General features: G+C 46.2%; 4 protein-coding genes across 10 annotated transcripts in view; 2 read left to right on the forward strand and 2 right to left on the reverse strand.

Moving 5' to 3' along the window:
• Positions 1–59632: 59632 nt before the first annotated feature.
• On the reverse strand, positions 59633–64777 carry Crygs (crystallin gamma S). Its single transcript, XM_032899221.1, has 3 exons — positions 64712–64777; positions 60588–60830; positions 59633–60007 (listed from the first exon to the last, which is right to left on the reverse strand). Exons 1-3 carry the CDS (start codon positions 64730–64732, stop codon positions 59735–59737), a joined length of 537 nt encoding a protein of 178 aa, XP_032755112.1. The 5' UTR covers positions 64733–64777; the 3' UTR covers positions 59633–59734.
• A 1688-nt stretch (positions 64778–66465) lies between these two features.
• Positions 66466–102146, reverse strand: Tbccd1 (TBCC domain containing 1). 3 transcript variants are annotated; one of them, XM_032900016.1, is made up of 8 exons: positions 101984–102146; positions 86773–87151; positions 81254–81409; positions 77095–77461; positions 74439–74625; positions 73823–74320; positions 70002–70151; positions 66466–67392 (listed from the first exon to the last, which is right to left on the reverse strand). In XM_032900016.1, the coding sequence occupies exons 1-8, from the start codon at positions 102037–102039 to the stop codon at positions 67377–67379; spliced, it is 1809 nt and encodes a 602-aa protein (XP_032755907.1). In that variant the 5' UTR covers positions 102040–102146; the 3' UTR covers positions 66466–67376. The 3 variants fall into 3 exon arrangements, with proteins under 3 accessions (XP_032755907.1, XP_032755909.1, XP_032755908.1); XM_032900018.1 differs by having other exon boundaries at positions 74244–74320; positions 101984–102144; XM_032900017.1 differs by having other exon boundaries at positions 101845–102029.
• Positions 102147–102345: 199 nt separating this feature from the next.
• On the forward strand, positions 102346–118552 carry Dnajb11 (DnaJ heat shock protein family (Hsp40) member B11). Its single transcript, XM_032900020.1, has 10 exons — positions 102346–102603; positions 107948–108104; positions 111287–111384; positions 112752–112884; positions 114680–114822; positions 115098–115180; positions 115388–115445; positions 116810–116921; positions 117184–117343; positions 117882–118552. The coding sequence occupies exons 1-10, from the start codon at positions 102536–102538 to the stop codon at positions 117944–117946; spliced, it is 1077 nt and encodes a 358-aa protein (XP_032755911.1). The 5' UTR covers positions 102346–102535; the 3' UTR covers positions 117947–118552.
• A 23621-nt stretch (positions 118553–142173) lies between these two features.
• Ahsg (alpha 2-HS glycoprotein) overlaps positions 142174–143665 on the forward strand; it is a 6478-nt gene continuing 4986 nt past the window's right edge. For 2 of the 5 annotated variants that reach the window (XM_032900023.1, XM_032900025.1), the window contains exon 1: positions 142263–142544. In XM_032900023.1, coding sequence (XP_032755914.1) covers positions 142332–142544 — 213 coding nt within the window. In that variant the 5' untranslated portion in view covers positions 142263–142331. Of the gene's footprint in view, positions 142545–143665 lie in introns of all 5 variants that reach the window. The other 3 variants (XM_032900021.1, XM_032900022.1, XM_032900024.1) reach the window with 3 other exon arrangements.

Consider the following 143665-nt stretch of genomic DNA (forward strand, 5'->3'; position numbering starts at 1 on the left):
TTGATCTGGGCACATGTTAAGTTAGTATCTGCATCATCCCATCCTGTGGACCTGATGGCTTGAGAGGTCTAGATTGATGGGAACATGACTGGAGACAAAGAAGACGCTTGCCTCATGGAGGCCAGGAAGTAAAATCTTCTGCTAGGCCTCACTTCTTTTTTTATTAAAAACATGTTAGTTAGCACACACGGTGCTGGGTTATGACACCGATCCTCACATTCATTCCTGTACTTACACACACTACATACACACACACATACATTCACATACACATACACACACATTCACACACACACATACATTCACATACACACACATATACTCACACACACATACACTCATACACACATACCCACACTACATACACATATGCTCACTCACACATACTCTTATACACACATACACACACACACACAATATACACATGCCCATACCCTCACTCCCTCACTCACACACACTCTTACAGACACACACACACACACACACATACACACACACATACACAATATACCCATGCCCATACACTCACTCACACACACTCTTCCATACACACATACACACACTACATACACATACACTCACACACACACACACACACCACACACACACACACTCTTATACACACACACACACACTCACACTCACACACACACACACACACACACACACACACACATACACTCACACACACACACACACACACACACACACACACACACACACACACACACACACACACACACACACACACACACTCACTCACACACACACACACATACACAATATACACATGCCCATACACTCACTCACACACACTCTTACACACACACACACACATACACACACACACACACACACACATACACAAAGCTAGGGTTTGATATGAGACATAATGAGCAATCTGCAATCTCGGTCATTCTGGGTCTGTTATCTTGCTTAGCCTACTACTGCCACCTTGATCCATTTTTCTACCCCTTTCATCACTGCATCCTTGCGCAGCTGCAGGGGTGGCCTGACTGGGGCAGTGAGGGACTGAAGAAAGACAGACACGCAGACACACAGTCACAGAGAAGGTGGGATCGGGTGATCTGGGTTCTCGGGTAGAGAAGCTGCAGCACACCACAGCGCACTGTGTCTATCACACACAGCTGAACAAGGAGGTAGGGTCAAGTCATCTCAGCTGAAGAAGTCTCAGTAGGCGAGCGTGGTCTTCAGGCTGTAAACAGGTGGGAGGAGCTATAGCCGGCATTTCCGGTACACCGCACACCGTTCACATTCACACTCGACCGGAGAAGCCATTGCCATCCCTCCGAGCCCCACCCAAGGAAGGCTTTGCCCCCTGTGAGGCCGAGGAACGGGGGTCCTTTCGGTGGCTGTGCCAATGCCAACAGTACGCGTCCACTCGGACTTGACTGGCTCCCTGCATGTCATGACTTCGCTTTTCTTTGCCTCTGTCTAAGACTCTACTGTCTGTACCACGTCTTCATTATCCACTAACCCAACAGCTGGACATTGAGGCTGCTTCTATTTTGTTAGTGGTGGTGATAAAAGGCATTAGTCCTCTTATTAAGAAGATTCTTAACTTGATTCATCCACTAAAAACTCAAGTTAGTTACAAAAAATATAAAAGGGAAGTAAGAAGAGAACCAACTCTGGTGCTTTAAGTGAAGCGGCAACTGTCGCATGACTGTGCTCTCCCTGAGCGTTAGAATTTTAGAGTGGAAGCTATAGGCTCTCCACCTGCCACCTCCTCTCTGATCTGCACATGTTAAGCATATGGGGCAGTCTCTTACCCCAGATGGAACTACTAAATTAACTTGTAAAATCCCACGAAGGAGCTCTGTTATGATTGGCTCAGAGGTAAATGCTTCTGGCGATGAGGCACTTACAAAACACATTAGCATTAGGATTTCCCCAAGTGTTCTTTCAAGTTTGTGACTTCGGGAAATTTTGACAAGTAACACCAGTCCCGTAGGGGTAGGGAAGCAACTTGTCTTCTGAGTCACCTCTTGTGCTACATGGGAGTTAAGTCAAAGGTTTGTGGACAAGTTTTTCAACAGGAAATTGTGTTATTACCATATCTGTCTAAAATACTTTTTTAAATTTTCTAATAATTTGTGACCCTAACATTATCCCAAGAAGTAGATATTCATTAACATCTAGACTATTCCTAGGAAGGAAACATACTGAAAATTCATTACAAAGGGTAATTTTCAGTGTTTTTACTTTTTAGTTATTTTTACATGGTTTGGAACAGTTAGATACATTCGGGCCTATTAAGAAACATTATTTCTGCTAAATTGAAAAATTACAATATGAGGAAGCAAGTACCCATGAAAATTAGCTTGTTTCAGAGAGTGCTGGTATGTAACAATTCATATTGCCTAATTACTAGTTTCTTTTTTTTTTTTTTAAGAGCGGTGACATTGTGGTGAAAACTGTTCAATGTACATAAATAAGACACTAGATAGAATGAGGGGAAAGGAGAATGAGTGCGGACTCTGAAGCTTGTCTCTATTAGGGGCGGGAGAGAGTGATTCTGTCTTTTTGTAAAAAATTACTTTATTTATTTACAATCTAGCCATTGTCCCCCTCCCAGTCTTCACTCCCACAGTTCCTCATCGCATTACTCCTCCTCCTTGCCCTGGAGAGGGTGCTCCCCACCCTACTAGGCCTCCCCACTTCCCTGGGGTCTCAAGTCTCTCTCCCACTGAGGTCAGACCAGGCAGTCCTCCTCTGCATGTGTGCCAGGGCCTCAGACCAGCTCATGTCTACTGCCTGGTTGGTGGATTAGTCTCTGTGAGCTCCCAGAGATCAGGTTAGTTAAGACTTCTGGTCTTCCTATGGGATTGCCCTCCCCTTCAGCTTCTTCAATCCTCCCCCTAATTCAACCATCAAGGTCTCCTACTTCAGTCCAATGGCTGGGTGTAAGTATCTGCATCTGTCTCAGTCAGCTGCTGCTAGGGTCTCTCAGAGGACAGCCATGCTAGTTTCCTGTCTGCCAGCACAACATAGCATCAGTAGTAGTGCCAGGCCTTGGTGCCCCCTCCAAGAGATGGCTCAAATCTTCAAAGGCCTTAGCCATCAGAGAAATGCAAATCAAAATGACCCTGAAATTCCACCTTATGCCAATCAGAATGGCTAAGATAAAAAACTCAGGTGACAGCACATGCTGGTGAGGATGTGGAGAAAGAGGGACACTCCTCCATTACTGGTGGGATTGCAAACTGGTACAACCACTCTGGAAATCAATCTGGCATTCTTCAGAAAATTGGAAATAGTTCTTCCTGAAGAACCAGCTATATCACTCCTGGGCATATGCCCAAAAGATGCCCCACCATACTACAAGGACACATGCTCCACTGTGTTCAACCAAAAAATGGATACAGAAAATGTGGTACATCTACACAATGGAATACTATTCAGATATTAAGAATGAGGATATCATACATTTTGTAGGCAAATGAATAGAAAGATATCATCCTGAGTGAGGTAACTCAGACCCAAAAGGACATGCGTGGTGTGTACTCACTGATAAGTGGATATTAACCAAAAAGTACAGAATACCCAGGATGCAACCCACAGACTGTCAGAAGTTTAACAAGCAGGAAGGCCCAAGTGAGGATGCTTCAATTCCACTTAGAAGGGGGAAGAAAGTAATCATAGGAGGCAGCATAGAACATGGGGATTCGAAGGGGAGGGGAAAAGAGGAACAGGATCAGGTGGGGGCAGGAGACAGGAGAGAAGCCAGGAGGGCCAAGCCTGGGTGAGGGGTGCGGTGGGGGGACCCTCTAGAATCTACCAGAGACCTGGGAGATGAAAGACTCTCGGGACTCAGTGGGGGTGACCTTAGCCAAAATACCCAACAAAGGGAAGAGGGAACTCTGAGGAATCCACCTCCAGTAGAGGGACAGGGTAACCAGCTCACTATCAGAATTTCTGACCCAGAATTGTTCCTGTCTAAAAGAACTGCAGGGATAAAAATGGAGACAAGCCTTCGTGATTCTGTGGTAAAGTGAAATGGCAGATGTTCCAGGATGAGGAGGAGGAAGAAAAAAGAGGGGGAGGAAGAAGAGGAGGAAGAGGAGGAAGAGGAGGAAGAAAAGAAGGAAGAGGAAGAAGATAGAGATAAAAACCTGACATAAAAACCTACAAAACAATTTTGGAAAAGGAACCTTGTCTCCCATGGCCAAATATGGCTAAGCCTGGATAGATTAGTTGAAAAGGGTAGTTTAAAATGAGCTTGGGGCTGGAAAGACCTCTCAGTGGTAACGAGTGAGTACTGCTTATACAAAAGGGTCCAAGCCGTAACCCAGCATTCATGCTGGGTGGCTTACAAAGGCCTGTAAGTCCTGTTTCAAGGAATCTAATGTTCTCGCCTGGCCTTTGTAACTACACATGCATAACACACACACACACACACACACACACACACACACACATTCACACATACTCACACACACACCTATACACACAGAGAAACACTCACACACATGCACACATACACACTCACACATTTTCACACATGATCACACATATACACACATACACAAATACACACACATTCACACTCTCACACTCACATACACATATACACTCACACACATGCACACTCTCACATACACATATATACACACATGCATGCACATACATGCAAACACACACATGCACACTCACACAAACAGATACACACACAGATACACACTCAAACATACACATACAAACACACAAAAATGCAAACACACATAAAATAATGCACATTTACACACAAGCACATGCTCACAAATAATAACATACTTGCACATTCACACAAACACAGATATAACATACATGCACACATACAAACACATAACAAATACATATAACATACACACATATTCACACAAACACACACAAATACACACACATACAGGCAAACACACACAGGCAAACACACACACACACACACACACACACACACCATAACATTGTAAATATAGTAAATGAAAATGAACCTCAGTGACTGAGCCAGCCTTCCTGGTTCCAGCCCCTTCTGTATTTCCTCTGATGTTCTCACTGTCATCCTCACTAAATTGTCCGCTAAGTACTGCTTCACAGTGACCTAGAATCCTGCGAGTTCAAACATTCAAATGGACGCTTTTGAAAAATTGCTTTCCCAAAATCACATCCAGAAAAAAATCTTGACCATGAAGTGACCCTTGAAATTTCTCATAAAACACACACACACACACACACACACTTTAAGAATTTGTTCTTTTACCTTGTAAAAAGAGAAATGCTTTTTTTAAAAATCAGGTTTCTTGAATGTGTTGAGTCATACTAAGAACACTGTCACAAATGGGCTTTAGCTCGGTGTCATTTTAGTGTGGGTAAATCCTATTAACTAACGTATATATTCCACAGGCTGTGGACATCTCAGAGAAATTCCCCATCTACAAATATGTCCTGGTAAAATGTTATCAATCATAAAATCCATCCCTCCAATATTTACACAACTTTGATATTTAAAGTGGGGTTCGACACAGAAACAATCAAATTTTTTTAACAATTTTATGTTTTCATGAAGAATTATCAGATCTTTAACCATAGCCATTTAATTAATTAATTAATTAATTTACAATTCAGCATTGTTCTGTTTTTCTTGGCTTTGTCTCCAAAAGTATTTGTAGTCACCTACTGACTAGAAACAAAAAGGGACTCTCCTGGGTACTCAGGGAACATTTCTGATAGCATTGCTTACATAACTTAGAGGCCACAGCACTGGACTAGGGATTTCCAGAGCATCGATCAAATGGAAATTCATGAAATGGCCGCCCTAAGTGTCGTGGGCTGAATGCTTATATATATCAGCCCCAAATGTTAAACCTTACTTCTGATCATGGCTGCATCTGAGACGGGTGTTCTTTAAGTGGGACTAAAGTTAACTGCAATGGGAAGGGGGAGCTCGAAGAACCCACCTCCAGTGTATCGGTCTTCCTTAGGTTTAACACATTTCTGTCTTCCCTATAACAGGATACTGGTGGAAGAACTGGTCATGTGACCAAGGCAGTGATTGGAACATCACACTTGGCAAGGATAGAAGGTACCAGATGTGATCGCGCAGGTTTAAAAAACGGAGGCCGACTCTATGTAGCTTAGAAATTTCTACCTGGTACTAATGGGGTGGAGATGGGGCCGCATCTATGAGCAGAGAAAGAACCGATGAAACCACACACAATTCCAAGCTGGCTAGGAACGAACGATGAACACAAGCGCCACGGGTGGGTTTCCTCTCTCATTCTCACTGCAACATCAGGTGAGCTGGAGACAAGCAGTTTCCCTGACAGCCTTCCTCAGTCCTGGAGGGCTCTTCCCTGATTGGTCCTTATTTTACACCTTCGCATGCACCCAGCCTATCAGGGCCCACCTGGGGTCTATGTAAACCCTGGGCTACTGTCTCCTACCTTCAGGACAAACTCACCACTCCTTGCCTCCAAGATCTACAACTTTTACTAATTCCACTTCTCTGTTCGCAGACTCAGCCTTTGTCAGCGAGCACTCAGAGCTGTAATGGCAGGTCTTCTTGCTTGACATCCTCAAGTTCTCCAAGGGGCTTAGAGTTGCAACACTCGAGACTCCGGGGTAGCCTCCTGCTGCCATCTGAAGCTCAAAGCTTGCGCTTCTCTGTTTGAATTGTCACTGACTGCCATGTAGCAAATGGAACCTTCCTTGTTTGTTCACACTTCACCGTCTGCCCAGCCAATCTTGTGGGTGGGGAACAGAACAAGAAGAGAATGACAGGAGAGTCAGCTCTTAGTGCTGCCTGGCTTACAGGGTTTGCAGCCTTACAAATACGTTGGGAATGTTCACTTCCTGCCAGGAAACGGGATCATTAGAGAACTTCAGGAGAGGAACTAACCCAAATCTATAGGGTATGCAGATCAAGTCTGGTGGTAAGAACTTAGGTCGATTGCCTTTGAAAATTCTGATCTGAGAAGCTGGAGAGATAGCTCCTTGGTTAAGAGCACTGGCTGCCCTTCTAAAGAATTCAGGTTCAATGCCCAGCACCCACATGGCAGCTCACAGCAGTCTATAACCCTCATTCTAGAGAATCCAATGCCCTCTTCTGGTCTCCACAGGCACTAGACAAACATGTGCTGCACAGACATGCATGCAGGCAAAACCCATAGACGTGAAAAAAAATTAAAAGAAATTCTACTCTGGGATTCCTTAGGAAGCCACCACTGGGGGGATGGGGCGGACGGCGATGGTTAAGAGATCTATGTGATCAGTGTTCTTGCTTCCACTTAAGTAAATGATCAGAAGAAATTTAATAAGACCAGGAACTCCAGGCTGGTTTCCGAGACCCTTTCCACCCACCTGCCTGCCTATCAGCCACCCTAACCACTGTGCTACCCTGGTGCCCAATGGAATCTGACCCAGAACCAATCTACCACCACATCCACCAGAATGCATTGGAACTGTGGTACCCTGTACCTCTAACCCCAGATAAGAAACCCCAGTCTGGCCTCCCCCCGACCCAACTCCATCTTTGGACCACACAACATCCTTCCTCCCAGCCCCACAGAGCACTGCTCATTCCTACTGTGACGGTTTGTATATGCTTGGCCCAGGGAGTGGCAGTCTTAGATGGTGTGGCCTTGTTGGAATAAATGTGTCGCTGTGGGTGTGGGCTTTAAGACCCTCATCCTAGCTGCCTGGAAGTCAGTATTCTGCTAGCAGCCTTCAGATGAAAATGTAGAATTCTCAGCTCCTCCTGCACCATGCCTGCCTAGATGTCCATGTTCCTGCCTTGATGATAATGGACTGAACTTCTGAACCTGTAAGCCAGCTCCAATTAAATCTTATCCTTATAAGAGTTGCCTTGGTCATGGTGTCTATTCACAGCAGTAAAACCCTAACACACCCACTATGACCCTAGCCTCTGCTCTCCAAGGACCACCTGTGGTAAGATCTCCATAAACCTGTGAACATTAGCAACAAGGCTTGTTTAATTCAACAGAAGGTCTCCTCCTGGGATCAAGTGCTTCACCTGTCTCTAGCTGAGATAAGACCACTTCTGACACTTCATTCATACCTCAACACAAAGTGCTCCCAAGAGTAAACACCAAGCACCATTCACCTGGTCCACAGCCTGACAAGCTGGCAAGTTGGGGTAACAGCAAATAAAGATCCAAAAATCACTCAACAAAGATAAGACCACATAGCAACACCAGAAAAACTACAAATCACACACACACGCACACACGCACACACATATATACACACACAGATACAGACACACACATACATACACATACACACTCATACACACATACACATACACACATACACACACATACACATACACACAGTACACACACACATATACACACACAGACATACACACATACACACACAGACATACACACACAGACAGCACATGCAGACACATACACATATAAACACACAGACACAGGCACATACACACATACACACATACACACACACACACCAGAAAAACCCCACACAAACAGCATGAATACCTAAGGTGATATGTCTCCTCCAGACATTAGCACCTTTACTGTGACATTTCCTGAGGAAAGTAACTCAGCTAATGCACAAGACAGTGATTACAAAGCCGTAATTATAAATATTCTCAGAAACACAAAGTGGAGGGGAACAAATGCCTGGATAAGGAATGTGGAAACACAAACATTTGGATAAAATATTAAAGAATTCAAGATATTAAGAAGGAATTTAATAAATAGAATCCCTGAAGAAGCACCAAAACGAAGTAAACTCAAACCGAAAGCAAACAAAAACCTCACCAATGGATCGATCAAATCGAGTAGAAGAGAGAATACCAGTGCTCTCAAAGACAGGGTATAGGGAATGGACAAATGGTCAAAGAAAAGGTTAAATCCTAAAACTTCCAACAGTAGAATGTCCAGGAAATCTGGGACTATTAAAAAAAAAAAAAAAAAAAAAAAAAAAAGACCAACCTATAGGTTATAGGTATTGAACAAAAGGAGGAAATCTAGGTTGAAATGAAGAGGTAGAAAAAAACATTATCAGCTATAGATCTTACAGAAACTCAGTGGATCTTACAGAAATTCAGTGTGGTGTTTTGAATAAGAATGGCCCTCATAGGCTCATGTATTTGGATGCTTGGTCAGCAGGGGGTGACACTATTTGAAAGCATTAGGAGGTATATGGCCAAGTTGGAGTAAGTATGTCCCTGGAGATGGGCTTTGGGGTTTCAAATGTCTCAGCCAGGCCCAGTGGCTCTCTTCCTACTGCCTGCGGATCTGGATGTTGAATTCTCAGCTATTTCTTCAGTACTATGTCTGCCTGCATGTTGCCATGTTTCCCACTCTGATGATAATGGTCTCTGAAACTTTAAGCATGCCCAAATTAAATGCATTCCTTTATAAGACTTGTGTGGTCAGAGTCTCTTGACAGCAATAGGACATTGACTAGAACAGAAGTTGGTACTAGGGAGAGGGGTATTTCTGTGACAGGCTGGATGGTGCATTAGGGTGGAATGAAGACTTTGGGATTTAGGATTAAGAAAGCAGTTGAATGCTTTAAGTGGGGCTTAACGGGCCATAGCAGTAGGCTTGTGGAAGAGAGTGATGCTAAGAACAATGTAAATTCTAATGGTGCAGGTCAAGAGGTTTCAGAGGAGAAGAATATTAGTAGGTGGCCTAGAGACCATTCTTATGCTATTTTGTGAAAAAAATGTGGCTGCTTTTTGCCCTCGTCTAAAAATTGTTCCTGAGACTAAATTGAAGAGTTTTGGATTAATGGCATTGGCGGAGGAGATTTCAGAACAGTCTATATTGACTGTGTTGTGTGGTTGTTACTGGTCACTGTTATGCAAATCTGTAACGAAAAGAAGCAAGCTAAGCAAGGAAGAATACAAAGTGTACAGCGAAGAAGAAAAGCACAGGAAGTGTAACGGAGCTAAGTCCAGAGCTCAAGGAGATACAATGTTTAAACAAAAGCCCGATGCTAAATGGAATAAAGGGAGTGTAACCTCAGGGTAAGGCCCTGACCAGATGAGATTCTTACTGTGGAAAGGAATTAAAGAAAACCTTAAGCAGCGAAGGAAGCCATCTAAAACAGAAAGCTGATGCAGATGTAATTGAACAAGGGAACCATGTTCCAGCCTCATCAAGCAACAGGTTCTGACAGGTTCTGGGTTTAGAGTCAAGGATATAAAAGAGGGGGTTTCGAATTACTCATCGCAGCTAAGGAAAGCCACTTAGTCCAGGCATTTGTCAGGGGTGCCCCTTCATGGAGATCCAGAGAGGTCATTGTATTAGGCTATAAAAGCCAATTCTGGATTATATTGGAAACCCCGAGGTTTTGGAAATGCCGGGGCCATGGGTTACCTGTCAAGGAAAGCTGCTAACAGGGTGTGGACCCTGCCCCAAAGAAAGAAGTGTGATACAGTCAAAAGGTGAAAGGAATTGGAGATTTGAGATTCGCTTAGATATCAGACCTGGGGATACAAAATTTGGAGTTTGCCCTGCTGGATTTTGGTCTTGCATTGTTCCAGGATTCCCTCACTGTGCTTCTTTCCTCCATTTTGGACTGGTAATGGACATTCTGTGCCACTTTATGTTGTAAGTATGTGATATGCTTTTTATTTTACAGTTAAGAGATTCCTATAACTATCAGAAAAGGCTTTGAACTTTGGGCTTTTAAGCAGTGTTAAGACTGTGGTAGACTATGAGAACTTTTGAAGTACAGTGCATTTTGCATCATGATATGGCCACAAACCTATGGGGGCGTCAAAGAGTGGAATGTGGTGGTTTGAATAAGAATTGCCCCCCACCCCTACACCAGGCCTCCTGTATTTCAGGGCTTGGTCACCAGGGAGTGGCACTGGAGGTGTGACCTAGTTGGAGGAAGTATATTACTGGAAGTGGTATATTTTTCAAAAGGTTAAGCCATTCTCTCTCTCTCTCTCTCTCTCTCTCTCTCTCTCTCTCTCTCTCTCTCTGTGCGTGCACACACACACACACATACACACACACACACACACACACACACACACACACACACACACACACACAAGGGTCTTCCTACTGCCTTTGGATCCAGATATAGAACTCAGCACTGTGTCTGTCTGCATGCCAACATGCTCCCCATCATAACAACATTGGACGGAACCTCTGAAATGGTAAGCCAGCCCCGATTAACTTATAAGAGGTGCCATGGTCACAGTGTCTCCTTGCAGTGATAGAATACTAAGATAGCCAGGGTCTTAGTTAGGCTTCCTATTGCTGTAAAGAGACACTATGACCACTACAGATCTTATAAAGGAAAATATTTAACTGGGTCTGGCTTACAATTTCAGAGCTTTAGTCCCGTATCAATGCAGAAAACAGTTGGCACCCAGGCAGACATAGTGCTGGGGGAAGATCTTGTGAATCCCACATCTTGATCTAAACACAGCAAAAGTGAACTGTGGGCCATTAGGCATGGCTTGAGCTTGAACCCAACCTCTAGTAACACACTTCCTCCAACAAAGTCACACCTATTCTAACAAGGCCTCAAACTCCTAATAGTGCCACACCCTATGGACCTATGGGGCCATTTGTATTCAAACTACCACAGTCAGCTGTAACTTTTAATTTTTTCAAACTTTACTGTTAATGGTGGTATTTAGAGGCTTTGACCTTCCTTTTAGCCCACCACCCAGAGGTAATGGGTTAAAAGGATATGGGGAAGTGGACCTGTTCAAAAATGGTTCTTTGGAGCAACTCTCATCTATGTTTTCAGGAAACTGACAATTCAGTTCACAAGTCAACAATGACAGCTCAATCCACTTGCAAGATACTTTACAGATATATCAGCAGTCTAGTTCAATACAGTTGGGATAGCAAACACAAATCAGCAGTGGTGGCACTGTGGAATGTGGGAACCAAGCAGACAAAACCATCTCAGAAAACATCAGGTGACTGGGACTTCCTGATAAGCTTGAGGCCAGGGAGTTTCACAATAATTTGCTGAGTAAACACCCTATTCAGGAAGTGTCCCAACCACAGTAAGGGTGGGACCCTCACCACCACCCCCCTTCTGCGTACCAGAGACTTCTTCCCACCAAGGGCCTCTAATGAATTCAAAAGACAAAAGGCGGCCACCAATGAATTCAAAAGCCCCACCAATGAGAAATAACCAACTCATGCTGTAACCTAAAGCCTATACCCTGAAAAACTATAGTGTGTGCCTTTGTTCTTCGAATAGCCTCTGCCCTGGTTGCAGACCGACCCCAGTGCACTGGATCATTAAACCTCTTGCTTATTGCATTGATCTCCGTCTCTGTGTCTCTGTGAGTGGGACATCCAGAATGTAGGGATGAGGATGGGGGTAGGGGTAAGGGTAGGGGGAAGCTTCCTGAGTCTTACATTTGGTGCGTTAGCCATGAATCATCCTCCACGTGAGACCAGCGACTAAGAGATTGGAGGACGCTCGAGCAGGTACCGCCCTGGTTGTCTCTGTCGGCATCCATCTTGTCTGTTTAGTTTTTCTGAATCCGTGCGGCCACTAGGAGCGGCAGCGGGAGGCTGCTGTTACAGGAGGCTGGAAAGTGGGATCTGAGAGGATTCAACTTCATCTGGCAGCCACGGCAGTGGGGGGAGACCGCTGTTCCATTTGGGAGTTGGAACCGGGAGGGTCCGACTTCATTTGGGGGCAGCGGCCTGGAGGCTGCTGCCGAATTTTCTGGTTTGGTCTGGTCTGGAGGGAGTCGGGAGGACTCTGCTCCTTTTGAAACCTGTTGGCTGTGGGGTCGATTCCAGTGTAAGTTGGTGGGTCACCTGCCTTCTGTAACGCTGGTGGCAGGAGCACATCACATCAGTATTGTACTTTCTGTTTGTCTGTTTGCGTGTGGACTCATACTGATTTCTGTGTTGTCTGGCTTGCTTTTGGTTTGCTGGCGAGCGTCTGTAAGGCTGAGAGAGCCTCTGGTTTCTGTGCCCCCCGGGAGAGGAGCAAACTGTCTGTGTGATTGTCTTTCTCTTTGTTTTTGGACTTCAGTATTAGCCGGAGCCAATCGAGTGAGTCTTGCTCTGCACCCGTGGCAAGAGTGAAACTGCCTGTGTGTTGGTTGTCTTTCCCTGTGTTCCTGGACTTGGACTGTAACTGATGCTATTTTTGGACATAGGACAGACTGAATCTACCATGCTAAACATCTAAGTTAACCACTGGAGAGAAGTTAGGAAAAGAGGAGAAAACTCGTCAGTAGTAGTAAAGAAGGGCAGGTAGGCTCCTCAGAATGGCCCACCTTCAGAGTAGGGTGGCCACCCATAGAGACCTTCAACGTACAGATGATCAAAGCAGTAGAGGAAAAAGTCTTTAGGCCAGGATCCCTTGGGTACTCAGACCAAGTGCCCTATATAGTTACGTGGAAGGAAGTATCTAGTGGAGAAACGCACACACACTCACCCCCACCCCCTGCCTCTTGGATAAAAGCTTTTTTTTTTTTTTTTTTTTGTTTCCAAGACTCTCAGAGGTCCTGGCCATGAAGAAGAATCCTGTAGAGGCCAACGAGTCTGTAAAGAACATCCTTCAGGAGTCTTCTACTGCAGATCTGCTGCTGCTGGATCTTACACCTCCTTTTCAGATAACCCCAAGGGGCTGATTAATCTCTGTGAGAATGTTTTATTTACTCATCAGCCCACCTGAGATGATATCCAACCACTCATGAGAGTGCTCTTCAAGACCAAAGAGCGAGAAAGAATAGCTCAGGAGACCAGAAAGAATATCCCCTCAGACACGGAGGCACCATTGATTGACCAGGATGTCATCAACAGCGGATTTTTCCCTGACTAGACCTGACTGGGACCACTAATACAGTAGGAGGTAAGGAGCACCTGAAGTCTACCACCAGATTCCCTTGGCAGGTCTCAAGGGGGTTGCAGGATGATCCACCAATTTGTGAGGTTAAGCAGGGACCAGACAAGTCACCTTCAGCCTTTGTAGAGTGGCTCATGGAGGCATTCTGCCGATATACATACTATGACCCAAGCAGCGAGGAGTGCAAAGCTACTGTGACTATGGCTTTCATCGACCAGACTAGTAGAGCTATCAGGAAAAAGCTTCAGGGGCTAGAGGGACCACAGGATAAGTCGTTGAGGGATTTAGTGCAGGCTGCTGAGCAACTCTACCATAACAGGGAGACAGAGGAGGAGAAGGAACAGAGAAAGAGAAAGGAAGATAAAAAGGAGATACAAAAAGAAAGGTGACAGGAAAGGAATTTACTGTAGAATCTTGGCTACAGTAGTTAGAGAAAACAGAGAAGAGAGACAGAACCCATTAAAAAGGATCAGTGCGCCTATTGCAAAGAGAGGGGCCACTGGGCTCGAGAGTGCCCTAACAAACAGAAGCTGGGGGTGAGAAATCCCAGGTCTTGGGAAAAGCGCTCCCAAACCGCAAAGGTGTTAGTCCTAGGGGAAGACAGCGACTAGGGAGAACGGGGTTCGGGGTTCGGACCCCCTCCCGGGACCCAGGGTAACTCTGAAAGTGGAAGGAAAACCCACCACATTCTTGGTGAGTACTGGGGCCCAACACTCAGTCCTCCAAGCTGACAGGCCAGTCTCCAAGAAAGAAAAAAAAATGTGAGTCCAAGAGGCCACTGAGACTAAACAATATTCATGGACTACCCAAAGACCTGAGTGTGGGCCAGGTATCCCACTCGTTCATGGTCATTCCTGACTGCCCCTATCCCTTGCTCAGGAGAGATTTGCTCTCCAAAATGGCTTGCTTGGGCTGAAATGGCTGGGCGAGCCCATGTGTATGCATATCTACAGGCTGTGTATGTGGAGCTTAAGACCCAGGCTGACCCTGTCTCAGTGCACCAGTCCCTGATGTTGGGGAGGGCATGGGAAGGAATTAAGCCACACATCTCCTGGCTCCTCCAGTTTGGGTGTTCTTAATGCCATTCTCCCTGGAGCACACCGCTCCTGCCAGCCAGGCACTAATGATTGTCACCCAGTCCAGGACTTTGGAAAGATAAACCGTGGTAGAGTGGCTGACTTCCATACTACTGTGGCTAACCCCTACACTCTGAGTTCTTTGGTACACTTTAGACTTGAAAGGTGCTTTCTTCTGCCTGAGCTTGGCACCCCAAAGTCAAAAATACTTTGCCTTTGAATGGAAAGACCCAGAGGATGGGACCACCGGTCAGCTGACATGGACTAGATTCTCCACTGGTTGGGCTCAATCTGGCCACCTTGCTGCTGGATCTCAATCTGGAGCCACCACAGCACGAGTGTCAAATACTGGCAGAAGCCCATGGGTGGAGGGAAGACATCTCTGACTGACCGACCCCTGCTGGAAGCCGAGGCTATCTTGTCTACGGACAGGAGCAGTTCTCTTCATGAAGGTCAGAGATGAGTGGGTGCTGCCATGGTGGACAACACAAATATCATCTGGGATGGCTGAACCTCTACCCGCCAAGAACATCAGCACAGATGCCTTTGCCATCTCTTGGATGCCCTGATGAAGCCAGCAACTGTGAGTATTATTCATTGCCCAGGACATCAGGAGAGAAGAGATTCAGTGGCATGGGGCAATAACCAAGCAGATCAAGTGACTTGAAAAATGGCTATGCAGGAGCCTATCCTGGTTATGGGCCTGTGAGAGACAGATATTGGGAACTGGGATCGGACTAAGGGATGGCCTCACTCAGAATGTACAACAGAAGAAAAGGCTCAAATTGCTTAGAAGAGGAAGGACAAAGGCACACTCAAGGGGAAAGCTATACTTCCCAGAGAACAAAAGACTCATTTTGCCAAATGCACAGTGGACTCGTTTAGGGGATAAGAAGTTTATCCAAGCAGTTACGGTATATGTAATAGACTTTAGGTTTTTTAGCCAGAGAGACAGTAGAACAGTGTAAGGTACGTCAGCAATGAATGCTTAGCAAGCAAACAGGGCAAAGAGACCTAGGGAGTTTATTGTGAAGTTGAATTTACAGAAGTTAAGCCAGGAAAATATGGTTACAAATACCTTCTAGTGTTTGTAGATACTTTCTCTGGATGGGTTGAGGCTTTCCCCACCAAGCAGGAAACAGTTATTATGGTAGCCAAGAAGATATTAGAAGAAATCTTCCCAGGGGTTGGGGATTTAGCTCAGTGGTAGAGCGCTTGCCTAGGAAGCGCAAGGCCCTGGGTTGGGTCCCCAGCTCCGACTAAAAAAAAGAACCAAAAAAAAAAAAAAAAAAGAAGAAGAAATCTTCCCGAGGTTTGGGCTGCCCAAGGTAATTGGATGGGACAATGGTCCTGCTTTTGCTTTTAAGGTAAATCAGGGATTGGCAAAGACATTGGGGACTAATTGGAAGCTCCATTGTGCGTACTGTCCCCGGAGCTCAGGACAGGTAGAGAGAATGAACAGAAATCTAAAATAGACCTTAATTAAATTGACCTTGGAGACTGGTGCTGACTGGGTGGTGCTCCTTCCCCCGGCCCTGTTCCAAACCTGGAACACTCCCTACCATTTTAATCTGACCCCTTTTGAGATCCTGTTTGGTACCCCAACTCCCTTGGTATCCACTGGGTCCTCCTTAGAGGTATCCTAACTCAGTGATAGGAACCTCTTCTTGAGATTCCAAGCCTTTCAGTCAATACACCATGAAATTTGGCCCAAACTGTCTGCTCTATATGTTCCAGGAATGCTAGAGACCCCTCACCAGTTCCAGACTGGTGACTAGGTCTACGTCCAGAGGCATCGGGCAAGGTCACTGGAACCCCAGTGGAAGGGACATTTCCTGGTGCTGTTAATCACTCGGACAGTCCTTACAGTGGACAGTCCTGCAGTCCCAGTGCATACAACCCATGTGAAACCTGTAGAAGCCTCAATCCCCTGGGACTCCTGCTGCCTCATGTGCCAATCTGTCAACCTGGACTGTGGTTTCTACTGGAACTGGAGATGAGGTTGCCTCCCTGATTGCCTCCAAACCCCTCAACACCTGGTAGCCTGACCTCACTTTTGACCTGTGCCAGCTGGCGGCAGGACTTGACTCGTGGAACATCCCCACCCATGGCGGGAGTCCTGGCAGAAACAAACTGCCCATATGGGAGAAAGAGGACTCTGGGCTGGAAGAGGGGGGTGATAAGATGTACATTCCCTGCACAGAGGTGTCACTTGTGGGAGACCCCCCATTTACATTTAACCTTAATGGGAGAAACTGGGCAGAAGTTCACTGATGTTGGGGTCCACACCAGTTGTATTGCACCGCCTGGGGATGCGAGACTCTAGGAGACACCTACTAGAACCCCTCCTCCTCTTGGGATTTGATCAAGATAAAAAATTTACACTACTGAGGGGCCCGACCAGGGGAACCGAGGGTATTGAGATACTAAGCAAATGCTACCTATAACCCAATAATCAGATTCATTCAGAAAGGCAAAGAACCAATGAGATGGCGAAAGAGGAAAGTTGGGGACGCGGGTTGTACAAATTGTGGTATGATGGCCAAGATGAGAAAAGGGCTAGCCAAACACAAGAGAGAGAACAGTCAGGGCTCGTTCAAAGCTTGGTTTACCTCTTCCCCTTGGCTCACCACCTTGATTCCTGCCATTATGGGGCCACTGGTGATTCTATTACTTTTGCTGACTTCTGGGCCTTGCATTTTAAATCACTTGCCTGCTTTTATTAGAGAACGTGTTAGTACAGTGCAGACTATGATGTTGAGACAGCATCATATCAAGACATAAATTTAGATGAGTTATAGCAGAATGACGAATAATCTCAGGATTGAGATATTCCCAAGGAAAAGGGGGGAATGTGGAATGTGGGAACCAAGCAGACAAAACCATCCCAGAAAACGTCAGGTGACTGACACTTCCCGATAAGCTTGAGGCCAGGGAGTTTCACAAGAATTTGCCTATTCAGAAAGTGTCCCAACCACAGTAAGGGTGGGACCCTCCCCCACCACTCCCTTCTGCGTACCAGAGATGTCTTCCCACCAAGGGCCTCCAATGAATTCAAAGGACAAAAGAGGGCCACTAATGAATTCAAAAGGTAATAAGCCCCGCCAATGAGAAATAACCAACTCCTGCTGTAACCTAAAGCCTATACCCTGAAAAAGTATGAAGAGAGTGTGCTTTTGTTCTTCAGGGTCGCCTCTGCCCCGACTGCAGAAAGACCCCAGTGCATTGGATCATTAAACCTCTTGCTTATTGCATCGATCTCCGTCTCTGTGTCTCTGTGAGTGGGACATCCAGAACGTAGGGCTCGGGAGGCTTCCCGAGTCTTACAGTACTACCTAGCAGAGGATGCCAGGCCTCAGCCTCAACACAAGTCAGCAGGAGGGGCCAGGAAGGATTCCAGGAGTAGTTCTCAGTTATGGCTCTCAACAAAGCAAAGATCAAGAAGTGTTTAGCTATGTAAACAAGCCAAGCTCAGCCTCCATCACTGTCCATTGACATCACAAACTGCCTCCAAACATCACATGTCCTCCCTGGGTCTCCTCTTAGCACATGAGTCTGTCTCAGCTGATATCATCACTCTGTCAATCAACCTGAATCCTCAGAAGCGACAAGAAGCCACAACACACCACCAGAAGTTTCTTGATGTGTTTCACTCTATGAAGTCTCCAAATGGAGCTCAACTATGCAGTATAAGGCAGACCAATATATGTGTGTTGTTAATAAAGAATCCTTTATTATCCTTTTACATGCTTGTTTTAACAAAAACATCCTTTCGTCTATGTCTGCATCAATGAATCGTTCCTTCACGAGTCTGCCTTAGCCTTTCACCTTTGTCCACTTCAGAAAAACACTCCTTCACGTGTTTGCCTCAGCAAACATGATCCAACACAACTGACTTTCTAAAGAACCTTTAAGTTTCCACTTCAGTCAATATCTAGAATACACAAAGAACTTAAAAAAAAAAACTAAACACCAAGAAAACAAACAACCCAAATGCAAAATTGGATGTAGAACTAAACAGAGATGTCTCAAAATATGTAATAGTAAAGGCTGAGAAACTGATGGGTGGATCTATTCCTGTGAGATACTGGCTTGTAGTCTGGGAATCCTAATGAACAGCCAATCAATTGCTAGTTCTGGGCGTACACTGAAATGCTTCCCAGTAGCCTCTCACTGTCTCTCTCTTAAATAACTAGCCAACAATATGCCTCAGGAGGACAGCTTCCAACATAAGAGAGAAAAAATATCCAGGAAAAAAAAGGATTAGCAAAAAGAAACAGTATATCATAGGAAATTATACTGCTTCATAAACCAAGCACATGGAATTTTGAGACAAATGGATAGCAAAATAAAAAAAAAAGACAAGGAAATTAAAATGCGATTGATTAGAATAAGTTAGTGATGATGGGTGATGGAGTGTGGGAGCAGGGGAAACCTTAGGTGAGTGACTTCCCGAGTATGTATATGTTGTTGCCCTGGGCATGGCTCATCAAGGATGCAGGGCCTCAGCTCCATGCAATTGACCAAGCCTTCCCTTTGGCCATCACAAAGATGGCAAAGCCTTCCTCAGGTCCCAGTGCGAATGCTGACAGTGTGTGCAGAAATGTCCATGTAGCTTCTTCTACTCACGTGCTTACAACTTGGAGGCTGCTCCCTCCACAGACTATGCCTGCCGAGAGTAGCCATGCCTGACTCCTGTCCAGCTGTTTGCAATAGCCCTGCCTCCTTGTTTAACTGTATGTAATAACCCAGCTTCCCTAAATAACTATATTTAATAAACATACTAAGCTGCCAGGCTGCCTCTGCTTTTCCACCAGAAATCCCGGGTGACCCAGTGCAAGCCCATGTGTTTTAAAAATTCTCTCAACACCCATTAAATAAATTCCTGAAGCCATGAAAAGTCGAGCCTTTGGGGAATAAAATAATATATATATATATATATATATATATATATATATATGAAATGCAATATATTTTTTTCTTGGAAACTCCCATGTTTATACAAGAAAGGAAGCATAAGCTTGATTGAACAGTGAAGATTAAATGCAGAGTGTTGATTTAACTACATGATGTGATATAACTCTAGAAACTGCAGGAGGGATAAAAGGAAACACTGATCTAGGAGTGATAAGACCTCATCTCCCACAGAGGAAATAACGAATAACTGATGATAGGATAATAGCAGGCTGGGAGTTAGAGACTTGGAGGCAAAGGTTGAAAGATCTGGGTAAGGGTGAGGGTCATTATCTCTCAGAAACAGTAGTGAGGAATGGGAAGTTAAAGGCATGAGGCGAAGTTTTCAACATGGGCATTTTAGGATAATTTGGCTTTCAAGCTTGCATATATGACATTTTGATTTTAAAAAATTAATAATTCATGAAACCAATATCTTTGTTGGCTTTAATTGTCAATTTGATGCACTGAGAAAGGAGTCTTAAAGAATTTTCCAGAGCAGAGTGACCTAAGGGCATGTCTATGAATGATTATCTTCTTTTTAAAGTATTTTTTAAGGTTTATTTTATGTGTAGGAGTACACTCTCACTGTCTTCAGACAAACCAGAAGAGGCATCGGATCCCATTATAGATGGCTGTGAGCCACCAGGTGATTGCTGGGAATTGAACTCAGGACCTCTAGAAGAGCAGCCAGTGCTCTTAACTGCTGAGCCATCTCTCCAGCCCCCATGAATGATTACCTTAATGGTTAATTGATGTAGGGTGACCCAGCCCACTGTGGGCAGCACCATCCCCTAGGCAGATAATCCTGGATTGTATAAGAAAGCCAGATAGGCATGGGCCTCAGAGTGAGCCAACAAGAAGTGTTACTCCATGGTTTCCTGTTTGAGTTCCTGCTTGAGTTCTCTCAGTTACGGAGCCTCGGAATGTAAGCCAGACAACCTACTCCTCATCTAGATTACTTTTGTCAAGGTATTTTATCACAGTCACAGAAAGGAAGCTGCAACAACTACTATTAAAGATTTGAGCCTGACGTGCTGGAATCCAGGAACAAAACAAAAGATAACATCAGTTCCTCACAACATACAAGTAAGCACTGTGTCCAAAAGTAGTGTTGCAATTCTAGGGAGCAGAGAATCCGCCAGGCGTTGCCAGATCACTGCTTGTCCACAGTCAGCCAGGATTTCTCGCGTGTCAGCTACAACATTTAGGTTTGACACTGTGGCTCAGCTGAAGTGAAGAAGAAAAGTGTAGTGACAATTTTCCTGTCAACTTGCTTTGCCTTTTAAATGAAAACCTATATATTGTCCCACTCACAAGCCCCTATCCTTGGAATGTGTCTGATGGACATGAGACCCAGAGAAATTTATTCATTGATAACATGTAATGATATTCACGGCAATTTATTGACCAAACACAGAATTAAAATCTGGGGAAATGGACTGGTGGTTATGCTGGCTGCTATTGCAGAGGACCTGGGTTCGATTCCTAGAACCTACGTAGTGGCTCGCAATGCTCCCTAACTCCAGCTCCAGGGAATCTGACGGTCTTCGGACCTCCGCGGGAACCAGGCAAACACATGGTGCACATCCGTGCCAGCAGGCAAAATACTCTCACATGTAAAATTTTTAAAAATAAAAAAATAGAATCTTCTTTAAAAAATTTGGGGAGGGCTGGAGAGATGGCTCAGCGGTTAAGAGCACTGACTGCTCTTCCAGAGGTCCTGAGTTCAATTCCCAGCAACCACATGGTGGCTCACAACCATCTGTAAAGAGATCCGATGCCCTCTTCTGGTGTATCTGAAGACAGCTACAGTGTACTTATATATAATAAATAAATAAATCTTTGAAAAAATAATTTGGGGAGAAGGGATGACCAAAAAGCAAAAAGTAACATCATCAGGGGCTAAATTAATAAAAGGAATTACATTTGTAACAAAAGACTGAGGACATTTCTAGAATGTGCTCTTTAATTGTTGTCTTTTCCTGCTTCCCTTGTCTCTAGACAAAGCAGTAGAGATGTGATTATCAGGGGTTGATTATCAGGATGACAGAACCAGAAGGAGAGTGGAAGCAGGAAGGTAAGCTTGCAAGCTCCGCATTAAAGAAGCCCCCCCAAGCTAAGCCTAGAGACTCGGGGCCTCTCGCCCAAGCTACCCGGGAGGCTGAGACAGGAGGACCACAAAGTAAAGGCCTATGTGGACCGCAAAGTGGGTTTAGTCCAGCCTGGCAACGTTTTGAGACCCTGTCTCCAAATAAAAAGTAAAGGGGCCGGGGCTGGAAGTCTATAGCTTGGTGATAGCGCTCCAGTGTTTCCAGGGCCTGAACTCATTCCCCAAACTGGGTTATTGTCTGCCCCGCTATTGGTTCAGGCCAGGGTCTGAGCCGAAGCTCCTAACGCGCCTCACGTGATTGAGAGACCTCTCAGGCCCGCCCACGAAGCACGTATAGGAACAGGAACAAACAGGGACCTTCCTCTCTCAGTCCTATTCACATCTTGGTAGGGCCGGCGCAGTCACAAATGGCACCGGGAGAACTCTGCCATCACTCCCTCCCCCCTGGGAGTCATGAAAACCTTTCAAGAGCTAGATGCTCGATGCTGGCTGCTTCCAGCTCCTGTCATCGCACAGCCTGCCCGTGCCTTCTGTGAAACTATTTCTTCAGATGCTCCAGGCCAGCAACATTCCCACAGCAGAAAAGTAGGCGGAAGTCTTGACATAAATGTTCTAAAGGCCAGCAGAGCGGTGACCCTGTCCTCCGGGGTGCACACTGCCCCACACTGGGCTCTCGGGATGACAAAATTAGACTTGGAACCAACTCTTTTAACTTGGCTCATAATAACTGTACGGACTCGTGGGGTTAAGACTGATATTTTAATTCATGTAACCATGTGTGGTGATTTAGTCAGGAGAAGGCAGATCTAGCCCTTCAACTGTTTATCATTTCCTTATAATGATAACATTCAAAAATCCTCTCTTCCAGCTAACTTGGGATGCACACTAGTTCTTTACATTTGTTACGTTTATTTATTGTGTCTGTGACCATGAAGTGGGCATGGTGGCTTGGGCATGTGTGGCACAGAGTGGGCGTGGAGGTCAGGATAACTTGCACGAGTCAGTTCTCTTCTTCTACCAAGTAGGTTCCAGGGATTGAACTCGGGTCCTCAGGCTTGGCAGCAAGTGCCTTTACCCACTGAGCCATCTTGTCTACCCCTCAGCCCCCTCCCCTACAGTAAATTCTTGTTACTACAAACAGCTTCCTAACAGACCTCACTCCTATTTAACGGTAGCTTTGCTGTTGCTATTCAGTCCGTTTCTTCTCTGTGGCTGTCTCAAGCACCAGAGACAGAGCAACTTTGGGGAGTAAAGACATATTTGACTTATAATCCCATGTTATAGTCCATTATTGTGATGGAATCAGAACAAATATTTTTTCTTTTTTTTTTTTTCTTTCTTTTTTCAGAGCTGGGGACCGAACCCAGGGTCTTGCGCTTGCTAGGCAAGCGCTCTACTGCTGAGCTAAATCCCCAACCCCCAGAACAAATATTTTTAAAAAATTTTTAAAGATTTTTTTTTTTATTTATGAGTATACTGTCACTTTCTTCAGACACAGAAGAGGGCATCAGATCCCGTTACAGATGGTTGTGAGCCACCATGTGGTTGCTGGGAATTGAACTCAGGACCTCTGGAAGAGCAGCCAGTGCTCTTAACCTCTGAGTCATCTCTCCAGCCTCCAGAACAAATACACCACATCTGTGGTCAAGGGAAGAAGAGAATAAATGCTTGGATCCTTGCTTGCTCGCTCTTCCCTCTCTTATTTCAGAGTCTCCTCCCTGGAATGACATCATCCACAATTGGTTAGACCAAAAACCAATCAAGACCATCCTCCACAGACATATCCACAGGTCAGCCTGATCTCTCTGGGAACCTTTCTTCCCAGGGGATTGTAAGTTATGACATGCTAGGATGTAAAGCAAGCCATTGTACACAGGGCATCTTCTGCTCTCTCCTCTACTTGCAAACAGAGACCAGGGGGCCTTGGAGTCTCTGTGTCAGGAGATACCTTGGAGGTAGCACTGAGGTCCAGTCTCCCTGCTTAAGTGATGGGGAGCTCTCAGGAGGATGCAATGGTGTCTCTGTGCCACCCTGATAATACTCCAGTGTAGTGACTGTTAGAAGCCTCTATGGCTTCCCACTACCGAACTACAAAGGAGGCAAGAAAATGTCTCATCCTAGGTATTACTTTTCCTACCACTCCTGGAACTTTCTAGCATTGTTGGACTCCGAAAACTTCATCTTCCATCTGAGAAGGTCTTGAAGGATCAAGAGAATGAGGTAGAAAGGGAGGAAGAGGAAGGCCTGGAAACTACAATGCCTTTGCACTGGTCCAAAGGACCCAGACTTGCAGACACTCTGAGAGAAACAAGAGAAAACAGGACATTCTTTCTCTGCACTGCACAACGATGGGCTATTTTGGTTGGTATTTTTGTCTCCTCACATTTTTTGGCTTTTATATCTAAAACAAATAAATAAAAACAGGCTGTTCTGTGAACTCTATAGAATGTGAGCTAATTTGGTCCCGCTCTTTCTCCATCGTTTTAGGCTCTGTCCACAGCCCAGGAGCATTAGAAAATAACTTATCACCCACTCAACTCCCTGTCTTATTCTTAAAAGAAAATATTTATATTATGCCACTGAAAGGGTTTCCATGGCAGTGACGAATACAGGACCATCGCCTTAGCAACCGGTTGAATTTGTCTTGAATGAGTTGAAATCCCCTTTACAGACAAATAAGGAAAATCTGTCAAAAGTGTGGCTGGTGTTGGGGAAGCCCTGAAAGATGTTTCTTCACCCACTGCCTAGTTCTCCCTCTGGTTTCTCCTCTGGCATGGCCCTTCCTGCTCTTTTGAGCCTTCTTTATGGCTCCTTTCCTAGTGCCCAGTATTCATATCCTCAGGGGAGAAGGCGAAGGGTTACGGATTTGGCATTCAAAACAATGCCAAAGATAGCAGGGGGCAGATAGAGAGGCCTGCAGCTCAACCCTGGACACCAATGCACAATTTTTTCTGCTCTTAGCTCAAAAGTATCTTTGAGGAGAAAGTTTTACCAGATGGCTCTGATCTGAGGTAGCAGAAAGTCGTAGCACGTCTCCTTTTCAGACCTCCGTTTCCTTGCCTCTAGAGTGTGGATCTTACACTCAGGGAGTTTTATATGAAACCAGGTATATCATCATCATCTCTCCCGACGCCACCAGGGCGTTCCCTTAGCTGGCGTGTCGGAACCGCACAAAGAACCCCGAGGCAAGGGGATCGATCTAGTGTTTCATGAGTGCCTTTCCAGCTGTGAGCCTCACACTCGTCCTTGACAAGACGGTGATCTGTGTGGTGAGCACTAGATATCAGGGTGTGACTTCTCCTAAAAGGGGCTTCGGTGAGCTCGTTACAGAAACAAATACGTAGTCCTGTCTGGGGAGCGCAGTTTCCGCGTGATGGAACCCACAGAAACAGCTCAGTGCAATTCAGAGCCAGCTCTGGAATTTTCTTCCCCTTTCTCACTGAGAAGCAGTTTGGAAAGCTAGGTGTGTCGACCTTCTCCTTTCCTTTTGCTCCCACTTCCGACACAGAAGAAGCTTTCGTAAAAGAAGGGAAAGGTCGGGCTCAGTCGTTTTGCTAGAAGATGGGAAAACACTTGCAAACACTAGGAACCCCACTTGGTGTGGAGACCAGGAGAAATGCAACAGGACAGGACGCAGGACAGGCGTACGTAAACAAACGCTGAGTGTCTGCTTTTCCAGACGAACTGGGGATTAGTGAAATCAATGCCTGTCACGTTGGAAGAGTGATACGTGTCAGCAGGCTTCAACGCTCAGCTCCCAGTCCTGCACTGTCCTGCCACACAGGTCAAACGTCTGAATCGGTCATTTTCAAAGGGGCAAGTCAATTTATTAAAGCGTAGATTCAAATGTTTACCTCGGAAGCAAACATACAGTCAAGCCCATTTTCCTTGTTGGTTTTCTATTGCTGCGATAGACACCGGCCAAAACCAACCTGGAGAGGGAAAGGGTTTATTTGTCATGCATGTCCCAACCGCAGTCCCTCGTGAAGAGAAGGTAGGGCAGGAACCCGGAGGTAGGAACTGAAGCAGAGGCCATAGAGGAATGCTGCTTCCTGGCTTTCATCCCAATGGCTCCTCCTACTTTCTTTTTAAATTAACATGTAATTACATATTTTCCCTCTTCACTTTCTTCCCTCTCTCTCAAATTTGGGGCCTCTTTTTCCATATGTGTGTGTGTGTGTGTGTGTGTGTGTGTGTGTGTGTGTGTGTTCTGCTCAGCCCATATGTCCGTATGTTACTTGCATGTGTATGATTTCAGGACTGACCACTCCTAGACAAAGATCTACGGGAAACTAAAGACTGCTGAGAGCAAGAGAAATAGTTTCCCAGAGAAGAGATCCCTAATTTGTTATCCAGTCCCATGGTCATTTTTCTTTCTTTCTTAAAATTTTCAAGACTACATGGCACCACCCACAGTGAGCTAACCTTCTCACATCAATCAGTAATAATATTTTTTTTAAAAAACGCCCCCAAGAGACTTGATTACAAGGCCAGTTTGACGGAGGGGTTTTCCTAGTTGAGGTTCCTTCTTCCCAAGTGGTGCTGGCTTATGTCAATTGGATAAAAACTGATCCGCACACCCTTCTCGGAAATCAGAGCACTTTCGCATGTCAGGTCTGACATTTAGACGTCTGACCTGAACAAGATGGTGTGGGAGCTGAAGGTGGGCTTTGGAGCCTGGGTTTTGTGCCTGTCAACCTATGCACAGTACAGGTAATTTGACCTCTCTCGGTCTGTTAATCTGAAACAAGCAGTATTTTCACAACAGGGCTGTCTTTAGCCTCTTAGGTCCTTGGATCACAAACAGCTGGGATGGGAAGGATCCCGTCACTCTGAAGAATCCTCCGACACTATCATGCTTCCGTGGTTCAGTCCCACACTTAGGTGACAGGCCAGTCTCATCTGGGCACTGGCGTGTATGTCCATGTATTGGTTCTCAAAACCCTGAACCAGAGGGGGATGCGTCGACGCTCCTCAGAACCTAGCTTTTCCTTGACACCAGAGCCATTGTGGGCACCAGCCTTAGTATGATCCCCGCCCCCAGACGTTCGTGCAGATCTCTTTACTCTTCCACATGGACCCATATGAGGTCCTCTTTGGAGCTAACGAGAGCAGGTCTTTGTTCCTTGCAACACGAACAATCCTCCCAGACAGAGGGTCATAAGGAAGACTCTTCCTTCCAAGTCTCTCGGAGACTGTATTCTGTACCATAAACTACTGTGGGCAGATGACAACTGTGATGTCTGAGACAGGCAGTCCTGTATAATCCAGGAGCCAGGATCAAGCTAACCTTGCCTGATGTGGGGTACGAGCGGCAGCAGTCTGGCTTATAAGCCAACAGTTCCACGATTAGCAGCCGTCCCGCAGGTTGCTGCCTGGGGTTCTCCTGGGTACGAGCTGGGTAAAGATTGATATTCTGACTATTTGGGAAAGTCAAGTGCAGCGTTCAGCGGAAGTGTAGGGAAGCTGATCACACCACCAAAGAGCGCCTGAGCTCTGGCCTTTGGTGGTTTCAAAGCGACTGGAGCAATCATCTGTACGCCATGTAGAAGAGGCCATTTGTCGACCAGCGTGGGTATGTAAGTGATGTGTTAAACTACGTGCACGGCTGAACCTGTGACTTTAACTCAGAGTACCCATCAGATAGCTATGAGGCACTCTGGGGACTGTGGAGGCATTGGGGGGGGGACACCGAGGGACCTCATGTGAACGTCCAGGTCATCACTGAACTGGGAATGGCAGCACATCTGCCCCACTGCCTACCTGACCTCAGTGACCTCAGTGACCTCAGTCTCTGACTCAGACTGAGCCTTGTGCTGTCCTTCCCCCCGCCCCCCAGGTTTCAGTTTGCTCTAGTGCTAGGTGTCCTGTATCTGTTTCCTCAAAACTGAAGCATTCTTCCCCGGAGAGAAGCTCACTAAGATTCAGGACGTAAAGCAAAATCCAGGAAGTAGACAACTTCCTGGAAACTATTGATACTCAAAAGATAGCAAGGCCTGTCCCTCTATTAGTTGCTGGGAGAGGAGACTCAGACCAGCAAGAGCTCCTGCAGACTCTCCCTTGGGACCTAGGTCAGGGGCTGCCCCCTGGGGTGCTGCAGGAGACAAGGGTCTAGGCTACCAGCTCTCCTGCATTCACACCCTCGGGACCGACTCACCTATACCTCACCACCAGGGTCAGCTCTGCGTGCTGTCCAGGCAAGGTGCAGGGCCTGTTCTCCCAAGTGCTGCTGCTGATGAGAGGCAGGGATAGCTGTCAGGTGACTGTGGTGCCTGTGCCACCCATGGCAGACGAGTAGCAGGGTCAGCTCCCCCACATTCATATCTTCAACACTGGCTCACCCACACCCTTACCACCAGGGCCAGCTCCACTGTGCTGCCTGGGTGTGGCACAGGGCCTGCTCTCCTATGTGCTGCCACTGGTGAGAGATGGGGCCAGCTCCAGCGTACCACAGCCAGTGAGCTGGACCAGTTCTGCACAGCCCCTCGACATCCGCATGGTTCTCAGAGGCTGCCCCCACCAGGAATGTGGCCATGTTCTCTAGTGGTGATACCAGCCACACCAACCCCTGCCATCGCATAGACATGGACTCAGACATGGCCCTCAGTAGTAGCTCTGGCTGGGACCTCACCATGGCCCCAGGCAGCCACTCACACAGGCTTCTCTCCACCCTGAGTCTCCAGCTTCATAATGCTCTCTTTCCCTCTCCTTCTCCTCCCTCTCTCTCCCCCCCTCCCTCCCCCTCCCCCCCCCCCTCCCTCTAGACCACATATGGGCCCCTGAGTGACATCCTCATTCTCTATTAATGCTATTTGGTGTGGCAGCAATAGGGTATCTATGCCATTCTAGAAAACCTCCCTGTTCTTCCCTGAATTAGGACAAATCCCTCACCCACAGATTGGCCTACATGTGGATAATCCAGGTGTTTCCAAAGCCTCTTTTCTCTTGCTGAACACTGCCAACTTAAGTCACCGCTGGAGCCGGGAGAGACATCACACACTGGTCACACCAGAATTCAAGAGATAAGGGGTTTTTCAAGTTCAAGGCCAGCTTGGGACCCTACTCTGTCTCACCACCAGAGAACTCTCGGGCAGGGTTTCCAGCTCTCTGAGCTGATCTTGGCCTGAAACTGTGTTGGCCAAGGCGACCTGCCTATTAATATTGCCTTAGCCTGACACACCTGGAAACTTTTGATAGTTGAGAGGACATTCCATTTTCTTCAGTCCTAGAGAGAAGTGGATTGAAGCTCTCAATGGTTTATCTGAAATTCAAGCAGGGCCCGTTTTGCTCAGCTCTGCCCTTGAGGTGGCAGCTGCATAAGAGCTGTCCTCTAATTCCCGACCCTGAGGAGCTACATACGGGCAGGGGTAGTGATCTGTGGAGTTGCAGGATTGGGTCCCACTCTTTTGTTCTGCCTTTCAAGAGACCCCCTGTTTCCCACACTGCACAGTATAAGGCAGCAGCTGGCAACGCTAGCCTCTTCTGTTTGTCTAACGCCCACCTTAGTGGAAGTCAGTCTTTTGTAGGCCCTGGGTCACATGACAGGCCCTGAGCAGCCCTCATGGGAAGAGGTGTGCGATCATGCTTTTGTAGGGATCATTCGTGATTAGGCGTGTGGGAAGGGGTAAGCAGGCATTAGATGAGAGACTCGGAGGAGCTACAAAGCTTACCAGCAAGTTAGAGTGCCTTGTGTTTTCAGGGAACAGCCCAGAGGCCGGCAGGAGGCCCTGAACTCTGATCTACCACTGGCGACAGCCCCCAAACTCCAGTTGGCACCATTGTCCCTGAAAACTGTGGGAGGATTGTCAAAAGCCCGTGTGGGAGCTGTAATCTGCATTTCATTTTATGGATTTATTTATTTTTCTTTGTTCACTTCCCTTTGTTTCCTTGGAGTTACTTTTGGTACCAATGTTTGAGTATTTTTTCAATAACACTAAAGAGAGAAGTTCATTCCCCCACTTCTAGCTGGATGATTCCTAAGGCTGGAGAGACTGTAGCTGTACCTTCCCCCAAGCAAGAGGGGGCTGGAGGTGGAGGGAAGGGTAAGGATCACTACCCCACTTCTAAGTGTCGATGCTTTCGTGTATGTATGTAGTCAGCTTCAATTCTCACTTTGTTCCTCTTTGTTTTTTCAGACTAAGAAACTCTACAGAAGCTTAGGGAAGTTGAATCTGGACTTAGACTAGTAAGTGGCAGAGCTCAGAAGAGGCCTCCAGTCCAACTTCTGTGGTGTCTAGGGATTTCATAATCACATTTTTTTTTTTTTGCTACGGTATTGGGTTCTTTTTTCTACCACCCTCTGCACCCCAATCCCTTCCAACCCCACACTATTATGTCAGTGATCTGGCAATACAGCAAACAGCAAACAACAGCAGGAACCAGGAGTATCAGGGTCCACCAGCATCAGGGAGCAGCAGCCACTCTCTGAGCTCTGGCTTTATATGTTCTTTCAAGAGTCCCGAGAATTCCAGATGTAAATTATCCTCAGCTGGCCAAATCACGCCCCTGCCAGAGGACTAGGCAAATCATAGTCAGCTGCTGTGGACAGTCTGAAGCAGCCCTATATCTCACACTTGGAATTAAAACAAAAACATATTCATAACAACTGTTTTGTTTTGTAAGAAACAATAATTCTCACTACAAGACACCAACGGGGAAGGCAAATGTGTTTCATCTTTCCAGCTGGAGCTGGTTTCCCTTCTTTTCTCACTCCTTGAAGGGTCTTGTGTTTTATGTTTATGAACTGATCTTTTCCCTAGCATGTAAGGGTCAGACATCCTCAGAGATCGGACATTTCAATAGAGGGAAGAAGAATTCAAAGACTTGTGACTGGATACCCGATCTACCTGTGTAGACTCCAGTGGAGCCCAGTTATCAACTGGAACGTATAGGCCAGCATGAAGTACTCTGACTGGACCAAGGACTCTGCAGTCATAGGAGGGTATTACCCCAGGAACCACAGTCAGGTAGACTGCCTTTCTGCTGATGCAAGAATTCAAGAGATTGAGTGTATGACAGTTGTCAAATGACATGATTCTGGGATATCGGAACTGGAGCGTCCACTGCATTATCCCATACAATTCCCTTAGGTTACATGGGGCAAATAAGAGGTCTGCCTGAGTGTCACAGTAGGCTCACCGGCAAGTTCCAAATCCCAAGTCTTAGGAACCAACCTGGTGCTCAACTCCTCCACACCATTTTTCTCTAGACGGCAGGTTAGTTACATCAGATTTCACTTCAAAATCTCCACAAACCCATACTTTACTTCCCAGGCAACTCTTGTGCCCATTGAAGTTAAGCCTGGTTAAGTCATGCAAATAAAGTTGGACAAACTTCTGATTAATTAATTTAACCACACAGAGAGAAGAGGCTAGTCTTTATCCACTCTCTCTGTCTCTGTGGAGAACAGGCTGGATGGAGTGTAAGAGTAGGGTCCCAAGCTGGCCTTGAACTTGAAAACTCCCTTATCTCTTGAATTCTGGTGTTATGGGTGTGTGGTGTCTCTCCTAGCCCCAGTGGTGACTTAAGAAGTTGGCAGTGTTTAGCAAGAGAAAAGAGGCTTTGGAAACACCTGGATTATCCACGTGTAGGCCAATCTGTGGGTGAGGAATTTGTCCTAATCCAGGGAAGAACTAGGTCCAGAAAGCATGGGAGGAATTTCTGTTGTCTAGAATGGCCAGCTCAGAGCAAGCGCTCTATTGAAGATTGAGAAGAATGACTGCTTGTCATTTGGCAGAGTGTGCGAGATGTGTTAGTGATAAAGGGTTTCAGGACTCACCTCCAAATGTGAGGCAGCAACAGGCAGAAGGAAAGTGACCAGCTCTGAATGATCACCATTTGTCCTGAGCAGATCCGCCTCTCAGCTTCTAAATTTGTCCTTACGGTCAGTGGCTGACTGGATGCTCTCCATGAAATCTCCATAGATAAGGACTATGTTGGTGCATCACACTGAGTGCAACCATGTCCACATGAATAGAGACAGGTTTATTCTGGGTCTTTCTACATTATATACTTTTTCTTTTTGTTAAACCAGGTCCTGGCCCAGTTGTCCCAGCCCCTCACTTCACCCACATTCATTTTGCCTGAATATACATTAGGGATCCCTGCTGGAAAACCTAACCGTATATAATCAGAGTCCTGTGAGAGGCCTTCCAGATGGCTAGCTGCTGCCTATTCTCTGTGGAACATCCCTTGGCTCTTGATGGAGACGCCCTAGAAAACTGTCCACAACTCTCCAGTGCTTCTGTATCTGTCCGATACCACCAACAAGATGACTTCCTGTGCAGATGTATGTTCCAGCAGACAAGGGGGAACCAGTCTGTCAGAAACCTGAACACAGGGGTTGGGGATTTAGCTCAGCGGTAGAGCGCTTGCCTAGGAAGCACAAGGCCCTGGGTTGGGGTCCCCAGCTCCGGAAAAAAAAAAAAAAAAAAAAAAAAAAGAAACCTGAACACAACTAATAGAGACAGCCAAACATCTCTTGTGCTGAGCATACCACATCTTTCTGTCCTCGTGAAAGTGATTTTCTGAGCTTTATGGCCATGGCGATTTGGATCAAGCACTTGGAAAAGGATGTGAATGTTGAATTTGTTTGGTTAAGACCTCAATTTTTTTTCTTTGCCCCTCTCTTTGCTATGCTGGAAGGCACCATTAAGTTCACATTACGATGAGAGTAAAACATCTTCCTACCCAGGGGATGGTGCTAAGATGGCTTTATCTGAATACCAACTCTATCTTCAAAGAATGGTCCTTCTTTCTCCCTCTCCTCCTCCTTTCCTTCCCCTCCTCCCTTGGACAAGAGCTTGCTTGTAGACCAAGCTGGCCCTGAACTCACAGTTCTTTCCTAGTCTTCCAGGCGATGGGATCAGAAACATGCACCATGTATGACTTATTTTTTAGTTATTTGAGCTCCAGTTTCTATGGATGAAGCATTTTTTATCTGCTCAATTTGACTAGCTAGCCTTCTTTTCTTGCCTAAAATCATCACTTTGGAGGCTCTGCCAGTCCCCCATTGCATGTAGCCTGGTTTATTGTACAATTGGTGTGTCTTGACCCTAAACATGGAAACTAGAGGATTTCTGGTGTTTTCTTTCACCAGATTCTTACTCTGTGGCCCAATTACAACTAGAGAGATGGGCAGGTAACCAATGCCAACCAATCAGATGCTCTTCTGGGATTTCATATGTTTATTCAGCACAGAAATGTCAAAACGGCAGAAGTGATCCCTGTCAGTACTTCCTGTCCTGGTTTCTGGTCTGCACCTGAGCTCTCATCTAGACTTCTCTCACTACCATGAATTCCATAGTAACTTCCTAATAAATTCTCAGTTTTACTTAGATCATCTCTTAAGTCTTGTCCAAAAACGAAAGATGACTTCCTTTCCTGGAATTATTTTGGTTCTCTAGGAAAAAAACTAGAAAATACAAATCTAGAAGATAAGCTATCGAGAAGTCTATTATTTCCCCTCCAGGTGTTGCTATTTAGTGATTGGTTGAGGGAAGAGCTGCTCTAATGGACCACATTCACATAAGAACCGAGAAGCCAAATCAGACAGCCCCAGCTCCGTTCCCATCACTCTCACAAGTGTCGCCATCATATCAGCTAGACCAGGCTCAGCCTTGAGTGGATGGGGAGTGGGTTACTGCATTTGCCATGTAACCACAGCTCTTGGCCAGGTTGTGGCTCTGTTCTCAGTCAACCTCATCTATGAAGAAATTATCAGAAGAAAACCAAAACCACAGGAGGATCAGGAAGGGTGGTATAGAAGCCCATGTTCTGGCTCTTGAGATGAACTGAGCCTGGCGAAGAAGAGGAGCTGAGACTGGGGGATGGTGTACTCCTTGCTTACAGCTGAGAACACAAATACAGGCAGGCCATGTCCAGTTGGAGACACCCTGGGAGCTTAAGTGACCTAAGCACTAACATGATGTGACTTCCAATGTGACAGTCAAACTAGAGATTCACCCCAACAGTGTCTAGAATATTGCCACTTGCTCTACCCTCTCCCACCCTGGGACACATCAAAAGAGAGAGGGAAATCAGGACCTGAGAAGGAAGATTCTTGTGGAATGGAAGATGAAAATGGGATGAGTTTTAGCTCAGAATGAGGTATATCTTCTAAACACAGAAATACAGAACAAAATGGGTTACTTACAGGGGACTGAGAGGATAAGGCCTGGCGTTGGAAGGGCCAGTTGTCTGTGGCAAGTCACAGACCCTCTGTCCTCATTTGCAAAGAAAGAAAACAATAGTTCCAACTTGCAGAGTTTCCTAAGGACCAATGAGTTTGTACGTGTAGCAGGCATTGGGCAGTGTCTGACGGCCACGTATATCTGCTGTGTAGATATGGATATATAGGGTTCTGTTTGCATTTGCGTGGCAGCAGAGCCCCTAATGCTAAAAGAGGTGGGACCTGGGGCGGGTGACAAGTGTCAGAGATACCGGGAGCAGTTGTTGTTCTGGTTGTAAAGTAGGAGCAGACATGGGCTCGGGTGCAGACGGCTCTGGTTCTGCGTGCCCAAGTCTCCGCTGTCACAGGTGAGTCTGCCATCTTCCACTCCGCAGAACCACCACAAGAATTTCATCGTTCCCTGTGCAGATACATTATTTGTCTGTGTTTCGTGTTTTTGAGATCTCGAGAGGCAAAGCAGCACAGCATCTGTGGAATGCTCGCCCACCCGCGTGATTCCTGGCTCATTAGTGGGCAGAGTGGGTGTATCACTCCCTGCCCTCCTCCCTCGGTACCCTGCAGCTCCCTGGATACCAGAGCTGGGCCTTGCAGTTTCCTGGCTGGTCTTTTTGTCCTTTCCTGATGAGTGCCAGCTCCTTTCTGGATCCCTTGTATGACTCAGCCTTCTTTGCAATTAACTGTGATGTTCTGCTAGAGGCTTCCGTAATAGACAACGAGAATGGCCACTTTGGCCTAAGTGGGGTCTGGCAGGCTGGACTGTTTGACCTTGAGAGCTACTGCCAGAGAGACAGAAAATGAGCCCCGTGCACAGACCAGGCCAGGCTGTCATCCTCCCCATGCCCAGTGTTGTCCCTGACTCCACAAGGCATATTCAGCCCTAAGGGCCAGGCCTGTGCGTTCACACCCACTCCCTGGTGTCTTGGTGATTGGCAGGAGCCGGGATGCTAGGCTGGTGAGAGAGGCTGGCAAGGAAACATGCTGTTGCTTCTCCTCCTGGAGTCCATACTCCTTTTTAATTCAGAATGCTTTAATTGTACACCTACTCCGTGCCAGGCACACTAGGGGATCGACCAGATTTGAAGCAGTCTTTGATCCTTAGGCAGGCGGAACCCAACAGCAGGTGTTGGGAGATCCCTGAAGAGTCACTCACTTCACTACAGTCATGGTGACCTGGGAGAGAGGCAGTCGGGCAAGACGGGGCTTAGAACAGCTTTTCAGATGCCCCTTTAACTCCACGAGAACTTTATGAGGTGTCCGATCATTAACCCTACTTTACAGCTGGGGAAAGCGGGGTTCTGAAAGGTTAAATGACTTAACCTGGGATTTGTCGACGGGAAGAGAGAGCTCCAGAGAAGATTCTCAGTCCCCAAATGAGGCATCTGTGCTCCCCACCCCCACCCTGAAGGCCAGGCTTCCCGTTTCTTGGAATGGGCAAATTTGTTTGAGCCTTTAAAAAAATCTGAGATCTCGCCAGCAGCTCTGGGATGGAGGCTTTCTCCCTGTTTCAGGACAGCTACAATTTGCCTACTACCTGATGAAGCTGGTGTCCGTCCCACTCTAACAGAGCTGGTGAACCTGACAGCAGGCTGGAAGGGGCCATCTCTGCTACTTGCTCTCCCATCTACACCTGTGCTCCAACCTTAAAGAAGCAGCTTTGCTTTCGATCTAAATCATATTGCCTGTCCCTTGAAACCCACCAGCCAGAGTCATTTAGCATCTGCTAGGGGATACTGCTCAGTGCTGCACCATTAAGAACTCACGAGCTCTAATGAACTGAGCACAGGCTCGTCCCTAGGTCTCCTCCAGGGACGTTTGCTCTCAGCTGTGGGATTTGGGATCATCAGTCCTGGAAGACAGCCATGTGCCGTGAGACAACCAAGCTCACGTCCCTCTTCTTCCACACCTCATGTAGAAGCAAAGGGGTTGACTCTGGGAGGGTGGAGAAAAGACATTAGATGAGAGTTTGCGTTCTCCACACTCCACAAGCACCGAGAGGACCAGACCCAGGTCTGCTGAGCGTGACTTCCGCAGGTGTTCATCTAGCCACTGTGCCAACTCGCTTGATCCTCATCCACACGAAGGTGCAGCATCTCATGCTCCATTGAGAACCTGGATAGACTGAGGAGTCAGGGAAGTGCCCAACGTCAAAGAAGAAACATAAAGATGAGAGCACGTTCCTATCTCTCGAAAATCCTACTCCATGTGGGAAGAGGAGGGCAGCTTCCTTCCACCCCCCTTATGGACTTTGATATTGAGTCTGGAGGTTAAGGACTCCTCTGCTCATAGAGATGTATCATGAGACACTTCCAGCGGGGTGTCCTGAAGCAGTGCCCACCCCCAGATAAACAAAGAGTGACATGCAGAAGGCCGAGGAGAGGGAACTGTCATCTCTGGCTTCACTCCCAGGTGACTCCTACAGTCCACAGAATACAATTCATGCCTTTTGCACCTCCAGAAAATTCTGTATCTCCCTTTTAAAAAAAAAATACAGTTGCCAGGTGGTGGTGGTGCATGCCTTTAATCCTAGCCCTTGAGAAGCAGAGGCAGGTGGATCTCCATGAGTTCTAGGCCAGCTTGGTCTACAGAGCAAGTTCCAGGACAGCCAAGGCTACATAGAGAAACCCTGTCTCGAAAAATCAAAAAGAAAAAGGAAAAGGAAAAGAAAAGAAAATTACAGTCAGCCTACATGAAGATCTGTTTTATTCTGGTGACATAAGGCCATCCTGTGGTCATTTCTCTGGACAGTTCGGAAAGGTGTCATTGGATCTCCAAGAATGAGAAGACTCCACGAGGCCTGTATTCTCTTCTGGTCCTGCACGTGACCTTCTGTCCCTGTCTCCTCTAAACTTACATTCCATGTGTGATCGTGAATTCTGAAGGCCCCACTACTACTCCAACATGGCCCCACTTCTTCCGGGTAGCCAGGTTACACATCTCGTGCTTCAGTTCTTCAGGTCTGTTTGCCTCATGTGCCTACTCCATATCCCAGACAACGATGCCCCTCCTTGCTTTGTGTCCTTACTCTCTCCATGTGCACATCATTCCCAACGGAAGCACCAGCCACCGTTTAGCATCATTTCTATGGCACTGAGCATTCACCGAGCACCACTCTTAGAATCACGTATGTGTGTTTGCACACATATACGCTCACTTATCCGGTCCTCACCACCCTCTGAGATGGTGTTGGTGTCACCTCTACTTCACAGAGGTGGAATAAGACATGGGAGGTGGGAAAATCACTTTCCTGACATCATTAGGGGCATTAGTGGCAGAGCCAGAAACTGTGTTCCTGCCATTCCACCCAGAAGTTGTGCCCTGGTTTCTGTGTTAGTTTTCAGGTTCTTCGTCCAGTCAACAGTCTGTTAGAGCAGCAGGCTTATGTCTTAGTCCTACATGTATCTATGCTTGGCCCAGTGACCCATCCACTATAGGATCTTGGAAGAAAATGTTGAATAGTCATCCCCAAGGCTGATCTCACAGCGTACTGCAGCATTCCTGTGGCTCCTGTGTGTCTCATGACTCACAACAGGTCCCAAGCCCGGTTCATGCCCCAACATGTACGCCTCTTTGGAGCTTAGTGCTTCATCCTGTGAGACTCAAGGTGCTGCTATAGGTACAGACAGGTACTCATCCTGTTTTTGGGTCAACATTCCTTTGCCTTTCAAGAGTGCTGGGTATGTGTGCATACAATCCAAGTGTTTGGATGACTGCAGCAGATTGAGTACCAGTCCAGGGGCTTAAAGTACAGGGGAGTGGTGATAAATACAAGAGAAACTCTTTAACGTCATGATGAGTGTATTAGTTACTGCTCAGCTGCTATGACAAAACAGTGTGGCCAAGGCAACTTACACGAGAAAGCGTTTACTTGACTGACAGTTCCATGTGTCAAGACAGGACACATGGCCACAAGTGGCAGGGACCGTGGTGATCAGGAAGCTGAGACAACACATCTCCAACTGCAAACGCAAAGCAGAGAGGGTGAGCTGGAAGCCTTTAAACTCTCAAAGTTTAAGTGACCAAAGCCCTGACATATGTTTTCCAGCAAGGCTGGACTTCCCCGTGAACTCTCCAAACAGTAACACCAACTGGGAAGCAAATACTCACATTCATGAGCCTGTGGAGGACATGTCTTTTTCAAACCCCCACAGCCATTGTGAGCAAGCCTCATGTGACCCTTTTCTGGGGAGCTGTGACTAAATATATACTCAGCCCAGGGAAGGCATTGCTGAAGACACCACTAAAGCCCAACTTGGTGAACCAGTGAACCGTATTGGTGTTACTTACTGGATTGTGGGTGAGGGGTTACTTATAGAGACCTCTGGGATTCTGTATCATCAGAATGCCACCCCAGCATGAGTGACAACTCATGAAAGCTAGAAACCTGGAGTATGCTGTGCAACTGCCCCAATTACGGTTACTGTTGCTTTGATGGAAAGCTGTGACCAAAGCAACTTGGGAAGGGTTTCTTCCTTCAGCTCATACCTCTAGGCAATAGTCCATCACTGAAGGAAGTCAAACAGGAAAGGGACTTGGAGGCAGAGGCTGATGCAGAGGGATGCTGCTTACTGACTTGCTCCCCATGGCTTGCTCAGAGTGTTTTCTTACAGAATAGAATCACAAACCCAGGGATGGTACCACCCACAGTGGGTTAGTCCTTCCCACATCAGTCTCTAATTAAGAAAATCCCACACATGCTTGCCTACACTTCCATCTTAAGGAAGCATTTTCTCAATTAAGAATTCCTCCTTCCAGAGGACTCTAGCTTGTGTCAAGTTGACATAAAACTAGCCAGGCCACACTGGGCATGGTGTCACATGTCTTTAATCCCAGCACTTGGGAATCAGAGGTAGGCAAATCTCTGTGAGCTCAAGGTCGGTCTGGTTTACAAAGAGAGTTTCAGCACAGCCAAAATTAGCCAAGACAACAAACTTTTAGGTAGCTCAAGTGGCCTGAATCTCTTACAGGCAGCTGGCCTGGTTTCTGTCTTTTCCAGGAGCTTGGGTTGTCTGAGAGTGTCTTTCAAGCAGTCTTTACTGCTAACATACACTTGGGGAGGAAGGACCTAATGTTCAATTTCAGGGACTTCCAGAAACTTCTGAGTTGTTTATTTCCTGTGTCTTAATGTGCTTCCAGCAGGACAGAACATTTCCCTTTCTTTAGCACACCCTAAGCCTTAAGCAGCGGCCTAAATTGCAGCACACTGCCAGGCCAGAGAGCTGGAATAAATAAACAAATAGACAAACGTAGCCATTGTGCTGGTTAGGGCCTGGAAGGGAAGGAAGGGAGGAAGGGAGAGTGAGCTTGCCAGAGTAGACTTTGTAGAGAATATGATATTGGGGTAGAGACTTGATAAGGAGAGGGAGAGAAATGGGCTGTTGTCTAGGAAAGAGCGTTCCAGACTGAGGGATCAGCCGTACCAAAACTCTGCAGTGGACTCCTGTAGAGGATGAAAAAGAGCAGGTAACCATTGGTCAGCAGCAGGGTTAGCCAGGGCAGCATTAGCAACATGATGTAGATCCTCGTGGGCCATGGTGGGCAACTGGGGACTTACTCTAGGTGTACTGAGAACCCCACACAAAGCTGCCACAATCTGACCCACGTTTAAAAGCTTGAGAGCGTGAGTTTGAGTATGAAGTCTTCCTCAGTTTCCAAGCTCAATAGCAGTGTTTTCAATGAAGTAGTCTCTTCTGTTTCCTCCGCCATTTCGTGAAAGCTCTCCACTCTCCAAAGTCCCTATGGTGGTTTAAATGGGATTGGTTCCTTATGTCTGAATACTTGGTCTCCAGTTGGCGGAACTGTTAGAAGGTGTGTAACGGGCTTTTTCTCTCTCTTGATAATGCAGATATTGACTAGATCAGACCAGATTAAAAGCAGATAAAGGCAAGTTTAATAGGCTATGCTTCAAGGTAGATCAGTCCCAAAAACGTGGGACTGAGGAAGTCATGTACCTGGGCTAGGGTGGGGAAGTTTTATAGACTGTGGGCAAAGGATGACGATGATGTGTAAGCCACACACTGGGTTTGTACCCATGTATGGTCAGGAGTGGAGCACTTTGGCGGGGATCTGGGGTGGCTGGCTGCATCACGGGAGGAGGTCTGGCAGCTGCCAAGAATGTGGAACTGGACTGTTGTTCCAGCCTAACAGTGTGGCCTCGTTGAAGGATGTAGGTCTAGGGAGGGAGGGGCTTTGAGGTTTCAGAGAATTGGCATCATTCACAGCCCCCTGCCCCACATTCCACCTAGCTCCTGGTTGTGGATCCAATTGTAAGCTTTCGGCTGTTCCTGCTACCACACTTTTGCTCTGACACAGTGAACTGTAACCCTCCAGAACCATGAGCCCAAATGAAATGCTGCCTTTAACAAGTGCCTTGGTTGTGGTGTCTTATCCCAACCCTACAAAAGTAGCTAAGGCAGCCCTTATTGTGTCCTTTGTGACTTCAAACCAGTTTCAGCTAGAAGTTACCGTGCAGTAAGAGTCACGGCTAAGTGAACAGTTGAAGTGCTGATGGCATGAACTCATGGTGGAGCAACATCAGGGTTTCCTTGAGCATGAAAAGGTGCTGCTCACACAGGCATGGGAATCTGGGTGGCTCTGAGGGGACATGGTGCCACAGTCAAGGCTTGAATGATCAAGAGGGGTTGGCTGGAACAGATGAGCCATGCACGTGGCAGAGGGATCAGTGCTCCGAAACGATCATGGCTTTGGTTTTCTCACCCACCTGCCTTTAGCACCTACCAGGCCAACTCTGTTGCCAACCAGACTGGGCACAACCCGTTCTCCTGCCAAGTACTGCCTAGTGCGAAAATCTGCCATCCTTGGCTCCAAAACAAAGTCCCATTTAATCTCAGCTGAGCTCTTGACCACACAGTGCCTTTTCTTTTCTTGATAATTAACACCACATTCCCAAGAGCACATTCTCCAACCTTCAGCGTCCTGAGACCTGACCCCATGATTTAACAAGATGCCTAACCCATCATGTACCTCTGAGAACGTTTACCTCTGCAGCCGTCCTCTTCGGTGGTCTCACAAAAGAAGAGACACCATTCTTGAGTAAAGTGACTCTTGCAAAGAGATTAGGCATCTGTCCTGCCTTGGCTGGATTGTACTGCTGCGTAACTTAATAGACCGTGGTGATAAAAGTCCCTTTTAAAAAAAAAAATAGAAGAATTCCAGCTACAAATGTGAATGGAATACAGAATAAGAAAATCACCTCTGTCTTTTCTTTCAATCCTATTTGGTTTGAGTGAAAATCATGAGCAGATGAAAGAATGAGTTCACAGTCATAGGGAGTTTCTCAAGGAGTGTGCTAAGTCTTTCCACAACCACTAAGAGTGGAATGGCCAATGATAGGGAACTCCTGACAAGGTGAAATATTAAACAGTAATTTTTCCTTCACCCAGGGTTCACTAGGAAACTTTACCAACTACTGATGTCTGGGATTCATCACACAAATGATCACTTTAAGGGTCTAGGGTACAACCTAGGCATAGAGATAGAGTACACTACCTCCATGTAAACCCAGTGAACGGCCAGAGTTGAGACGACTACCACGTGGGATACGAATCACCACCTACACTCATCCTAATCAGGTTCTTGAGTTCATTCATCTCTGGCTGGAGAAATTTCCATGGATCGGACAGTGCATTATTTACCAAGGTAGATCACAAAACGTCTCACGATTCTTCTGGTGGACCAGCATTGTTCCATCTGGAAGAGGGGACAAGTCCAGCCCTGCCCTGTTCTGCTTCTCCTTTTGACCATGAATCATCTTATGAAATACAGCCTTCACTGATTGGAAAGAGGGATAGCAAGCAAACATGAGTCCATCTCCAAGAGAGTCTTGAGCAAACTCAGGTTTGGCTGTATTGCATTAGTTCAACTGAGGCTGTTGATTTACTGTCTAACAGTGTGGCATGACGGCCCTGAAGACTGAAGATGAGGAAAGGCCCCACTGGTTAGAAGACGGGCAGTCTCCTCTCTATGATTTCATTTGCATAAATACATCTTAAAAACACGAAATAAAAGCAAGAAATGGTCCCAACTATGTTGCTATGTGATGTTCCATTGCGAAACTTTATGTTAATTGCACTTTTTTTTAAAAGATGCAAAATAAAACCGAGTTACGTGCATTTATAGAAAGATCGACCTTAACACTGACCTTTGGTTTTAGTTTCGTGTTACAAGCTTGTGCCTTGCTCTGAAAGTTGTGCCCAGTTGCGCGATGGTAGCACACCAGTTGCAGGAATAACCAACTACTTCCTGACAGAGTTTGAGCCCACTTCACAGAGGAAATGTGAAGTGAAAATTTCTGGCTTCTTTGCAAAGTCGTTTACGTCAAATGATGTTTTGCTGGGGCACACAGGTGAAAGACTGTTTTCCTGAAGCGGACACAGGTGAAAGGACTCGCGATGTTTCAGAAGGGATATGCATGTGACCCCTCAGACAGTGGGAGCTGGAGCATCGGTTTGCTTTGCTCTGCCTCCCTATTCTTCACACGGCATGCATGTATTGGTTCGCCTTACATTTCGGTGCTGAGCTCTGCTTACGGTGATGCCGTTGAGAGAAACTCGCCCAAAGCACCTCTTGTGAAGTTCCTGTGGCTTCTTGCCGCTGCCACAACCTCAGGCCAGTGGGCAAGCCTCGTGTTTTCTTCAGGATTGAACTGCAGCTGCTGGTTCGTGTGTGTAGTGTCTGGTGAGAGGACTAGACTTCAGCTGCTGGTTCGTATTTGGTGTTTGCTATTGGACTGAACTGCTGCTATCCTGACAATGAAGATTAGACCGCCCCCAAAGAACTATTTCTATTTAACAGGTCTACTTCCCCTGTGTCCTAATAATTTTTCTTTTCCACTACCTCTGGTGGGTGGCAGGCTAGAGGCAAAGTTGAATGTTTACTAAAGAAGGTTGAAAAAAAAATGTACGCCTCCAGAAATTCATACCTGGCACTGTCAAAAACCCTTGGCTAGAGAGGTCATAGACCCCAATAATCTATTCTTGGATTGGTAACGGGAAACCGTCAAACTGCCTCCTAAATACTTATGTCTCCCAGCCTGGTTAGAGAAGGTCCTGATTGCAACGGGCAGAGGTTAACGTGGAGACTCACAACTGGTCGACATGCTGAGAACAAGTGACTGCTGAGTGTCAGCCATGAACGGGATGTCTGTGTGTCTTACCCCCTCCAAGGCTCAAAGAGCACCGAGGACAAAGGCAGGAGGGAAGCAGAAGGATGGGGAGAATGATATGGAACAGTCTTCTGGGCGGGGCGGGGCAGGGCTGTCATGTTCATGCATTAGTAGCAGTGAAGCTTACCCAATGTAGATGGTGACCGGGCTCAAAGTGTCACACCTCTCTGATGAGGTTATAAGCTGTAAATGATTGCTGGGGAGGTAGGGTCCAATTCCTTATTGGTCCTACCACTGGTATGGCGCTGGTACTCAAATTAATTACCTTCTCCTCCCAGGACAAAACAAAATGGAAATATACCAAAGGGAGCAAACCCAATAAACAATGAAAATATGTGACAGTAGATGGAAGATTTATTTGGAAGGAATTTCAGGACGGGGGATGGGTAAAAGTGGATAATGGGGATATCATGAAAATACTGTGTGTGCACACAAGCACAAGCACACGGGGTGGGGAGGGGAGAGAGAAAGACAGAGACAGAGAGCTAGAATGCTCATCCAAGCCACTGGAGCCCAGAATCCTGCACTCGGCTTTGGACTCGTGTCAGCAATTTCCGGGGAAGTGTCTGATTTGTCTAAGCTGAAGACAAGATCCTCATAACAGCACCTGGCATGCAGTGGAGAAGAGAACTGGAGATAAAAGTCGTAATCACATGAAGGACGATGGTTCCGAGCTGGAGAAAAGATACACACTTTTTTCTTGCCCCTCCCTAACCAACTGCCCCCCACCCCACCCGCCGTTAGAAGTATCAGGCTTTGAACCAAGGGCGTCATATGTACTAGGAAAGCACCAAACCCCTAACCTTCCCCAAGCTCCCAGATCTACACTGAATGAAGTTTCTGGCCCCCTGTGTGCTCAGCCCTTAGATCTCACCAGAGTAGGCCTGCTCCAAGAGCGAGGAGGCCTACAATTGCTCCAGCATGGCCCCCAGCCAGTAACGCTGTTGTCCTGTTCTCCAAGCCAAGTCCTGGGGCACTCAGTCTTGAGCCTCCCGTGGGCCTGAAGGGAGGACACTTGCGGGACAGTCTGCCTGTTGCTGGCAGTTGTGGGCGGAGGGTGGGTGGGAGGCTCTTGTTGGAATGCTCCCAAGAACAGATGGGGCTTTCTGTGTTGCTGGATGGTGGCAGCTTGATGTATAGTAACTGACAAACTACTCATCATGAGGGGCGGTCCGGAAGGAGGCCTGCAGTTGAGTGGGCGACGGGGATCACACAGAGGGAAATTGGCAGGCAGGAAGGCAGCTTGTGGGTGGAGGCGCAGGTGGAGCTGCGGGGCAGTGAGTGAGGTGAGCAGGCTCCGCTCAGCACGGGCTGAGGACCCCCTCCCCGCCCCCATCAAGAGAAGAACACTGGGTAACATTTGCTCAGGCTCCAGAAACAGCGTCCTGGGAGCCCAGGATCAGGGAAGTGCTGTGAGAGGCAGGGCAGCCTTTCTTTCTTCTTCCTTTTAAAATGACATTAAAGGCAGGGGGAAAGACTGTAGACGACAGGAAGCAACAGGTAACAAACTATCAAAACGAAGAAACACGATAGGAGGAGGAAGGAGAGGGAGGCTGGCACGCAGAGAAAAAACATTCCCACGAAGCGAAGGGGAGTCGGAAACAGGTATCTAATTTCCCTGGGAGGGTCCGAGTCTTTTAAATGATTTTCAGTGGGCCCCCTCTGCCCTAATTTTGGCTTAACCTAAAGAAAGTGGATCTGGTAAGGCTGTAATTTCCTATAAAGCTGAAACGTGTTTAGCACAGGCCTCAAATACATCAGCCCAAAAAAGAGAGGCCCTGCTTGATACAGACAAGCCTATGAGGCCTTAGTATCGGAGGGGTTGGAAGAAGTTTGAGGTCTTCATTGTGTATCTGGCAGTCGGGGATCAGGGACGACTGGAACCACTCCTCATTTTGTGGAGAAGATACAGATTTGCTGAGCCCAGTGATATGTAGTTATCTGGTAAGGAATAGGAAGGGAGAGATTTTGGAGTCCTGGCTACAAACAGATGGAGAGAGCAGATGTCCTTCCAGGAGGGTCCCCAGACGTGTACTGCCCGGTTGTGTCTATTTCCAGACAGTGGATCCAGGATTGGACCCAGAATGGATCTGGATCTCCGAGGATCCAGAGGCAAGAGGAATTGATCTGTTTGCCAGTGGGCACTACTGTGACCACAGTTTGAGGCCACTTGGGAGACAGGGCTGTGAGTACAAGGCTCAGCCCTGCCTGCTGTGGAGAACCGCTATGGGGACAGTTGGAGGGCTGTTGTCAACAGAAAGGACAGGTTCGAGTCAGCAGAGCCTTGGCAGAGCCTGTCTCCGGGTATAGGCAGCCATCCCTTTGGCCAGAACCCCTGCAGGGCTAATCTGCCCTGCTCCTGGTTGTAAGGTTGGCCAATCTGAAGGGTTTCTCTTACATCAATAAACAAGGCCCCATAAATAGCACAGCCCATTTGCTTTGATCGCTGGAGCAACAGGGTTTTACTCTGACAGCTCTTGACGTTTGGGTCTGCCACGTGAGAAGTCATTCCTGCCGCCCGTGGTGCTAACGTTTGTACTCTTGCCGACACCTGGGAATGATGGGCAGCAGCCTTTGAAAAGGAAAGACCTTTTGCATTTAATCTGAACCAATTCCTGGGTTGTTTTTTTTTTTTTTTTTTTTTTTTTTTTGTCTCTATAGGACAGGGGGCTCACTCCACCTGAAGGTTGTGACTGCTTTGGAGGTCAAATAACCCTTACACGGGGGTCACTTAAGACCATCAGGAAACAGACAGATTTACATCACGAGTCACGACGGTAGCAAAATTACAGTTATGAAGTGGCAGTGAAAATAATGTTATGGCTGGGGGTTACCACAACATGAGGAACTGTATTAAAGGGCTGCAGCCTTAGGAAGGTTGAGAACCCCTAGTCCAGAGGCGTTTTTAGCCCTTCCCACTCCACTTTCTTACATTTGCCCATTTGTTGACACAACCTCCATACTCAGTCTCATCTAATCCTCAGGGTCGTGACACACATGAATCTCATTAAGTTACCCTTTTCAGAGGTGAACACTCAGGCTCAGAGATCACCATGGCTTAGGAGGGAAACGCTCGTCTGGGAGCAAAGAAACCTGGATCCTGTTCCTGGCTCTGCCCTCCGTTCCTAGGCTTTGTCCTCTCAGGTTTCCTTATCTGCAAGCGTAGCTAGCCAGATGGATTCATACGTCCAACAGTTCAAACACCGGATGACCCCAGCAAGCCTGCTGTGCTCCTCCTGAGGAGACCAGGAGGCTACTTGCCAGGGCAAGGTAACCCAGCAGGGCCTGCTGGGAAATCTGTTCGTGTCGGCAGTTCACACCTCTGTCTCTGCAGTTACATAGTTACAGTTTCTTAATCATGCTGGCAAGACGTCTAAGGTTCCATTAGCATTCCCATTGGACGGAGCATGCCAAACTGCTAATAGCACCCTGGGGGTGGTGGCGGTCGGTACACCTCACACTGTCAGCTGCCTTTCAGATTTTATTTTAAACTTGCTTTCACGTTTATTAAAATTGGACTATTGGTTTAAAACCAGGGGACTCTAGGCCAATGCCTATGCAAAGGTGGAAGAGGGGACTGTGCACCACTCACTACTGTGAACCGCCCTGCTAATGGGAGCAGCTGTGGGACTGGGAGGTGCCTGGTTTGCCTTTGGGAAGCTTCCACTTGATAGTGGGAGTGAATTAAAGCTGCAGCTGCAGCAGATGTTGGGAGAAACTCAAAACCCTGGAGAGGGAAACACAGAGCCTTATGAGGCAAGGTGGACAGGCTGAATTTGCATCTTGGCTTTGTTGATGAGGTGCTGGGTTTAATCCAGTTATCCTCTCTGTCTGTCCCTCCATCTCTCTCTGTCTCTCTGTCTGTCCCTCCCACCTCTCTCTGTCTCTCTGTCTGTCCCCCCACCTCTCTCTGTCTTTCTGTCTGTCCCTCCCACCTCTCTCTGTCTCTCTGTCTGTCCCTCCACCTCTCTCTGTCTCTCTGTCTGTCCCCCCACCTCTCTCTGTCTCTCTGCCTGTCTCTGTCTTTGTGTGTCTCTGTCTCTCTGTATGTCCCCCCCCCGTCTCTATCTCTGTCTCTCTGCCTTTGTTTCTTCATCCTTAAGGGGAATGTCATGGGTTTTATTGACCTGGAAGCACATCCCAACACCAGGATTTGAGTGTAGGGAAATAGTTGGAAGATGATCCCAGGAAGCCCTGGTAAAAGAGTGGGAAGGTAGGAGAGGAAAAATCTGTCACTCAGCAGGTCACCATGTCATGCTGGGGAGAAAGGTGTATGTCTACTAACTTTTATCATCATTGCTTCAGGATGTTCTTAGGGGGCATGGATGGCTTAGTGTTGTTGGCCATCCTCATGTTCAGGCTGAGAATGGCAGGGGACCTGAATGGGTTTAAGGATTTAGCGAAAATCAGTTGTTTTCCTATTAGCACTTCAAGGCCCAGAAGGAAAATCTTGTGTGAGTTATACAGCTAGCAAGTGGTAAAACGAAGCTTTGTATCCAGGTTTTCTGTCACGGACAACCATTATGCTAGAATGGCTTTCTGAATAAAAATAACAAGGAGAAGAAGAAGAAGAAAACAAGGAGGACAAAGAGAAAATAGATAAGAAGGAGGAAGAGGAAGAAGAAGAAGCAGGAGAAGAAGAAGGAGGAGGAGGGGGAGGAGGAGGAGAAAGCAGAAGGAAGAAAAAGAGGAGGAGGAGGGGGAGGAGGAGGGGGAGGAGGAGGAGGAGGAGGAAGAGGAGGAGGAAGAGGAGGAGGAGGAGGAGGAGGAGGGGGAGGAGGGGGAGAGGAGGAGGGGGGAGGAGGAGGAGGAGAAAGCAGAAGCAGAAGAAGGAGGAAGAGGAAGGAGGAGGAAGGAGGAGAAGGAGAAGGAGAAGCAGAAGAAGCAGAAGCAGAAGAAAAAGAGGAAGAAGGAGGAGGAGGGGGAGGAGAAGAAGAAGCAGCAGCAGAAGAAAAAGAGGAAGAAGGAGGAGGAGGGGGAGGAGAAGGAGAAAGCAGAAGCAGAAGAAAAAGAGGAAGAAGCAGAAGGAAAAGAGGAAGAAGAAGCAGCAGCAGAGGAGGAGGAAGGAGAAGAGGGGGAGGGGGAGGGGAGACAAGGAGGAAGGGGAGGAGGAGGAGGAAGAGGAGGAAGAGGAAGAAGAAGAAGAAGAAGAAGAAGAAGAAGAAGAAGAAGAAGAAGAAGAAGAAGAAGAAGAAGAAGAAGAAGAAGAAGAAGAAGCAGCAGCAGCAGCAGCAGCTCCTTCCTCTCATTTGTCATTGATTCCTGAAGCTTGTCTTTCGTTGTTTCATTGACTCTGTCTTAGGGAGCCCACATCACTAAGTCTGCCTGGGCAGGATTCCTGAGTCTCCAGTATCACAGCCAGAAGCTCCAACTCAGCTGCAGGAGGTACCACTCTGCGGCAGGCTAATGAAATCTGGAGGTTCTGGTCACCACTTCCCTTCCTGGAGCCAGCATTTGGTCATATTCCCCTACTCACTCAAAACGTGTGCCTTGGACTCAGCGTTCCTTAGACCCTTCCCAATCGATGTCTTCCCTGCAGAAGTGCAAGGATGTAGAGAAACTGGGAGGACGGGGAGTCTGTCTGTCTCCCCAAGATGACCAGAGTCTCTACTCCAAGCCTTGATAGGAAGTTTAGGTCCACAGAAAGCTTAGTCCACTGATACTGGCGGCTTAAAGTGATGACACGTAACAGGTTCAAGACGGATGTCCCTGTCACAATTGTCTCTCCTGTAAGAGAGCTGGCAGAGCTCTTGACTTGCAACGAGCTCATATTCCGAGGGGAAACGAGTGATGTAGACCGATAGCTGTGACTCTGGACACAAAAGGCAGACGTGATGGTGAAGTGACATGGGATGTGGAAGGAAGACGTGTGACCGGAACTCCTGAGGGGGCATTCGAGTGGCTTCACACGAGAAGAATCACAGGCAATAAGGCAGGGAGGGAATTCACCACAGGAACAACAGACGCTGGTGTGGATCCTTACGAGCAGTGATAGCTTTCTCACCTGGGACATGTGTGACCCAGGGACTTAAGATTTCAGGTTCTCAACAGACATCAAAATCAGCCTGAGACCACGAATGCTACTTTTATGCTAACTTGACACAAACTTGAGTCATCTTTGCAGTGACCACCTTGAGAAAATGTCCCTATCAGATTGGCCTGTGGGTGAGGCTGTGATGCGTTTTTTTTTTTTAAACTGATGATTGATGTGTGACGGCTCAACTCGCTGTGGGCGGTGCTACACCCCGGCAGGTGCTCCTAGGTAGGAAAGTGGGCTGAACACGCTGTGCAGAGCAAGTCAATAAGCAATGTTTCCCCATGGTCTCTGCTTTAGTTCCTGCCCTGGCGTCCCTCGGTGACAGACCGTGAACTGAGAATTGTTAAGATGAAATGAACCGTCTCCCCACCCAAATTGCTTTCAGTCATGATGTTTTCTCTCAGCCATAGAAACAAAACTCCACCTGTGTCTCCCGCCGATGATGATTAAAGATGCAGACACAAGGGGGGTAAGGAAAGCAATGTCAGCTTCAGGAAGGGAAAATGAAGGGACAGCACAAGACCAGTGTCAGGAGGTGGGCTCCTGAGAGGGTTGCCCTGAGGGGGTCTTGCAGAGTGTTTTTAAAAGTTCAGAAATCATATTTATTTGGGAGTGCATGCGTGGAGATCAGGAGACAACCTGCAGGGACTGCTTATCATTTTCACTATGTGAATCCTGGGGATCAAACTCATGTAATCAGGCGTGGTGACAACTGCCTTCACTGACCATCCTACCAGCCCTGTGGAGATTCCTTACGAGACTTTTCATTGGGATTGGGCAAAGACTGAGGTAATCTCTATGAGATTGATGAGTTTCCTGAACATATCCTCGGTAGAGTTACTCAAACTGTCCTTGACTCTGCATGATCCTCTGGCCCAACCCGAGGGATGGTCACGTGCTGTACAGCAGCTAAGAGCTGAAGTGTCCCTCTGTCCACCTCTAATTCCTGCTTTTGGTATTGCTGACCTTGGCCCCTGTGCTGGCTCCTAGCTAGCCAGTGACTGGCTCTGCCAGTGTTGCTGGTCTCTCTGCTCTTGGATCATGCCTTGCTGTATGTTAAACTGCTTTCCTCGCTCCTCACACTCGCATGGCTAGGTTGTAGTTTTCACTGGAGACCTTTCCCCCCTGACTACCTATGAAGCCAGCTCCTAACACAACTACCTTGAAAAATTACCAACAATTCCCTCTGTGCAGGGAGGAGGAGGAGGGGGTGTGGGTGCTCGGTGAGATGCATTCCTGGGCCAATTACTGTGAGGGTGTCCCACTTTGAGCTGTGCTTTTGGAAGCCCTCTTCTCTGGTAGTGTTCCCTTCAGCTGAGTTATTCTGTGTACACGCTGTGAGCTGTGGCACTGGTACAGCGGCATACCCTGGGATAACTAATGAAACTCTATTTTGTGCTAGGCATTCATTTTGGGACTTAATAGCCATTTGTTTCTGATTCAAGTTCCTGGAGGATATGGCCCAGCAACCCTGACTCCTTGGCCTCCACTCAGAAATGTATAGCCATCTGCTCCTATGATATGACAAACCGCTGATTTTGGCTTCTGTAACTTGTTTATGCAGACATTCAAGGACTATTTTGAAATCACCTTGACCATCTAATCTTGGCATAGCAGAACAGCCCTTGTGTTTTGTTTTGTTTTTATTTTAAAAGCCCATCTTTCACTCAGCTCAGGGTGCATGTCTCTGATTTGGATTAGAGAGTCTGTCCCTGCTAGCAGCTTTAATAAATTTGGTTAGTTGTAACCTGGATTAAGCCTGGGGTTGTTTCCTGGTTGTCTTGAACTCCACAGCATCACGAAGAGCATGTGTTGTGGCTCTGAGAGTTGCAATTCTTTTGTGTTATGGCTCTGAGAGTTGCAATTCTTTTCTGCACGCACATGAACCCAAAAGATCAGAAGGGTTTACCAAGGAGATGACTCACTGCATGTTTTAGAAAGAGGCAGATAATATTAGTGCTGGCTGAGATGCCCCATCCAAGCCTGCCACAGATGACCATGTCAGGAAAGTGGGGGACAGAGGACGGCTTTGTGCTATCCTTTCGGGATGGAATGGACAGAGCTTTGTAACCAGTGGAGTATGGGAGAGAAAGAGGCTGAGACAACATGAAGTCGGTGTGTTAATGGTAGGAGGAGAGAGAGGTGAGAAAAGGGGGAAAGAGGGGGAGCATAGAGGAGGAGGAGGGTCCAGCCCTGCTACCTATTCCCCTGGCAGTGTTCAGATCATCTGAAACAGGACGGGGAGGAGAGGAAGAAAAGAGAGGGAAGATAGAGGAAAGGGGAGGAGAGAGAGAGAAAAGAGGGGGGAGGTGAGGGTAGGGGAGAGGGGAGGAGAATTGAGGAGAGGAGAGGAGAAAGAAGAGGGGGGGAAGATAGAAGAAAGGGGGGAGGAGAGGGGAATTGAGGAAAGAGGAGAGAGAAGAGAGGGGAGGGAAGGTGAGAGGAGGAGAGAGGAGAGGAGAGGGGGCAGGAGAGAAGAGGGGAGAAAAGAGGGAAGAGGAAAAGAGGGAAAGGAGAGGGAAGGGGTGGGGAAAGGAGAGGAGAGTCTCTGGAGTTGTAGAGCTTGGTCCAGGGAGAATGGAATATGAAGAGAACCAAGAACAAAATGTCTTCCAACTCCGATGCCTTAGGGAGAGGAATGATGAGCAAACGAATATTGCCCTCCATCTTTTCTGTTAAGTAAGAGGCGGTGCTCTCTGAGGAGACCAGGCCATGTGATAGGGGTTTGAGGAGGAAACGGTTGCTGGTAGGGAGGGCATGAAGGAGTTGACTGGGGACACAGAGAAGGGCTGCCAAGCACACCTTGTTTTCTCCTGCCCCGACAGCTGTCATCAGTCAGAGGACCAGATGGAAAGATGAGGTAAGGCTCCCCCAGTGCAGAAACTACACCCGACTAGGTCCTCGATACAGAATTATTCCTCAGAGCCCCGACTAGGCACCTCAATACAGAATTATTCCTCAGAGCCAGTGGCGGGCACAGGTACTGATGGAGTGATTTGCTCATGGAGCTCGAACAGAAGCTTGGACGCCTTCCCCAGTGACAGCCAGGGCAAGTCTCTTTATAATTATGGACTTGAGTAAGAGTAAAAATGGAAGACCATACATCAGATGTCTGAACATATTTGCACACTATAAATTGAGCTACATTCACTGCCAGCCTGTATTCCCGGCTGGTGTCCTATCATCCACTTCCAGAAGCACCTCACACTTAGGGCTCCAGGAGCTGAGTTCACTCCTCTCTTTCTTTCTCTGTCTCTGTCTCTCTCTCTGTCTCTCTGTCTCTGTCTCTGTCTCTCTCTCTCTCTCTGTCTCTCTCTCTGTCTCTGTCTCTCTCTCTCTCTCTCTCTCTCTCTCTCTCTCTCTCTCTCTCTCTCTCTCTCTCTCTCTCTGTCTCTCTCTCTCTCTCTCAGCAGCCTGGCCACCTGTGCCCCTAGAGTGTTCAGTGCTGGGCCAAGATAGGGAGGAAGGCTAGATCTAAGCTAGGGTCCCAGCTGCTGCCTCTGAATCCAGGACAGGGATACAGCTGGCAAGGTCTTTATAAAACAAGGAGGCAGGTATGGGTGTGTCAGCTCACCAGCTCAGGATCTCCAGGCAGGCCTCAGCACATCACTCTAAAAGAAGGAAGGGAAAACAGTTATTTTGTGGAATTAGACTGGCTAGACACACGGTTCCGGAGACTTTAAAAACGCTATAAACAAAAGCAGAGTGTCTGGAAACAGCCCCATTTCCTTCACTCTTGGATTATTAAAGTTAAAAAGTAAAAAACCATAGTTTCTAAGTAATGAAAAAGAATTACTGATACATGCTGCACACGGAGACGTATCCCCAAACATTATTTGTGTGGAACCACACACAACCCGATCCCACTCAGGACCTCGGGAGAAGGTAAGCCAAGGGAAAGACAGTGGCTTCAGCCCAAGGGGGCTAAGCCAGGATAGGCTTCAAGCAGGGACACATGAGGAACCCAGTGGAATTCACTTGGGGGATAACAGTGTTCAATCCTGGTTTTGGTGGTGTTTACCCAACTGTATAGTTGTAAAAAGTCATCATGTCAAAAGCTTTAAAAAGTGGCTTTTACAATACTGGAAGGAGGCCCCAGTGATTTACTCCCTCAAGCAGTGGGTCAGTACTTCCTCCATTCTGAGGCTACCCCTGTGACTCTCTCTCTGACCCCACCCTCCTGCACTCACCAGCCCTGGGCCGCTCCTGCACAAGCTGCCTGCGTGGGGGATGGAATAGCCCACCTCAGATGTTTCTCTGGCTTATTTTGAGTTGCTTATACAGCGATTCCATAGGTCTTCGCAGATTCGAGAACACTTCTGAAAGCCATCCTTTTAAACAAAGAAATCAGTACCTTTTCCTCTGTGTTAGAAACCAAACAGGGTGTGCCTGATGCCTCCCTCACTGCCTAGGAGAACCTCTGAACAGGAAGGAAGAGGATGCGGTGGGTCCGAAGCTGGAGCAGACTGGTTACAACATGTACCTGCGGCCTGGGGGAACTCACGTGGCTGAAGCAACACTTGCCAAGCACATCCTCCCTGACCCACCCTCCATAAGCTAAATATTGCTATGCCTTAGGCATGGTTTGAAAGGTCAGTCCTGTTCCTATACCTGGCTATAGTAAATGGACTTCATAGCTAAAATGATCAAATCTTCAGAGGGAAAGGGTACATTTAAAATTATGCCAAATCCTCCCCATTTACTTAGTTGAGCGTAGGTGGCATGCCTGGGGTAGGGACAGGGGTGGTGGGGGTGGGATGGGGTAGGATGGGGTGGAGGTGGGAGTGATGGTGGGTGTGCTCTCCTCCATAGTTCACGATGGTACAGGACTCCTTGTAAGCAAAGGGCCCTTCTTTCCAGGACCTAAGGACGTGTGAGAAGGTCACAGACTGACATCCAATTTGACAAGTCTGAGGGGCCGACAAGGTCTGGCACGCTGGAACTGTTCTCTCGCTTTTACAGCTCCTAGACAGGGAGAGTTTTAGGAGATGTTGAGAATCAGTTCAAATTCTGTGCTGCCTTTTAAAGAGACACACAGGTGGTGTTTCAGAGCGAATGTTTTCTCCTGCTTTTCTTTGTTTCCCAACTTTGAGATTTTTTTTTGTCATAGATTAGATTTTTTTTTTCTTTTGTTGGGCAGATCGGCTGTGTTTCTTTATTATGGGAGAATAATTAGAGGACTCTTCTCTGGTTTCTGGAAACCAGAGAAGTGGAGGGCAGAGGGCAGGAGGAGACACACAGTACAATTGACGATGCCTTTGAGCTCATCAGGTTGTCTGTCCAGCAGACGCTCTCTCCTACTTCCCTCAGAGGCCAATCCACTAATCCCCGTTACATTCGCTTACACCTCCAGGGTCGTCCACACTGAAAGCGCGGTTACGCTTACGGGAAATGTGAGGCTAACTATCTCTCACGCAGAGAAATGTTTGGTGCTGACCCTGGGTACATCAAGGGGCTCTTCTTGACTGAGGGCCTAGGAAGGCTGAAGCTGCCCCTACAGGCGCATAGCCTTTCTGTGACGCAGTCTATTCCACAGCGAGTAGGAAGCGCAGCTACCTTCCTCTTCACATAATCATGGGGAGAGTCAAAGTCCGGCATGTCAAGAGGGTCACTAAGGCAGTGTGAGTGAAGCTGTTGCCAGGAGACACTGAGTAGGCAGGGCCATGTGACTCTCACAACTGCCAGGTTGCCTGGCCTTTAGAAGAGTCTTTGGGAGTGACTCTGGTTCATAATCCTCTCACAAGCAGTTCTCCTCCCTGCTCTTTTTTTTTTTTTTTTTTGGCCCAGGCTTGCGTGATCACGGGAACATAGTTTGAAGATCTATCTTTCTGAACTTAGCCCTGGGTCTTGCAGTACCAGCCTCGCCAGGGCCACGGGGCATAAACTGTGAGCGTGGGCAAACCAGTCAGTGTGTATTCAGAAACCAGCATGGTCAGCGTTACCGCCAGGACCCACCATTGTTCTGGTCCCATGGTTCAATGTGCAGGCTGATGTGGCTGTTCAGGGAACAAAGGGGACAAATCCCTGCCTGCTGTGGACTTGACTCCCGAGAGGCAAATGCCAGCAGGATTTCCCCAGAAAGGTATTCACTCCACAATCACCCAATTGGGTTACAGCTGCTGGCTCACAAAGGGAGCCACAGGTACTGCAAAAATAGGACTAAAGTGGAAAGATCTGAGATGGGGTCAAAGGGTGCTTCCGTTCCTGGCAGGCAAAAAATGAGGGAGATTAACTTTCCATTTATGTGCAAGTAGCCACCCTCATCATGTGGCTGAAGTACCCCATACTTCCCTCTACTCCCCTGGCTCCCCCTTCTCACCAGCCCCTACCCTTCTTGGCTCCTCCCCTCCCACCTACTCTCCAGAAAGGATCTCATAAGTTCACCCAGAATCTTTATTTCGGAAGCCCCATGGGTTCCGAGTCTTTCACCAAGAAAGGGCATCTCCTATGTCTGTGCTTCCGAGCCAGTTTTAGGGTAGCTGCCTTTATTCAGTATATGCCCCTTAGAGTTGCAGGCATGGCTATGGTTTTTCTCCATATTGTCTCAGCTAACACTAACACAGCTGCTTGGGTCGTGTTGAACATGAGCATGACGTGCAGGTTGGAAAAGCTCTGACCTGTGTGAGTTCTACACGCAACCATGTTGGCTTTGGGAACTGCTCAGCACTAGAACCAGGGAAGAGACTAATGGGACAGACAAGAGAAGGCCAGAGTCCTGTGGCAGCTAAATGTGTTTTTTCCCAAGGTTATGGGGTGGGTTAGATGACTCTGACATATTTCCCCCAACTATGGAGCATCTGCTAAAACTACAGACATGGACTGTGGGGGTAACATGTGGAAAAGTGTTTCTGTGCAAGCTTGAGGGCTAGAGTTTGGGACCCCAGAATCCATGTAAAACAGAGGGTTTGGGCAGCCCTCCCTGTAGTCCTAGTACTCCAGAGACAGGGAGTCTCTGGGTCAAACTGACTAGCTTCATACATGGTTAAGCAAAAGACCCTGTATAGATAGATGGAGATGGAGATGATACAGATGAGAGAGATGATAGAGATATACATGGTAAGCAAAAGACCCTGCGTGTGTATATACATGTGTGTGTGTGTGTGAATCAAGGATACTTAACCATAATCTAGAACCTCCACAAGCATGCACATACATGTATACATGCACCCCTATATATGAACACACATCTATACATGCACCCATATCGTGTACATGTCATATGCACATTTCTGAAAAAAATCGTGGGCTAAAATGACAGGTGTCAGACTGGCTAAGCACATGAAGGACTATGAAATTAATCCAGACAAGCAATAGCTATCTAGCAGTAGAAAATAGTGTGAGTGCGGCAGCCCCTGCGGTCCAGTGGACCCTTATGTCAGGCCGTATTGGCAAATTCTAAGCTCCAGACACTTTGTCATCCTCAAGCCACTAACCACGGGGGCTTTGAGGCTCCTTGTGGATGTGAGCGGTGGCGAGCCATGATCGGTGACCCAGTATGTGTGATTCCAGGTGGAGGGAGAGAGCCCTATGCCTTTTGGCCTCAGCTCTCACACAGGCCCACGGAGTGCCATGGTCTTTGGATTCCTGCTTCCTGTTGTTTCACTGTGTAGAAACGCACCCAGGGATGGTGGCAATTTGTTATCTAACGTTGCAAGCACTCAACGGCCGAGACAGACCCTACAGAGAAAGCATGTGCTAGATAACCAATCATGTGGCGTGAGTTCTGGTGCCACTGGGTGTGAGTCCCATGTTCCTGAGTCAGCAATATGCGCAGTGTTTCAAACACAAGCGCACAGGAGAAGTGGTTTTCTGCTGCCCATTGACAAGACCACCGGTGCTGGAGGCTCACAGGAATCATACAGCTCTTCTCAGCAATTCAGCATTTGCTGTTCGGTGTTTGTGCTGCCATTTCAACTACTGAGGACAAAAACATCTATTACATGTTTTTCTATGTTGTCTGATCCCAGTGCCCACAGAGCAGGTGCTGTCCTTCTCCTGCAGGAAAGACTTATCCACGTCAGAGTATGTGACTCTGAACTAATTGGGATCCACTCCCAGAGAGGAACAGGACTCTAGCTTTTGTGCCAGACGGCCGGTACTTAGGAAAACGATCACGATCCCGTAGCAGAACTGGTACATCATTAAGAGGCATCATTATGTCTTGTGGGTGGAGACCTAGGTGGACAAGACATAAGACTGCTGACTGAAAGCTGGAGCAGCAGATGCTGGCTTTGTGTAAGAGGGAGATTGTGGCATTCAATTCTCTCTGACGGTCAACATTTGAAATGAGTGGTCCAGTCTGTCCATGGGAGACACACATTTAAATTGCCTTCGTGGGGCCTGTACCCTCATTTCTGAAGCCTACAGTGTCCTGTGTGCTTTTGGCCTCACTTCATTTGTTATGACTTGCCTTACTCTCATCAGAGGATGGCCAGATATAGCAAAGGAAAATAAGGATGACGTCACATGATCAGACACATGATCACTTCTAGCGCGCCCCATTCGGAACTTAGGTCACGTTTATTTTTATATCCTAGTATTTGGTGTTTATTAATACTGCTCTGTATTTAACCTGGCAGTTCTACCCTGGAGGCTTAATGTAAGAGCCCTTGTTACATGCTGAGGAAGTGGGCTCCATACTTAGGAAGTACTCCGTGTTGTCTCGGAAGGATGCCTGGGATAGAAAAAGGCTAACATGGTTTTCAAATAGCTTGGCCGTTGCTTTCCTGAGATGCTGTTTCACAGAAAACAATTAAGGGGGGGAGGGTAAGTTCAGGATAATCGCTTCGCTGTTGGAGTACGGTTGATGGCAGACCTTGGCTCCAACAGCAGAGAGAACTATCCCTACCCAAAAGGCCTGGGATTTATGAACAGAGGACAGATCGTTTTTTGACCTTTAGTATCGAATGCTTGTAAAATTCCTTTTAAGCAGAGTTAAGAGCTACACCCATGGCTTGGAGAGCAACGACGGCCTCTCTGAATCAGGGCATTAGCTGACAGGCCTGTTGTTTTATGTTTTAGCAGCCTTCGTTTGCTTCCCCCAGACCGTGTGTAGCCATCATGATAGCGTTCTCCCGGCTCCGAACACACTGCGATGAATGCCTAAGGAACAAAGCAGTGGTTGCTGTGAGAGAGGAGGCCGTCACCGACTATGTCACCACAGCCTCAGTTTCCCCAGTGGAACGTGACTGGTAAGATCTCCGAGGTCATTTCCAGAGACTGCACTTCTAAAAACCATGTCAGTAACCTTGGGTATTGGCCAATGTTTTCAGTGTCCCTTCCGGCCCACTGTGTTCGATGGTGAACAGTTGGTTTGGGGCTCTTGTATGGGAGACGAGGAAGCCAACAGTGAGTTACAGATGTGTAGTGTGCATTAGCATTGAGTGTCCTCATGTGTCATTAGGGGGAAAGGCCCTAGAAGACATGACGCTTGCCATCTCTTTTAAAGACAGGTGCTTTGAGCATTCCCCTGAGTTCTCAAATACCCTCCAGCACTCCAGGGATGGCTGCTGTGTCTGCACCAGGACTCAGTGAGGCCTTGGGTTACTCAGAGCCTCAAGATTCTGATCGACTTCTTTTCAAATTCTGCTGAGTAGGAACAAGTTACATCCAGTCCCTTTTCACTGCGAACCCAAAACATCTGGATCTTAAATGAGGGACATTCGGCGGAGGACGGCTCAGCTACTCGCAAATAACAGCCCTGGGTTTATTCCTTGTTGTCAATGAGTATCCTCCTTCTGGAGAGAAGCTGCAGTGAGAGCCTACACCCCCACTTTTTACATCCGTTAGAGTCCTCCACTCTCTCACACTGCACACATATCTTCAGCTATTGAGTTCAATGGATGAGCTGGAAATTAAACAGTGGCGTCAGAAACATCAATGTCCTCCACAAAATTCTGCTTCCACAGAGTGAATGTGGTCCATTTTATATTTTTTTCTTAAGTCTCAGTTTTCTTAATTGTAATGTGTAGACAGACTGCTATTCTTATAGGGTGGGGTGAGAAGAGACAAATCTTAGTCTAAGTGCTCCGTAAAGGGCAGCTCTGACTTTCGCTTTTGTTGAGTTAATGCAAAACGCAAACAGAGAGAGCCTCTACGTGAAAGTGAGGCTTCCTAACCTTCTAGTCTTACTTCAGTGCACTTTCTTATCGGAAAGATGAGCGGCCCACTGTGGAGGGAGCTTGATTGCTGGCCCCTAAAAGCAATTAAGAGGAGACACAGTAGTCAGCGATGGGATGCATTCCAATGCTTTTATTTACGTTGCCTATTTGGACCACAAGCCAGCCAGCAGAGTTCAGCCCTCAGGGAGAACTCTACGATCCCACTCAGACCATCACTCCACAATGCGGCGGAATGACTGGACAGCGGGGGACGCTGCACCCCAATCCACGGGCTTCCGGTACTCCTTCTTGTCCAGAAGGTACTGTCTGCCATGATAGCTGGGCAGCTCATAGAAGATCCAGGTGCCTTCTAGTACCTTACAGGAGTGGATCTCCCGCAAGTGAAACCGCTCCATGGTGGAAGGGCAGTCCTCCGTGGTTTCGTACATCTGGCCACTGAAGTCACCCTTTTCGAAGATCTGAATCTTGTACTGGCCTCCACTAGACTGAAAGCAACGAGACCAACAAAAGGAAATGAGCAGCCATTGCTATAGAAGTCATTAGCACTTCGGGAACTCAGAGAGGAGCCTCTCATCCTGAATGGAGGGTCGTCAGAACTCCTGTCCCCACCATGAAATATCGAAAGGGCAGACTAGCACAATTTCTATAAACATCTATGAGGTAGAGAGAGAACAATTAGTATTTCGTGATCTCAGCCACGAGGCGGAGAAGTAACGTCATTTAGCCTACTGATGAAGTAAACTTAAGATTCTTATTTCATTCAACAAAAAAGAGGTGGGAAGACTTAGGAAGGGGTCTGTGGGGAGAGGGGCTTGGATGGAGAGACGGCTCAACAGTTAAGTGCTTGTTCCTCTACCCACAGACCTAGCTCAGTTCCCAAAACCTCCATCAGTCAGCTCACACCGAATCCACTTGCTAACCAAGTTCTAGGCGATCCAACACCCTTTGCTGGCCTCTGAGGCTACCCGAATGCGAATGCGTGTGTGCACGGGCACACTCACAAGAACAGAATCTTAAAGAAGAAAGATGTGGGATGGTGGCCGCACAGCGAGCTCCCAGACTCACCAGATGAACAGCTCTGCAAGAGCCCAGGCGGTCATTGAGGCCCATCCAACGCTGGTACTCAGGGTACTCGCCCTGGGGTAAGATGTACATGTGCCCCGCGAAGTTGGGCCTTTCGTACACAGCCCAGGTGCCACCTTCTACTCTAATGGAGTTGCAGCGACTCAGGTACGAGCGGAAGTCTGCGCAGTCACAGTCGCAGTCATAGCGGCGGCCTTGAAAATTTCTGTCTTCGTAGAAACTGATCTGCAGCACAGAGCAGTTAGAGAGCTGAGGAGCCGGGCGGCTTTGCGCACAGATGCGCACTGTCACGTTAGAACGTCAGTATGGCTTTTCCTTCTACTGTGAAGAAAAACACTCAGTTCTTTTTTACCTCACACTTGGCTTCTGGCAATCTTGTCAACAAAGGGGATAGGAAGTTTCTTAAAACGGAGTGGAATAAAAGAATGTCCTTAGAGATGCCAGTAGCCTCGGACCAAGGTATATTTAAGTTCCCATAGCCCTCTACTTACCACATTATATCATACATGTCTGTGTATGCGTCTGACCCTCTCACCAGGCTGTTTAGATTCTTCCAAGGGTAAAGACCAAATCTCCTTAGCCTACAGGCCCCCTGGGCCCAACACCAGCTGACAGATGCTCTTAACAAATGCTCTGTGAGGATGACTACCCACGGATGGACACAGGGCATGGGTAGATGGAAACGCATCATGACCACATTACAGAGAGAGCGGACAAAAATGGTCTTTGCTTCAAAGTCTTACCAGTTTCTACCACAGGACCTGGAGTGTCTTGTGACACTGGGAACAAGTTGCCACGGAGAGCCAGACATAAACCCGTGCTCTCGAACTACTGCTCCATTGGCCCTGCTACCTCAGGTAAGGCATTCCTGGAGACTTCCACTTCCCACTGGTCGGTCCAAAGGCATGACCCAAATACACTCACTGTGAGTGTACAGTGGCCGTACAAACATGAGCTCAGGTGTTTTCTGGGTGAAATGGGGGACACCTAATAGGAACTCTGGGGTTCATAAATCTTTTTTTTTTCCCGGAGCTGGGGACTGAACCCAGGGCCTTGTGCTTGCTAGGCAAGCGCTCTACCACTGAGCTAAATCCCCAACCCCTCATAAATCATTTCTGAATACCACCGTGAAATAAAAAAGTAGATTCCTCCCCCACACCCCCACACCCCCTCCTTGTTGTTCAGTAATGCCACAATCAGAAAAATACCAGTTGTAAGGGAGAAGTGGCTGATTTCTTGGCATTATGCTGCCACCTTGTGGCTCATTTATTGACTTGACAGAAGAGCATTGTCACAAAGGCGCAGAAGGAGAGAGATAGTCCTCGGATTTTTTTAGTGAGAGTATCAGGGTGAGTAGTCTTCCAGGAACAAAGGAAAGGGGGCAAGCCCATTCAGACATAAAATACGTGAGGCACACAGCCCACCATAGGAACTAGGGACTAGTAGTGTGCGGGGTTCCCTCAGTACCAGTAAACGCCAAGAGCAAGAGGATAACGTGGACAGCTGACAGCCGCAATGGGAGAGCACTCTGAATGGACCCAGGTGTTGGTGACTCATTAGATGGGGAAAATAGCAGATTCACAAAGGGCACAAGATCCTTTCTCTTTAGTCCTGGGTGACTCTTTCTGCAGGTGGCACACCCAGAGTCCTTTCATCCTGCTGTAACCTTTCCTGTTCCCTTTCTGTTCCTTAAAAAAACAAACAACCCCCCCCACACAAACCAACAAAACGAACAAAACCTCACACACAAACCAACAAAATAAACAAAACCACACACACAAACCAACAAAACAAACAAAATCACACACATACACACACATACCAACAAAAACACACACACAAACCAACAAAACAAAATCTCACACACACACACACACACACACACACACACACACACACACACCGACAAAACAAAACACACACACTCCACATTATTTCATTTCCCCGCTTCAATTTTGTTTTTCTACTCCCTCCCTCTCATCTTAGCACAGCAGAGTTAGAGGTATATGATACCTGCTTATAAATGAGAGGGAAAAAAAATTCCAGCACAGCTCAAGTGACTTTGAACAGAGGAGCATGGAGCCTTCCTAATCTGTAAAGCAAGGTAAAAGTGTCTTTCTACAGAGGGCAGGCTGAGGGTAAAATGGCAGTCAAGTGTACAGTTTAACACTTGACTTGAAGTTGTCAATGAAGGAGGGGGCTTTGCCAGGCTGGAGGAGCTACGGGCACTTGAATGGATGTTGGGAAGGGAGAGTCATATTTCTGGGTGGGGAAGAATTCCATGTGGAGAAGATACTGGTTGTCAACCTTCCTAATGCTCTGAACATTTAATACAGTTCCTCATGTTGTGGTGACCTTCAACCATGAAATTCTTGTTGCTACTTCGTAACTGTAATTCTGCTACTGTTGTGAATTGTAAGGAAAAGAAATGATATACAAGATATCTGTGATCGGGCTGGACATGGCTCAGCAGTTAAGAGCACTGGCTGCTCCTCCAGAGGTCCTGAGTTCAAATCCCAGTAACTACATGTTGGCTCACAACCACTTGGAAGGGGATCCAATGCCCTCTTCTGGAGTGTCTGAAAACACTGCCCCGTCTATGCACAATTCCTACTTATGAAGGAAATGTGAAAGCTGCCCATTCTGTAGCCAATGGATGGGCTGTGGTCCTCTCACATAAAACTTAGAAGAGAAAAAAAGTGTTGGTTTTCCTAGAAATTACTACGAAATTCCTGTCACATTTATTTTTCAAAAATAGCCTACCAACCCAAGCAGAAAGAAAAATATCTCGATTTTTCCCACTGGTTAATGAAAACATACTTAACAAACGCTGTTGCTTTTGCTGAGCCACAGTGCCTCGGATTAATCCGGTGACAAGATGGTGAGAAAGGAAGAACAAGGAGAAAGAACGGGTTTATTTACATGATGTCTGTGTCTCTGCAGACTTCTCCGTGGGACCTAAGTGATTACAACACTGGACATCTGTCTGGATGGATGTTTGCTCTGTCTGTCAACTGAGGAAAAAGCACTCAGGCACTCGTCAACCACAGAACCTTAGGTTAACAGCCACCTCTGGACACCGTGACTGGAGAGCATACACTGTCGCTTACATAACTTCTTGCTAGTCTCAGTCTAAATGAGGAAACCATAAGACAATCTAGATGGAGTTTCCACAGCACGTATGGCTTGAGCCTTGAAAAGCATTCCTGTCTCAGTAACAACAAAAGCCAAAGATGCTGCTATCTGGGCTCAGGGAGGGGAAGACGGGGAGCAAAGACAATCACCTAACTGCACGTGCCACGTGACCGTAACATGCTCTGTCACACACGTTTATGGGGTCAACTGGAGAGACGAAGTGTGATTTGAATGTCGGGGACCTGTTTTTTCAAGGAGGGAAAAACTCTGTCTTTCAGAGAAACACATTTAGATGTCCATCATCCATGCAATGAAGTCAGCTACTTCTCCAATGGTACAACAGACATCAAATAGAGCCGAACATTAACAACTGGATTTACTGAGCATTTTTAAGTCTTCCAAGGTTAGCAAGTCTCAATGTTTTCAAAGCGAAGAGTTGGAGGGGCCCTGCGTGGGGATCAGGCAGTGAGTGACTCTGCCCTTCAGAGTCATTGATGACTACAGAAGCAAACCACCTGAGCCATCAAACCGTTGGGTCGAATATTGGTAAAGATTCTGCCAGGACACAAGAACCACTTGAATGAAGTATTTTAAGATTTAGTTCACTGGACCGGCCTTTTGGACCGGTAACGCGTGAGGCTAAGTTACGGACAACAGAATGCTGACTACTGATGCTTTCTACTGCAGTCTTCGCTATTCCTGAAGAGAGTTACATCCCCAGTTGCTGGACGGCGGCCATCGTGACGGTTCACATAGTGCCTAGTGCAGCACCCATCCTAATGGTAAATCTTTAACGCAGTGTTAGATGATTCTGTTAGACTAGAAACAAGCTCTTCTCCATCTTCTCTCCCCGGCCCTGGCCCTCAAGCGTTAGCTTACTCACCTCAGGGCAAGGAAGCGAAAGCTGTGCTATGAGCGAGCCACTGGATGAGAAGCGGGTTAGCCAAAAGGTCTCTGTGGCAGTTGCTTACCTTGGCTCCGGTTTTAGACATTGTAAGTGCAGAGGTTGACTCCCGCACTACTGAGAGAGATTCAGGGCAGCTCTGGGGTTACAGGCACGGGGACATTTATATGGAGTGGCTTCAAGTCAAACATCTGCTTAGTCATGAGAATTGGATCCAAAATTTGAGTCAGTCATTTAGAGTCTATTGATGGTTGCTAGAAAAACAATTGGGATTATGAAATAAAGGAGAGCGCCGTGGTCCCTTTAGTGCTCACCCAGCCCTGCTGCATTGTACACTTTGCTGAATCAAGGCACCAAAAACCCAGCCAAAAGTTTTAAAGGTTCAAAAACAGGTCTTTCTCTGTGCAGTTTGTTTTCCTCAGCCAACGACCTCTTGGACATTCCTAACGTCTTTTTATCCTTCAACAGAGAGCCTTCAGAAGAAGCCAAAGACCACCCTCTACTTCTGGGTAAGCAAATTCACTAAGAACTAAGAGTCAAGAAGGCTCATCTTTGGCGGGGGGTTGGGAGTCCCCCAAAACATTTAAATGTTTTAAATGTGGATTATGTTAGGTGTATCAGTGTTTGGCTCCAATTTGATTACTGCCATAAAACTAGGTAAGATGTCTGCTTTCGGCAAACGCATGCTGATATGTTTAGGAATAAGATAATGTCAGCAACTTCCTCTCAAGCTTTGAAGGAGAAGACTGAGTGTGGCAAATGTAACACCTGGGCACTCTACTCACAGCACACAGGGTTCAACGGCCTAACCTTTCCTTCTTCCTTCTCCCCTCTCCCTCCCCTCTCCCTCCCTCCTTCCTTCTTTTCTTAAGAGTCTTACTATGTTATGTATCTCTGCTGGCCTGGAACCCACTGTGCAGCTGAGGCTACCTTCAAGTTCACGGCAATCGTCCTGCTTCAGGAATCACGAGTTTGCCTCACCAAGGTCAACTCACCTATCATTGCAAATGTCTTTCAATTAGGGAGACTCACACAGTGCCATGTACACAGGGGCAGAAAGCTGCCTTGAGACTCCAGAACTTTCTGAGCCAGACGCTCTCTGCCTGTTACACTGGGATCTTCTCAAGCAAAAGTTTCATCTCTAACTTTGGGAATAAGATGAAGACTTTGTACAATAAACTCAGAGAAACACCATGTCAGCTCTTCCCCCTTTTAAACTTTCCCAGCCAAGCTCAGTCTTCTTCGAAGTCCAACTTCACCTTTCCACTAACAAATCTCCAACGGGTATCTTTACGAATGTAGTACACAAGAGTGATCCGCTTAGGAAGGGCAACTCTAGGGGCTGGAGGGGCTCAGCAGTTAGCAGTGCTTCCTGCTTTTGTAGAGGATTGGACTTCAGTCTAACAGCAGCCCCGCCCAGAGTAGCTCACAGCTCCAGTCCCAGCTCCTGGAGACCTGACTCATTCGGCCTCCTTCAGCATCCACCAGTGGACACACACACATACATATACACATACACACACGTACACACACACACATGTACACACACACATGTACACACACACACACACGCGCGCGCGCACACACATGCTCACACGCAGGCACACACTCACATATATACACATATGTACTTAATAATAAAAATAAATCTTTTAAAATGTGCTTTGACATGTAGATTACCAAGAAGCAAATAAACCATGGAATGCATTTGCTTCCTCAATTGTATGCACTTTAAATCCTGTAATGCCATCCCCTCTGGTTCTTCATACTTTGTTTATTCCAATTTCATGCTAAAGTAAAAACTACCAAAGCTTTGAAGGCTTAACAAGCAGGAAGGGAGTTCATTTTACTTGAGAACTAGGAGCGCTGCGCTGTGAGGATAACTAGTAGTTAAATGACCTGCGAGAGTGACTGGGCTCCTCTCTCTCGCTGTCTTATAGGACAGGGCTTTACAGCCACATAAACCAAGTCTGGCACAGTCACAGAATAACAACAGACACCGTTCATTAAAGTTAAAAGTAAAACATCTTTTTAACAAAAGAAGAAAAATTACTTTTTTGAGTTTATTGAAATTTGAAGCAGAAAGTAAAAAAAAATTATACAATTTCCTGTGTTTTATACTTTAAGGCCTAAAATACTATTTTATAAAACTACCTGTGCTATAGTTATATGCCAACAGACCATTCTGTCACTCTTTTTAAAAAAGAGAGTAGCGATTTCCTTCTAATTAGTTTCAAAGAACCATGTAACAATTTTTTCATTTCTTTTCCTTCCTTTCTTGTGCATGTGCATGTACGTGTGCATGTGTGTATGTGTGTGTGTTTGAGACACAAGGTCCTCACCATGTAGACCAGGCTAGCCTGGAACTCAAAGAGATCTGCCTGCCTCTGCCTGCTGAGCCCCGGGATTACAGGCGTGTACCACCACACCTGGCTAGCGTTTTTAGCTAGGACAAACCCCTTTCATCGTACAAGCTAAAATATGAAGTCGGCTGTGAGTCTGCACTTGGTCACCGAGACACTAACGTACACACAGAGCTGCCCTGCCCACTGTTCCATTTCCGCACAACACGTGACCTTCCGACCTTCCACAGTAAGGTGCTTTTATGAAAGTCAGAAGTGAGTACAGAAAGGAACCAGCAGAAGCTCTTGGAGAGAGAGAAGCTTGAGATCTCGTGGGTAGCAAGGATGCCTTTCCAACAGGCTTGAGCAGACACCATTCTCCGTTCCTCCTCACGTCTCCAGAGCCCTGCAGAGGAGAAGAAAATGTAATGTAGGTAAATTAATGTTCATGCTCTATGCAAAATAGAAAACTCCTTTCACTTATAAACTCATCTAGGTTGTGTAGATCACGAGAATTCAGAGTCCTTTTTGGTGTTAGCTAACGGAGAAACTACTCAGAACTCGGAATTGGTAGACTGAGACCAACGGGAATGTTAGTGTCTGTCTCTTTGAACAATCCCTGTACTTCCAATCCCAGTCCCACACTTGTTAACTATATATTATGAGATTGTGCATATTTTTAAGTTTTTTATTTTATGTACATGGATATTCTGCCTGTATGTTTGTTTGTATGTATGTATGTATGTATGTATGTATGTACATGCACACATGTACATAGTACCCTTGGAGGCCAGAAGGCATCAGATCTTTGGAATTGGAGCTATAGACAGTTGTAGGTTAACATGTAGGGCTGGGAATTGAACCTGGGTCCTCTAAAAAGGCAGCAAGTACTCTAATCAGTGAGTCATCTCTCCATCCCCCAAAATTATGTTTGGGCATGCTGGCACACACCTACAAACCCAGCACATGGTACTGAGGCAGGAGGACTGCTGCAGGTTCAAGGCCAGCCTGCACTACAAAGAAAGACCCTGTGTCATGAGCAAGTTAAAGGAGAAATATACACTTTAGAAAGGCAATCCTTGTTTGCAGCTTTAGAACACTACAGTCCCCTAAGTAGGAAGCATATGTCCACGCAGCCCACTCCCGAGGATAAACGCATCTCAGGATGAGTGCGCATGCTATGCTTATCCACACAGTGTGCCTGTAGGGGACAGAGGACAGCTTTGTGGAATCACTTCTCTCCTTCCATCTTTATGTGGGTCCTAGGGACTCATATATGTCACTAAGCTCATAATGCAGCTGGCCCTTCCCTCTGAACCACCTCGGCTGCCACATTTTCTATTTATAAGCGAGCATCACTATATGCAAACAAGCATCTGTGTGTGTCAGCGAGCATCTCTATGTGTCAGCGAGCATCTCTGTGTGTCAGCGAGCATCTCTGTGTGTCAGCGAGCATCTGTGTGTAAGTGAGCATCTCTGTGTGTATGTGAGCATCTCTGTGTGTCAGCGAGCATCTCTGTGTGTCAGCGAGCATCTCTGTGTGTAAGCGAGCATCTCTGTGTGTATGTGAGCATCTCTGTGTGTATGTGAGCATCTCTGTGTGTATGTGAGCATCTCAGTATGTATGTGAGCATCTCTGTGTGTCAGCGAGCATCTCTGTGTGTCAGCGAGCATCTCTGTGTGTATGTGAGCATCTCTGTGTGTATGTGAGCATCTCTGTGTGTATGTGAGCATCTCTGTGTGTATGTGAGCATCTCTGTGTATGTGAGCATCTCTGTGTATGTGAGCATCTCTGTGTGTAAGCGAGCATCTCTGAGTATGTGAGCATCTCTGTGTGTAAGCGAGCACTTCCATTTCTCTATTTTCCCTATACTTTTTACTTTTAGTCTTCGAAAACTTGAAAGCAGCAAGTTAATTTCTATTTTAAAAACAGTTTGTGGGGGCTGGAGAGATTGCTCAGTGGTTAGAGCACTGACTACTCTTCCAGAGGTCCTGAGTTCAAATCCCAGCAACCACTTGGTGGCTCACAACCATCTGTAATGGGATCTGATGCCCTCTTCTGGTGTGTCTGAAAAACAGTTTGTGGGCTGGGGAGTTGGTTCAGCAGTTAAGAGCACTTGTTGCTCTCGTAGAAGACTCAAGTTCGATTCCACGCACCCACATGATGGCTCACAACTGTCTGTTACTCCAGTCCCAGGAGATTGATGTCCTCTCTGTTCCTCAGATACCAGGCATACATGTGGTGCACAGACATACATGAAGGCAACCCACTCATACACGTTTTCTGAAAAATCTTTTAAAATATGATAAAAATAGCATTTAGATTAAGTAATTCTCAGCAAATTTATCTCTATATTCTCTTCTGCATAGTTAATTCATGGCTGTCTTCTAGTGTTCAGTAATAAGCTATTTCTTTGGATGAATCTTAACTAATTTATTAATAATGCTCTATGTATGATTATTAATGACCAGTGTTACTAGTTTTAGGAGACAGGAAAAAGATGCACTAGAGAGGAGGAGTAGAACTTAATGCCTGGGCTGGAGAGAGGCCCAGCAGTTAAGCACACACACTGCTTTCCCAGAGGACTTGGGTTCAATTTCCAGCACCAAAGCTCACAACCACCTCAAAGTCCAGCTCACAGGAGCTGACCTTTGACCTTCTCTGGGCACACTCGCTCAGGTATACACACCCACATACACACACACATCCCATAATTAAAAATAAAATATTAAAAAACAAAAACACAATTAGTGAGGAAAATGGTAAAATTTTGATGGTATACAAATCGCAAAGAAAGGTAAAACTTGGCCATTATATTTGCCCAAATTTCTGAAATAGGCACCACTTGAATATTTAAGCTTTCTCATCAAAAAACTATGTGGGTAAGTGTCTACCCGTGGGCGGGAGCAGAGGAGAACACTGACAAGAACATAACACACTGTGCGCTCTTCTCTGTTTTGTGTGCCATCAGAGTTCCTGATAGTCCTGCAAGTGCCCGTGTTCTAAATGCCTACCCATGGCTCCATGTGAGGTCCTTTTTGGCCACTTGGTTGGAGGCTGCTGGAGGTGAGACGAGGCTGTCCAGCTGCTGTCGATGTCCTGTACTAACCAACCACTCATAGAACTTGTTCTCCACGAGGACCTGGAACTGCTTCCTCTGCTCCCTGAAGTTGTGATTAAGAGCAAAAAAATGTAAGGAGACTAAGCCCAGCAGATTTCACTCCCACACCTCCCTAAAATCTCAACACAACTAAATGACCATGCAGTTACCCTCTAGTTCTCAGTGGGTTCAAGGCACAGTGACACACGATGTCCAAAGCCTGGTACATTGCATGTTCTTACTGAGGACAAAATGAATGAGCCTGTGTTCTGACTGACAGGAATAAATGCATAGGGAAAAGCTGTCCTTCTGTGCAGCTCAGTTGACTGTGATCTCAGTGTTTGTGTCCCTGTCAACTACAAGCCCTTGTAGAAGACAGGAAAGAAGCAAGGTAAACACACGGCATGGAGCTAACTGTGTGTGCAGAGGAAAGCCCTGCTTGGAGAACAGTGTCCGCTGAGACCGCAGCATTACTCTGAGTGTCACTGTAGGAAAGGAGTGGACAGAGAGGCCTCTCTAATGTGAGCCTCAACAGAAGGACACATGAGATGAAGAAAGAAGCAGCAGGATTACGTGGAATGGACTACCAAACAGAAACGATCGAGGCCCTAACTTGACAGCATGATGCAGGCAGGAAAGGGAAGTGCAGCCCCACAGCTGGGGACAATTTTCGCAGCAGCCTGGCAGGACACAATTCCACTGAATCCACAGGACACCAACAGCAGACAGGGCTAGCTGCAATGACTGCCGTCCAAAGCAAGAACAGGGAACGCCACAACCCCAATTGCACAATTTCACTCAAGTCCAGTGGTGAGGCCGTAACAATGACTGGCAAGCCCTGTCTCCTGGGTGAGTGGCTGCTGACACTTTGAGATCCGCCCCATCCCAACCTGTCTGAGAGGTAAATTATTAAGTTACAACCATGCAGCCACTTTACCTGAATGCAGATGCATTCAACCTTCAGCAAGGCCTTGCTGCCCACAGCTCTCCACAAATCACACAATGTGAACCAGGATCTTAATGGCAGTTTGCCTTCAATCTGCTCTCTGTCTTTCTACACAGAAAGTTCTCAACTCACATTTAACTTAATGGCTTAACTTTGACAGAATAAAGCTGATGTGTTTGCTCTGCAGGAACTCTACTTCAAGTGTGTGTGCGTGTATGTGTGTGTATGTGTTTTCAGGCTGGTAGTCTGCAATAATGATACTCTTTTTAATGCTGGGCAGCAGCTGTGAAGAGAAGGCCTGCAAGCCAACGGTCAGAAGAGTGGATGTTTTATGGTGCTCTCACACTGCAGAATCAGCTGGAGGCTTATGTACAGTAAGTGAATTTTTGGCTTACACTGAGTTTTGCTCTGGACGTAACCCTAGTGTAAGCTAAGGTGTACATTTATCCCCAAAGTTACACTAGCTACTTTTTCAGTATTTAGCACCATTATATGCTAGAATATAACTGCTCACCACATTCCAGACTCTACAAATCTCCCTAAGCCTTTCACGTGTATAAGAGAGTCTAGGCATTTAAACAGTGGAAACATTTATACAGCAAGTGTTCTAAAGGTAAATTTTCAATAAAGCTCTCTTTTTATACACTCTATTACTGTATTATATGGTATCATAGTAACTGAAAGAAACAGTAAGGACAGACAGAGAAGCACCTCTGGAACGAGGCCAACAAGGCTGTATTTGAATCCTTTGTGACTAAGTAAAGTACTTAATCTTAGTTCTCTAGTCTTCATCTGCACCTGGGTACAGCTATTGGAAATAATCAGTGGGTTAGCATAGAGCTGATCAGATCAGTGCTTGGGACATCCTAAGTACTCGGCCTGTGAGCCTGTGAACATCTCCATCCTTACTGTATACTAGAGTGACGACTTCCTACCCAGAAGGCTCTGAGTACAGTGAGATCACCAACCTGCTGACATGATCCATGAGGTGAGAGCCACACCCAGTGTTTACACAGGTAACTGTAGTACTTCTGCATGGATCCCCGACTAAGGCCTAAGTTGTGACTGTTGTTGACCATAGGGGTGTGTGTGTGTGTGTGTGTGTGTGTGTGTGTTGTATATATATATCGGTATCATGTATGATGTACACACACAGTACACACACTTCAATAGGGAGCACAGATTGAGATTTACAAGAACTTGGCCCTGTGCTCAAATGGAGATAAAGGAGTTATCGCCACCATGTTCTAGTACTGTAGAATTTCCTTTTTCCCCTCTTAGAATCTCTAACAAATGAAATTTGTCCACCAACATATTTGCAAAAATGATTACTTATTCCAAGCATGGGTAATTTTAAGTTATTCCCAGTGGTCTGCTGAGAAGAAATTGGTTAATACAAACTTAAAAGCTGAGAATCAATTTTTAGAATCATTTTCACAAACTTACATCCGGAGCCCGGCCTGCAGTCCAGGTACTTCCGTCTGCCCCGTCCTCTCTGCTCTCACCCAGACGATGTCTCCCCTTCCAATTGGCTCTCTGACTGCCTATTTGCCAGCCCAAAGTTCTATTTAAATCTGCTCTTGGCCTCCAGTGAGTAGTCTGTGTGCTGTGGGGCTTACAGATGCTTCTGAGTAAATAAACTCCTTTCTGGACTTCATCCCACAGCATAAAGCAAATACTGAAAGGCTTCTACTGTGGGATTCTAATGGGATGTTCAGGGCCTGATCATGAAAACATGGCATAACTGGACTCAGGTCACTTATCAAGCTTAGAGACCACCGTGCTGCACCCTGAATCCCGCCTTAGATTCTGCTTCTCAGATATCTGTTCCTCCGCTCCTCTCAGATATTCAGACTAGTCCTCACTTGCTACGCAAACTTCTCCTTCTTCAGGACCCATTACAAATTCTATCTCCTTGACACATCTTCCTTAGCTGTTCGCACCAATGTCTGTGGACTCTGTGTAAGCTGCATGCCATGACTCGGGCTTCTGGAGTTCAAAGACCCAATACCCCTTAAATAAAAATCTGGGCATAACACAATACCCACAGCTGTATGTGTTAGCCCTTGTAAGTAATTTTTAAAAAGCCACTTTTGTGCCCCCTAAGTAGAATGAAACACAGTATTCTATTCTGCAAATCTAGTTTTAAAAAAGATACTTTTGTTATTTCTCCCACTTTAGCATGGATTAAGAGAGCAGATAATAAGAACTAGCAAGAATCTACAGGTGAGCCTTGGGAAAGCCACCTTCAAGAATGTGACGGGTAAGTCTGTGGTGTAGTGGGAACCATGAAAATCTGTATTTTACATAAGGTTGGAGTCCAAAGCCAAGGCAGTAACCAGTATAGAGCGGTAAGAGGATGCTAACAGCTAGGCCATTTAAGACCGAACCACATACCATTTTCTAGACAAGATTGCTTTAATTCATGCAAGTCTTACCTCTGCCAACCAAGTGTAAGCTGACTTTTATTGTGAGTCTTACTGTGCACCTCCCACTAACCTTGAATTTGTGATCCTCCTGTTTTAATCTGTAGCTGCTGGGATCACAGGCTTGTGCCATAGAGCAATTTCAACTTCTTCAGGGAAGGAGCCTAATACCTGAATACCTACCTGCTCATTACCACCTTCTAGCCACAGCACCTACAATACTAACCTGGGGTCCAAGCCCTGAGGAAGGATGCACAGGTCATTTTAATTTGTGTGGCTGGATACTATAAAGTATCCAGATTAATTTGTCTTCCCATCAAGTTCTGCACAAATAGCAAAACGCTGACTCTAGAAAACACTCACTTTGTCAAACGAGCCTCCTTCACAGTTTTCTGCCAGTTATGTATCCTCTGCTCTCTGTGAGCCAGTGCTTTCTGGTAGGCAGGGGGGAGACCCCCAGGTATCTCTGCTGTGTCCCCTTCCATCTCAAAGGGAGTGACAAATACATAGAACTCAGAGGGAGGCAAGAGCTGGAAGACCCTTGTGTCAGTGCCTTCTCCGCCCAAAACCACCGGGTCATTCCAATAGTTAGGCACTGTAGCAAGGCCAGTCCTGGCCATGTGGTCCTCTAGCATTGGGTAATGGGTATGAAAGGGGGCAAAAGTTACTGTCTTGTTTCCAGAGAGAATAAGTGGGCGTGAAGGGGTCATAATGTGAAAGGTGCAGCCTGTTGTAGAAGACACGGACAGTCGACGGCAAACAGCAATGACTTTCAGATTCTCACAGCCGTGTAGGTGAAGAGCCGTCTCCACAGGACCCAACACAAAGGTACTATTCCTGCACTTTTCAATTGTCACGGACCTGAAAAATTTTAAATGAGTTAAATTCTTCTGAAAAAAATTAGCTAGAATAAAATTCTTTCTCAAAACAAAAACCCCAGTCCCAAGGAAATGTCAAAATATTAGGAGCCTATGCTTACCGTAAGGGGGAGAGCAGATATATGAAAGACTCGTTGCAGCGATGAGCCCTGACGTGTGCTCCTACTAGAGTTTCTGAGCTCTTGGCCAGTGTCTGATTGCAAACCTGGCTCATAACCACGATGCGATGCGACCGAGGGGCCATGTGAGCATTGCAGACAATCTTAGCTCTTTTGGTCGCACCTTCAACTGTATAAGAAAACACAAAAAATAATGCAGCTTCAAATAAAAAGAAAAAAACATGTGACCATGAGATTATACACATCTACATGTGCTCCTGCCTACAGTCCATTACATGTGAAGAAATAAACTTAAGAGTTAATGATAAAGTAGTGTTCACTGTTCTTTTTCTATATATCTGTAATCTTTCAAAATCATCTTTAACAAATATAAAGCTATAATAGCCTAAGATTTCTGGTAGAGCTAGGATGTGTTTTCTCGTTTACCCGCTAAGTAACATGCCTAAGGTCCTACACTAGTGACAGATCCTCCTCAGGATGTCCCACTGTCACCTCAATCATAATGGCCTCCTAAATGCTACACTGAGTATTCTCCATCCCTCTCAACTTACTAACAGCATCATCCAGGACTCTCACTTGAGCTCATGTCTTCTCTCCGAAAAGCATCACTACTGGGAACCCATCTTCCCTCTCAGGGTCCCTACAGACACAGCATGCCAGAGTCTCGGTGCTCGGCCCGCACTTCCCACTAGCCACAGGACAATCTATACTGGTCCACGTGGAAAGGATACACAACTATGCTAAAATTCTTCTTTTAAAAGACTTAGTTTTTAATTGCACATGTATCATATACAATACATGGTTATGTAGAAAAATAACAGTAAAAAGTTTAAATATTGGTTTGTCATCAAACTATTAGAATTTTAATGTAATCTTATGAGATTAAATAGTGTTACTTTTCCTAACAGTGCCTACCCTGTCAAGGTTCAAATGCTCCCTTAAGCCTAAGTGTTTTCTATGAAGCCAAGGGTTACATAGTTTCACCTACATGTCTATAGGATCCCCCAATCTCAAGGAGACTCTGATGTGTGGAAGAATGGCTGGGCTGGATATAAACTTCCTGGATCACTTAAAAAAAAGAAAAGACGTCAGACTTGGTAGATAGTGTGCAATTGCTCTGTTTTACAGTACTATGAAAATATGAAAAGATGCGCCTCCCTCTTTCTGGCGGTGCTGCTCCATGGCAGAATGCACACTCAGGATGCATGAAGCCCCTGGCATGTCCTAAAAAATCCTAAAAAAAGATTCAACTTTCTTGGGGGAAGGGTTTGAGACAAGGTCTCAGTATATAGACCAGGCTGTCCAAGAATTCACTCTCAGAGACCAGGCTGGCCTCAAACTCAAATATCTACCAGCCTCTGCCTGCTGAGTGCTAGGATTAAAGGCATGCAACACCATGCCCAGCTAATTATTTAAAATGTGTGTGTGTGTGTGTGTGTGTGTGTGTGTGTGTGTGTGTGTGATTGCTTTCTGTGGGACTATCTTTGCAAGTCAGAGATTGTTAGAACAGAGCCAACATATTTTTTTTCTCAATAATTTGGTCTGGCACCTAGTTTAGTAGCACAGATATGTGAACTGTTTTCCTGGTTCTTTTCTTGAAACTTACACATGGGCCCACAAGTCAACAGCAGTAGAACCTATCTGTGAGCCACAGCTGGACTGCCAGGGACAGACAGTGACACAGCCAACACTGGTCTCTTGTTATTGTTCATACCATTGCTAATTTAGAACAGAAGGAAATATATTCCTTGCTTGTGTCTATGTAGCTAAAAGCCACTTGTCCTACACCAACTCTAAGGTGTCGTCTACTAGTTTGCCAAATTCTGCTACTAAATGGAAATGAAAAAGCCTCAAGCAAGCACCTGACAGCAGAGGGAAGAGAGAACTGGGAGAGGATGGGCCATAGCTTCTGTGAATGTAACGAAAGATCCAGGACACCTGACGGCAACGCTCCACTGTTCAAAGCACATGCAGATCTTCTTTTACAGGGGAGCTGGCTTTTCTTGCTTACACACTGTGGTGGCTTGAGTAGGAATGGCCCCCACAGACCCATGTGCTTGAATGCTTGGCCCATAGAGAGCGAGTGGCACATTAGGAGATGCAGCCTTGTTGGAGGAAGTGTGTCACTAGGGGATGGGCTTTGAGGTCTCAGAAGCTCAAGCCAGTTTTTTCCTGCTACCTGCAGATCAAGATGTGGAACTCTCAGCTCCTTCCCCAGAACCGTGTCTGCCGTGCTTCCCGCCATGATGATAATGGACTAAACCTCTGAGACTGTAAACCAGCCCCAGCTGAGTGTTTTCCTTTACAAGAGTTGCCATGGTCATGGCGTCTCTTCACAGCAATAGAACCCTAAAAGATATTTACTTGGTTTCCTTCCCCTTTGTTTTTATCTGATAGTCATGTGTGTTTTGCCTACATGTTTGTTGTGTACCACGTTTGCACTGCAGAGACAGAATTTCATTATGTAGCCCAATTTGGCCTTTTTCCTGTGATTCTTCTGCTCTGTCTTCCAAGTGCTAGATTGCAGGCATATGCCACTGCACCAGGCTAGAAGACATCTGATCATTCATAAACCAGCCAACAGTAGGTATCCCTGTTGTTCAAATTAACATTAAGTAAAGCATTTTTCTTTAAATACCTTTATGAGCCCAAGCCAATTTCTTTCCAGACTGGAGGCAAGCAGATAGACCAAATGGATTTGTAGTCAAACAGGCCCTCAACCATGCTTCCAGCTTGTACAGAGAGAAAGTCTTAGAGATCTTTGAGAAGCCATTTGCTGGGTGCAGTGGTTGCCACAGTGCAAGTTCATGAAGGGGGTAGACCTTCTTGGTTCTGCTCACGGTGCCTTCAATGAGAAAGCTGAGTGCCGTGACAGCTTCTCGTGAGAGCAGACTACTCTGGGTTGAGTGGAAGGACTCAGTGAGCTGTTCTGGATCTAGAAGCAGCTCGAGGAGCTCTGACAGATGATTACAGACAAAAGCCTGGTGATTGTAGTCATTCCAATTCTAAAACAAACAAGAAAAAAGACTCAACTGAACAAAGGTATTCTGTAAGATAAAAACTTTTCATTTTTTTTTATTAACTTGAATATTTCTTATTTACATTTCGAATGTTATTCCCTTTCCCAGTTTCCTGGCCAAGATCCCCCTAGCCCCTCCCTCCCTTCTATACGGGTGTTCCTCCCCATCCTCCCCCATTACCACCCCCCCCCAACAATCACGTTCACTGGGGGTTCAGGACCAAGGGCTTCCCCTTCCACTGGTGCTCTTTTCTAGGCTATTCATTGCTACCTATGAGGTTGGAGCCCAGGGTCAGTCCATGTATAGTCTTTGGGTAGTGGCTTAGTCCCTGGAAGCTCTGGTTGCTTGGCATTGTTGTTCATATGGGGTCTCGAGCCCTTTCAAGCTCTTCCAGTCCTTTCTCTGATTCCTTCAACAGGGGTGCCGTTCTCAGTTCAGTGGTTTGCTGCTGGCATTCACCTATGTATTTGCTGTATTCTGGCTGTGTCTCTCAGGAGAGATCCTCATCCGGTTCCTGTCAGCCAGCACTTCTTTGCTTCATCCATCTTATCTAGTTTGGTGGCTATATATGTATGGGCCACATGTGGGGCAGGCTCTGAATGGGTGTTCCTTCTGCCTCTGTTTTAATCTTTGTCTCCCTATTCCCTGCCAAGGGTATTCTTGTTCCCCTTTTAAAGAAGGAACACTTTACATATTAATTACACTGTAGGTAGCTATATAAAAGTAATCTTGGTATATGTAATATGTATAAACTAACTCAAAAGCACTACAGAAAAGAACTACAGGTTCACACCCTTTATCTAATATGTTGAGACCGGAACTGTTATGTATCTGTTATCTATTTTTATTTCATAAGTTCAAAGCAATAGTTTTTTATATCAGAGGTTAAAAAGAATTTTGCCAAGTAACAGGCCATGTATCTTATGACTTATTTTTGAAGTCCTGTACAGTTAAAGTAGCTAATTATCCATTCTCTGTTCTTACACACATAATAGAATTAGCCACTTCTTGTTCTTAATTATCATGGTGCCTACCAAGACCTGTGGCCTCATCCCTGAACCTAACCTAGAATGGACGTCTTTTGTGATCATTAATTTTTTCCAAGCCTATTTTCCTTTCTAGTGAAATTTACGTGCTTGTAACACATGAAAGCTCCTTTTCTAACACACGCAGCCTTTACTATTTACAGGAGGAGGTATATTCTATTTTTCATTCTAACCTTAAACTTTCTATCAATTATTGTAAATTCTTAGAATTATTTGAATCAAATCAGGAATTCTGTAAAATCATTACCAGGAATTATAAAATCAACAATTCATTAAAATACTATTTCTTCATGAAAGCCAATCTTCATGTGATCTGCAGGAAATCTGTCCAATAGGATGGGTTAATAATACCCACAAATCAATCATAACATACTATGGGCAGAAAGGATCTTTTGTTGTCCAATCACACTATATCTGAAAAATAAGGAATATAGCAATGACAAACATAAGAATATATAGCAGCAGCAAGAAGCAATCCAGAGATGAAGCTCCTGAGGCCATGTCTTTCCAAGGTACATCATTGCAGCCATGCAAATGGTGGGCTGACTCTAGGAAGCCTTGTCCACTGCAGCTCCCCCTGCATGGCATCTACAGAGCAGGACCTGGAAAGCCATCTGCTCCTCTTTCAGAGGCCATGGTCTCACGCACGCCTGTTTTCCTCTGATAAGAAGCCATCTGCACTTCAGAGTTTCTAACCTCTCATAATTGCAGGTCACTTGTAGGCTATTCTTATAGGCCTAATGCCACATAAGTAACCATCATTAACCAGTAAGTTCTTCAGTCTAAAGGACTGATAGCTTGAGGTCTTCATTTCAAAGCAGGCCAACGAGATCTGTGCATGGTACATATGCTATCACTACTATTACTTGGGACATACAGGCTGAAGAATCCTTATACCCAGGAGTTTGGGACCAACTTTGTTAATAAAATGAGATTCTGTCTTAACAAATAAGTCAAAGGTATAACAGTGAATAAGTGAGCCTTAGGCACAGGGACTATACTCTAGGGGGAGGGCACTCTACAATCACTTATTTCTTGTATCTCGACCCCCTTTGAATCTCTACAATACTCTGCATTTGCTGCAGAAAGGTGCTTTGATGAAGGGCCAGAGGTACACTTGCCTGTGAATATAAAGTGTTTAGAACACAGTTAAAGTACACTGGATAGGATAATGCAGAGGTAGCTTCTCAAGGTCTGTGACCTCTCAGTTGTTGATCAGTTGACCTCTCAGTTGACCTCTCAGAAGTCAGTTGGCTCAGTCTACAGTACCAAGCATGAACTCCTCCCTTATATCCAAAGAAGTTGCTGGTTACTTCCGAGATTTCAGTCCCACTATTGCACCTCTGGAGATGCCCTACCAGTCACTGCTGTGGGCCAGAGGCTTTGCATTGCGACAGAACGGGCGAAGACCAGAATGTCTGCTGCTTTTGGGTCTCCTATGTTCAAGCTACACTCAATGTCGCACGCAGTATCCTTCTGCTACCTGCAGATCAAGATGGAGACTCTCGGCTCCTTCTACACCACCATGTCTGCCTACACACCGCCGTGCTTCCAGGCATGATGATAATGGACTGAACCTCTGAAACCCAGCCAGCCCCAATCAAATGTTCTCCTTGTAAGAGTTGCCATGGTCATATTATGTCTCTGTAGCAATAAAACCCTAACTAAGAGAGATGCCACAGAACTAGAGTTAGACTGCGATGAGCTGCCAGGAGGTGCGAGAAATCAAACCTGGTCCTGTGCAAGAGCAACCAGTGCACTTGACTGCTGAGCTCTCTCAGCCCCAACACAGGACTTCTCAGACGTTTATACTCCTGCTTGTTTGCCTGAGAAAAGTGTGTATAACCCTGGACGGGTGTACAAACATTTGCTGACAATAAAGCATTAAGAAATTTACTTTAAGGTAAAAGCAGAAGTTTGCACTGGGCAGAGGGTGAAGGGTCAGCTACCTGGGTGAAAAACACAAGCGTCAGGACAGGAATGGTGACAGGTGCTGGTATGACTATGGCAGGCAGAGTGCTGTCCTTATACACTGTGACTGTGGCAGGCAGAGTGCTGTCCTTATACACTGTGACTGTGGCAGGCAGTGCTGTCCTTATACACTGTGACTGTGGCAGAGTGCTGTCCTTATACACTGTGACTGTGGCAGGCAGAGTGCTGTCCTCATACACTGTGACTGTGGCAGGCAGAGTGCTGTCCTCATACACTGTGACTGTGGCAGGCAGAGTGCTGTCCTCATACACTGTGACTGTGGCAGGCAGTGCTGTCCTTATACACTGTGACTGTGGCAGAGTGCTGTCCTTATACACTGTGACTGTGGCAGGCAGTGCTGTCCTTATACACTGTGACTGTGGCAGACAGTGCTGTCCTTATACACTGTGACTGTGGCAGGCAGTGCTATCCTTATACACTGTGACTGTGGCAGGCAGAGTGCTGTCCTTATACACTGTGACTGTGGCAGACAGTGCTGTCCTTATACACTGTGACTGTGGCAGACAGTGCTGTCCTTATACACTGTGACTGTGGCAGACAGTGCTGTCCTTATACACTGTGACTGTGGCAGACAGTGCTGTCCTTATACACTGTGACTGTGGCAGACAGTGCTGTCCTTATACACTGTGACTGTGGCAGACAGTGCTGTCCTTATACAGCTGCTCTACGATGCCCAGCTTAATTTCAACACACTTTTTAGTGGAGGGGAAGTATTTCCTTTATAAGCTATGAGCAATACCTTATTGTGACAACTGGACCTTTCGGCTGGGCTAGGAGACTTCGGTCTGTTTCTGGGACTGGGCCATTCTTCCCCAATCAACGATGTCCGCAGCGAGATCTTGTTTAACTGCTGGATGTACAGGAAGAGCAGAAATCGCAGCGTGTCCACAGAAAGCTGTTTGGAAAATAAGAGATGTATATACCTTACTGACAACTAGTTTATAATTCAGTATACAGTAAACTAGGGCTCCAAAGCTTGATCTTTAAAGTATCGAATTTAGAAACAGCTACCATTCGCAATGCCAGATGGAGAAATTGCTACACCACAGAACTGGAGTGACTTCTGGAAACCAACACACTTTCCGTATGTACACTGCAGGTGAAAAGGCAGCCTCAGTTACTGGAGAAAGTAAGTGAGCAAATGGAAGGAAAGCTCAACCAGGCACTAAGGTTTAACCTAGATTCACAGGCTCACTAAGAAAACCCCAGGCATCAGCGTAACAACTAAAGCTGGTCAGTGTGGCAAAAGGAACCATGCAGTTTCCTCATGCATGTGCATGCCGGAGGGGACTGGGTCTCGGGCTCTTGTAAACCACCTAAAAGAGCTTGTCTGACTTAGAGAAAATGCCAGTGTCGTAGCACATGTCTATAATTCCAGCATTCAGTAAGCCACACTGGAAGGAGTTTTGAGTCTGAACCCATCCTGGACTACACAGTGAGACCCCTTTAAAACAAACAAAGCCATACACAACCGAATCCAAAATCACTACTGTTCTGTTGCTGTCACCTTATTTGAGGAAGGGCGTGGCTTGAAGCTCATATGTTTCAGACTCCGGTCAAGTAATGTATCTGGGTCCACACTTAGATCTTGAGTGTTCCAGCCCAATGTGCTGGCTAGTCTCTGTCCACTTGACACAAACTAGAGTGACTGAACTGAGGAACTGCCTCCATTGGCATGACCCCTGGTCATGTCTGTGGGGCATCTTCTTGATTAATGCTTGATATATGAGGTCCAGCCCACAGTAAGTTGTGCCAGTCCTGGGAAGATGATCCCAGGTTGTATAGAGAAAGCAGTGGGCAAGCCAGAGGAGGCCAGGTAGTAAGTAGCACTTCTCTCTCGTCTCTCCTTCAGTTCTTGTCTCTGGGTTCCCACCTGAGTTCCTGCTGACTTCCCTGAATGGACTGTAACCTTTAAGTAAATAAACCCGATTCTAATGACCTTACCTGAACCTAATCACGCTCCAAAGGCACCTGTCTCTAAACATTGTCGATAGATTAGATTTTGGAGTGCTATTTTTAAAGAATTTTAATAGCACATATTCATTACATGAACAGTGGACTTTGTTATGACATCATCATACACATAAACCACATACAGTAGTAAGGGCTAATTCCATTTTCCTATACAGCTCCATTGAGCATACATTTTCTTTATTCACTCATCTACTGTGGACAACTAAGCTGACCCTACGTTTTGGCTGCTATGCAGTATAACCATACACATGGTCCTCAGAAGTCTAGACTGTTCTCTAGATACTAGCTATCAATCCACGAGAGGAGTGGTTCACATTCTCTCATCCTATGATGTGTGTTTACTCTTCTGAAATCCTCTTTAACTGTGCAGTTTTAAATCTCGTGCAGTCACCATTAACAACTCCTAGCTTATGTCCTGTGCTCCCGGAGTCCGTTTCAGCGTGTCCTTGGCTACATCTGTATCTTATGCTTTTCTCCTTTAACAGTTTTGGAGTTTCAGGTCTTTGGTACATTTTGAATTGTTTTTGTTCAGAGAACAGAGGGTCTGGTTTTATTTTTCTACGCATGGATATCCAGTTTTCCCAGTACCACTTACTGGAGACAACGGCATCTCTCCGACGTGCTTTCACGTCTGTGGAAGCTGAGGGGGCTGTACCTGTGCTTGCTTTGTTGCTCTTCTATCGTCTACAGTTGTTGTTGTTACTGTGGCTCCCTACGGTAACTTACGGTCAGGTACTGCAGTATCTGCAACCTTGCTTTTTCTCCACAGACCTGCTCTGGCTACTCAGGGTCACTGGTGTTTCTATAAGGCTTCTAAGATCATTCTTCCTCACACTGTGAAAAATGCCATCAAAACTCTGGGCTGCGGAGAGCCTGTGCATGACTTTTGGTAATATTGTCATTTTTTATAACATTACTTTTGTTATCTGTGAGTGTTGATGCCATTTTTATTTTCTATGTCTTCTTCAATCCCCTTCTTCAGTGGTTCATTATAGAGGTCTTTCACCTTCTTGTTTATGTTTATTCCAAGGTTGCTTTCTTCTTTCTTTCTCAGAAAGTTAATTCTTAGGATAAAGAAAAATTACTGATTTTTTTGTATGTTTTTCTTGTATCCTTCTACTTTTCTGAAAGTGTTTGTCTGGTGGAGTCATTAGGATCTGTTATAGATTGTGTGCATTTTATTTATTTATTATTTTGAGGCCAAGTTGTCTAAGCTACACTTAAGCTCACTCTGTAGCCCAGGCTGCCCTAAACCTATGATGCTCCTGCCTGTTTAGGAGCTAAGCTGGGATTACAGGCCTGTGCCATGAGACCTTGCTCAGACCAGGTCTGTGTCCTCTCAATCGCTCATGATGAGCAGTAAATCCTAACAAGGGATTCTGTAGAAGATGCTCCAACCATGTTCCAACCACAGCACACGTGAGATCTAAAACTCGCTCGCTACGTGCACAGAAGCACAGTGAACAGTGGCCGTCAAATGCTGAGGCAATGGTGAACCTAACAAAGCTTCAACTGTACAAGGTGATTTAGTTCTGTGGGTCTGTGATACAGCACCACGCCTCCAGCTAACAGCACCGCAGTAAATAGGTAAGGTTTTCCAAAAAGTTACAATGCATGTGCTCTTAATATATGCACTAGTGAAATAACAACGCATGTGGGAGAAATTCAGGAAGGTGACAGATAGACCTGTGGCTGTTACCGTGGTGACGGCTTCAGAGTAAAGACCTGTTCTCAAGCTCCTCATGGGAGGAAAGGCACCATTTTCCCCCCTCTGTTGTTCTTCCCATCTGTGACAAGAACAGGCACGCTCTACAAAGAAGCTATCTCTTCCCACAGGAGAAGAGGTATGCTGTCAAGCACTCCCTGGAGGAGAGCTGCGGCTCCAGTGGAACCTCTGTGTAAAATGAACAAGAAATAAACCCTAAGCCTCTGTATTTCATTGTTTCATTCCCCCTGCCCAGAAGAGTCATTTAACACGAAGTGACCCAAGATATAGAACTGTGGTTTCTTGAGTCACTGCTCACACAACAGCCCACAGATGCACCCAGTGCAGCTGTGCAGGACTGTTGGGGAAATGAGAAACAGTTATCCTAAGCTGCTGTTACTATAATTAACCTGCTATATATAATTAATATACTCTGCGAGTCATTTCTACCATAAGAATGAAAAGCTCTCAAACCCATCTCTCAACTTGTACTCTAACCTTTTTGCACACCAGTCATTCCTACTAGCTACGGAGCCCATGATGGCTGAGGTGTTGGCCTCTGTGGTTTGGGTGAGTCATATGTTGAAGCTAGAAACCAGCATGGCAATGTGAGGAGACAGTGGACCTGTGAGAGGCCTGCTAGGGCGCTAGGTCTTGCTGAGTGCTGCCCTCAGAAGAGATGCAGTTCTCCCAGGATTCTTTGAGTTAGTTCTTGCAAGAGGGGTATGCCCCATAGCCACTTAGAGATTTATGGAAAGAGAATTTAAAAGTGACAAACTGGGGGGCCTGGCACAGAAAATATTAAAACAACAGAGTTGCCACGCACGCTGCCCCTGGGTTACCTCTGAACTGCAGGAAGAAGGGTTTAGAAGCACCATCTAAAAATAGAATCTCTAATTTGAAAGGAAACAAAGCAAAAAGATTTGAAAGATTTACAGATCCTCCTGGAAAGGAGCAAAAACTTATCATGTAGGAGTGCATCCAGTAACCTAGCATGAGATCGGCATGGATAAAATGAGGACAAGAGGACAAGAGGAAAGTGATGTGGAGGGTACCTCAGAAGTCTGCAGGGCTACCTCTCCTACCTCAGGCCCGGGGCCTTAAAGGGAAGAACTGTCTCACAGGCCCAGTGCCTTGAAGGGAAGAACCGTCTCAGGAACAGGCTCTGGGCACTCTCCATACACTCTCGCCTGCTTTCCAGAAGAACACTGCCGACATGAGACTCTACACTGAGGGCTGAGCCTGAGAGTCAGAGAAGAAGAGCTGCTTGTGGCTTCAGGATGCAACCCCAACCTACCACAAGGGGATTTAGAGTCTTAACAACTTGTGTCTGCTCTGATGGTGTCTGGATGTGCTCTGGGCTAGTTACTGCTGTTTAACTACTCCCTTTGGGATAGCAACGTTCACCCACAGCACAGCCTAGCCCACTACATACTATGAATAGAAAACTTGATTTTACAATCTCATAACTGAAGAGTTTGCCTTGGACCTCCAATGAGTAACTAGCATTTCAATAAGTTAAGATTTAGGGACTCTCACAGAATATGATTCTGTCTGTTGGCATATGAGTTGTGTGGAACAAGAGGCAGAAGCAGAATGATAAAATGTGTCCGTCCATTCTGAATATTCATGTTGAGATTTGATCGTCAGGCTGAGGAACCAAGGGGGAGATGTGACTATAGCATGGAGTGGAGCTGAGGAGGCGATCAGGTTAAACAGGGTATCAGATCCGAGGCCTGAGATTCAAGACTGCTGGCTTTGTAAGAGGGAGGGAGACTGTCATACACTCACAGGCAAACAGTGTCCCTCACCACGTGCCACCTTCCCATTCTGCTGCAGGTCTCTCCCAGCACGAATGCTAGAGCCATGGCCTGTCACCGTCGCATCTCTAGCACTATGAGCCATACTAAAGCTCTTTAACGCTGGCCCAGTCTGTGGCTTATCTTATTACCAACAGAACATGGGTGAATGAGTATCAGTCTGGATAGCTACTTAGTTCTAACATGCAGCCAAGGCTATTCTCCATCAGTCTAGTTAGAATGAGGCGGCCGAGTAGGGAGAAGGCAAAGACTGCTAAAGAGACTCCAGCACGGTGCCGCTGCCTGTAATGTATCAGCAATTTGTAACATTCTATTGCCCAAAATATGTTTAAAGTCAGTGGAAGAGTTTTCAATTCATGCTTCCTTCAGGAGTAGGGAAATACGGACTAGTAAGTAAGGACTAATTAATCAAACACATATATCTAAAAACACTTCCCAACTGGAAATGCTAAAATTCAAATGGTACTATAGAGTCACAGCCGCCAACAGCCCAACGCCTCAAACTATACTGTGGGTACAGAACTAAGAATGGGTTACTTCTCAGAGGAACTGCATACACACCAGTCCACACCTGATCTCTTTACTTCTCAGAGGAACTGCATACACACCAGTCCACACCTGATCTCTTTACTTCTCAGAGGAACTGCATACACACCAGTCCACACCTGATCTCTTTACTTCTCAGAGGAACTGCATACACACCACTCCACACCTGATCTCTTTACTTCTCAGAGGAGCTGCATACACACCACTCCATACCTGATTTCTTTGCTTTTCAACTTCATCTTTGGTTGTGCAGTTGGACAAAATTTCAGACCATTCCAGGCGTTCCTCAGGTGTCCTCTCAGAAAGATTATCAAATATTTCAAAGTAAAGCCATGCTAGATCCTTAGCCAGCTGCAGCTTCCCACACGCAATGTGCCTCCAGGTTGACCAGTAGAGGCGTGGGTAGGCACGTTCGGTGGCCCGAGTGCGCACATAGGCAGCTATCTTCTTGAGGTAGTGAAGACTCAATTTGGATGGAGGTGGCTCCTGCAAGGCACCCACTATAAAAGGTTCTGCCTTTACCCAGAGGAGAATTCCAGACTGATCCATTGTCTCTCTGAAGACATCAGGACAAACAGGCTTCTTTGCATACCTAGAAAACAAAGCCTCTTTACCGACATGAAAGAAATCTCATTTACCCACTTCTTTAAAAAGAGATTCTTCCTTAACTATCTTTAAATGCATGGTAGCCTCAGTTTAACCACAGCTATGGCTCTCATCAAAAGCAAAACAGGCTTTTGGTCAGATTCCACTGCAATCTATTTGAGAAAGAAAAAAATAAACAATCAAACACCTATGCAAAAAATGTATCTTATTCAAATTTGTTTGAAATGGTTGTTTAAAAGTATGTAAATGTGTAAGTCTGGGTTATATCCCTGCCTAGAAAATGAAGACACAAGTGTAACAAGTTTTTACAGTAATATCAATTACATGCAGAAGACAGCTGGTTGATAATGATTTGGCTATACAGGGTCACCTGAATTCAACCCTCCAGATTCACATGCTTAAAAGGGAAACCCATTTCTGCAGGTTATCCTCCAATCCCCACAGCTCGCCACCCCTCCCCAACTAAATAAACAAAAGGAATTAAAATTTAAAAGTATTCTCAAAGACCTGACTATGCGAGGTGGTCACCAAGCAGCAGGTATGCATGACATTTACAACAGCAGGTGGCACCCTAGACTGTGGTGCCAATGGGGCGGGGAGAGGGAAGGCCTCAGTGGACAAGCTCTCTGCAGCACTGAACTGGCTCTGCTGTCTGCTGTGCTCAGTCTTGGTACAGCACCTGCAGACTGGCTGCACACAGTCACAGGACACAAGTGGGGTCACTCATGCTCCCCCACCTGAGGGAAATTAGTTACCAGCTTCTGGTACTTGTCTGTTTCCTAGATTTCATGAGACTTTGATTATTCATATATACAATTCATATATATGTACATATATACAATTCTGTATCACTTTCAAGGTAGCCCAGCATTCCTAAAGTATTCCAGTTACTTTCCAACACTTAGTTGTTCCCAGTTTGTCATAAAAAACGAGATGGATAAATACTGCTGGTTGTTGACACGGTGAGAGGGCCCTATCTACCTCACTCTCCTTTACCTTTACAGCTCCCACTTTAAAGTGTGCATGGCTCAGCTATTACACAGAATGCTGACTGCCATCTCCCTGTACACCATGTACTATGGGTTGCTTCCCAGGGATTTTTAGACAAGCATTTACAAAAACGTCATTTCTGGAACTCCTGACATAGAGTCCCCCTTCCCAACACAACTATGAACCTGCAGCATCATTTAACCGAAACATCCATCCTTAGGAACGCTCCTTAGCACTAACATTACTTGAAAAGGACTTTTCATATGACCAATGAGAAATATTGTATTATTCCATTCTGAAAAGAAATAATCAGGCAGCAGAGATGGCTCAGTGGTTAAGAGCACTGACTGCTCTTCCAAAAGACCTGGGTTCAATTCCCAGTAACCATGTGCATAGTCATTACAAAACATCCATACGCATAAAAATAAGTATATATTTTTAAAAAGAAAAAAATTGACAGAGCACTTATGTGCTCTACAGGGTGTTAAGTGCTAAGTCCTTTCACTCCCTCTCATTCACATAATCACCTACACTTCCCTTGCTTTAGACAAGAAGATTTAAGAAGTTAGGGAACTTGTCTGAGTTCATGTATTTAGTTTGGCACACTTTGATTTAGGCTTTGGTCTGCTGTGAGCAATCCATGGCTACAAAGGTACTTTGCGAAGTCATACAGGGAGGATTTCTAAAAACGGTGGTTATAGGAAGAGGATGACACCCTCAGGCACGAGGCCCTTAAAGCACCAGATGAAAGGACAAGGAAAGGTCAGCTCAAATGAGGTATGAGTGGAGTCTGCTCCAATCCAGGCTCCATCAGGAAGCCCCCTTGGTTTTCTCCCAAACGGAGACGGTGTTTTCGTGTTTTCGAGGCACCGGGCACAGGGTGCTGACGACCCGTTATGACTCAGGGCAGTTGGTAGATACAAACCAGGGGGCTGCGACCTGGCCGCTGGCTCCGGAGGGCAAGGCAAGGACCTGGGGAAATCCCCTGGGTCTGCCACTCCTCCGCTGTCCTGAATGGAGTTGGAATGGCTAAAGGTGTAGACTGAGTTTGCTGAGTTCGCGCCCCGGACCCTCCCCGAAGTCGGCCTCCGGACCCTCTCCGAGGTCGCAGGACCATTAGTTACCAGGGCAGCACTCAAGCACTCACCACCACCCTTCTCCGCAGCCCCAGCAGGAGCATCCCCTTCACCCGCCCAGCCGTGGCCACATCCTCAGTGCGCAGGCGCCAGGCCTTCCACCACTGTAGGGTACCAAGGCTAGGGCGAAGCTGGCTTGCTAGGACGGAGGCTAACTGATTCCTGGGGCTGGGAATTTTCTGGCGCTGTGCCCTTCACGCCAGGAGTAGGAAGTTTTCTATGGCTCCATAGAATTGTGGTCCTCCACGCGGCTGGTACTGATGGACAATTAGAACACGAATGGCAGTTTATAGCTACTCTGGGGTGGGTACCTGTAAAGTTCCTGTAACCAAAGGGTGGAAAGGCAGGCGAGCTCGACCCAATCCTAAGAAAACTTCATCTTACTGGCTTTCAACATTCCTGTTTTCCTAGTTCTTCATAGCTTCTCTAGGTGTGATAGAACATAAAAGGTAAGAGTTCCTCTTACAAAAGATAAATAGACCATAAAAAGTAATAGTTCCTCTTAGGTAAGCACTCTTCTCCCAGTGAGAGAGGAGCCAGAGCATAAAACGGAGCCTCCCCTCCCCTCCAAGAACTCTGAGACAAACATTGAAGGGGTAAGGAAGGACACCATGGGCAGTGGTTAATTTTTGTCAACTTGACACAAACTGAAGTCATCTGGGAAGAGGCAATTGAAGTCATCAATTGAAGAACTGCCTGTGGCCTGTGGCCATGTCCCTGGGGGCATTTTCCTGACAAATGTGGTATGTTAGGGTCTAGCCCACTGTGGACAGTGCTAGCCCTGGCCAGGTAGACCTGCATGGTATAGGAAAGCAGGCTGAGCAAGCCGGGGGAGCACGCTTGTAAGCTGCGCTCCCAGATGGCCTCTGCTCTGGCTCCCGCTCTGAGTCAACCTCGTCTTACTGTTACTTAGAAGTCAGATAAGCCCTCTCCTCCCTCAGTTGCTTTAAGTCACCATGCTTTTGCCACAGCGATAGAAAGTAGACTAAGACACGAGAAAACCCCTCTCTTCTAGGTATTCAACAAGAGGAGAGCAGAAGCCATTTTAGATCTCTGTTCCAAACACTGTGGGAACCCAAACAAATGTGCTGAAACCAGGACAGCAAATTTCCTTTGGGCTTTGGGGAAGGAACTTTGCAAAAGGCCTATCTATTCAGCAAGTGCAGACGTAGTCAGACTAGAGCTAGAGTTGGCTGGTTTCGAGTGGAATGCCCAACATGGGGAAGGACCTGACTGTATCTGCCTCTTGGCTCCTGAGGCCAGGCCCAGCACTGTGATAAGAAGGGTATTCTCAACCTGACCCCCGAAGGACTGCCCAGCGCTGTGACACCTCCTGAGAAGGACAGCCAACCGACAGGTCAGTATCTGCAGCCCAACCTTGCAAAGAGACTGTCTACAGGCTCTCACAGTCTCAAATTGCTTAAAAGTCCAACTGCAGTCTTTCATGAGACTCGTGGAAATCTCTTAACTGAAACCCCCAGTGAAACCAAAATAAAAAAGCAGATCGCACACTGCCAATGTACAATGGCACAGAATGCACATTACCATTCCAAAAGGGAGGAATGGGAGCACACAGAGGAAATACTGGACCAGAGGAAAACAGAAAGCCAGCATCTCCATGTCTGATGTAAAAGTGCTCTTCAGATCTCCAACTCCTTTCAGCTTTGTTGTCTGCAACAAAACTCTGCCCTCCCTCCCTCCACCCTCCCCTCCCTCCCTCCATCCTCTCCCTCTTTTTGGCTGGTTCCACATCCTGTTAGCAGGTCTCTCTGGCAGGTATCCTACCACTCTGGCATCTCCAAAGTCTTAGGGTTTCCAAGGTAAACCAGGCTTCAACTTCACAGCATCACATAATGGCCACTCTGACCTCATGACATCCATGTAGGTCATCTCTGACACATACCTGGCCTTAACAGCTTTCCTTAGCTTACACTTCCATCAGCTCTCTATTTTAGATGGTTCCATGCTTAAGCCTTTCCTTAATTTCTTTCCACAAGTTGGAAGCTTAGCTGGGCAGAGCCTTGCCCTGAGGTTACCACTCCACTCCCTTTATTCCATTTAGCATTCGGCTTTTCTTTAAACACTGCATCTCCTTGTGCATTGGACTTAGCTCCATTACACTTCCTGTGCTCCTTTTCTCCTCAGACTTGTTTTTTTTTTTTTTTTTCCTTGCTTGGCTTACTCTTTTTCATTATAGATCTGCATAACAGTGACCACTACCACCCAAACAACAGAGTCAATACTAGGCTATCTTGAAATCTCTGTGCCAATGTCATTCATCTAAAGCTCTTCAATTTAGCCTCAGGCAGATTTTTCTGGACAAGGGCAAAAAGTGGATACATTCTTTGCCAAAATGTCACAGGAATGGTATCTAAGCCACTTCCTATTATTCTTCCCATATGAAATGTCTTGAGGTAAACCCCCACAGTTCAACTCTCCCTCAGTACTGTCTTCCATACTTAGAATGGCTCATTAAGCTTCCTTTAACAAGTTTAAAAACTGCTTTTCTATCTAGAATCCCCACATCCACATTTCACCAACAGGAAGCATGGTCAGGCCTATTACAACTAAACTCTGCTCCCTGGTAACAACTTCAGTTTTAGTCCCCACTTTGCTCCTCATGGGATCCCAAAACTTGGAACCCATAGTAAATAAACTGTGACGATGGCTGTGAGGATGAGCCAGCAGTGAGAGAAGACACACAACCATCAGGTCCAGCCTTTAATACAGTGAGGAAAAATCTTAGTACAGGACGCAAATGGAAGCCTTACTAATGGTCCAATTCAAGAAACTATGATAATCAGGAATATTCTGTCACTGAAGTATCTAAATTGGGAATGACTCTTTAATGTGTGTGTGTGTGAGAGAGAGAGAGAGGAGGGGTGGGGGGGGAGAGAGAGAGAGAGAGAGAGAGAGAGAGAGAGAGAGAGAGAGACCTGGTGTGTCTAACTGCTTCAATGTGGTCAGCCACCTTTCTGTTCTTGCTGTCATATCTTCCCACCAGGACAGACTATCGCTTTGGAACTGTGAGCTAAAATAAGCACGTTCCCCTCTAAGCTGTATTTTAGCCAGGTTATTATTGTTTTATCACAATAAGCAGAAAAGAAACTAATTCAAGAAATGTTTCCAAGAATTGGTGTCACTGCTGTGGTACAGCTGACCACATAGCCTTTAGGCTTTTGCTCTGTGGAATGCTGAGGCTCTAGAACTCTAGGATGGAAATGCATTGAATGCTGGAGTGGAATGTAATGGGTCATTCTAGCGAAGCCAGAAGACAGGGATGCAGAAAGACCAGGGCAGTGGAGCCAAGTTCATGATGCTCGTGAGAGGCACAGGACTGTTAGGACACAGACTAGGGACCAATGGTGTGATGTTTTGGCACAGAATCTGCCCCTTTCTAAGAATTTGAGTAAGCATGACTCTAAAGGTAATAGACTAAAGTTTTAAGACAGCCTAACACTGAGTTTGTAGCATGGTTACTACTGATTACTCTGATACATGCCTAGAATAAAAACAAGTGAGGCAGAAAAAATATATGTGCAATTTGGAGAGGAGGAAAAGGCGGTCAGAAGCTTAAACCTGCCTCCAAGGCATGTCTTGAAAAACAGAGATGGTAATGGCTAAGAAGTCAGTACTATTAGAGAGGAGCCCTTGCTCTCCACAGCAACAAACGGAAAAGAAGGAGCCCTGAGGACCTCAACTAAGGCCCCAACTGGAAAAGGAGACCCTATGGTCTCCACTTCACAACTAGCAATTACACAGGCAAGTTTTTACCCGCTGAAGCATACTGAAGTTGTTACAACGTGGTCCAAGAGATTCAGGCTCCACCCTGAGCCAGGAGAAGAAATGGGTAGTATCATCCATGTATACTGATTTTGGATGCATGAAAGGTGCAAGACTGAGGAGGTCATGAGATTGTTTTTCCTTTGAAGTTTCAGAGAGCATGCGAATCCAGGCAATGTGTGTGGCAGGTTGGGAATTCCTGCAATGAGTCCCTGTGAAGCTGCTGTGTGAACTGGGAAGATAAAGCCTGGGTTGTAAGGGAAACCCCAAGATGTTTGAGATGTCATCCTCATGGCATATATACCAAGGAAGATTTCATACAGGGTGGAACCAGCACAAGAGGTTGTTGTACATTGCAGGTAGCAAAGCTGGAGGGACATAGTTAGGCCTTGGAAACTGGGGTCCCAGGTACCAGAAATGGCACTAAAGGATTTGTTATTTTCTCTGTTGGATCTTAGTAATGCTTTTGGTCTAGGAATGTCTACTCAGTCCCACTGTGTTGGAAGTATGTAACTGCCTTTTGTTGTGCAGTAGATATAGTTCAAAGACTGCCTTGGGTCTCAGAAGACTCTGAACTTGTGATCTGTGTTGGTGTCGTTGAAAAGGCTATGGGAACTTTGAAAGTTGGACTTAAATGCTCTCTGCATCATGAGATGGCCATGAACCCATGGGAGCTAAGGGTAGAATGTTAAGTACATATGAATGGTGACATAGGCCCATGGGTTTGAATACTTGGTCCTTAGCTGGAAATGTGCCTAGGAAAGTTAAGGAACCTTCGGAATGTGAAGCCTTGCTGGAGAATACATGACAAGTGGAGGACCTTCAGGTTTTATAGATGAACCTTGCTGTTCTCTACCTACTCTCTCTACTACCAAGTACAGGTTGGTCTTGGTCAAACCAAACGTAGATTTAGGAAGAGGGAATCTCAACCGAGCTTTTGCCTTCCCCAGACTGACCTATGGGTGCATTTTCTTGATTGCAGTGTGAGTCTAGCTTCAGTGTGGGTGATGGATAAGAACTGAGTAAGCCAGTAAGCAGTATTACTCCATGGTCTCTGATTCAGTTTCTGCCTGTCTCCAGGGTCCTGCCTTGAGTTATCCCTTGGCTTCCTTCCACAATGGACTGTTAACTATAAGTCAAATATTGCCTTTGCCCCTTAAGTTGCTTTTGGTCATGTGTTCATCATAGCAATAAAACCCAAACTAAGGCAAAACGTGCATTTGTAATGACTTGAAATATCTAAAGTCAAAATAGCCAAATGCAGTGCTTGTGAGACTCTGGAAGGTTTTAAGCTTCTCCAGGACAAAATTATACAGTGTGTGTAAATGGTAGAACACTGCACGTTAAAAACCACTGCTCTGATTCCATGAGAGAATGCTTCAGCAGCAGCAGCAGCTCATAGGGTCTTGCCGGTGAGAATGAAGGCAAGCAGGCAAAAAAACAAAGGTTTCTTTCCATGTCTTTTACGTAGGCTGCCACTAGAAAATGCAGCCAGACTTTAGGAGGGTCTTCCTACCTCAAATGATGCAGGGTTAGAGTGGGTCTTCCTACCTTGATAATCCAATCCAAAAAGGAAAAAAAAAAGAAAAAAAAAAAAAAGAAAAGAAAAAATCCCTCACAGGCGCCCAGCTGCTTAGGTTTTTAGTTCATCCCAGTTGTAGTCAAGTTAACAATCAATAATCGCTATCACCAAGAGTAACAAATCAGATGAGATGACGGCCATAGTCCCTCTTGGCCTTAGTGCAGTCTTCCTTCCCTGCCCGGTGCCTGCTAGAGGCAGAGAGATACATGGTAGCCCTAAGGCAATGCCCTAGGATAAGGAGGGAGGGCTCATGGAGTATGAATAATGTGGCTTGTGGAGGACAAACTAAAATACTACTTCTCATCCATACTAATACCCAATACTCTGGCAAAAGAATTAATAAATATTGAAGTATTTTCATGCTGTATTGGATCTTGCTAACATTTTTCTAGTGTCCTCTTAGCTGCTGACCCTGAGATCAACTGGCATTTCTTGGGTCGTGGGCGGTGGGCCTTCAGTGATCCTGACTCCCCTTTGCAGAAAGATCTCATATCACATGCAATATAATGCTAGTTTACCAACTCAGTAAAGAACCTGAAAGGCACAGGCACACCAAGAGGAGGATAGGCAATCAGTTCACACAGGATGCTAGACCTAACACAGCTGCAAATCCTTGGAAACTTTACAACTGGGTAAAGGTACGGATGATATGCAAGGGAATGAGAAAACTCTCCACCAAGCCTAGGCTTGTGTTAAAGCAATAATTAAAGAGTTTGAAGTGTTGAGTATTGGTGGGAAAGGACACTCCCAGATGCCATAAGGCTATTAATAAGAACTATAAAACCAGGGGTAGACCACCTTCCTTACAGTTGTTGGCCAACAACTAGACAAGCTATACAAGTTATCACCAGTGCTACTGGGTGCCCACAGAACTAGACAGAAAGACCCTCTTGCTGAAGACATCACACACTTTGGGTGCTGGACATGAAGAAATCAAGCTGGGGTTAAGCTGGAAGCTTCCTCCCTGTTGCTTAATTTGCACAGTGCATGAAAGGTGCTGCCTTAAGCTGAAAACTGCCACCAACAGTCTTACCTATCCCATGCCTTCTGACACGGCAGTAGCATGACCATTGTAGATAAAACCAACTTCTTTTCCACTAGAGTTAAGGTCTGCTCCACAGAAAGAACTGGAGGAAATTCGTGGCTGGTATTGCAAATCCAGTACTTAAACTCAGCCAAAAGCTGATGGCCAGGAGATCACAGGCCCCAGTGGAGAAGCTACTGCTGTGGGTTTGCTAACTGAACGTGATGGCCTTCAAATTACCTTTCATGTTTATGCTTATGCCCAGATTATTGCTGCTGTCATCTCTGGACCACAAAACTTCTTTTTGAAGTGGGCAGTAGTTCTGTAGAAACCAAAAAAGTGACCAAAGTAGAAAAAGAGTGACTGCATAGTGCTCAGGCCTAAATAAGGCAATCTCTATCACCAATGTCTGCACCATCTATACCTACATCATCTACAGCACCTGCTCATTCACCCAAGGCTCCAAGAACACAGGGGAAGGAGACTCAGGAGAAAGGGGGTGGGGATGTTGTGGAATGCTGTCTACCAAGCATGATGAGGCCACTGAGCTCGTGAACTCTAAACAACTATGATTAACTGCGGGAGATCTGCATACCCTGTGATTGGCTGTAAGAGTCTTGCCCGTTAGTGTTCTGCTATGGAGGCTGCCCCTCTGAGGATGTATGGCAGCTAACAGTTGCTAGTGGAGGCACTCACCAGGCCGTGTGCCTCCCAGAGAACCTTCAGGCTATTCATAGCTGCTAGGAGAAATTTTTCTTGAGTGTTGCAGGGGCAGAAGTAATTCCACCTAGAAACACACTTGGGCAGGACTGTTCCATTGTCAGTAGGGTGAGAAGCCCCCAGGTAAAGTTCACTGATCTCACTCTGCTTTTCTCTTTCCATTCACACCCACAGTAAACACACCTTGGTGAACTACCTTAGTTCTTACTTAGTCCTATCAGTGCCCCATTGCATCAGAGTGACTGGAGCTCAAGGGATGACTTGCTTTTGATTTGTCTGACTATTACTGTATTTTCAAAGTAGACCCACACTTCGATAATGGTTGTTTTTACGAACAACTTTTACTCTCAGAGGAGGTTCAGAATTGTACCCAGTACCCCAAACACATGGACCAAGACTTGGAATCGTGTACTTTAAGCTTTGAAAGATAATAACTACCAGACCACAGATACCCAAGTTATCTGTCACAACAGAGGGAAAAAGGAGGTCTTCCCATGATAAAATCAGGATAATGGAGTTTATAACCAAAAGGCTAGTTCTACAGAAGATCTCTGAAGGAATCTGTCATAATGGGGGAAACGATATACACAGAAGGCCAACGGAAAGAATAACCATGGAACAGAAGCTGAGTAAAAAGAACTGGAAAACACTAGCACTACAAATCAACAAGATGATGGAGAGTAATACTTATTTCGCTGATAATTGAATCTCAATTATCTTTGCTCCCAATCAAAAGACACAGGCTAGCAGGTTGGATTAAAAAGGAGTGTGTGTGGGGGGTGGGGTGGGGGTGGAGAATCTACCTTTTTTGTTGCCTCCAAGAAATGCATCTTACCGTCAAGGACCTTGGGGAGAAAGAATGGAAAAGGGTATTCCAAAAAAATGAATCTAGGAAACAAATGGGTGTTGCTAATTTAGTATCTGACAAAATATATTTCAAACCAAATCTATTCAGAAAAGATAAGGTCACTTTATATTGACTAAGGAACAATCAATCAAGATGTTACTATTCCGAATCATATATTCTCTAAACACAGGTCACCCAATTATATAAAACGGATACTACTATAAATAGACACAGATGGGGCTGAGAAGATGGCTCAGAAGTTAGGAGCACTGGCTGCTCTTCCAAAGGACCCAAATTCAATTCCCAGGATCCACATGGCAGCTCACAACTGCCTGTAACTCCAGTTCTGGGGATCTGACTCCCTCACACACATGTATGCAGGCAAAATACCAATGCACATAAAATAAAAATAAACAAATAAATTTATCAGAAAGAATATATATATATATGTATATTTAAAAAGACATAAAATAGACGCAGACACAGATTATCTCTAGCATAAGAATGGGTGAGTTTAAGACCCCACTCTCACAGGTACACAGACTATCCTGACAACAAATAAACAGATTTCAACAGCATCCTACGCCAAACAGACCTACCAGATATCTACAAGCATCCCACAGTCTTCTCAACATCTCACAGAACATCTAAGATACAGCACATAACAGCACACAAAGTAAGCCTTAACAAATCCAGGAAAACTGAAATAATCTCATGTGTGTAATCTGTCACCAAGAGATAAAACTAGAAACTCAAGAGGAGCTACAGAACACACACACACTAACTCATGGACACTGAACAACAACGGGGAGAGGACAGTGGAGAGGAGCTATGGCTCAGCTGTCAAGAGCATACACTGCTCTTGCAGAGCACCAACGTCTACCAACGTCTGGTTCCCAGCACCCATGTGGGTGGCTTACAACCAACTGTAATTCTAGCTCCACGAGATCTCACAGCCTCTTCTGAACTGAGAACCCCTGTATTCACACGTTCATATACAAAGACACACACATGCACACATAACTTTAAAATAATAAACCTAAGACAATCTTTAAATCAATAGACTAGAATAAGATAACCACAACATACCAACACCTAACACATAATGAAGGCAAGGCGGGAGATGAGAGCACAGTCTCTCTTACTCTTTCAAAGATTTTAATTTACACTTAGTTTGTGTGTGTGTTGTGTATGCACAGGCCGTGAGGTGCATGTAGAAGCCAAGGACAAGAGTCAGTTCTCTCTTTCCACCATTTGGGGGTCAAAAATTGACCTCAGGTAACCAGACTTGATAGCATACCACCTGAGCCATTTTACCAACCCTCTCCTGTTGTTTGTCTCTTTGTTTTGTGCTACAGACTAGCTGGCCTTCAAGATTTTGCCAGATCCCCTTTCTCTGCCTCCCACCTTGAAGTAGGAATGCTAAGATCACAGATGTGAGGCACCAACGTCTAGCTTTTTAATGAGGGTTTCAAGAATTGAACTCAGGTCCTTAGGTTTGCATGGTAAGCACTTTTCTCCCGCTGAGCATCTCCCTGTAACCAGGAAATAAATGGGTTCTACAAGTAAAGTGCCTACCTGTATTTTAAAAAAAAAAACAGAGACATCACAAATATTTTAAAATTCACTTTAGGGTTTTGGAAAAACCTCAAGTAAGTGGGTGGAAAGTAAGAGACCAAACAAGATCACAGTGGCAAGATGACTGCAATGGTCTATTTTTAGCGGTCAACTAGCCAAGCCCAGAGTCATCTGAAATAGTCTCGACTGAGGAATTACCTAGATCAGGTTGGTCCTGTGGCCATGAATGAGGAAGACTGCCTTGATTATTAACTGGCCCATTCCCCGGGCTGGGCTCTGCCCTGTGTACAAGGAGAGAAAGCTAGCAGAATTGTGAGCAAGTAGGCAACATGGGCACTTCTGTTTCTGCTCCTGACTGAATGAGGTGTGACCAGCTGCCTCAAACCTTTGACACATTTCAACAATGACACAACTTTCTACCTAACCTAGAACTGAAGGACAAATGAAACACTTCACTCCCCTGTATTTCTTCCTCCCTTTAGGTTATGTTTACTACAGCAACAGAAATGAATCTAGTACAAAAGCTCGGCACCACTTGCCACCAGGCCTGGCCGCCTAACTCCATACTCAGGATTGACAGGCTGGAAGGAGGGTGACAGCAGCAAGTTGTCCTCTGACCTCCAGATGCACACCGTGGTGCAGGCGTGTGCCCACACACAAAGTAAACAGGAAACTGAAGGGGGCATAGACATGAATAAAACTGAAATGAAAACCTATGGAGACTCCATGAGATGACGGGGATCAACAAACCCTTACCCAACCCAGAGAGGAGCCCTAAATCAACAAAATCAGTGAGTGACGAAAAAAGGAACCATCACAAGATATCAACGGAATTCACATCTTCAGGAAAGCTTAAGAGAAATGGATAATTCCTTCAGGATCACAAAGAGGAGATAAAGAATATAAACAACTGTGTAACAAGCATCAGTACCGAAGCAGTAAAACTAACTCGAAGCAACCACAAAAGCCTCACAACTACAAGGAGCCCAGCAGTGGTTTGAAGAATGGCCCCAAAGGCTCAGATATTTGAATGCATAGTCACTAGGGAGTGGAACTCTTTGAAAGGAGTAGGATTTGAAAGGATCATGTCCTTGTTGGAGTAGGTAGTCGGAGGAAAAGTGTCACAGGGGGGTGGGCTTTGAGGCTTCAAAGGCCATGACAAATAGCTCTAGGTGTGTGCTCTGTGTGTCTCTGTCTCTGTCCCTCCATGCCTCAGTCTGTCTGTCTGTCTGTCTGTCTGTCTGTCTGTCTCTCTCTCTCTCTGTCTACCAGGGTGTGTCTCTCAGCTACAGCTAAGTGCCTGCCTGCCTGCCACCATGCTCCTGGCCATAACATAATGAATTAAGCCTCTGACACTGTGAGTGAACCCCAATTGAAGGTTTTTTAAAAATAAGAGTTGCCTTGGTCATGGTGTCTCTTCACAGCAAGAGAACAGTGACTAAGACAAGCCCAAATAGCCCAGATAAAATCACTGCAAAAATCCACCAAACCTTTAGGAAAAACAGCACTATTTTTCAAAGTATTCCATTAAATAACTTCTTGAAAATAAAGTCAGTTTTGGTCTACTACTAGCACCAAAGACACAGCAAAGAAAAGACAGTTAGAGACCTATCTCCCTAATGAACATGGATGTAAAAATTCTCAATACAACACTTGTAAGCCAGACTCAGAGGTTAAGAACATTTACTGTTCTTCTAGTGGATCTGGATCTGATTCCTAACACCCACATGGCTGTTCATGTCCATCTGCAGTTCCAAGGGATTCACCACCCTCTTCTGGCCTCCTTGAGCAACAGGCATGCACTAGCTTACATGTAGGCAAAGCACCCATGCATTCCAAAATAAACCTTCTTTTTCTTTTTAATTAGAAAAGGGTTTTTGGCAAAACATCAATGTTTGTTCCAGTACTACTCACAATAGCTACATTACAGGATTAACCTAGGAGTTCAACAGCAACAGAATAAAGGGAATTAAGCCAGTCTCAAAGAAACACATACATGTTTTATCTCATTTGTGGTTCCTAGATTTTATATAGGTAAAGTCACATGTGTGTATATGGCAAAGCCAAACTGCCTAGAGAAACAAAAAGAGTAACAGAACAGAGTAGAAAGGGTGAGAGGGCATAATATATGCATTATACAGTTTGCTTGTACAAGAAAGTACCATATACAGTGAATATACACAATAAGAAAGTTTTAAAAGGAAGAGAGTTGATTTTTCTGGAACATGCTAAGATATTTAATATGTGAGGACATATATCATTAAATTAGACAACCTTGTAAATTACCATAAAGTTAGCTAGCGTTTTACTTTGAGTGCAACGAAGAGCCACTAAAGCTTTTAAGCAGAATGGCATGATTTGACATAATTTTTAAAAAAGTGAGCGGACGCTGGGGACAGTTCAGTCCATGAAGCTTGCCACTTACATGCCATACAAGCAAGGATTCTTGAATACCCCCCCCCCGCAATGTAGCAACTGCGACAACAATGTCCTGAAAGAGACGGAGACAAGATTTTTTGCTCTCTCGTCCACCAGCCTAGTAATCTGTGATCTCCGGGTTCCCTGGTGTGCTCACGCGTGCACACAATCATAGGGTGGAGAGCAGAATTTTAAAATACTGTATGGAGATATGAAGTTTGGAGGCAGAAAGATCGGTTATACGACCTTTGCGAGCAAGAGATAACTATGACTCGGGTGGAACTATAGTGGATGTGCACCCCGTACGGTTCACTGGTAAAGATCTGAATAGGTTATGCAGGAGGTAAAGCGGAGCAGAGAGGCTTTCCGAAACTAGTTTTCGGAGATAAACAAAACTGGAGAAAAGAACAACCAATGAACAAGCTCTACTCCTAACAATAATAATGCCTTTTATTGATTACATGCTTACTGTGTGCAACTCTGCTAGGAAACTAACAGAAAAAAAAATAATTCAATTAATTCCCAACACTGCCAGCGAACGCTTTGCCTTAGTTTTGCTGAAAATAGGTTCGAAAGTGGGGTGGGGATGGGGTTGCCTTACCGCTACGGAGTGCTGGAAGCTGAATCTGACGTCCCCACGGCGGCGTCCCTACAAGGTACCAGACCTCTTTTCTACAATATCGAGACTATAATAAGTTTGTACTGTGAGAGCCTATCTCTACCCAAGACGCCCCACGTACTTTGACACCTCCTGGGGTTGCACCTCCGAAAGCAAGCGCGCGTCACGTGTGCACATGGCGTAGTTTCCAGACTGGTAACCACGTAAGGATCTCTCTCAAGCAATTGGTCGGAATCGGGAAGGAACCTCGTGATTGGTGGACATTCCGGTTTCCTACAGCAGCGCGCTCTTTCTCCGCTCCTCTCTCCGGTTCTAAGGCACTTCCGGGAGGCGCGAACCTCTGACGTTTCACTTTCCCATTGGCCGGCGGCCCCCCCGGCTGCAGTTCCGTTGTCTGACTGGCTGCCCGCGCCGCCTCGGAGGTGAAGTGTATCGCTCTGATTGGCTGCGGAGTGGCGGCCTCGTGTGATGTCCCAGGCGGCGATTGGCCCACGCCTGGCTGCTCGCCGGCTTTGGGGCTCCCGGAAAGTGGCAGCTGAGGAAGGGGCGCACTACCTGTCTCCGCGGCCAGGCAAGAGAGAGACCCGGGCGTGAGGCGGCCTCCTTGGGCTGGAAAGGCTGGTCAGCCGACGCAGCGGCACGGGAGGCTGAGAGGGTGGGACCAGGGGACACCATGGCCCCGCAGAACCTGAGCACCTTCTGCCTGTTGCTGCTGTACCTCATTGGGGCTGTGATCGCCGGGTGAGCAGGGGGCCTCCCGCGCGGCACGGGGACCGAGGGGGCAGCCTTTGCTGATAGTGACACGGGTGACATCGAGGCGTGAGGGAGGAGCACTGCGGGGCCGAGGGACCGAGGGGTAGTATGGGTCAGGATGGCCGTCCAGGGCCAGGTTTCCCCGCCCCCGAGAAGAACGGGAGTTGGTTGCAGAGCCAAATACCACGTTTGGGAATTAGAGGGAGTTAAGTGGCTGTGAGCAGTAGTAGGGACACGGACGACTGAGGAATGGGACTCTTGGTGGAAATGAAGGTAGTGAGTGCCAAGCTGAGGTTGAAATGATGGATGCGTCCTTGATGCCCGAATTCCAGAGTGGGACAGTTTGCGACAAGCATCTGAGAGGCAGACACTAAAGTAAGGAAGCCAAGCTTAGATTGAGGAAAGCTGGCCTGAGAGAGCAACATAACACTTTAGAGAGTCTTCGTACTCGCCACCTTCTTGGGCTAGCGAATCTGAACTGTCTTCTTGCCTCGCTGTCTCTCTTCATGGTTCCTTCTTGAGCTGGATGGTATGAGTGAGAAGAACAGTTCTCTTAACAGTCAATAAAAACTAGGGTTCTAGCCTCATGCCGCTATTATGAGTCCTACAAGCATGACGGAACTTTATCAATTTTCTGAAATCGGGGATAACAGTGTGATAACCTTCAGGGAGAAAGAGCAGGCTTAGAGTTTCTCCCAGCATAAAAAATGCACGACCCAGTAGTTCTGATGACTTGGGATGTGGTATATTGGACTTGTGTGTGACCTGCACCCATAGTCCCTGCTTTGGGCGCATGAAAACCGGTGGATCAGAACCCCAGATCATTTTCAACTACCGAGTGAGCTCCAGGCTTGCCTGGCCTATGTCACACCCCGTCTCAAATAAATAAGTAACCACAGAAATAAAACACACCAAAAGCTTATAGATGTCAGCTTTTGACAATTTATAGGTTGTTCACAATTCTTAGCATAGCTTTTAAAGTTGCTTTCTTTATGGGGTTTTTCTTTTAAATTTTATCATTATTTCCTTGTGGTATACTTTAAATTTCTAAAAGTTAACATTTCTTACGTATGCTTTGTTGTTTTTTTCCTTGTTTGACTGAGCCACGAGTACCCAAGGTATTTAATAAAACATCAAGGTAAAATTTTGCAGTTGGGAGTTGAGGTGTGCTGGTCTCCAACTCAATATGTAGCTAAAGATCACCTTGAACTCCTTCATGATCCTTCAGCCTTCACTTCCCAAGTGTTAGGATTGCAGGCATGAATGACCATGCCTGGCAAATGCTAGTATTTTTGATACTATAGCTTTAAACGTCAGTCATTCATAAAGCAGCCTCTGGGGAGAATGATGTTGATACTGAACTGTGTCACACCCCCCCTCCCCTTTTCTCTTGTATTTTTCTGAGCTGTCATTTAACCTATTCCCTCTTAAATCTTTTACTTGTTCTCATACACATACATATATCACCCCCCCCAAAAAATGCTTGCTCTGGGCACACCCCAATATGTTCCCTTTCTAACTTCATGCAAGTGTGAGTCCAGTTAATCAGTGCTGCCCGCTGGCATGGTGACTAATTGTGTTGGCTTGCTCTCTCGAAGGTCTTGTTCAGGTAATCATAACTTGAGTGAATTCATGAGTACCATTTGCAGAAGACAGAATTTCACAACACCCTTCCCCATCCTCTTCCTTCACATTCTTTCTGTTCCTCCTTCCCCTGAACCTTGGGGAGTGTGGGAGAGGGGTGGAAGATTGAAATACTTGTTCCTTTTGAGACTGATCTCTCAATACTCATTTACTTATTCTCCATGCTTTGAACAGTTATTCTGATGCATTAACTACTGCCCCTGTAGAAGAACTACTGCCTCTCTGTGCAAGATGGAGAATGGCATGAATATAACAACACACACACACACACACACACACACACACACACACACACACACACATATATACACACACACATATATACACACACACATATATATATATGGCATACTTATGTTACAGTCATATATATTTCCATATATAGTCATATAATCTATGAATATAATCTGAATATTTCCAAGGCAGTTTGATAACATGTCTACTTAACGAAACAACAGCAGTTAGTTCCCTCTCCCCCAGGGCCTGTGGTCCCCCAGGCCAGGACTTCCAGACAGTTTTACATTATCAGATATAAATTTACTCCTGTGGAGCAGGTCTTAAATCCAATCAAAAAGCAGTAGGTTAACCCTATAACCTTTCTGCCTCTGTTGTACCAGAGGTGCATCTTGCCCACTTAGTCAGCATTGGGGACTTTTCTCAACAAGCAGCCTGCATAACGCCTTCTAGCACTGTGAAAGCTGGCGAGGAGGGAGCAATGTCAATGGCCTCTGTTGTTTTGGGGGCCTCCCTGACTTACAGTAACTCATAGGGAGGTTTCCCACCCCTGGCACTGAGATTTTTGCATTATACGTGCATAGAATCTATGTATTCTAAGGGAATCATCCACTCATGCGAGGTACCTGTGTTCAGAATCCTTTGTCTCTGCTTGTCTCTCCATCTGTCTCGCTCTAAGATTTTATTTTTAAGTACATGTGTATGTGTATGTATATATGTTTGTGTGTATATGTTTGTATGCATATGTGTGGGCATGGACCTGTAAGTGCAGGTGCCCGTGGAAGCAAGAAAGGGTGTTAACTTCCCTGGATCTGGAGTTTCAATTGCATGCAAGTCACCGTGGGTGCTGAAAGCTGGATTCAGCTCCCCTGTAAGAGAAATAGGAACCTTGAGGTGGGGGTGGGGGTGGGGGTGGGAGGCTTTATGTAGGTTTTGAATCAGCTTGAAAAGTAGTGGCTCTCCTTTAGTTGGATTCTTTTAACATCCTTAGTTTCATGTAACCCACTCCTCTCCAGAATTGGAGTGTTGTGTGAGCCTCATTCTGTGTTGTTAGCCGTTTTTGTCATTAGAAGGCTGATTCCTAGCATGAGATGTCAAGACTTTAGAGATGAGGTTGGCTTCCTGGGGGTGATAAATGTTAAAAATGCTGTAGTTGAGCTGGGACCCAGCACGTGGGAGGCTGAGGCAGGCAGATCTCTAGTTTGAGGCCAGCCTAGTCTACAGAGTGAATTCCAGGACAGGCAGGACAACAGAAAAACCCTGTATTGGAAAAAACAAAAACTTGTGTATAGGTGAGCTGAATATGGCTTTATATGTCTGTAAATTCAGCATTTGAGAGGTAGAGGCGGGAAGATCAGGAGTTCAAAACGAACTTCAGGTACATAGTGAGTTCAAGGCCAGTCTGAACTACATGAGGACCTGTCTAAGAAAACCAACCCAGAAATCTAACAGAGTGATTAAAATAACTAAATTACTGTTGGAAAGTGTGACCAGGAGTTTATGAAATAACCCCAACATTCTGAGTGCTGGAATTATAGGCATGCGACATCAGGAATCCAGGACTTCATGGATTTAAAGCAGGCACTGTCACTGAGCCACGTGCCAGCCATAAAATGTATTTTTTAATATTCTGCCTTATGTCTTGGCTCCCTGGTTCATTTCCCCATACATTTTTAAATTATCCGCCATGCTATGTCAGCCTCTATTATATGACTTCCCTAGCCCCGTTGTTGAGATAATATTTTTAGATTCTATTCTAGTTTTAGGTTTGAATTCTAGTGGCTGAACTTCTGGCAAAAAGAGATGTGAGCATTCTTATATGTTCACCTTACTCAGAGGGCATTTACTGGCCTCTTCAATGAGCTGGGTACGGCCCTTGCCTGGAATGCTTTTTATAGTCTCACTCTAGCTTTCTCCCAACACTTCTTGCAGAGAAAGAACCCTTTTATGGTTGATTCAGCATAGCTCCTGGCAATATTCCCTTATTTTATGCCCTAACTTATATCATATGAATATTCTCAACTACAGTGTTACAGAGGCTCCTGCGTGTGGACTTTAGAAGATGTCTGTCATAAAGACTTGATCCTAACAGATTAGCATAGTTACTGGCAATGAATGCATAAAATGTATTTTTCTCCCAGCATATACCATAATCATTGCATCCAGATGTGTGCTATTTTCCCTTCTGGTTTATTATTTGGAGTTTGCTTAACCTTTATGAACTCCTTAGGCCAGTCCATCTTTAATGTCCAAAAGTGCTACTATTTAGGACATGTATGTGACGTAATCCTTGTGAATAAGGATAACTTTCTTTTTTAATCATTTGACCCTTAGAAACAGGTAAAAGTCACTGGGGTGGGGCTGGAGAGAAGGCTCAGCAGGTCAGGGCTCTTGCTGCTCTTAGTGGAGGACTCCAGCACCCACGTGGTGACTCACAGCCACCTGTAGCTACACATCCAGGGAGCCAGCTTTAACTGACACCGAGGGACCTGCACTCACACCCACACATGAGCTCATAATTAAAAATAAAATAAATTCTCTTTTAAAAAAGTATTTGGAGCCAGAATGGGGAGTAAAGAGGGAGCCAATTGGACTGTTTGGTTGTTAGCTGGAAATAGCATGGAGCCACAAAGCGAAGGAAAAGTTTCTCTGCGGAAGGTAATTCTAAGAGAAGAGTGCCGCCCGTCCTTTACATATTTCTGAATTACCTCCAAATCATAGTCCCGTTATGATTATTTCTGTACCTAAGACTATAAATCCTGGCGTGTCCCTTTTTTGTTCATTGTTTTATATATGTGCACATGTCACATATTCCTTTGTCTTTATCCTTCCGTGCTTTTATAGTTGGACCTAACTGCAAAGGGAGATAATGTAATGCACCCTGGGAGATGATAATTCAGCTGTTAAGAGCACGTGTGTTCTTACAGAGGACTCGCATTCAGTTCCGGCACCCACATCAGGCAGCTCACAGCTTCCAAGGTTCTTTTCTGCTTCTACAGGCATCTGCATGTGGTACACATGTGCACACACACACACGCAATTTCTCTTAATGTAATAGGGAGCTAGAGAGATAGCTAGGACAAACACATGAATTAAAAAAAAAAGATTCACGTCTCCCTTGCCAAGGGAAGAGCTGTTGATAGTTAATGGTTGCCGGGTTGCGGGGGGAGTCATTTTCTTTAGGGATGCAGGCCCTGGTAAGTTGCCAGGCTCCAGGAAATACCTCCCCACCCACACTCATGTAAGTCTCCCTAATAGCTCAGTGGGTCACAAACAAAATATATGAAGGGGGGGCTTATTGGGAAGAAAGAGGGGCTCAGTATGAGTGGGGCCATGGAGTGAAGGAGTCATGTGAAAATGACCAAAGAATGTTACATATGTACAGAGAGTAAAAAGGCAAATTAAAGAATATAACAGAACTCTCTAATGAAGTCTTACCTGTCCATCCTCTCAGGCGGGATTTCTATAAGATCTTGGGAGTGCCTCGAAGTGCCTCCATAAAGGATATTAAGAAGGCCTACAGGAAACTGGCCCTGCAGCTTCACCCTGACCGGAACCCTGACGACCCCCAAGCCCAGGAGAAATTCCAGGATCTGGGTGCTGCTTATGAAGTAAGTCGTGAAAACAAAAATGGGAACGCCAACCGCGGATGCGGGAAAGACCAGTCCCTCGGATCATTCCTGTTCAAAAGTACATAAGTGAACTGAGCGTTCCCGGATTGTGCAGTTGTTATCCACAGACTCCATTTTTATTTGTGTGTGTGTGTGTGTGTGTGTGTGTGTGTGTGTGTGTGTGTGTGTGTGTGTGTGTGTGTCAGGTGTGCATGGGTGCCCACAGATGCTAAAGGAGGCATCGGCTCTCCTGCTGGGGTTAGAGACAATTAGGAGCTGCCTAGTGCGGGTGCTAGGAACCAAACCCAGGTCCTGTGCAAAAGAAGCAAGTGTTCTTCTTAATGGCCGAATCCCCTTGCCTCCGCTCTGACAGTGTGTAAACCAAAGTGGGTGGGTGGCCCCTAAAATGACACATAAAATTTTATTTCTTAGGAGGTACTGACTTCATATTTTGTACTGTTCCCATGAATATTATCATTATTTCCTAGAAATCCGATACTCTAAAATACTTTCCAAGAGTCTGCATTTACTTCTTCCAGTGCTTTACAATGCACATGTGCTTTTTTGTTTTTGTTTTTGTTTTGTTTTTGAGACTAGGAAGGTCTCTCTGTAGTTCTAGCTATCCTGAACATCCTGGAACTCGGTATGTAGACCAAGCTGGACTCTCCATGCCTGGCTTCATGTGCTGCTCTTAAAAATGAATCTGTAGGGTTTTTTATCCATAGCCTGGACAGGCTATTCCCATCTTGTGAAACTGAAGTTTATTTGACCCTAACTACCTTTGTGGCATTGTTGATTTTCTTCTTTCTTGTATCAACCAAGTTTGTTTACCTTTCTCCCAGGTAAATTAGTGTGCGCAAACCAGAATATTAATAGAATACAAAGACGCAAACAAAAGGGTATTTTTTTCCCTCTACTGAAGTAAGATTGATTACTATTAGCATTTAGCTAGTTGAGAGTCTGCATTTTTGTTAACTAATAACTACCTGCCCCACCCCACCTTCCACTGAAGTCGGCTCAGTAAGGTAGAAAGCTCCATGACTCCAGCTCCCTAGAAACTGAGCTCAGGGTTTAAACCCAGCCTGAACTTCCTGGTGAGGAGTCTGCTCGTGTCCAGAGGAGGAGTCAAAGCTCTCTGGTTTCAGAAGTACTCACGTGTGCTTCTGCTCACATGTGCGCATGCTTCAGGGTTCTAAAATAAAAGAACTCCTGATATCTTATTTCAGCCTTTAGTTTTATTCCTATATGTGCGTGCATATGAGTAGAGGAGGTGCCCGCAGAGGCCCAGAGGCATCAGAGCTGTAGCCATGGGTGGTTGTGAGCTGCCCAGCATGGGTGCTAGGAATCAGTCACGGGTCCTCTGCAAGAGCAGTGTGAGTGCTTAACTACTAAGCCATCTGTTCAGCCTGTTCTGTTTTGTTCTTACTAAGTTGTTTTGGTTTTGCTCTTTATGTAGGCGAACACTTTGCTTGCATGTCTGTAGATACACTTTTGTTCATGCCTCTTGCCCATGGAAAGCAGCAGAGGGCATTGGGTTCCCCTGGACCTGGCATGATGGGTGTTTGTAAGCCACTGTACTGGTTCTGGAATGAGACCCAGGTCCTCTGCAACAGCAGCAAATGCTTTAGCTGCTAAGCCATCTTTCTAGCCCTTTCTAAATTAAGTTTTAAACTTAACAGAAAGTAGTGGATTTCATTGTGGGAATTTCATACATAAATTTTTTTATACTTAGTTTTTATTGATCCCCTATATATATTATTTTTCTTCTTGCATGTGATGGCAAATTTTTACAGGCTTAGAAACCAGTTTTTTCTCATGTTCTTTGGCTCACACAAACATACAAAGTTCTTTCAGGCAGAAATTGACTCAAAGGTACATTTATAGAGTAGTGTGTGTTAATATTTTTCCTCAACAGTTTGAACTCAAGATGTCACAAACGTAGACATTTCAAGGCAGACAGCACTCTTCTACAAATGAATTTCTTCTACACATACAAAAGCATGGAAAAAAGTAGGAAAACACAGTTCTGGTAACACAGCCCGGATTTCCCTTCTGGCCCATGATCCTGTTCTCTTGACGTGCTGGACTTCTCTGTACAGTGTGTGCAGAGGTCGGGGAGAGGCAACTGTTTGAAGACTACTGATTTAGTACACCTGTTACTGGTGATAGCCTGTCACAGTTACATTCTAGTTCATAGTTAGTGACATAGTGCAGCATGGTCTTACAGAATAAGCCCTGGAAGTAAAGTGCCCAGAAGACCAAACTGAGCAGTCCACCTCGCTTCTTTCCTGCTACCTTCTTGACTGTCACAGTCCCATGCTTAAATGCCTTTTTTTTTCTTGGATACTTTATGTACTTACATTTCAAATGTTATCCTGTTTCCCCTCCTTCCATATCCCCTCTCCCCTCCCTCTGCTTCTGTGAAGATGTTCCCATCCCACCCACCCACTCCCACCTCAACGCCCTGGCATTCCCTTACATTGGGGAAACAAGCCTTCACAGGACCCAGGGCTTCTCCTCCTATTGATGCTGGACAATGCCATCCTCTGCTACATATGCGGCTGGAGCCATGGATCCCTCCATGTGTACTCATTGATTGGTGGTTTAGTCCCTGGAAGCTCTGGGATCTGGTTGGTTGGTATTGTTGTTCTTCCTATGGTGTTGCAAAACCCTTCAGCTCCTTCAGTCCTTTCTCTAACTGCTCCATTGGGGTCCGCTTGTTCAGTCCATTGGTCAGCTGCGACCATCCTCATCTTAAAGTACTCGATCAGATTTGATACCTTGAAGTTAAAAGGGGATGAGTTGGGCAATGTGAAATAGGCAGTGCACCAAAGAATTCAGTGTGCTCAGACAGCTTCCCAGACTCCTACTCAGGAGGCTAAGGTAAGAAGAACATGAGTTTGAGGCCGGAGTTTGAGGCCGGCCTGGACTACATATGGAAGTCGAGGCCAGCCTGAGTCACATAGCAAGGTCTTTACGCAAAAATCCCAAATAATCCCAAATAAACAACAACAACAACAACAAAATAACAGCTTTAAACAAGTCTTACTGCCGTGCACAGTGAGAATCACACTCTCTGGAAAGCTTTAGAACCTTGGGGTCAGAGTGGAAAACAGCTGTCAATGTGAATGTACTTAACTGACCTTAGAGTGTGACATTTTCCCACTGGCATTTACCCCCAGGTTCTGTCAGATAGTGAAAAACGAAAACAGTATGATACCTATGGTGAAGAAGGCTTGAAAGATGGGCATCAGAGCTCCCACGGGGACATTTTTTCACAGTAAGTAATCTGCCCATTGCAGAGTATTACACCCTGGGACTGGACCAGTTGGGCACTAACTGAATTGCTCTTGGAAGCGGAGAGAGCAGAACTGCTCCTGTGTCATCCTGTGGATAGGAGAGGGGTGGCTGTGATAGGCACCATCAGGGAAGGAATTCAGAGGTCTCTGCATCTCTATAACACTTGTCTTTCTGGGAAGTCAGGATGGCGGCAATGTTAATAAGTGCTTCTCTCTTTGAACCCTCCTTGTTAGACATGGAATCTCCATACAGCATAGTGTCTTAACGAGGAGGTCTAGTCCAGAGTTCACCTCTGTAATTAGAGACAGAAAGGTGTTTGAGTCTGCACTTGGGTGCCCTGAACACTCGTTTCTTCAGACTCTCAACAGTTTCTAGAGCTTCCCTGACAAGTCAGACTGCAGTTACAAACGGCTCTGTCTGTTGAGCTGTCAGGGACATCTCTCCTCCTGACCATCGAACTAGTGCTAGAGATGTCAGAAAGAAGCCCACTGCCCTGCTCTGCCCTCTTCAGCAGAAGGGTCAGGAGTGCGTGTTCCTGGTACGGCTGACAAGCAGCTTTATCCATCTCGAAGTCGGTCTTTGGTTACCTTCAGTGTTCACTTTGACCTTGTACAGGCCAGGACTTACTTTTCCCTGTGGACAGGGACTGTCCTGAGGCTTTGCTTGTCAACTTTAAACACATGCCCAAGGTTTCTGTAGAGTGGTAGCTTCTTCATCAAGGCCTGCACTCTCTAAAGAGCAGACGTAGTGAACATTCACAATACGTTCAGATGTTCAAAATTAACCTTAAGGAATCTCTTAAATTAGGCCGGGCATGCTGTTCACACCCTTAATTCTTAGGTAGATCTCTGAGTTTGAGGCCAGACTGGTCTACAGAGTGAGTTCCAGGACAGCCAGGGCTATGCACAGAGAAATCCTGTCTAGACAAACAAACAACAAAGAGCAAACAAAAGGAATTCCTTACATTAACCAAAAAGTTTAAATTGCACCAGATTATTTATATTAATTATATTCTATCCTTTTCAATATGTCTGTCATATCTGGATTTTCATTGGTATTTGAGTGGATTATCCCATTGATTGAGTCCAGATTGAGTCCTTTGACGTATTACACTGTGCACTTAGGTGTGGCTCTTGGGTGTGCAACGTGTTGTATTAAAGAGAGCATTTCTTTTGAGGTGGGCAGCAACCTGATATATGTAAATTAAAATTGTTATATCTAGCTTCAGTATATTAAATATCTGGTCTGTGTAGTGCACTGGTAGGAACAGTATTTTACCAAGGGGAAGAGAGTCAACCGCGCGACAGGGTCCGAGCCCTCTGTCCTGACGGTCTCCTGTGTGCACAGCTTCTTCGGAGATTTCGGGTTCATGTTTGGAGGAGCCCCTCGTCAGCAGGACAGGAATATTCCAAGAGGAAGTGACATCATCGTAGACCTAGAAGTCACCTTGGAAGAAGTGTACGCAGGGAACTTTGTGGAAGTAAGTTCGCACAATGCGCCTACGCACACTGACCCACAGAACTTGTACTTTTGACCACAAATCAGAGACTTTCCAGTACTTTCTGTCTTTTAGAGTAGGAGAGGGAGTGACCGGCACACAGTTAATTCATCAGAATCCTTAGTTCATAGCAGTCACAAACCAAACCGCCTAGCCTGAGGACGCAGTGAAGCAGTGCCACACCTGTGCCTGCCTGTGTGCTGTCTGGTGTGTTACAGCACTGCACATGCGTGAACCTGAACGATGTGTTCTTGTTGTCACCTTTGAGTTTGTAAAAATGGCACCTCGTATTTTGAGAGACGTTTGTCTCTGCGAGTCATCCTTGCTGCCTACGCTGTCAGTCTGCCGAGTAGACTTCACTGTGACGTCAGTGGGGTTGTGTTCTTTTAAGTCCCGAAGAGTCCTGTATGTGACCATTCCTGTACATACTGTAGTTACACATGAAGTGTGAAAGTAGAATTGTTGGGTGTGCTGACACGTTTATGCATTACACAAAAATGCCACAGTGTGTTTGAAATTGTCCAAGCCAACAGTCAACATGTTTGCCCCACCCCTGTCCGTATGGGATATTCCCTGCTCCCTCTTAATTAGAATTACAGATGGGTCTGGATGTTTTCTGTGATTTTGGTTGCACTTCTTAATCTCTGACTGGGCTAAGCATCTCTTCTGTTGGCCCTGTTTGTTTCTTGTGAGATGCTTTGTCTCTCTCATGTTGATTTGTGAGACTGCTTCATATTTGCTCGTAAGTCTCTGTGAGCCCCGATGCAGATGTAGCTATCCATTTATGATATAACTTGTTTTACACGGTATTTAGAATTTTAATTAGTACAAGTGTTCATTTTAATGTGAAAAAAATCTGATCTTTAATGATTAATTTTTGAGTCTTACATTTTAAAAGTCTGCTCTAAATGAAGAAGCTGTTCTGTGTTCTCTAGTAAAAGGTGGCTTTCTTTCACCTGCGGTTGTCTTCTGTGACATTTGTCATGGACTTTGCAGCTAGACTGCATGCTTCAAACCGTGTGGTCTCACTTAACCGAATGTGCCGAGTAAGAGCCCCTACGGAGCTGCGATTAGATGTGTGCACGACTGACGGGTGTAAGCACCACTGTGGGCGGCTTCTCCAGACGCTTAGTCATTTACGCCATGAGCACAGTGCCCTGAGAATACACAAATGTAAGAATGTGGTGCTTTTTAAAAGCTGTATTTTAGTTTTAATTTTGTGTATATCTGTAGGTGTGGGCACAGGAGTGCAGATGTTCAAGGCATCAGATGTAGACAGTGGAAATCGAACTCAATCCTCTCCATCTTTTGGTTTTGTTTTTTGAGATGAGGATAACATAGCCCAGACTGGCCACAAATTCACTATGTAGCTGAGGACGTGTCTATGAATGTGTTTGGATGGTGACAGCACTGGGGATTAGTCCTGGGCTGGGTTGCCTAAAACAGAAAGAGGGGGTCTAGGGAGATTGCTCATAGAACTGGGAGGTAGCCACACAGCAGCTTTTGAATGCCATAGCTGTTCTGGGGGTTGGGGGTTGTGCTGTGTATAGCTCAGACTTCTCAACATAGCAATCCTGTGAGCTGCTTTAACTCAGCGGCCCTGCTATGTCTTGGAAATGCTGATACTAATATCTGGTTTTAGTCTCTTCCCCTCTCTCCTCTCCTCCAGCTTCAGACTGAGATCAGAGTCATTTCAATACCCACTTGCTGCCACCCTGTGTGGGCCTTGGTTTGTACCCCAAAGAGGAAAACTAAAAGCTGTTTCATGTGTTCTTAGGTAGTTAGAAACAAGCCCGTAGCCAGGCAGGCTCCTGGCAAACGGAAATGCAACTGTCGGCAGGAGATGCGAACCACACAGCTGGGACCAGGGCGCTTCCAAATGACCCAGGAAGTGGTTTGTGACGAGTGCCCTAATGTCAAGTAAGTGAAAGGCCCTTGGCGTGTGTCTTGTGTCTACTTGTGACAGATGCTTCCCTCCAGCTCTGACCCCGAGTACACGCCCTGATATCTGTGTGATGCAGAGATGCTCTGCTCTCAGTGTTAGCATCTGAACGCTCTGAGCAAGCCCAGGCAGCCTTGGCAAGCAGCACAGTGGGCTGTCCAAGAAAATCCTCCCTGGGAGCACAGTGCAGAGCTGATGGTATCTGGGCTTCCGCTACTGTGTTCTAGCCCCTTTTAAATTCCCTTTGTCACAGACTAGTGAATGAAGAACGAACACTAGAAGTGGAAATAGAGCCTGGGGTGAGAGATGGCATGGAATACCCCTTTATTGGAGAAGGTGAGATGCTGGTGTGGATTATGATAACTCCTGCCTTATCCCTTAAATAAATGGCTGCATGTTATGGGGGGGGAGTGAAGGCATTGCCTTCCCAGACTTAACAGAGGCACTGCCTGAGGCAACGGATTTAAAAGTCACTCGAAGTGTCAGGTAAAAACTGAGTTCAGATTGTGTAACTTCCGTTTCTTCTTGGACTGCCCTGACCAGGTGAGCCTCATGTGGATGGGGAACCCGGAGACTTACGGTTCCGAATCAAAGTTGTCAAGTGAGTATCAGCTGGGAGGGACTCCCAGCCTTGCGTTTTGCTTGAGCGATCACAGGACTAATGAACGAGTCCTCGCTTTGTCTTCTGTTTTATGCTTACAGTACCATAGGCATTGTTTCTAACTCTGCAGCAGTACTGAAAATAGGAGGTGATGCCCTGACCTTGAACCCCAGATATTTACCGAGGACTTAAAAATACAAAAGATGCTGGCAGGAAAGACTGGGTGAAAACGGAAGAGCAAATGGGCACTGGTATAGTGCTTGGAAGAGGCAGGCACAGCCCTGGGGCTGGGCCCTGGCACTGTATAGGCCTCGCTGGCTGCCACATTTGCCACATGCCTATCATGCCTTCCGGGTGGTAGAGACAGGCAGACCAGTAGTTCAAGGTCATCCAGCCTGGGATAATCAATATCTTATCTCAAAACAAAAACAAACAAATCTCACGGGAAATGAAAGAGCTGTAAATGAGAGGTGTCGGCAATAGGACTTAAGGCATCCATGGTTGTTTTCCAAAAATGCCATTCAGTCATACTAATATTCAGCCTCTCCTTTTATAGGCTTCCTCCAGTGTGGAGTGCTGGTTACACAGTAATGATACCCAGTACTCCGGCTTTCAGACTTATTATTATATCTCTTATTAACTAGTTAGAAACCAGTAATAGGTCTGTGTTTAGGCTTGATTAAAACATTGCTCCCACTGGATGATATAGAATTGGCCCTTCCTCCTCAGTCTCCCTCTTTCACCCTCTGCACTGGGTGATCTTATCTTGCATGCCATGTCTCCTTCAGCTTCCCTGAGAAACTAGAACACGTGATGCTCCCTCCATAACCCAGAACCTTTGGTAAGGTGGGATGGGGAGTTGAGAGATAGGATCTCACCTCTCCTTGTCTTCCCCTTATCTGTGACTTGGGAAAGCATGGTCTTTCTTTTCTATGACCTAATGATTAATGATTTTCCCTTACATTTGTGTACTTCTGCTAATTGTAAGGTACTTAGGAATCGAGTTCAATAAGACTTAGAGAGCTCTGTAATCTCAGAACATGCCATATGGGAAGGCAAGTCAAATCCTGTTTGAAAGAATGGTGTTGGGCTGGAGAGATGGCTCAGTGGTTAAGAGCACTGACTGCTCTTCCAGAGGTCCTGAGTTCAATTCCCAGCAACCACATGGTGGCTCACGACCATCTGTAATGGGATCTGATGCCCTCTTCTGATGTGTCTGAAGACAGCTACAGTGTACTTATATATAATAAATGAATAAATCTTTAAGAAAGAAAGAAAGAAAGAAAGAAAGAAAGGTGTTTATTTTTTTCTGAGATTTTTCTAGCACTTGAAACTCTGATGGTTTTTGATGTTTTCTGTTTCAGGCACCGGATATTTGAGAGGAGAGGGGATGACCTGTACACAAATGTGACTGTCTCACTGGTTGAGGCTCTGGTTGGCTTTGAGATGGACATAACTCACTTGGATGGTCACAAGGTAAACACTGCACCCTCCAGCTTTGTGGCTGTGTGGTCTTGGGTCATCTCAGCAACTTGGCCATCAGAGCCTGAGGCTCCATCCTGACCGTCTCCCACTGTCTCTCCCCTCCGCTGCTGAGCTCCAGTTATATTTTTAAGTCTCTCTGTGCCTATCAGCCATTGCCCTTTGACCTTTCTTCTCTGCTGCACTGACACTAGCTTCGTCCCCAGTGCCCAGCAGCAGTTGTGTCCTGCTCCACTGTGCTCCTTTTGCTTTCCAGGTACACATTTCCCGGGACAAGATCACCAGGCCAGGAGCCAAGCTGTGGAAGAAAGGGGAAGGGCTGCCCAACTTTGATAACAACAACATCAAGGGCTCCTTGATAATCACCTTTGATGTGGACTTTCCAAAGGAGCAGCTCACAGAGGAAGCAAAAGAAGGTGTGTGTGGTGTGTGCGTGTGTGTGTGTGTGCACGTGTGCGTGGTGTGGGATGACTGGAGAATAGCAAAACCCTCTGGAGCCAGGAGACATGGATGTAGGACATCACGTTGCTGTGTTCGCCAAGGGCTGTGTGAGCTGGGCTGTGAAGCAAGTCCCTGAGGGGAAGAAGCCAGACCAAACTAAAGGGAAGATGTGATGTGCGTGGGAGGGCGGACTAGAGGCTCAAGGTGAACTTCTCTGTGGTAACTGAACATAGCCCCTGGTGTACGTGTTTAAAATGACAAGGAAACGGGTGAAGGGGCTGAGAGCTGGTGAGAGGGCAGGGAAGAGGAGTGGGAGGTCAGCCCAGGTGATTGTCTGTCCTTTTTTTTTACCTGATCTTGTTTCCTAGGGCTTCTCAAGATGTGTATGGGTGTGGGGCTTGAGGGAAAGAAACAAAAGATCACACACGTGTGTTTGGAGCTGTCCGTGTGTGAAGTTGGAGACTCCAGGGAAGTCATGTTTTCATTAATGAAGTGGTTTGTTGGTTCCTGCAGGTATCAAGCAGCTTCTCAAACAAGGACCAGTGCAGAAGGTATACAACGGGCTGCAGGGCTATTAGGACTGAAGAACTGGACTCTGGAAGAGTGGGTCAGCGATATTTATTATCTGCAGGGGTTTTTGTGTGTGTTTCATTATTTTCAATATGCAAGTTTGTCTTAATCCTTTTTTCCCTGATGATCGTCATGACACGAGCTAGAGGTTTGCGAATCTGTCTATTGCATTCAGACAATGACCAGCAGAAGGTTACCTAATACCTCTCCCTCTGGGGATTTAACGTCTGGTGCTGCCCAAGGTTCAAGGAATAAAGTCTCAGAGGACTCCAGAGCACAGATGAGGGTCAGAGACAACTGTTAGCTCTTTCAAAATGCCAACTGGAGAAGTGTGTTTTTAAATACACCTTGTTATTTTTCCTTGACTCCTGCTTCTGTTTCCCGTGAGCCAATGGTAGTCTCCCATGAGGATGGGCACACAGGCAGAGGAATGGTGAGCGCCCAGTTCCCAGGCCCCGCTGAACACACATGGTGTCTATAGCAACGAGCTCGAAGAGGCCCAATAGAGTAGAGACTGAGCCACACGAATTAAAGTTACACAAAGACCTCATTGTCTGTGAGAGAACATAATTTCCCGATTTCTTTGGTAATAATAAAATCTGATATGGCTATTTTACTGTTTAGAAAGTAATTTTGTGTATTTAACCCAGGTAGCCTTATGACCAGAAACCTGTTAGTTTAGGAGCTAAGATGGCCTGCTCTAGAGAGTAAAGTGGAATTGCAAGTGGCTTTGTCTTCCGGTGGCACCAGATTCAGACACCAGCAGGCCCGAGCACATTTGACTTTGAGTCTTGTCCTCCGTTGCTCCGGAGTGCAGGCCTTGTTGCCACAGCTGATGGGTATTTGAGTGGGATTGAGCAGTTGCTGTTGCAGTGTGGGGAGCTGCTTTGGAAGCAGCGGGGTAGTTCAGTCTCACTGCCCTCGATGTACGGCGCCCTGTGTGGTCTGAGACTGTCAAGAATCCAGCAGACGGCAGAAACACAGACATGGATTCAGCCGGCTTTCTGTACACTACATACACATGCACGGCTTCAGTATGTTTTTGCACATTTGTAAACACATATCCAGGTCAGTGGGCTTTCACACATTTTATACACACATACAATGTTCAGTAGGGTGTTTTTGCATTTTCTGTGAATGCTGCCTATGGTAGCCCAGGAGAACCCTGGTCATTATTTGTACTTGCTAACTCGCTTCTTCCAAGAGCCAGTCCACTCAGAGCTAAGGCTGGAACAGCCCGCACAGATGTTGCTCTTGCCGTGAAGAAATGTGGCTGGGCGTCTTTGCTGATTTTTATTCATGGCCTAGACTTGCAATGTAAGGAGTTCCATCTATCGCTGGGCTCTGAGCTTCAGTTCACTTTGAGTTGGAAAGGTTTGTGTCAAAGTGCCATAACCCTTACGTTAAACTGTGACATGTCATTGTGGGAATGGTAGAAGGGTCATAATGCCAGGCTCCAAAGCTCATGAGTTTTGCAGGAAAAGTGCCCTTCAGAGACACTATGGTCTCTGAGACAGCAAGTTCCCACCATGTACTGACACTATCTGCTCAAGCTGTCACAAACGAGTTCTAGGCCTAGGAGGCTGTACCGGCTGGTTTGTGTGTCAACTTGACATAAGCTGGAGTTATCACAGAGAAAGGACCCTCAGTCAAGGAAATGCCTCCATGAGACCCAGCCCATTGTGGGTGGTGCCATCCTGGGCTGGTGGTTCAGGTCTATATAGAAAGCAATCTGAGCACAACAAGGCAAGCAAGCCAGTAAGTAACATCCCTCCATGGCCTCTGCATCAGCTCCTGCTTCCTCACCTGCTTGAGTTCCTGCCCTGACTTCCTTAGGTGATGAACAGCAATGTGGAAGTGTAAGCTGAATAAACCCTTTACTCCCCAACTTGCTTCTTGGTTATGATGTTTGTGCAGGAATAGAAATTCTGGCTAAGACAGAGGTTGTAGTAATCATGACAGAAATTTCCTTCAAGGCAGAAATTTCCACTCGATTATGTAAGAGCTCTTTCTGGTGGGGACCTGATGGAGAGGGGTAGGGGGGGGGGCACAGAGGAGGACTCTGGTGAGGGCTTTAAAGTCTGAGGGTCTCAGGATATTCTAGCTCTCTAACTGTACTGAAATGCTGATGATAACTTCTGAAGAGTCCTAAAAACTCTCTTGTTTTTTCTGAGGGTAAAAGGCTGCTGACTTAGGCAATTGACAGCAGGGAATTAAGTAATGTGGCCTTTGTTATCTCACAGCAGGAACTGCTGGGCTCTAACTTTCAGCCTGCTAGTCCTGAAGTCCCAGGAAGAAAAGGGAAACTTAGAAAAGTGTTTATAGGGTTGGGGATTTAGCTCAGTGGTAGAGCCCTTGCCTAGGAAGCTTAAGGCCCTGGGCCCGGTCCCCAGCTCCAAAAAAAAAAGAACCAAAAAAAAAAAAAAAAAAAAGAAAAGTGTTTATAGTGTTTCTTACCAAAGTTGTAGAAAGTTCTCTATGAAAGCTATCTAAGGGGAAAAGCAGAAAGATCCAAAGTGGGGAAAGGGGAAAAAATTCTACTCTCCTCTTTGTCCTCAGTACTTATACATCTTTCAGAATACATGATCACATGTTAAAAAGTTCACAAGTTCACACAAAAAAATCAAATCATAAATTGAAATAAAAGTTTACACCAGAGAATGGTTACATGCATCTCCATTAGGAGTAATTATATGGCTAAACATCCATCACCTCTCACAGTTCTGCAGGTTCACTGAAGGTTAAAAACCATAACTAAGTTATTAGTGAAGTTTTGTATAGATAAACCCAGTCAATATTTTATCTTCTGTTCCAGCACCTATAAATCGTTAGTTCCCTTTTTATGACTTTTGGTTAATTGTTTTACAACCTCTTGGAATGTGCTCTGAGTAGGAGAAAGTCTGGTTACCATCTCAGAGCAATTAACTGGTGACACTTGGGAGACGGGCAGAGTCGTCACTGCAGTTTGATTATCAGACCTAATAGCACTCCCACTATAAAAGAGCTTAAAAATCACTGATATAATTCTAGGAATTCTTAAAGGATCATCATTAAGACTTAAGTCTTGGGGTTGGGGATTTAGCTCAGCGGTAGAGTGCTTGCCTAGCGAGCGCAAGGCCCTGGGTTCGGTCCCTAGCTCCGAAAAAAAAGAAAAGAAGAAAAAAAAAAAAGACTTAAGTCTTCTATTTGTCTATATAGCATCACTACAAGACTGTACACCTTTGTAGATCTGCTCCAAAGGGGTGAGCTATTACTTAGCAATTGTTACATTTGTTTAATAATAACAGGAAAAACATATCAATAGCAGGAATCTTTCCTAAAATGAATTCCCTTATGACCTTGCTCCGTAGGAGCAAACCTGTCACAGATTATATAATATTCCACAGAAGGCCATCTCAGGAAGTTCACCTGCTAGTTATTAGCTTGTCCCATTATGGCTCCTGACAGGGACCAATGCATGTATACTCACCCCATAAAGAGAACAGTCCAAGATAACGATTGATTGAACCAAAAGACCAGCTTGGTGAACTCAGAGCTCTTCCTGGGGTTGCTAACAGGAGTGTGGGTGAGGTACAGTAGCAGGGATGACTCAAAAAACAGTTGCATCAACAATAACTCACCCCAGCACAGGTGACAGTTTAGGAAAGCTGCCACTGCTACCCTGGGACTGCACACCTGCTACCCTGGGAGATATGTCTACAGACCATTGCAAAACTCTGAGGCCATCTGGTCAGGTCTGCGTTCCTCCCACCCCCAACAGCTGTTTACTCCTCCAAGTCAGGAATCTTACAATTTCCGCTTTCCCAGATGTGGCCTTTTTATCTATCTCCTGAGCCCTTTCTGAAGGATGTTGGGTGGGGAGGAAGCTGCAGTACAGGCTAGGGACGGTGAAAAGTTCTGTTCATTGATATGGACAAAAGGCTTACTAAGGACCTACTGTGAGCTAGCTAGGTTTGTTCCAAGTCCTTTGAATGGATAGACTCAGTTTTAAATTGGGGCTAGAATTTGAACCTAGGCAATTTGCTCCTGAAAATGTACTTAGTACAATGAATATGTAGGTCCAGGAACAAAGTTAGAAAACGGGTAGTAAAGGCGGGAGAGTCATCTCAGTGCATAAAGGTGCCACCAAGCTCACAACCTGATTTCAATCCCTGGGACCCCTATGGTGGAAGGAGTGAACAGATTTCCCAAGGTTGCTTCTGACGTCCATGGGGACATCATGTTGTATGTGTGCATGCACACAGACAATAAATAATAGATTCTAAAAAGAAAACACATGTTAGCTAAACATGGTAGGAGAAGAACTGCTATTCTTTGCAGCTCAGATCTGCAAGGAAAAACTGACATTTGAGGGAACGCTATAAGGCAGACTGGATACCTGGCCTAGAAACAGAACTAGCCTTGGATCACGAAAGCCAGTTAACCCCTTTGAACCCTATTGTCTGAGGTGAAGAGGGGCAAGGTGTTTGTTCTTTCTTTGGCTCGGTTTGGGTTTTTCAAGACAGTTTCTGTGTGGCCCTGGCTGTCCTGGAACTCACTACTGTAGATCAGGCCGGTCTCGAACCCAGACATGCAACTGCCTTTGCTTCCCAAGTGCTAGGGTAAAAGGGGGCCCACTCGCCTAAAGGGTGAGTTTTAAGCCTAAACTCCAGTGCATTTCTTAACGTCTAGTTTGGCTCTTAGACACTGTATTTTTTTCCCTCCTCCTCGGTTAGTGTCTAAGTGGTGAGATTCCCATCATAGATGAGGGGCATGCCTAGAAGTCAGAGAGATGGCTCTGTGGGCTTGCCGCACAAACCCGATGACCTGAATTCCACCCCTGGAACCCACCAAGAGCCAGACATTGTGGCTTCTTGTATTCATAGGCTCCTACTGCGAGGTGGGAGGCAGAGACTGGAGAATCATACAGGGGAGGTTGCAGGCCAGCCTCCCAGAAATATGCAGCAGGGCACCCACAAGGTGAAGGGAGAGAATGGACTTCCACAAGTCACCCTCTGGCCTCAACACCTGTGCCATAGTTGGTACAGGCATACAGCCACACCCATGGCATAATTACAATAAATATTTTAAAAGTTATACCCCGATTGAAAACATTTTAGGGTTACTCCCAAAAGGGGTAGAAAGAATCTTATTTCTTTTTTTAAAAAAAAGGTTCTAGTTTGGGCTGGAGAGATGGCTCAGTGGTTAAGGGCACTGACTGCTCTTCCAGAGGTCCTGAGTTCAAATCCCAGCAACCACATGGTGGCTCACAACCATCTGTAATGGGATCTGATGCCCTCTTCTAGTGTGTCTGAAAACAGCTACCGTGTACGTATATAAATAAAAAAAAAATCTTAAAAAAAATTCTAGTTCCAGTGATGAGCTGAAAAAAACCAACTAATGTTCAGTGACTCCAGGAAATAAGCAAGAAATACAATTACCACATGTTCAAGTCCTGAAATTCCAGTATTTCTCCCACCACAATTGCCCCAGTCCTTGCGATCAAGGTTTGAATAAGGTCAAACTGAGCATCAGTACAGTTCCTGTGTAGATGTTATAGTCAAAGCCCAGACCCAGGCAGGAGGATAGCTGCCAAGCCTGACTACCTGAGTTTCATCCCTGAAGGAGAGGACCAGTTCCTCCAAGTTGTCCACAAGAGAACCTGAATACCCTTCCCCAACAACATAAGCAAATAAGTGGAATAAAAAAAAAATTAAAACCCCAGACCACTGAAAGGCAAAATACTCCTGAATGATATAATAGGCACATGCCCCCTTTTAAAGCAGCTAAGAATAAAGTAAGACAGTCTCCCTGGAGGACCGAGTGCCAGAGGTGTAGCCATCAAGAGATGCTATAATGAAGTACAAAATAGCCACTGGATATTTGTTTGTTTTGAAGACAGGGTCTCATATAGCCCCGCTGGCCTCAAACATACTAGTCCAGCCTTGAGCAAGAACTTATGGTGTCCACCTACCAGCCATGCCCAGGTTACTAGTACTGGAAGTCAACTCCAGGGCTTTATGCAACCAGGCAAGATCTATATCCTGTTTCTTTGTACTGGATTATAAAGATTTAATATTATTTTGAGTTATATTGGGTAAAGTACAATACAGTTTAGCAACGAGAACATACTATTAGAATTTACCTAGGATTATTTTTAAACCTTTCGAAATGTGACTATTACAATAGCTAAAGCATATTTGTAGTTCACGGTATATCTCTGCTGACAGTGGAGCTCTACCCAGACTGTCCCAATCAACGTGGGACGAAAGCCGTATTTAGGGGCTCGAATCCAGGCTCTCATTCTGGACTGTGTTAGAGTCTTCCCACTGGGCAACCTTGTTTCTGCCTCTGCCCTGTAATCTGAACACTGCTCACCTGGACAGATTTTCATCCAAAACTGAACCAGTTGCTGCCAAAGAACTGAAACCAAGGCATGGAATTTGTTAGTGAAATTCTCCAGATTAACAAGCAGTAGAGGTGTTTCCCTAAAAGCAAGCCGTTTCTATCCAGCCATTTCAGCCATGCCCTCAGGTGTGTGCAAAGCTCATTTAGATCCAGGAGCTGCCCCCCTGCCGAGCTGATTCCCCGCCTACTCAGGGAGCCTGGGGGTTAGAACTCAGTTTCTGATAATGGGGAGGGACTGGCCCTCTCCAGTCTTTCAGCCTCTCTTTCACAATGTCTTCAAGCTACAGACATGTTTAGCATCCTTCTCGACATGCTCTACCTACCCCAAACATGTCTTACCTTGTCTGAAGACAGGCCTTGCCTTCATGTACTGCTCCTGTCTTATTAATCACTGCTTCCCCAAGAGCCGTCCTTTCTGGTGTTCATTCTGTCTGGGGTGTTTCTAATACTCTTTGTTTTGGCAGAAGATGGGAAGTTATCTTGCCACAGTGGGAAAGTACGTATCTAAACTCACATTCAGGATGTCCACTTCCCAGTTTAATCACAAAGTACCTCTCCATCGTAGGGTGGTGGCTTTTTTTTTTTATTGCATTTTTTATTTACATTTTAAATGTTATCCACTTTCCTGCTTTCCCCTCCAGAAACCTAATATTCCATCACCCCTCCCCCTGCTTCTATGAGGGTGCGCCCTTACCCACCCACCCACTCCCTCCCACCTCCCAATCCTGACATTCCCCTACACTGGGTCACCGAATCTTGACAGGACCAAGGGTCTCTCCTCCCATTGATGCCCCACAAGGCATCCTCTGGTACATATGTGGATGGATCCATAGGTCTATCCCTGTGTTCTCTTGGGATGGTGGTTTAGTCCCTGGGAGGTCTTGGGGGTCTGGTCGGTTAATATTATGTTCTTCTTATGGGGTTGCAAACCCCTTCAGCTCCTCCAGTCCCTTTTCAATTTCTCCATTGGGGACCCTGTTCTCAGTTCAGTGGTTTGGATGTGGGAGCATCCACCTCTGTATTTATGCTCTGGCAGAGCCTCCCAGCAGACAGCTATATCAGGCTCCTGTCAGCACGCACCTCTTGCCATAGGATGGTGGTTTTAACAAAGCTCGTTTCCTAGATTATCGAATAGTTAAGACACTGGCAACAGGAGTAGCTTTCTTGGTATAGACAGACAAAAAGAAGTTACTTTGTATCTCTTTTATAAAGGTGTGGGAGCTTTAGTTCCCATTTCTCCCACTCCATTTCCTTTCCACTGCAGTAAACAACTTGGTCCCCAGGTGGCGCTCAAATAATGGCGTGAGCTCTAAAATCAGCCCTGCGGCTATAGTTTTCTTTTTTTAAAGCCACATTCTGATGGTTGCCAATAAAAATCAAGTTATTCTGTAAAACAAATAACAATGGAAGTGCAAAGTCAAATAACTAATGCCCATTAAGTGCCTGCTTAGCCTCCCCTTAGCCTCCCTTAATGCTGATGTAGAGGAGTCCAATTCCACCGGGTTGGGTTGGGTGTTGTTGCTGCTGTTACATTAATTTACATATTTCTATGTGTACACACTGTGTACATGTATGGGTGCCACGGTACATGTGGGAAGGTCATAGGACAACCTGTTGAAGTCTGTTCTCTCCTTCCATGGTGTGGATTCCAGGGATCTAACCCAGGTCCTAAGACCTTTCACATACTGAGCCATCCTGCTGGCCTGCCCAGTATGGGCTGGGTTTGTATTTGGAGCTTGATTCCACCAAATATGAAAACAATAACGTTAAACTAAAATCAGAGACAACTTCTGAGACGGAAGATGGGCGACAGACCTGGAGACCACTGCCAAGCACTGGATTGTGTAAACAAGAACCAAGCTGGTAGCTAGTTAAAGCGTTGGCCTCCTCTCTGAGCTGCATCGTTAAACCGGGAGAACAGGGAAATGCCGCAGACCACCCAGGGGAGTGTGTCAGCAGAGGGACCAAGGCTTGGATTTCAGGTAGAGAACGGATTCAGCGCGACAGACAGACACAAACTCGAGGTGTGTGCTGCTGTGAAAAGCTTTACTTCTTGGCATAGATTTAAGCAGTTAGAACAGGTCCATCATAATTGGCAGTCATCCAGCTCTTATTCATTACCCCACCAAATGTCCCTTGCCAGGAGGAAAGCAGAACGTACAGTCTAGGAAACAGTTCTCAACTGCAAACAATAGTTTAAAAAACCTGCAGTTATACTGCCAGATTTGTGGGCACCAGGTATGCATTCATCATTTATCTTTGTCATAATAAAGTTTAAGCTCTGTATTTATGGCCCCTCAGAATAATAAGGAAACTTTTGTAACCATAGTTAACTCTTGATAAGTTTGTTCAACTTGTTGGAACTTGTCTATGATCTTTCTAAAAGAATCATTACTACTTTGAATCATGCGAAACAAAACTTTTCCAAAAGGGGGGAAAGGCTTTTCTGGAACAGTCATGTTGTTAGTAACTGTAATTGATTTCTCTCCTACTTGCTGGGAGCTAATGGGTACAGCAGTTGAATTCATCGCAGTCGTTGAGTTCATCAGGATCATGATGGTGTGAGACGTTTCCGTCTCTGAACTTTCAGTTCCTGAGACATCTAAAGGCACATGCATGACCATCTTCCCACACTGCTATATTCTTAAAATCAGATATTGCTGACAGGCTTAAAGTTGCTAAGATCACCAAGGCTAAAAACACAGAAGGCATCTCCACCGCAAGTGGGTCAGCCAATATGGAAGGCAGCCTGCGTTGGCACAAAGGGGCTGTGCTCTGATTGGCTCACTGTATCGGCACTGAGTATCTCAGGAGAGAGCGTCAGTGCCAATGCCTGCTGGTCTGGAAGTCATGGAGCTCTCACATCTGTCAGTTTGAAGAACTCAGGGAAAGCCAGAGCTCACTGATGCTGACAGGTAAGCTTGTTTGATATTTCCAGTCAGAAGGCGTGACTTGACCACTTATCCGTCAAGTCATCGCCTGAACTGATGTCTATTGACATAGGCTATCTGTCCTACATGTGTGGTCAGAGTAGTGAACAGCTGCCCCAGGGAATAAAGGGTGTAACATCAGGGGTCGGACAAAAGGCTATAAGGCCTCACATTATAATAAACTAAACCCCCTTGTGCTTTGCGGTTTGTTAAAGAAATGTCAAGTCTGCTAGGACCTGCCTCTCTGCTCAGCAGCTGCCGCAGAAGAGAGGTCGGGATGTCCTAAGGTGACATGAGACAGGCAGATGAGACTATAGTCGTGCTTGATGGAAATGCCTGGTTCTACTTGGTGTCACTGTGACAGCTCAGAGGCTGGGGACTGGAGCCATTTAAAGGCCTCTTCTCATATGTCTGACAGCTGAATCTAGGAGGACAGAGCTGTCTGAAGACACATGCCCCAAAGGAAGAGAGACCAGGGTTGTGGGGGTCTCTCCCATGATCTGGCTTCACAACCCCTCAGCGCCTCTTCTGCTTCATTTCTGCCCATAAAGGCAGCTGTAGGGCTCATCCACAGGAGAGACGTTTGACTCGATCTTCTGACAAAATAAGTAAAAACAAAAACCTTCTAATCTTGAAAGAGTATAGGAAGTAGGAAAGAGTTCTTCGAGAAGTCATTTGGATGGTGTTTTGCTGGGGCAAACATGTGAAGAAATGTTTTGTTAAAATAGACACGTGTGTGTGTGGAAGGCTAAGGCAGACTCAGGAAGGAACGTGTCGCTGACGCAGACCCAGGAGAGGATGATCTGCTAAAGCAAGTCTGAGAAAGGAAAAGGCTTTTTTGCCAACAACACGCGTGCACTGGTCGGACTTACATTACACAGCTGAGCTGCATGTGTTGGGACTCTGTGGACCTGGGTGGGCTGGGTACACGTGCTAAGGCAAGACACATGTGAGGCAAAACCCATGCTGGTGCAGGGCCTGTGGAGGACATGTGTTGCGGTAAAAATTAGAAAGGAACGTTTTTCTATCAGTTCCCACAAGCCAGGTCTGCTCACTCCAGCTGCTCCTCTGCCACACGGTCTGCAGGCCTCCCTCTCCCGGCTCTCTTCCTTTTTGCTGCCCTCTCTGCACGGTCCCCTGGGCGGTAGTTACCACGCCTGGGATGCATACAGTTGCAAGCATCGCTGTTGGCTGTTGCCGGTCTTTGAAAGGACAATCCCTGGTGCTCACGGGAGGTGGGGGAGCACGCAGGAACCAAAGCTGAAGGGCGTCAGAGCAGCTGCAGGGAAAGCCACACAGCTCATAGAGAGGGGAAATCCAGCTGTGACTCTAGAAGTGTGAAGCATCTCCTGAGCCTCGAGGACCAACCGCTGGGAGGCAGGGAAGGGATCTGGAGGGAAGAATACGGAGACTCACATGCTCTGCCAAACACAGTCACAGACGGGAACCTTCCTGTCTGGCTTCTGAGTCCATTTCAGTGTTTGTTAAGCCAGTTCCCCTGTGGAATTGCTAGCCACGTCTGTGTATGCCTGCCTGCCTGCTCTTCACTCAGGTTGGGGTTCTCTGTGCTTTTTCCTAGTAGATGAAATGAGAGAGAGAGAGAGAGAGAGAGAGAGAGAGAGAGAGAGAGAGAGAGAGAGAGAGAGAGAGAACATCATCAAGGTGAGCATGTAAACTGTCAAGCACAGCCAGTTTTAAAAATGCAGTAGAAGAAAGCGGCCGAGAACACCTTTCTTGATGGGGGAAGAAACATGAAAACATTACACTCCAGTGGTCCACTGAGACTTTCAGGTCGCTGCTGAGTGAATCACCCGGAGGCCAACCACGGAGTGATGGAGGGCAGCCTTATTCCTCCATGCCCTCCACTGCTACTCTCTGGACTCAGACACCTTCCCAGCGCACAGCCTGTGGGGTGAGGTGGGATCTTTCCAACCCATGAGGCCACGCGGTCCAGTTCTTGCTGAAGATGGTGCTGGGTCAGGAGAACCCTGGTCCCACTAGTATTGGGCCATCCCCTCACCCCTGGAGTCTGCTTTCTCCCTCATCGGCTTCTTCCTCCTCCACACGCATTCTTCTCTGACAATGTCGCCAACACCTGTGTGTCTGTGATATATATATATATATATATATATATGTATATGTACATATATATATTATATTTTAATATCCCTAAGACAGATAGATCTTGGCTATTTCATTCATGAGAGGAAAAGCAGGTTCTGTGCCAACTGGGCTGCTCCAACATGTCACATGAGCACTGAAAAATAATCTCCCTCACCCCCTCCCCTACCTGTTTACACATTTATCAGAATAGAAAGAATAAGAATGGCATCAGCTTTAAACCACGCTTATTTAAATAGTTGACAAAATGCCTTTTATTGAGGGGAAAATGAGCAATTAAGGTAATAGTGAAAAATCCAACATCGGCCTTTGTGTGTGTGTGTGTGTGTGTGTGTCTCTCTGTGTGTGTGTGTGTGTATCTGTGTGTCTCTGTGTCTCTGTGTATATGTCTGTGTGTGCTTGCATCTGTCTGTCTCTCCCCCCACCTGTGTCTCTGTCTCTGTCACCCTCCCTCCCCATCTCCATTCTTTACTCTCTGACCCCAACCCCCTGTGTGGGGTTGGGATGGAGGGAGGGTTACTTAAAATGGCGGAGTCTAGTCAAACTTTGGCGAGAGTTGACCCAGAGCCTAGCATAGTTATTTCTGTTTTTCTTGACTGGAGACCAAGAGCCACAGGAACCCTTGCTCCGGAACTGGACTTGGCATCTGACTTTTGTTAGGGCATAACAAACAGGATTACCCATTATCGGGGTATCTGGTTTCCTGGTGCCATTTCTCTGAACCCCAAGGTGGTGTGGCCTGTAAAGGAAAAGCATGTGGGGGGTCTGTGGGGAAGGGGTGCTCTCCCCAATGGGGGCCATAGATGCTTTCACCATGGAGGGAGACTGGGAACACATCTCATCTGGCAGAGGAGATCATAAGCTTGGGGATGCTGCTGTGGGACCAAAATGCATCAACAGCTCAAACGGTGAGGTGATGTCTCAAGTTGGACTGAGGAAACATTTCTCACTTGCAGTAAAGAGTGCTGGTCTGAATTGGGGCCTGAGCCGCTCCCCACCTACTCGAGGTCTCCTGTATCCCTCTCTTCCTGCTGAGATTCCCCTGTCAATAGCTTTCCCCAGACCAGTGTTTAAGGACAGGATAACAAGCTGACAGTGGACTTGCATTCCATTGCATCACAAAGTAAATTAGCCTTGAGCTGTTGGTTTTGGACTGTCTACAAGAGATAACTCAGTCACCCACTGGTTGCGTGTAGTTTCTGGGTTTCAATGTCCTTGGCAACCATTTCCTGTCCCCTCTGAAATGTGATGTTCCTAAACTTCTTTAGTTAAATGTCCTATAATCGGTTCATTTCTCAAAATGTGCTGTATAGTCGCTCTTTATTTAAGAGTGATCTAGTGACACAAGACCGTGTGAGTACCATGCTCTGTTTTTCAAGGAATTGAATTGGTGTCCCTGGGCACCACAGCTTGTTGCTAGGCGTTGCTATGTGATCCTGCAGAGACCTGACCACCCCTTGGCTCTGTGTCCTTCTTTGAGATACTTCTGCCTAAGACTACCCTCTTGCTGTGGGTATCCATGCTTATCCAAGGATACCACTCAATGAAAGCACTGTCGGGCACTGGTGACCCTTACCAGGCTTTTGGGGCTACTCCCTTCTCTAATCAGTCAACGCATTCAAATCCCTGAGAACTATTGCCTGATTCTCAACAACGGGCTTCTCCTGGGAGCCCCGCTTGTTCTCTACAAAGTACCTTGACTACCTTTGCACATTGCTGCGGTCTCCTGGGTATTATTGCCTGCCACAAATACCACATTCCCTTGAGGAACACTTTCTGCTTGAGAGTCCTGCTGCCTACGGTGAACACTACTGCTTGGCTGTGGCACAGCTGCCTGCCTCTGGGCACTGCTGCCTGGTGCTGGATGGCCACTGCACACCACTGGGCATGCTCCCTACACTGAGCCCTGCTAGCCTTTGTCCTTGGCCTCATCCTGACTCTTTGCCTGCTCACTGCCCTACCGAGGTCTTGAACATCAGGACTACACAGCATTATAAAAATCGTAGGATAATGCCTTTGTTTTCGTTTGTCCCAAGTTGTCAATGAGCATCAAAATAAATGTGTTTGGACTTCTGAAGTCCTTCAGTTTTTATAACAGAACTCCAATTTTTATATCAGAAGACAAATCCAAGGGACAGGCACTGATGTGTTTTTCTCCAGTTGGTCACAGGGGCTCTGGTACCAAGCTAGGCCTTTTAGTCTAGGCTCTACTTCAAGGAGATGTGTTCTCTCTGAGAGCCTCCTGGAGAAGTAGGTGAGAGTTTGACATCTGGATTCACAGGCACTGGGCCTGGCTTAGGCTTCTTCTGAAACCCCACCTTTACCCCCTGTGACACACTTTCTCCAACAAGGCCACACCTACTCTAACAAGACCATACTTTCCAACCCCTCTCAAGTAGTGCCATTCCCTGATGACCAAGCACCAAACATGAGCCTACAGGGAGGGGGATTCTCTTTCAAACCACCATAGCCCCTCATCCTTCCTTCCATTAGGTGGTCTGTTCCACAAATCCCCAGAAAAGCAGCCATGCTGCCTGAGGTGAATGTGACATACATTAAATTGTCGTGTACTGTTTGGAAGCAGGGCTGCATCCCCTTCCATTTCAGACCCAAGCATGTTTATCTCAAAATGTCCTCCAATAATAAGAAGTTATTTGAGTGTGGGGTGGTCCCCTTAATCCCTATAACAGAGAGGAAAATACAACAAAACAGCCATGCCCTTGAGGACTGCTCCCAACAGAGGTTACCATTGTTTATCCCATAATTGGAAAGCGCCTGGAGCAGGAAGAAGGCAAAAGCTTAGCCACCACAAGTTCATGCCACAGGAAGCTCACCTGTGCAGAGAAATCTCAACCAGGAGGCCCAGGAGATTCTCTGAGCTTCCCCAGTTGGTTTCTGCTGGATGCGCCTGGTTTGATGGTGCGGTCTCTGTCTGTGCTTTTCGTTTGAAGTATTCCACAAAAGAGGATATTCTGTCTGGGACCCTCTATCTGTCGAAAGCTCCCACTGGCTGTTTTAGTTCCCGGGGCTTCCCCAATCAGTTTCTGCTGACGGTGCAGTTGTCTGATCCATGCTCTGCTTTCTCTGGTGCTCGCTGTTTGCTTCCTTGGCACCTGCTTGCTGTGTGTTTGATAAACTGAAAACATGACGACTGTGGATCATTGTCTGTAGAGAACAGACAAGGCAGAGACCCAAGGCTCCAGAAGCCAGTGAGCTATCTCTGCCACTCAGGAGGGAAAGTTCAATCCTGACAAGGCAGGAGACGAGAAAAAGCCCAAAGTTCGTTGAGTAAATGAAATTGAATAATAGGGCAGACCAATGGAAAGCAGAAAACGCAAAGGGTTTGTGGGTTGTCACAAGTCATTTCTAGTCCTAACGGGAAAGGATGGCGCTTGGATTGGCTTCATAGGAAACAGTACTTGAAATGCAAATATTAGGATAGAGGTGTTGAAAAATAGAGGGTTGTGAGTTTTTTTCTAAAGAAAGATGACTTTCTTCTCTCTCTCTCTCTCTGTCTCTGTCTCTGTCTCTCTCTCTCTCTCGTTCAGTCTCTAGGTGTGACTTCAGGTGCTGTGTATGTGCTGACGTGCGCTCTGTCTGCTGGATCACTCTGGGTTTCTGCGTGGGAAATGCATCACCATGACAAGAAGTAGAGCTGACATTGTGAGGTAGAGGATACAGAACTGGGTCAAAGTCCTACCTCTGTCTGCTCTGCAAATCTCCACCCAGAATTGTTGGCATGAAAGGAAGCCGAGGCATCAAGTTAGAGGATGGGGCTCTTGCCTATTGCTCTGTACCCGATCCATTCTTTAACTTACATCATTTTTCATAGTGCTGGGGATAGGACACAGGGCATCACACTGTAAGCAACTCTACCACTGAGCTATATTTCCAGCCCTTATGTAATTATACAATTTTATTTCAGTAACCACTATTTTTTCATTAAGAACTCATTGACTTTTAAAATGCAACCCCACCCTCCACTGTCAGCATTTACTTTGGAGATGGAGTTTTTATAACATGGTCAGAACTAATTTTTTTAATTGGGAAGGCTCCTAGCAGATGAACATCTGGAAGAAAGGACTAAGAAAACCCTTGAGAAAAAAGCTACGCCCAAAGGCCATCTGGGCACGGAGGACCCCAGCTATGAGAAACTCAGAGGCACCCCTCTATTTGTCCAAATCCTGCCCCCTTATTTTCCTCCCCTCTCCTGCTCGTCTTTGCTAGGACGGGTCTTTCCTTCTTTGAGGATGCCTGCAGTACTTGGTTCCTTTTTCTATACGACTCAAGCTCTTTAGGACTACTCCATGCTTTGTGTGGCTCGATGAGAATGAAGAACCAGGTTCCCTTGTTTGAAGAAAATGTTTAAAATTTCAAGACATCTAGCATTCAGAATTCTTCCATCCACAGTTTGCTTCTAAGTGCCCAAGCCTGGGCAATTCCTGGGAAGCCAGCTCCGACTGCATTTGTAGATTCCAAGAGGACACTGAGAGTGTCACCAGGCAAGCCATCTTTTGGGTACCCATTGATGCCTTGTTTCTGGGCTCCAGCACTAAATGCCTGTTTCTCCGGCCTCCTAAGTCCCCATAGCCACGCCACACCTACTGCATACAATCTTGAACCTTGTCTTGTTGACTTCCTCAGGTAGGAAACTAACTACACACACACACACACACACACACACACACACACACACACACACACACATACACACACACACCATCTCCCTTTCTTCTGGTTCCTCCCATTGTCAGATTCTACTAGCTACTAACACAAGGTTTGCTGGGACAGCATGTTGATACAAGTAAAACGTATATGTAAGACCTGCCACTTTCACCTATTGCATCCCTTCTGTGCTATTGATAACTTAGTCTTAGTCAGGGTTTCTATTCCTACATAAAACATCATGACCAAGAGGCAAGTTGGGGAGGAAATGGTTTAGTTAGCTTACACTTCCACATTGCTGTTCATCACCTAAGGAAGTCAGGACTGGAAGTCACACAGGTAGGGACCTGGAGGCAGGAGCTGATGCCGAAGCCATGGAGGAGTGCTGCTTACTAGATAGCTTCCACTGGCTTTCTCAGCTTACTCTCTTGTAGAATCCAGGACTACCAGCCTAGGGATGGTGCCGCCCACAATGGTCCCTCCCACCCTTGATCACTGATTGAGAAAATGCGTTACAGCTGGATCTCATGGAGGCTCCTCTCTGTGATAACTCCAGCTTGTGTCAACTAGACACACAATCAGCCAGGATAGTAACATAGATGGTCCTTGCTAGGAACTTAAGTGTACTTCTTATCTACTACTGTAATCCATCTCTAAAGTATTCACTACTATAATCACTCCCTTTACATATGAGTAAACTGAGGCTCAGAGAGTTTGAGCAACTTGTCCAAGGGGGAAAAAACCCAAAGAGCCTTGACCTTAGCCATTGGGCCATACTGCTTCTGACATGGGCTAACTGAAGGCAAAGGACATCTCTTCATCCCCACCCTACCTCTGTGTACTCTCCATGCCTGAATATTAGGACTACTAAGAACTACTGTTTACTGGTAGCCAGCCCTATGCTAGGCTTCATTCACAGTGGACACAATGAGCTGATGCTATCTCCTGAACTCCTCCGGTTATTTTTAGAAGCCTGGTTTTAGTGCCCATGTTTAACGGATGGAGAAACTAGGGCTTAGCAAGATTTAAGACCACTAAGTTGAAAAATAGTGGCAGAAGGTCTGAGATTTTGGTGAGCCTCTTGGCTCCCCAGGGGTGCTCAGCTGCCCCAGAGCCCTGCCTCCCTCTGCTAACCTCTCTCCATCCTGCTCAGCCTCACCTCCCTGCTGCTGCCTGTCTGTCAGAATTCAGCTCCTGAGGTACAGCCTGCCACTTAGCCCATCAAATGACTGGGCTTCTGGTTGCAAATCTCAGCACACAAAGAAAGCCACCTTGGCCCCATGATCTACACCTTCCCCACAAGTTGTCTCTCTGGTGTCCTGTTGTCATTCAATGTTTGATAAGAACAAATGCTGCGAAAGATGGCCCACCTCCCAAGTATAGTCAAAAGATCAGTCAGCAAGAAAAAAATGCTACCAGCTAGAGGCTTGCTGGATTTAAGACCAATGCGAGTTCGTCCCATCTTACAATTCTTTCATTGAAGTTAATGTTTTCCCTGTACATGTTCAAGACATCTAATCAAGGCAATACAAAGATAGGAGTGTCTATGTTTTGATTTCATTGTTAACCCTTTTGAGAGTCCAGATAAACCTCTGGGAACCAGAAGGACCCCTTCTGTAGTGGCAACTGGCAAGCTTCCATCATTAATTGAACCGTGTACACTCTACACAAGCCATCTCCACTCAGCTATGTAACTGACTCATGACCACAAGACGACTTATCTCACTATTTAGCCATTGGCATCCATCTTACCAACTCAATCACATGATGAGATCACCTCAACATGAATTTAGTTGAGCAATGACTGAAGGAAGAGAGATAGCGGAGGCTAGAAAGCAAAACAGGCAGAGATGAATGTCCTAGAGTCCAGTGTAGAGACCAGGCACTTAGTCTGTGTAACTTCTGAGGGAAAAAGTCTGTGACACCCCTCCCCCCCACAGTGAGGTTTTAAATCAAGTTGATGTAAAAGGAAAAAGCTCCTTCACAACTAGAGTTAACAATAGAACAGGCTGTCAGAGTGGAAGAGAAGTTCCTGTGTCTGACTCTCAAGTGGACACCAGGCACCAGAGGGAACTCCTGCGAGGATGATTGTTCCCTAACCCCTCTGTGGGGGCTGGGCAGGAGGTGGGTCCTGTGGACTCTGCCCACCCCAGGACTGTGTGCTTCTGGGTTTCAGGTTGAGGACAGAAAGCTTTCTGTGTGCTCACGGCAAGCAGCAGAGAGCCAGGCTGTCACACACAGCAGGGAGCAACTGGAAGAAAAGGGACCATCTACTGGAGTTTGTCCAGAGAATATTTTCTACCTATCAGGGCAAAGATTCACAGGCTCTTAACTATGAACTCACAGACCCCCCTGTAACCTCAACCATTCACAGAATGGATTAGTAAATGTCCAAACTTAACAGGTGCCATGAGTCACTTGGGGCCAGTGGCCCCAGATAACCTTCCAGGGTGAGGTCATGGCTCTTCTGAAAGTCTTCACATCCAAACCCCAGCAGGCACACAGCATGGCTCATTCTCGCCTCTCTTCTGTTGAGAGGACACTCACCTTGAAGTTAGCAAAGGGTGATGAAGAAGCCAGCAGGAGAGGTGGGCGGGATACTCGTTACTGGCTAGACTTTCCCTGGAAAACATGTAACTAGAAATAGTCTAATCATTTACCTTTTATTTACCTTCTAAACCTACAGCTGAGAAACTTCAGTACCATCCAAGTCATCACCAAAATTTATTGAGGTTTTTGGTTTTGGTTTTTTTGTTTTGTTTTTTTTTTTTTTTTTTGTTTTTTTTTTGTTTTTGTTTTTTGTTTTTTTTTTTATTTTTTTGTTTTTTGTTTTTTGTTTTTTTTTTTGTTTTTTTTTGAAAAAATGATTTCTGAGTATTTTTCACTTACTGAAATTATGCAGGCAGACTTGTTGTAAACTCCCCTCACCCGCTGTTAACCAATCTCATTGCGTTTTATATTCCTTTAGTCTCCCCTTCTCCCAAAACCATGTTTTGTTCTTGTTGATGTTTTTGTTGTTTACTGCTAAGAAGTTGCCATCAGTATTGGCCAGAAGCCAATTCCTAGCTTCCTCTGAGCTCTATATTCTGCAGGTTCTGGATTAATGGAGAAGCAATCAGATTGGGCCAAATCCAGTCTCTGATTTCTTGATGTGTTAGAGAGGCCAAGTTCTAGAACCTCTAGGATCCTCTGCTTCTCCCCTGGAAAGAAGGAGGGTGGGAACAGCGTGTCTCTCCTGCTCTCTTTCCTGGCTGCCTGTAGAGGTGAGATTCAGTCTCAGCGGCCACACACCCCATGTCTTTGACCCTAAACTGGTTTTCTGTTTTGTGACACAGAGCATGTGACAGGCATCAAGGCCACAGGGAGTAGCATGTAGTAGAAAGCCTTCTTTCAAATGAAAGAGAATGGAAGACTTGCATTATTTCTTCTGGGATCGATTGGGTAACACCAACCGCATGAATCCTGGCGTTCCTGGAGCTGTCTCACCAGCTCAAACGATAAAAACAGTGGCAGCAGTGACACTGCCCCTTGAAAAAGAAGAATGAAGAGAGAAGAAGAAGATCTGTTGATCGGTTGGTTTTTCTTGCAGTTCTGGGCGTTCACCCTGCCTCTTCACTATAAGCCAGACAGGAAGGAAGAACTTGGGCTCAGAACTGAAGGGCGGACAACCCAAGGGGTGGCTCCTCTGTCAGCCCAGCACCTTCATCGCTTCCTGACCTCACTTCAGTCTGCCTCTGCTCCCCTCCTTCATATGTGCCCTTGAAGGTAGCCTTTTGGATTTAGATCCACAGAGCCAAGCTGTGACTGTCAGAACCAGGTCACTGATTTTTATCTGTTTGCCTGTGTGGTCAGGACCATGTCATCCAACTGTAGTTCTTCCAGACAACTGGGCAGTGCCTTCTGAGGCAACGGGGGATGAATTACCTTCCCAAGATCCCGGATGGATCCTGGGACAGGGTAACTGGCATTCTGTTGGTTCTCATTTTGTATTAAAGAAATAAATCCACTCTGTGTCTGCAGATGTTATGATAATTCATACAGTAGCAGCATGAAGATTTTGTACAACAGTCTGTGGTTCCCAGCGTATCAGAAGTTACTGATGCCAGTGCAGTGGGGGGGGAGGGAGGGAGAAGAGAGAGAGGGAGAGGGAGGGAGAGGGAGAAGGAGAGGGAGAGGGAGAGGGAGAGGGAGAGGGAGAGGGAGAAGGAGAGGGAAAGGGAGAGGAAGAAGGAGAGGTAGAGGTAGAGGGAGAGGGAGAAGGAGAGGGAGAGGGAGTGAGCGAGAGTGTCTTCATGATGCCTAATGTCTTCTCCTTCCTCCGTGTCCAGGCAGCTAACTCTGCAGGCAGTAGACATTCCCAAATGCTTTTCTTTGAACACAGGAGTGAAGAAACAGTGGGTTATCAGAATCTAAATGCCTGCCTTCATGGAGCTTTGGTCCTTTAGGAAACATAAGGGGCAGAGTCCGGTAGCTGCCCTGTGATTAACCCAACACTGGGGCTTCTTCCCCATGGCAGCCAAGGCTCAGTCGGGTTTCCGTCCGTCACTGGCACACATGCATTCTCTGTCTGGTTTGTGAGAAGCTATGTTTCTGACGCCCCGCTGCTGCCTCACTTAGTATCTCACCTATTTCTAGCCCTCTTTCTGTGCTGAGCCCCACCCCCACCACACCCCCAGCAGGGCCACAGAGAGAACTGACCTATGAACACGCTGGTCTGAGAGAACTTAGGTTAATCTTTTTTTTCTCTTTTGTCCTGGGTTATGTTCACAACTGTAAATACTGAATTCTCATCCATTTATCCATTCCCCCTCTCTCCCTCTCCTCCCCCTCCCTCTCCTCTCCTTCCCCTCCCCCTGCTCCTTTCCCCTCCCCTCTCTCTCTTTCTGTCTCTCCACCCCCCTCTCCCCCTCTCATCTCCTTTCTATCAACTGGAGACCGAACCCAGGATATTGGTGATTGAACATGCTAAGCAAACGTTCTATCACTGAACTATATGCCCAGCCTCCCTCTTTTTTTCTCTGAGAATCACAATTAAGTTGACCGGGCTTCGTTTACCGCACTCTGTAGCCCAGGCAGATTTTGAACTTGTGATCCTCCTGCCTCAGCCTTCCTGGTAGCTAGGATTAGGATTAGCAGACTTGTGTTACCAGGTCTGGTCTAACTATCACACTCTGTTGGAATGCCTAGTCTAAAGGCTCCCTGGTGACACATGGAGAGGCCCTGATGCCATTCCTAACTTCTGTCCTGAAGTTTGTGCCGCCATTAACACTGCTTAGTACCCTGCTGCCGCCTTAGGGATCGCTGTTCCTCCTGGGACAGAGACTGGGACCCTGTTCCCCTCAGCAAGCTTTACCACACTGTGTGGAATTGGGTGTGAGTACAGCACCAGTGCCCCGTCATGACATGAGAGCTCAGGGAAAGTGCACACAAACCAGTAAAACAACAGAGGCGCACCACAGAATCGCACGGTCGTCACAAACGCGTTTTTAAGCCTTTTTAATAACATGAAGCAATATTCACAGGAGAGAGTGCTAAACGGGAAAATGAACAGCTGTACATTTCTATTTGATAGAGAGAAATGAGGTGTGGGGTTAAGAGCTATCTCCTCTCTCACCACATCCCTGGGTGGGAGTCCCTGGGTGAGAGACAGCCAACTGCTAGCTTAAATACTACTGCTTGTTCCCTTGCTATCTTGTCCACCCACCTCCCCACTCCCATGCAAAATCTTATTTTAATTGAATTCGGATCTCTTTCCAGGTAGACAACACTGAGAGCTGCTCCTGCTAGCTGAATGGAGGACTGCTACTTCAGGGGTGCCTTACAGAAAGGTGTGAAAGCTGCTGTTTCCAAAGACCCCACTCCTCATATGGACAAAGCAGCTCCTCGTCCCCAGTCTTGACAAAGGACTGAAGGGCTCTCCTGGCCAGGACTGGGAGCCTGAGGGACTGGGTTGATGGGAGGGCTGTCTTGCTATGGGCTAACACGGAGACAAAGAGGAGAGAGAGCTGTGCTCAGGCAGAGCTGTCAGGCTGATGATGGATGATCCGGGTCACTTGGCAGAGGATTCAGAGCAGGCTCTTACATAACACGGGGGGTGGGGTGGGGTGGACACACCTTCCACCTCTTCCACCTCGGACTCCTGAGGCACTTCCATCAAGTACCCCTTTTCTTTTGGGGGCTTGTCCTAACCCCAGTGGGAGGCAGGCTACACTTCGTAGCACAGGTTTCAATCCAAGCGTCTGAATTGGGTTATGTGACAGAGAGTAGATTGGGCATTTGCAAAAGTAGATTCAAAGTCAAAATTTCAATTCTGAATACTCTCTGTGGAGAGTAAAGTTGCGGCTTATGTGCCCGAGCTTGTAACTTATAAAGCACTCCTGTCTTTCCAAATAGTCAGTTATGTCCAGATTGAGTATCTCCAAAGAAAAGCTTGGCCCTCCCAAAGAGTTCCTGTGTCATGCCCTTAAATTAAGTTGGCACAGTTAATAGAAATTCGACTCTGCTGAGTGATGAGCTAGATGTCTCTGAGAGTTATGGCCCCTCTCCAAGAGAGCCAGGAACTCCCTCAGGCCTGTACATGTGAACCTGGCTGGAAGCAAATGCAAAATGAGCCCTTGCTGCCACTGCCTCTCCCTGTCACCGTCCCCCAGCATCACAGCCAGATTGTCCATCACCCACAAAGCCGATGCCTTTAAGATTTCTGTCAGAAGTTTTCTCTTCCTCTCTTCTTTTCTAACTAGTATTTTTTACCCTCTGAAGCAATGTTAAGCCACAGGACAAATCCACCCAAATTAGCGGACAACTTCAGAGTATTTGAAGTACACAGTGGTGTATGTGAAGACTTCTTGGCTCCGGGGCCTTACATGACATTTCTGAAACCCGTCAGTGTCCTGCACACATTCCCTGGAGGTCATGTCTGGGGCTGTCAAAACGCACATGCACACCATCCTCTTGTCGAGGTTGCAAAGAGGGTAGAGTAGACCTTTGTTCATAATTGCCCTTGCGGTACCTCAACCTGAAATGCTGGAGTCCAATCCAGAACTGTGTCAAATGAATGGCTCATAGGCCAGAACTCCACAGCACTGTACTTGTGCCTTGGCTGGACCAGAGTGCTACTGATGCCAAACTGCCAGACAGAAGATACAGAGCAGTGCCAGCCTGTGCTCTTCCCTGCAGGGCCTGGTGGTGAGGTCTTCAGGGAGGAGGGTGAGGTCTGCAGAGAGGAGGGTGATGTCTTCAGGGAAGAGGGTGAGGTCTTCAGGGAGGAGGGTGATGTCTGCATGGAGGAGGGTGAGGTCTTCAGGGAGGAGGGTGAGGTCTTCAGGGAGGAGGGTGAGGTCTGCAGAGAGGAGGGTGATGTCTTCAGGGAAGAGGGTGAGGTCTTCAGGGAGGAGGGTGAGGTCTGCATGGAGGAGGGTGAGGTCTTCAGGGAGGAGGGTGAGGTCTTCAAGGAGGAGGGTGAGGTCTGCAGGGAGGAGGGTGAGGTCTTCAGGGAGGAAGGTGAGGTCTGCATGGAGGAAGGTGAGATCTTCAGGGAGGAGGGTAAGGTCTTTAGGGAGGAGGGTGTGGTTTTCAGGGAAGAGGGTGAGGTCTGCAGGGAGGAGGGTGAGGTCTGCAGGGAGGAGGGTGAGGTCTGCAGAGAGGACGGTGAGCAGAAAGGGAGGTCATACAGCTACAGTCACACCCCTTGATGCCATAAGAACTCCTTCCTTTCACTTCCATTCTTCTGAGGTCTTTGGCATCTCCCATGACTCCCTGTATCTTTGCTACATGTGTGGCCCTTATTCTCCTTCTAGGATTCTTCTTGAAGGAGATCAATCACCAACATTAGAAGATTCATCAAGAGCATGCTATTGCCCTAGCATGCTCACATTCAGGGTGCCATGGCACGCTCATACTCAGGTAGAGGACCCCTGCCCCCACTCCCTGCTGCCACTGCAGCTACGCTCTGCACAGACCGTGTCCATTTTGTCCCTCAGCCACCTCCTCTCTCTGCTGTTATCGCCATGTTGCAAGCAGACTTTGGAATATCTTCCCCCACAGCAGCATTGACTTTGGCAAATCTACCGGGGATAGATGATGTCCTAACTTATTTGCTTTCTCAGAGCTGTTGTTTGCAAGGATGATTTGGAACCAGAACAAAACTCAGCCCACGCCTTTACGCAATTCCTTCAGTGGGCTCTGTCAGATAAATTGAGCCCTCTGCCCCTCTATCGGTCTAGCTCTCCAAGCTGATTATCTGGGCTGCCCCTGACATTTGCCCATCTCCCAGGGCCTCTCTGCAGCAGCCATGAAGTCCCTGGTCCTGCTCCTTTGTTTTGCTCAGCTCTGGGGCTGCCAATCAGCTCCACAAGGTGCAGGGCTGGGTTTTCGAGAATTGCCTTGTGATGACCCGGAAACAGAGCATGTAGCTTTGATAGCCGTCGACTACCTCAATAAACATCTTCTTCAGGGATTCAGGCAGATCTTGAATCAGATTGACAAAGTCAAGGTGTGGTCTCGGGTAAGTGAGCCTACCATGCGTGAGCTAAATGAGTCTATGTGGGGGATCTACCCAGTGTCCCAATGACGACTAGCATCTCCCAGTGGAGAGAAAACTGCAGCAGAGACTGGTGTCTTCCTAGAAGCGGGAAAGGGAAAGAGAGAGCCGGAGAGGCCACATCAGTAGTCATGCATCCCACGGAGGATGCTCCCATGGGAAGAGGAAATGACCCTGAGCATAGTTCCCAGATCACAGTGGAAGGTGGGGTTTGCTGGGAGAATCTGGGTTCCTATTTGCTAATTTGAAAATCATTTCTCTTTCTTGGATTCCATTTATCTCTGATGGAAAGGGAAAGTGGCATTTGATCAGTGTCCATGTGTGACAGCCCTTTAATGCGGATAATTTCATTAAACCCTCCCTTCCCCCATTCCAGACCTGCCTGACAGCCATGCTCTCATTGGCCAACAGATACCATATGCTAACAGATTGAAACCATGGAACCTCCAATACTTGCTGCTTCTCCCTTCCTTCCTTCCTTCCTTCCTTCCTTCCTTCCTTCCTTCCTTCCTTCCTTCCTTCCTTCCTTCTTTCCTTCCTTCCTTCCCCCCCCGGCCCCAGACAGAAAGACAGAAGGGTTTCATTTCGTAGTCTTGGCTGTCATGGAACTTGCTCTGTAGACCAGGCTGGCCTGGAACTCACAGAGATCCATTTGCCTCTGCCTCCTGAGTGCTGGGATCAAAGACATGTGCCACCATGCCCGACTATTTGTCTGCTTTTAACACGCAAAGTTGGAGATTCCATATGGTTCAGCTTAATATAGAGAAGGACAAGTTTGTGTCATCGGAGACTTACGATTTAGGAGGGAAAATAAAGTTAATGTCAGGATGCTAGGAGTGAGGACTGACAGCCAGCATTTGAAAACAGGGTTTTCCTGGGTGAGTTTTAAGGGCAGTTTGGCAAAAGACACACACTGGCCGGCTCTCTGCTGAAGGGAGAGCCGTGAGTGAGCACTGCGCATGTGCTATGTGCAGATTGCAGGCTGCTTGCTCACTGTGGGATGCCTGAGTGGACCAGGAAGTCCGAGTCTTCGGGGGATCATTTGGGACCTCCCTGCACGTAAACCCAGTGTAGTTCTGAGATCT

This window comes from Rattus rattus, chromosome 4 (assembly GCF_011064425.1).
Source record: "Rattus rattus isolate New Zealand chromosome 4, Rrattus_CSIRO_v1, whole genome shotgun sequence".
Taxonomy (NCBI): domain Eukaryota; kingdom Metazoa; phylum Chordata; class Mammalia; order Rodentia; family Muridae; genus Rattus; species Rattus rattus.

Excerpts from the sequence above, each read along its gene's own strand:
- Crygs (XM_032899221.1), bottom strand. The coding sequence starts at position 64,732 with ATGTCTAAAACCGGAGCCAAG. Across the intron at positions 60,831-64,711 it reads TGTCTAAAACCGGAGCCAAG|ATCAGTTTCTACGAAGACAG; the intron begins GTAAGCAACTGC and ends TCTGTGCTGCAG. Across the intron at positions 60,008-60,587 it reads CTTGCAGAGCTGTTCATCTG|TCTAGTGGAGGCCAGTACAA; the intron begins GTGAGTCTGGGA and ends CGTTGCTTTCAG.
- Dnajb11 (XM_032900020.1), top strand. The coding sequence starts at position 102,536 with ATGGCCCCGCAGAACCTGAGCACCTTCTGCCTGTTGCTGCTGTACCTC. Across the intron at positions 108,105-111,286 it reads ATCTGGGTGCTGCTTATGAA|GTTCTGTCAGATAGTGAAAA; the intron begins GTAAGTCGTGAA and ends ATTTACCCCCAG. Across the intron at positions 115,446-116,809 it reads TTCCGAATCAAAGTTGTCAA|GCACCGGATATTTGAGAGGA; the intron begins GTGAGTATCAGC and ends TTTCTGTTTCAG.
- Tbccd1 (XM_032900016.1), bottom strand. The coding sequence starts at position 102,039 with ATGTGCACACGTGACGCGCGCTTGCTTTCGGAGGTGCAACCCCAGGAG. Across the intron at positions 87,152-101,983 it reads CAACCCCAGGAGGTGTCAAA|GTATGCAAAGAAGCCTGTTT; the intron begins GTACGTGGGGCG and ends TTTGTTTTCTAG. Across the intron at positions 74,626-77,094 it reads ATTGGCTTGGGCTCATAAAG|TTGAAGGTGCGACCAAAAGA; the intron begins GTATTTAAAGAA and ends TTTCTTATACAG.